Source organism: Lagenorhynchus albirostris, chromosome 14 (genome assembly GCF_949774975.1).
Source record: "Lagenorhynchus albirostris chromosome 14, mLagAlb1.1, whole genome shotgun sequence".
NCBI lineage: Eukaryota > Metazoa > Chordata > Mammalia > Artiodactyla > Delphinidae > Lagenorhynchus > Lagenorhynchus albirostris.
Window position 1 is genome coordinate 19,780,198 of NC_083108.1, and position 144,179 is coordinate 19,924,376.

Here is a 144,179-nt window from a genome sequence, read left to right on the forward strand (position 1 = left end):
TAATTTTCTAATACTTCTATTGATTTTTAAATTTTGCTATCTTAGTTACATTTCTAAGAGCTCTTTCTTATTCTCTGATTGTTTCTTTTTAACATCATCTTGTTCATCCTGAAACATCTTCTGAATATGTTAATCTCTGAGTATATTAATTAGAATTTTTTAAAGTTTATTCAGTTCTTCTCATTGCTCTGTTTCTTCCAAAATTATTTTTTTCTACTGTTTTTTGTTTGTTTGTTTGTTTTTTTGTTTTGTTTTTTGCGGTACGCGGGCCTCACTGTTGTGGCCTCTCCCGTTGCGGAGCACAGGCTCCGAACGCGCAGGCTCAGCGGCCATGGCTCACAGGCCCAGCCGCTCTGCGGCATGTGGGATCTTCCCGGACCGGGGCACGAACCCGTGTCCCATGCATCGGCAGGCGGACTCTCAACCACTGTGCCACCAGGGAAGCCCCCTCTCTGGCATTTTGATGCCTGTCCAGCCCATTTGTTCTTGATTGTTCTTGGCCAGGTTATAAAGACTAAAATTAAAAACCAGGCCCCTGGGGGTGGAGGGAGAGCCCCTATATAGTCTAGTCCTAACCAGGCAGGTTAGTCTATTAAATTTTGGGGTTCTGTGTTAAGCCCATTCAGCTGTCACACTATGCTCTGTCCTCTGGCCAAGCTTTTCTCAGTGAGAAAGGAGTTATTTTGGACATCATCTTTCTTGTTCCTTTTCTTATTTCTTTATTAGATTCACTACTCAAGAGTGATAGAGAGGTTCCAGGCTTTGGGCCTTTCAAGGCCTCACCAGAAGCCAATGAGTGTGATTCCCTTTTCACCTGGAAAACTGTTATCCGGTATCTATAGTGGGATGATCTTAGCATTGCTGCCTAAGCCATGTCGGCATCAGAGGACAGGGGTCAGCTCCTGTGGCTAAATCTGGTGAGTAGGTGACATTGCCAAGGGAGAGCATGTAGAATGAGAAGACAAGTCACCTAAAGAAGGACCTCAAAGAATACCGTTATCTAAGGAACTATTCAAGAAAGAAGCTATACCACAGGCAAGTGGAAAGTGATAGAATGAAAACAGAGGAGTATGATGTCTCATAAGTCAAGGAAGGACAGAATTTCAAGAAGTAGGAGGTCACCAGAGACGAATATCAATTTCTCAGAAATCTCTTTGCTTAGGAAGAAAGGATATGACTAGGAGACTGCAAATTAGGGCCCTTTTCCTTAACCTTGAGAAATACACATATTTCTTTTACAAGGAAAAAATTCTTGAGGACCCTCCCCTCCCTGTGTTGAGTTAAATTATTGTTCTGATGTTACTTAAATATGTAAAAATATGAAACTTGTTTTAACCTCATTATGCTTATGGTTCTTATATAATTAAAAATGAACAAATTTATAAGTTAAATATAAGTAAAATTATCAAATTAACTCAGTTTACTATTGTGGATGATTCCCAAACCCTCCAAAGTCCGTTCCCCCTCCCTGAAGCCAAATTACTGACTTCATGTGAACATGGCACTTCTTGCCACTAGTCAGATAGTTTGGGTTTTGGCCTATGAACACCACTGTATTCGTCAAGTAACAAGCTTTCCCACCGCTTTTCTCTCATTGAAAGAGAGCAAAACTTTTTATTCGTTGTGCCCTGAAGTTATTTGGCTTTCATACGGCACAACCTCATCATTCACATACTAAGTTGGCAACTGTCCCTCCCTTTGTCGTTAGTCAATGTCATTCAAAACAGCACTGTTACCAACTAGATGAATCTTGGGCAGTGAAATAAGGTGGCGTGACTCAGACACCAGGTGTTTATTCTTACGTTAGGGATTTTTTTTTTAAACAAAAGATTCTCTTGAAATGGAATTTTCAGCTGTAGAAACACTGACTAGGCTCTCCCTCCCCATACTTATTACTCTACTCAGGGCTCAGATGACAGTTGCAATGAAATGATCAAGCTCAAAGACAACTTGAACTCCAGATACTCTCTGGAGCTGGACCTGTCATTGTGTGAAGCAAGGGGATAAAAATTAGAGCCGAAGTAGTGGGGATCTCTTGGAATGCTTTTCCTTCTATCAGAGTATGAAAGGGAGGCCTTTCTTGGTTTGCTACTGTTAGGGGCAAAGCCTACCATCCATTCTCCTTTGCTTTCTCTCTTCCCTTCTCGCTGACTCTCTCCCTTACCCTTTGCAATCTCTTACCCAGTGATCTTAAGCTTGGGAGCTGCCCAATTTCCAGCAAGATACACACACTTCATTGAAGGTAGGAACCGTATCTCAGTAAAGAATGCTTTCTACTTCAGTTATCCAAAAACCCAAAAGTGGTTTAATCCAAACATGGTTTAGTTTCTCAAATAACACAAAGGTCTGGTGATAAAGAGTTTGCAAGATTTGGTTCAGCTGCTCAATAAGGCCATTCAGGCTTCATCCTCTGGCTTCACTGTTCTTAGGATGTCTGCTGTCTATCTTTCTGTTCTTTGCTTCACAGTTGCAAGTGGCTGTCAAGGCTTCAGAAATCATGTCCATGTTTAAGGCAGGGACAAAGGGACGAGGGTAGTGCCAATCATGTTTTTGTTTTGCTTTAATAGAGAAGTAAAGACTTTCTCAGAACCACTGCCAGTTCTTCCCTGTTCTCATTTAAACTACACTGGGATAGTTAGCACTTAGATTTTTTTAGTCTTTATAATAGAAGCAGGCAAGGGAGATTGGTAGTGGGTGTTGCATTAGATCAACCAATGTGTCTGCCACAGATGGTGACAGACAGCTGCTGGATCACTGCTGTTCCCACCTTCCATCTCAGAGGACAGACTTCCAGGCTGTGTAGAAGAATAAGTGACATTAATAATAGATGCTTGGAGATAAGCAATATGAGGACTCAAGATTGTCTGTACAATTGTGATTAACTTGTTGGGGAGTCGAGGTAGTTGAAAGGTTGGGATATAAAATCTGAAAGTATTTCAGAATGGAATCAAAAGGCCAAATCATGGGCTTGCTCTTAGTTTTTATAAGCTATGCTAAGAAGTACCACAGATTAGGGGTAAGGCAGAAATTAGCAACTCAAAAACAAACAAAAAACACTCTGAGAATTTTGTAAAAGATTCCAAAATAAACAAAAAGACATTGAAATATATGTGTGCATATAATCTCAGACTATTAGGAGGAGTCAAGTTATTCGAAGTCAAAGAGGAGAAACAAATGTAGATAAATATACCAATTCAGGAATGGTTGTTTAGAAGTAGACTCTTATCTTGTGATTCTTTTATGATATATATTCCTCAAAATTTTTGAGGAACCGATGAATAGTTACTTTCAATTCATGTAGGAGCGACTACCCTAAAAAAATCTTATAACTGTTTTATAATTAAACATGTTTGTAAAATAAACTTAAGCCTCATTTTTAATTAAGTCAAATTTATTGTTAAATAACTCTTGGGACATGGAAACCTATTCATATTTTCTAAGATAAGAACAGCTGTTAATCCTCTGATTTCACATAATCCATGTGATTATATATTTCCATTAAGAATAAAATATGCTACCCATTATTTTGAGAGTGCACAATTTTTACAAAATGCATTAATTTGATTTATTCATCAAGTATCTAATAACCTCTCCCATGTTCCAGGCAAGCCCAGTCATAGGTACTGGGGATGCAATGGTGAACATGAAGAATGGCCTTCTAGGCTGGTAGGGGAAGAAAGACAAATAACAAATTACAATAAAGTACAAGAAATGGATGGGGGAAATACTTAAGGACAGTGTGGCATCCAGCACACAACCCAGGGGGGTGCAGGAGAGGAGGGTTAGGGGAGGTCAGAAAAGGCTCCTTGGGGGAAGTGATGTCTAAGGTGAGACCTAAGGGATAAATAGGAATTAGCCAAAGACAGGTGCTGGGGTGGGAGTGGGGGTAGAAGGAAAGGAGCTTTTTCCACTCTGAAGTAGGAACAAGTTCAAGGGCGAGACAACCAGAGACAATGGGGCAGTTTGAAAGCAGCTAAGCAGACAAAGCTCTAAACTTGGGAGTCAGGAGGACTAGGGTCTATCCCTAGCTCTGTTACATCTGAGACATACGTGAGACATTGGGAAAGCCACTTAACAGCACAAAATCTCCTGGCAAGATGCGTTTTCTGATTGATTCAGTTACTACTCCTCTACGTCTCGTGAACAGCAGCCATTGTCAGCCCTTATTTCTCTGGATCACGTGTCCTAGCATTCTGGTGGTTTTTTGTTTTTTGTTTTTGTCTGCCTCAGGTTTATTTGTACAAATAGCACAGGAGGACACCAGCCCCATGCAGCCCAGGGGTCACACTGGTCCTTCTGTCCTCATATTGGCGGAATTCATCAAGACATTCTGTCCTCACAAAGGCCTCTACTCTGGAGCCTTTGTGAGGGCCTGGGCATCTTTGGGAGCCTAAGCCTGAGCTGGAGCCAGAGCTGAAGCCGCAGCTGCAGTTGGCTTGGCCTTGGTTTGAGCCTTGGCCTGGGACTTTGGCCGGCAGAGCCTGAGACCCTTGGCGGTGTGGGCACGAGCGCGTTTCCCGAGGTTGGGGTGAGCAATGTAGGCAAGTCCCCTGAGGTTTGCAGCTGCCGCCCTTTAGGAACTTGGGCTTGAGCATTCTGGTGTTTTGTAGCCAGAATTAAGTTAAAAAACCCCACTGTTTGGCGTGTTAAGTGGTATCTTAGGACTCTGAAACCTAAATGTGGTTTTCTTTCTACTCCTAGTACTGTGTTTTCTATTTTTTAGGATGTTAAATCAAATAAGCATCTCTCCACCCCTTAATCCTAAACACTTAATACCAGCCACTTACCTATGGCTAATGTAACAACCAGCAGAAAATTTAAAATAATACCAGACACCATCTTCTGAAATAATTTCCCTTGGTACAAAACTTACCTTTCCTTGTTTTCTCTTGCCTTTCAGGTAATTAACTCTTCTCTTTTTAGTTTGAACTATGCAGTGTAAGATTCCTCTGGAGTCATTCCAAGCGGCAGGTTAAAAAAAAAAACAACAAAAAAACAACTTTATTTACACTGCATATACTTGAAAGTGTCATTTGGTTTCCTGACATGCCATGCCAGCGAGCATTTTGTTTTAGTTGGGAATTAGGTGAACGGTAGTTGGGCCAACTCAGTGAATCATAAAACCTGCTAAGTAGAGCTGGAAAATGGTTTTTGGCTATGCCCTCACTCTTATTTAATGTCTTGATGAATTCTGACCATACTGCTTGGACTCTGTTAAGAGAGGGAAAGTTATACCCCTGTTATCACTTGATGCAAATATGCTCATTAGAAACAAGAAGAATTTCCAACATTTAAATCCTTCATTTACTTAGTATCTTATCACACTCGAAAATTCAAATGCAGGGTATGTATTTGTTAATTAATATACAGATCTCAAAACCAGCCACTACTTCATGTTCTTTTAAGTTTCATTCCCTGAATTTGTTCTATTTTTCTTAATAAAAATCCAAACTAACACCTATTTTTCTTGAAAACTGCATTTTCTGTAGTGGCTTAAACTCAGTTTTTCCTGGAAATAACAAAGCGAAAATATTTTAAAGAATAGGTAGTCTTCCAGGGGTGACGGTGTTTCAGCACCTGCTTTTACACTTGGGAGTAAGAGATCAGAAGTGGTTAAATCTCTGTTTGCTTAATGGGCCAGATTTCATACATAGTTCTCTCTTGTCTTTCACTTTTTCCATTAGGTGAAGCCAGCAAGACCTTTTCCACTGTAAGAGAGATAAAATTGAAAAGTTTGGTCACAGCTGTCCTGCCTGAGAAAAACAATGTTGCTATTCTTCAAGGAGTGATACAAAATGCACTTTCCCAGAATTAGAAAAGGGTTATTATTTGTCCAGTATTTTAAGGGAAACAAAAGGACCTATCTCTTAGGTATTTAGCATCTATCCTCAATACTTTTAGGTGTCAATCTAATCCCTGTGAGAATTTAATGTTTACTTAATTACACTATTTTCTTCTTTTAGTGGGAGAATAAATGTTTTTTGTTTGTTTTTATACTTTGGTTTATGGTATCACAACAGAAAAATTCAAATGTGACCAGAAAAGCTTCTGAAATGCTCTAAAGATTTTCTTAACAGAGGGAACATTCCACTATGTCTAGTGGGATTTAGCATATAGAATCTGTTAATAGAAGTCAAAGTAATTACCTTAAAATGATAGTGATTTATTCTTTTAAACATGCTTTTATATCCATTACATCATTTGATCTATAGCCTTGTCAGACACAGCATGGAAAGGTAAAAATTTCCAAAAGTATATCTTTTCCCATCTCTTATCTCAACTACCATTTCTACTGAGAGTTTTGCTCACATTTATCCTTTTGATTTTAATTAGGTGTGAATGTCAAAGCCCTTCCTCTTACAGAGGTGGTTTTTTTTCTGTTTTTCTTTTTTTGTTTGTTTGTTTTTTTTTGCGAACTGCGTGGCTTGTGGGATCTTAGCTCCCGGACCTGGGATTGAACCTGGGCCCCCCAGCAGTGGACGCATGGAGTCCTAACCTTGGGACCAGCAGGGAATTCCCTGTTATCCAAACTTTGATCTCATAATTCTCTGACTTTTACTCCTTCACCTGAGCCTTAAACGTAGGTGTTCCTTAAGATTCAGTTCTTGGTTCCTCTTTCTTTTTTTAATTATTATTTTAAAGATTTTAATTAATTAATTAATTGATTATTTTACCATGCATACTCTTCCTTGGCAATCTTATTGCAGGGTTTCCTTCAATTGTCACTTTCACAAGATGACTTCTAAATGCATGTCTCCAGCACTGACCTCTCTCCTGAGAACTTGACTTTCCAACTCTTTGCTAGACACATTTCTAGACAGATTTCATGGAGGAAGCTACAGCTTAACGTATCTCAACTCAAGGACATTAAAAGAAGTCTAAGATCAAGCTCAGAGATTGACAAGTTTGTGTGTTTGAGCTGGTGTTTGAATATGCTGCAAAGGCAAATCAAATAAATTTAGATTTTCCATTATTGTATATTAATCAATATTTTCTATCCATTAAACTTGGCCCTCAACTTTTAGGTCCTACATATGCAAAAACTGAAGATAATTGAACACTATTTTCAGTATTCCAAACATTTCATAATATATCATCTTAAATTTCAAAAGGTTAAAAAAAGATATAGAAACTGTGCTCCTCCGAAATGGAAATCAGTTTTCTTAATCAATTTGGTATTATTCTTTAAAAATCACTCCTGAACAATGAGTTGGCAGGTCCAAGTGAATTCCATCCAGATTCCTAAAGGCTGGTGACAATGGGTTAAATTGGTCTTTCAACATAAAGGTGTTATTTACCAAGTCAAAGGCCGTTGATATTTGTCAAAGGTCATTAGACAAGGAAGTATAAATTAAGAAAAGATCCTGAGAAATTTGGTAAATTCTAGGTGGATTCAGGAATTCTGGTCATTTTATGGGGAATTTAGCGGTAAAACCTGTAGAACTGGAGGGAACTTTCCAAGTTGTCACTTACCTTCCTGTAGCCTTACAAAGTTCTAAGAGAATAATCAGTCCAGGGTCCTAAGGCCCGGAAGCCAGACTCTGGAGTATAGTGATACTCCTCTATGGGGACACTTCGACTCAATCCATCAATCTGAGCTCCCTGGCAAGCTACGATGTCGAGGCACGAAAAGGGGTATCTTCCATGCCTTTAAATGAATAGTCTCATATTTATATAGTAAACATAAAATATGAGATACATTTTGTTTGTTGCTCTTTAATTGGGAAGCAAACGTAGGTAAAATCATACAGTGAGAGAGGTTAACCCAGTTTAAAACAAGTAAACCGCAGTCCTGACATTTCTCTACAAGTGACTCCGGGCCCAAACCGCCCGCCTCGTGGGGGTGGGGGCCGGAAGGGCGCGGCCGAGGGCGGAGCGGGTGCGGCTGGGGGGCGTGTCCTCGAGGAGGCGGAGACAAGATGGCCGCCCTGACCGCTTGGAGGACCTAAGAGGCGGTGGCTGGGGCCACGCCCCGGGCGGGAGGGCCTCTCTGTGCGCGCCCGCTCTATGATGCTTGCGCGCGTCCCCCGCGCGCCGCTCTGCGGGCGGGGCGGGTCTCCGGGATTCCAAGGGCTCGGTTACGGAAGAAGCGCAGCGCCGGCTGGGGAGGGGGCTGGATGCGCGCGCACCCGGGGGGAGGCCGCTGCTGCCCGGAGCAGGAGGAGGGGGAGAGCGCGGCGGGCGGCAGCGGCGCTGGCGGCGACTCCGCCATAGAGCAGGGGGGCCAGGGCTGCGCGCTCGCCCCGTCCCCGGTGAGCGGCGTGCGCAGGGAAGGCGCTCGGGGCGGCGGCCGTGGCCGGGGGCGGTGGAAGCAGGCGGGCCGGGGCGGCGGCGTCTGTGGCCGTGGCCGGGGCCGGGGCCGTGGCCGGGGACGGGGCCGGGGCCGGGGCCGGGGCCGCGGCCGTCCCCAGAGTGGCGGCAGCGGCCTTGGCGGCGACGGCGGCGGCTGCGGCGGCAGCGGTGGCGGCGGCGCCCCCCGGCGGGAGCCGGTCCCTTTCCCGTCGGGGAGCGCGGGACCGGGGCCCAGGGGACCCCGGGCCACGGAGAGCGGGAAGAGGATGGATTGCCCGGCCCTCCCCCCCGGATGGAAGAAGGAGGAAGTGATCCGAAAATCTGGGCTCAGTGCCGGCAAGAGCGATGTCTACTACTTCAGGTACCGCCTTGGGGGCGGGGAGGGGGCGGCAGGGTCAGGCCGGGGTCAAGGGTCGAGAGCTGACCTGGGTAGGGGATGTCAAGAGGAGAGCAGGGGCCAGAGGGGAGTGGCAGAGACAGACTGGCCTTGTAGTAGAAGGTTCCCCGAGCCCTTGGGTGAGAGTTGACCCCAGTGCAGTGACAGTCACAGTGTCTGAATGGTGAGAGCCCATAGGAGGGCCTCTTATGGGTAAAGTGTTGGGGAAAATGGTTTGTGGAAAGAAGGGTTACTCTGGCAGGGATGATTATTCCTCTGAAGGGTTAAAAGAAGGTGTAATTCATCGAAACTATAAAACCAGTCACTGTTGGCTCCTGTCCCAGATTCATCATCGCAAGAGTGTTTAATCATGCACATGTGGAAGAAAGGTATCTGCAGTAACAAGGTTTCAGTTGCTTTGTGGGATCCACGAAAGTTTCTTATGAAGTAGCCACTTAGAATGCCTGTAGTTTCTTGGTGTTGCAGAATTTACTCCCTTTTGAAACCAAACACTGTAATACGTTGTTAGACTCCTAGACCAAAATTTGTCCTCCGGGCATATTTGATAATGTCTGGGGACATTTTTGGTTGTCACACCTTGGGAGGGGGTGCTAGTGGCATCTAGCGGGTAGAGGCCAGAGATGCTGCTAAACATTCTACGATGCACAGGACAGCCCTCACAGCAAAGGATTATCTGGCCCCAGGTGTCACAAGTGCTGGATTGAGAAAACTTGGTCTGAATGATAACAGGTTTTCAGCTTGATGGTGAATCCTGTAATCATGCTGTCCGACCCAGTAAACTCAGGGAAGTGTCTTTGGCTGTTGATACCAATGGAATTTTCTTAACAACAAATTTACTAACTTTTCTTATAAACAGTCCCATTTCTCAGAGAGTATAAATATAAACATGTTATACTCAGTGGCTTGGAGGGCCATGTTTGTGGGCTAATTTAATCATTTTCAGGGACGATATATGGGTGTTGGAGTAGATGTCGTCTGCCATTTAGCCATTGGAGTATTGTAGGAAGGATTTCCTTTTTTCCATACATTACTCCTGGGTAAAAGTACACAGACACACACACACACACACACACACACACACACACACACACACAGGGTAAAAGTACACAGACACACACACACACACACACACACACACACACACACACACACACACACTAACTACAATGTTTATGAATTGAAAATACTGTTGGGCTTCCCTGGTGGCGCAGTGGTTGAGAGTCCGCCTGCCACTGCAGGGGACACGGGTTCGTGCCCCGGTCTGGGAAGATCCCACATGCCGCGGAGCTCCTGGACCTGTGAGCCATGGCCGCTGAGCCTGCGTGTCCAGAGCCTGTGCTCCGCAACAGGAGAGGCCACAACAGTGAGAGGCCCACACACCGCAAAAAAAAAAGGAAAAGAAAGGAAATACTCAAATAGATTTAAGAGGTTAAAAAGATACGTGTATATAAGTATGTACATATATACATATACACAAGAATGTGATCACTACTGGTATAACATGTAAATATGAACATATTCCCGATAGTTGCTCAAATATATAGAAGAGTAGTTTCGGTGAAGTTATTTCACCTATTGAAGTAAAAAAATAAAATAAAATGAAAGTGGTGTTGCACTAGAACTTATTTTGTCACTTAATCCGAGACCACTCATTTTGAAATCTTAAATGATAATTAGAAAACTTACTTTAAACATACAAAGGTGATAATCTTGTTTTGTATTTCCCCATCATTACATATTAAATTTGTTTCAGTAATACTAAGAAAGTTATTGTGGAACAAATGGTTACTCTCAAGTTCACTTGTTTCATTTAGTGCTTTTCACAATTGTTCATTTTTGCATATTCTTTTGTTAACAGCTCCTTCTGTTTTCTTTTTAAGCAAGTAGTATGCATAATCTTTATGTGAACTCTGTATTGATGTCTTTTAGCCAGTTATACGTGACAAGAACATTCTGTGTCTGGGATTGAACTCCTTGAGGAATAAGTGACTAGTCTATTCTCAGGAGAGCATCTTTAACTTTGAATTTCACTCCCTGTGGCATTTCTCCTGGGATATGGTTTGTTTGGTTTTGGGATGATGTATTTGTTGGAACTTACTTTTGGTTGCTGCAAAGCTTTTTTCTTGCTCTTCTTCTTTCAGTACCTGGAAAAGTTATTTTAAAAAGGCAGATTGCTGTAGCGCTCATTCTGATGTGTGGTCACCTTTTTTTTTTTTTTAATGTGTTGTAAATTTTCGATGTTACCTTTTTTATACAAGCCCAATAGATTATTTTATGGTAGAAAAACTGATATAATCAATCTAAAACTTTCTTAACAAATTCATCCTGTGAAGAATCACAAACCAGTATAGTAATAATTACTCTCTAAAATTAAAGTCTTGGGCTTCCCTGGTGGCCCAGTGGTTAAGAGTCCACCTGCCAGTTCACGGGACACGGGATCGAGCCCTGGTCCAGGAAGATCCCACATGCTGTGGAGCAGCTAAGCCTGTGCGCCACAGCTACTGAGCCTGCCCTCTAGAGCCCACGAGCCACAGCTACTGAGCCCACGTGCCACAACTACTGAAGCCTGCGTGCCTAGAGCCCATGCTCCGCAACAAGAAAAGCCACTGCAATGAGAAGCCCACGCACCGGGCTTTTAATTTATAAAATTAAAGTCTTTTTTTGTTTTGTTTTGTTTTTGTTTTTGCGGTACGCGGGCCTCTCACTGCTGTGGCCTCTCCCATTGCAGAGCACAGGCTCCGGACGCGCAGGCTCAGCGGCCATGGCTCACGGGCCCAGCCGCTCCGCGGCATGTGGGACCCTCCCGGACCGGGGCACGAACCCGCGTCCCCCGCATCGGCAGGCGGACTCCCAACCACTGCGCCACCAGGGAAGCCCCTAAAGTCTTTTTAAAAATAAATTTATTTAATAAATAAATTTATAAAATTAAAGTCTTTTAAAAATAAATTTATTTAATAAATTTATAAAATTAAAGTCTTTTTAAAAAATTAATTAATTTATTTATTTTATTATTGGCTGCACTGGGTCTTTATTGCTGCGCGCCAGCTTTCTCTGGTTGCGGCGAGCGGGGGCTACTCTTCATTGCGGTACGCGTGCTACTCATTGTGGTGGCTTCCCTTGTTGTGGAGCACGGGCTCTAGGCGTTCAGGCTTCAGTGGTTGTGGCACGAGGGCTCAGTAGTTGTGGCTTGCGGGCTCTAGAGTGCAGGCTCAGTATTTGTGGCGCACGGGCTTTCCATGCCGTGTGGGATCTTCCTGGACCAGGGCTCGAACCTGTGTCCCCTGAGTTGGCAGGCAGATTCTTAACCACTGAGCCACCAGGGAAGTCCCTTAAAGTCTTTTTATGAGACAGAGCAACATGATTTGCTTTTTACTTGTTTATGCCAAATGAAAAGACACATTGAACAGAGTTGTGCCACATGTGCTTAGTTCAGGGCTGGAGGGACTGTTGTCTATTGTTGTCCACCTACAAAGCTTAGTTACTGTACAAGATTGTAACATCCAGTCTTGATTTCATTCTGAGAGGTTACATTCTGAGACAGGAGGACGCATAGAGTGTGATGTGATACTTGTGATATAGTAGTTACTCTAAGTTTGACTTCTGCTTTCAGTGATGAATGCTGCAAGTCACCTACTCGTATTAGAGGTGAACACACTTGTTTTCAATCCGCAGTGTCATTGCTTTGCATATTAGCATCCCTGTATACCTGCCACTCATTAAAAACCAGTAGCTCACAAAATACTAGCCATATCTGTTAATAGGTGGGTTAAGAGTCAACTCTTCTGTTGGTAATGTGAACACCTGCACACAGTTGTGTGCACATAGATTCTAATAATGCTAACTCCTGATTTAGCTTGCCCATGGGAAGATTAATCTAAACAAATCTGTGCCTGTTAATGCAGGGTGTGTCTTACACTTATTTTATTTTTATTTTTTTAATTTTTTTGTGGTACGTGGGCCTCTCACTGTTGTGGCCTCTCCTGTTGCGGAGCACAGGCTCTGGACGCGCAGGCTCAGTGGCCATGGCTCACGGGCCCAGCCGCTTCGTGGCATGTGGGATCTTCCCGGACCGGGGCACGAACCCGCGTCCCCTGCATCGGCAGGCGGACTCTCAACCACTGCGCCACCAGGGAAGCCTTTACACTTATTAATTGGACTTAAATTAAGCTCATTGAGAAAGCCTCAGATTTTGGTAGAATTTTTTTCTTTTCTTGCTGTTTCCTGAGATTGCCAAGTTCTAATAGGAAGGTATGCCTCTGGTTGCTAGTTAAGCAATATAATTATGCCTTCTGTCAGGATTACTGATAGTACTGTGGCAGTTTGTATATGATCATCCAAAGTTTCTTTTTTAAAAGGGTGTGGTTTGATCAAGTGTTGGATCCATTGGTATAGTTTCTGAAAAAGTTCATTGCCATCATATGAGCCCATTATTTGAACAATACTTTTCTTACCGGTCTACTTGACTCCTGTCATTTCTAGTTTTTGGTTCTTACACTTGCAGATTGATATTTTTGAAATACTGTTTTCCTCTGCAGAGGAACCTTTAGTAGCTGTCTTATGCCTTTTTTAAAATCAAGTCTATGCTTAACCTTGGTGTGAGCTCTGTATCGATGTCTTGTTGGGTTCTAGACTTCTGGTTATAACTGGATTAAAGGCCTGGGAGTCATGGTAAACTGCTACAGCTGCTGCCATAAAATATCATCTGGTTGGGTATTGGAAACATAATAGTAACCATTTTTGACTCTTTTATCAAATTATGATGCATTCACACCTGATCACTTCTCTGAAAAGATAAAATGGAGCCAGAGAACAATTAAAATAATCATTAAGGAGCAGATGCATGATGAGAGACTAAAGAGATTTCATTAAGAAGAGGACTCAGAGGCAATATAATTGAGGGCTTTAAATCATGAGTGAGATGATAAAAGTAGGAGTCTCTAGGGAAAGCAGCAGGGCACAGGGGGTTAAGGTCTGGAATTGGTATTCTACCTCTGCATTTACCAGTGGTGCAGCCTCGAGCATGTCATTTACACTTCCCAGTGCTGTGGTTTCTCTGTTTGTAAAGCGGGTATGATGTACCTGTACCTCATAGTGCTATAAGGTTTCAATTCTAGAACACCAAAATAAATATGTAGATCCCTTAAAGCTTTGGATATGTTTAAGGACTAACTAAGGAAAACAGTTCATTAAATAACTCAAGTTGTATGGACTGAACATATAAATAGGTTTAAAAAAATCTGTAGGCATATCTCATTTGTTATGAAAGGCTGGTATGGTCTTTGAGGGCATGAATTCTGAATCATTGAGGATGTCAAAGTTCAACTAGGCTCTTTCCCTCTTTTTTTTTTGGTTTAAAAATAATAGACTCTCCCTTGTAGTCTTTGTTGGAAAAAACTAGCTCAGTGGACCAAGGGTCACTGTTCTTTTTTTTAAAAAATAATTTTTATTGGAGTATAGTTGCAAGGGTCACACTACTTAATTGAAGTCTCGTTGACGTTCAGTAAACTGTCTTTCTCCATAATATTTTCTTTCTGGTCATCCCTGTGTAGTTAAACGTGGTGTCTCCTGTATTACTCTGTTGTTCATTCCCCTAGGACCGGTGGCTTTCTCACCTAGCTGTCTTCCTCCCGCCAGACACAGTGCTGAACACACAGATACTAGATAAGTGTTTGATGTATGGCATGTAAAATTTTGTAAAACAGGGATTAAATGACGTCTTAGCCTTTGCTTTATATTACCTGTGATGTTGTGCTGTACAATTATCTCCATTTTATAGGTGGGGAGTTAGGATAGGGAAGTTAAGTTATAGGCTTGAGGTTGTACTGCTAGTAGGTGCAGAGTTAGAATCCTGATGCAGGTGGTTTAACCCCACAACTCTTAGCTACCCTGCTCTGCTGCTGCCTCACATAGAGATCTCTAGTTATATTCTGAAATATTGCAACATCTCTTGCCTAGTCTACTTTATTAAGCTTGGTGTACCACTAAAATAATGTAATTATTTACTGTTATGCTTGCATCCTGAAGTTGACAAGGGGTACGTTTTAAATCCTATTTCGCAGTGAAGCTGTTGTACCAAAAGGTGATCTTCCAGTTCTATGTAATATTGAAGGGGGAAAAAAATGGAAAAATTGTGGTAAATTAACATAATTAAAGCAGTTTTTCTCTGGGTAACAGAAGTGACCATTTTGTTCAGAAATATCTCTCTTTCTCTTTTTCTTGTTTATCCTAGGATTGCCCCTCTTATTTATCAGATATTCACATAGGCAACACATTCGCTGAGGAGCAAGCTATATAGATCTTCTTCATTTTAAAAGCTTTCACTTAAATTAGAAGAAATCACATTGTAACTTGCAGGCTAAATGCAGCTTATGAGATAGTTTTATATGGTTCCTGGGAAAAGCTATATATGTTTCTTTCAGAGTTAAGATATAGTTGAAATGTATCCTACAGACCAGTTTAAAAAAAAAATCCCTTTAGTTGGAGAAAGGAAAAAAATACAATATTTATTAAATTCTTATTGCGTAATTGAAAGTTTAACCTGCTTTTAGTCTCTTTTCTTGATGATGGCTGATTAAAGCCTGAATCCAGAAATAAAAGACATAGGTGTGGTGGAAATTGTGCTCTGATAATTCTTTTCTCAACTGTACCATCACATCTTTTTGTGATGTGCTAGAGGGATTTCTGTTAGGTTGCAACATTGCCATCTGTCCTACATCCGATTTTTAGAGTTTGACATGCAAAGTCTCACCTGCCAGAACACGCATAATACCTGTAGTAGAGGAAATACATAGCTCAAAAGGAACTGATACACGTACATTCTAAAAATAATCTCCAACAGAAACTGATGTATGATTTTTTTCAAATTGCTTTTAAAATTTCATTTGTGAGATATAGAGTCACAATTTAAGTTTTCGTAATTTAACTTTAATTAGTGGAACAGAAGCAGATGATTTGTGAAGTTGATGATGACTTTTTTTGCTTTGTTTTTGTTTTACACTTTATAGTGGGACTAATAGAGATTCATAATGTTTAGCTTGTATTTGAGATTTGTTAGCCCAGCATGATGAATTAGAAATAAGTCATCAAGGGCTTCCCTGGTGGCGCAGTGGTTGAGAGTCCGCCTGCCGACACGGGTTCGTGCCCCAGTCTGGGAGGATCCCACATGCTGCAGGGCGGCTAGGCCCGTGAGCCATGGCCACTGAGCTTGCGTGCCCAGAGCCTGTGCTCGCTCCGCAACGGGAGAGGCCACAACATTGAGAGGCCCGCGTACCACAAAAAAAAAAAAAAAAAAGAAAGAAATAAGTCATCGACTCTTATTTCATGGATTTACTGTTTGACTTGATAGGTATTACTTGCAGCTCTTGTCTGTTGATCTTTTACTGTTGTTTGCCATTTCCACTAAGAAATAACTAGACAAATTGACAAATAAAGTTTTACTTAATTTTGTCAGAACTTCTAAAAACTAAAACTTCTCAAGGAAGTAGAAGTATGAAATAGGGTGAAATTTGAATAATATATGTGGATCTTATGATTTTGCCTTATCTTATTAGAGTATAAATTCAAACTCGTTTGTTTGGGAACTTGACTACATAGGCAGTGTGTAAATGCAAATGATAGTAAATATAATTTAAAATTAGATCTTAAAAATTGAACACTTAGCATTTGTCAGGAACAATTATTAGTGATTTACAAATATGCGGAAGAAGAACATCATCCTCTTGTTGATTTCTGACTACTGTATCTTGGTATTCTTTTCCTCTTCTGTCTATACTGAAAGAATCCATAGATTAAAGCAAAAATGAATGTCCTTAGAATTCTTTTTAATGTGTATGCAGTGATGTATGCATCTCTTTAAAAAAGAAAGATCTTTCCTGGAGGCCCCTAGCAGAAGTGGGCAATATAATACAAAAGTGGATATATGAAATACACATTGCAACTTTTTATTGTTAGATGCTACAAAAGTCATAAATTTGCCATGTCATATTGCCATAGCAGTTTCTAAATGCTTTCTCTCCATTTCTGTACTTATTTGAAGACCTTGTTTGAAGTAAGTCTGTCCGTAAACTATACTTGCATAGCACTGGTTTAGAATAAAAATAGGGACTCTGAGTCAGAAGATTGGGACTTGAATCTTGCTTTACTATTTTAACTTGGACAGATTCTTAAACTTCTGTAAGCTTCCGATTTCTCAAGTGTAAATCGGGTAGGAATTCTACTTCATGGAATTTTGTGAGATTAAATGAAAATACATGTAAGGCATTCGGCGTGTAGTAGATGGTCAATAGATCAGTAAAATCTTTGTTCCTTTCTCTTCACTTAATTACCCAACATAAATAGACGCATGTGCTTGTTAATTATGTGAGGATTTGCAATATTTTGTTGTATTTTGAAATGTGTTTAGGGTAGAGCTTAGGTTATACACGTTCATCAGAGGTTTAAAAAATATTTCATTTTTTCCCTGATTATAAAAATAACCCATGCTCAGTGTGGAAAATTGGGAAAATAGAGAAGAGTACATAAAGAGAAATTACAATCCTTATATAGTTCTAAAGAGAATCACTGTTAATATTTTGACACATTGTCTTCCATTCTGTTTTCTGAATATATTTGTCTGTGCACACACATATACACACACCCCAACACATACGTGTATATGTTCTTTCATAGTTCTTTTCATACTGGAGGAATCCATAGATTAAAGCAAGGATGAATGAATTTAAAATTCTTTTTAACATGTGTGCAGTGATGTATGCATTTCTTTAAAAAGGCCTTTTCCAGAGACCCCTAGCCTCTTTTTAAGAAATATAGTTTGTTTTTTGGGTGTTCTTATCTATCTATGTGTATGTTTTTTTATTATGGAAAAGTTCAAACATATGCAAAAACAAAAGTAGTTAGAAAAGTGTAATGAATTCCTCCTGTACTTGTCTACCAGTTTTAACAATTATTGACTCCTGGCCAGTCTCGTTTCATCAATATGCAGTCCCCTTCCCACCTCTCCCGTTATATTTTGAAATAATTTGTAGACATGCTTAATTTCTGACATTTCCATAGCAGTGTTCAGTCTCCAATTCAACCAAAATAACCAGTGTTTTTGCTTTTTCAGAAGGTGAGTGCTTGTGGCAGTGGGATGAGATTAGGTAGAATTCTATGTTCATTCATTTTTTATTTTTTCGTGGGTCACCCTGAATTTTTAACCATATTCGTAACCATGATATAGAGATAATAGAATTTGCTGCCAATAATATACTCTTTGCATATAATTTTTGTTAAATAAATGCTAGTTTATGGAATAAGGATGATTGGTACAGAATTTGAATTCTACTAAAGGTCTTTCATACCATTTAAAATTGTGTGGTGATTCCTTAAACATTTAAGTCGAGGGAAAAGGTGGAATGCTGTCCTATCTTATCGGTAGCCAAATTGTAAATACACTTTTTTTCTTGTTGATACTTTAAAAATAATTCTCCACCCCAGCCCCCACCCCAGCTGCTAAGGAAATTCTTTCATGCTCCAATTTACTTGCCCAAACTCTTCATATTTAAAAAAAACTAGTTTTCAGTTTTCATGGGGAAATAGCTTGCATACTTTAATGTTTATATTTTAAGAATTTTATTATAGAACATTTCAAACATATATACAAAAGTAGAATTATATAAAGAACTACCAAGTATCCGGTTCAACAGTTGACAGCCTTATTTCATCCATACCCACATCTACTACCCTGACTCAGCCTTCATTATTTTGAAGCACATTTGACGTCCTATCATTTCATTCATTAATAACTATACTTCATTAATAACTATACTATACTCCTAGCTTGAAGAGTAGTTGCTAAGTAGACATGCTATTTGTGAAGATAAGATTTGAACTTGTAGAAGTTTTACAGCCATACGGAACTCAGTGTTTCAAACTAAAAGAGATGCCAACAGGCGGTTCATGATTATTTACATAATTCCTATTACTTTGTTCTGTTAAGGCTTTATGGAAGAGGTATGAGATGGATTAGTGTTTCTGGGCTCTTGGGGATTGCGGGTGGAGACACGCATGCTGGACCAAGTAAAATACATGGTTTGCATAGGGCTGAAGAGGGAAATCATTCAGCCTATTGATTCAGAATAGACTTGAATAAACCAATATGGCAGAAGTCACTGGGTAAGAGGAGTGGAAAATAGGGTGGAAAGGTTAAGAGAGGACTAGATGACAGAGAATCCTAAATGCAGGGCTAAAATGTTTGGCTCCCTTTTGCTAATGGGTTGAAGTCTGTTGAAGGCATTTAAACTGGCACTTTGGTAATAGTGGTGTTTGAGGAAGAGCAGTCTGGCTAGTTTAGGATGCAAAGAGGCTAGCAAATAGAAAATCAGCCTATTGTGGTGATTGAGACTTGAGGTGATAAAGATTTGGTTTAGGCAGTGGCAATGGAAATGGAAAGGAAGGATGGATTCAAAGGTGATTATGAAGGAACTGGATTTCGTAATTGATCAGAGATGGGAGATAGTAAGATAAGAGTAGATAAATTCTGCCTGGGACAAACTATAGAGGAGGGCTGAGGATGTTCATTTGAGGAAAGGCCTACATTTAAAGTTTGGGAGGAAAGGGGTTAAGGGGGACTGGGAGCTGACTTTTAGATGGATTTTCCTGTGTGTATGTCATGTAGTTTTGAAAAAATTGGTATATATTTCTTCGAATTAATTGGTTTGGCAGTTTTCTGATTGTACTAAGGTACAAAAAGATAATGTTAATTTCAATTTTTAGTCTCAGCTAAAATTTGATTTCTGGAGACAATTGTTATTGAAAGGTAGAGAAATCTTTCAATACTTAACACTCTTGTAAGTAACAAGTAAACTTTAACACTTAGAGGGATAGAAAAAATAGAAAGTTGACATTTCTTTATTCCCAAACTTTTCCAGTGCTGTAGCTTCTGGAATTTTTATTATTCCCCACAAAGCACTTCCTGATGTTGTTGGAGAGCCATACACCTTAGAACTTACCCTTGAGACATAGACCTAACCATCTGCCGTCCACGATGCTCCTTCCTGCTGATAGGCCGGTCCATCTTCTTCCACTCTGGTTGTCACCACCCCCACAGTTCATCCTGTTAGAAACTGGTTTGAAGTTATACTTGTGTTTGCTCAGACCTCTGGTCTCCTCATAATGGCTTGACTGGACATCATGATTATCCATTTTACCAAAGTAACATGAAAAAATACGTTTGCTCTACTACTCATTTTCAGAGTGCAGTTTCACATGCAAGCAGCGGTCTTCAGAGAGTTAATTTTCATATCATAGACTGGCAGGGCATATTACAGTTGTCTAGCTCCAGTAATGCCGTTTACAGATGAGTTCATAGAGTGACATAATGGGAATACTACTAAGTTAAGGTGACCGTTATTTAAGTCTTTCTGGTATCTCAATAAAGTTTTTTCTTAGATTTGAAAGTCAGATGCCAAATAAAATTTCTTTCCTTTTGATAATCTATAGTTAGAAACCTCTAAGGTAGAGTTAGGTTTAAAAAGTGCTTTAAATCAACTATACTTCAATTAAAAAAAAAGTTGCTTTAAACAGCTTAATCAAAATGAAGGCAAGCAAAGACATAGTTCAAGTGATGAAATGTTCTAATATGAACCAGAAACATGTAACTCATGCTTTTGATTTTCATTTAATAGTTACTTTTCTTCAGGGTATTTAGTGGGGAGGACAAGTTAAAGGTGAGATCACAGGTTGGCTCAGCATAGGCAGATCTAGGGGGCAGTTGGTAGGGAAATTTTTTGTGGTTGAAAGTGAAATATTAGTATTTCATTACCAGGATTAGAAGTAATCGCTTTGGGCAGAGAAAACTGAAAGTGACTAATATCCTTCACTAGTCTACTAGAGTTTAAAAAAAAATAATTTCCCTGAGTTACAACTTGATGCTTTTAGAATAAAAGCTTAGTCACATTAAGTCCTGATGTGTCTGAGACTGTTACCTAACAGCAGCCATCTCAGAGGGCAGACAGATGATAACTTAGTCACTTTAGTGACATACAGTTGTTTTGTTTATCTAGCACTGACTTCCTCGGCCACCACTTCCAGAGTCATTTTGCCGTTGTGCAGTGGTCCCTATGGACAGAATTTCTGCTTAACCATTCCCATGGGCCTTGCCTTTCTAATATGCTTGCTTTCATCTCCTGCAGAGGAAGGTCCCTGGTCTTAAAATCCCTTGGGGCAGCCAGGTTGGCTTTCCTTAAAGCACCAAGCACAAGCTATAGCAGTTACGGAGAAGAAAATGACTTGTAGCACGTTCTGAAGGCAGCAGTGTGTATGACCGGTACTTGTAGCTGTGCATTACAGATGCTTGTATCTGTATATCAAGTAGTTTATCAGAATCTTATTTACCAGTAACTGGAATATCTGATTATAAGGACTATATGCCTATTTTAGCTTAATTAAAATTATTCGTAATTATATAAGGATATAATAACAGGGTACTCTTTACCAATTTTTCATTAACTTGGGTTTTTTAGTAATACTTTTTATGTAGTATAAGATTAACCATGAAAATATTTTCCAGTTCAGTTTTTAAATTCCAGACAATGTAAGTTTTATATAAGCATAGACTTTTCTGTTCCATTGTGTCTGCAAATGAAAACCATGTTCTTAACTATTCAACTGAGAGGTTTTTTTTTTTGCTCTCAGAAGTTACTTTGTTCAGTACTAGGCTGTATACGTTATGTTTGAGGGTTTTAATAAGGGACATCGTAATTTTTGGTTGTTTACTAATCAAGGGAATGTTTAGAATTGTAATGAAGTAGAATTGAGGGATAGTCGAATTATTTCTAAGTGGGCTTTCAGAATCACAGACAACTTCATAGATGCAGTGATATTTTAGCTGGGCTTGGAGGATTTAATAGTTTTTGTTTTGTTTTGTTTTGTTTTTTTTGCGGTATGCGGGCCTCTCACTGTTGTGGCCACTCCCGTTGCGGAGCATAGGCTCCGGATGCGCAGGCTCAGCGGCCATGGCTCACCGGCCCAGCCACTCCGCGGCATGTGGGATCTTCCCGGACAGGGGCCCGAACCCGTGTCCCCTGCATCAGCAGGCGGACTCTCAACCACTGTACCACCAGGGAAGCCCAGATTTAATAGTTTTATGATAGACAGGATATTGCTTATGCTCAACCTTCCACCTGGAAAGACATGGCTGGAAGTCAAAGGTACATGGCATATTTTGGTGATGTTGAGTTTAGAATGTGAGGTGTGTTCAAGGCTGGTGGGAAAAAGTCAGGAAAAAAAAAAAAACCTAAACAGATGGAAGGTTTTTGATGTTCTGTTAAGGAGGCAAAACTATTTTGTCAGCATTGGGGAGTCTCTGAACATTTAGAACTTGGTATTGGATGTGTGGGCTGAGGGATGGAGCATTGAACATTGTGTTTGGCCTCCTAGCTTGAAGAGTAGTTGCTAAGTAGACAATAATGCTACAGTAGAGGGCAACACAAGAAGATCAGGTTTGGGGGTGGAAGTTTGCAGTGAGCAGAAATGATTCAAGTTTTAAACAGTATTGAGGGTTACGTGCTATTTTATTTTGTGATACTGAGCATATTTGGAAATCTGGATTAGAATGGGAGTTGAGGTTTGTTTCTACATAATTCTATATTCTTTCCTCTGCTGTGTTCTGGTTGTTGTTTGCTTCTTTCTATTCTGTTACATTCTGGTCTTAACTGGTTGTTATCTTCATCTGTAGGCTGAATTCTATACCTTGAATTGTGTTTCAGGAATAGCTATGTCATGTGATTGTGGAAAAAGAATGTTGATACGATCTTCAGTTGTGTTGAAGGCTGTGATGGCAGAATACCATGGAATTTGTGACAGACTGGGGTGTGTTGATTTGGACTTGACCCAGAGAGAAGTTTTGCTGTTCCAAGGAAACGTAAATTGCTTGGTTTTCCAGCCTTTTCTCTTGTCTTCCTGTTGAATTATTTTTCTTTTATTGTAGTCAGCTGGTGCAAGGTTAAGTTCTCAATATGACATGTTGGCTTCTTTGAGAGGTATTTGAGAATTCTCACAATTCTCTTCTGGTGACATATCCCACTGCAGTTTATTCTAGCACATTTGGTTCAGAAAATTTATTAGATGAGACTTTGGGGTATTCTTCCTATAAAATTTTTCTTACATTTCAGTGCAATATGGGAAAAATTTTTTTAGGAAAGACTAGTTTAGTTTAGCCCTCTATATAATTACGGCACTTCTGTCATTTTCCAGCTTCAACAGTTTTTCTTACAGGAAATGAGTTATTCTTGATATCCTTCTCTCAGATAAAAGTTAGGCTAACAAAAGTCATGTCAGCATCATACAAACACATTTGCACATGTTTGCCTTAGTTTTCTTTCAGTAACGTTAGGGAGCATTTAAATATTGTCAGAAATTCAACACTTTTTTTTCTGTTGTGAATGTTATGAGTTCAAATCGGTAGCGCAAAGATTATATGGGTTCCAAGTGTTGTGTAAATGTGTTGTTAACAAGAGTTGTTGACTTTAGAACAATTTGTTTTGAAGTTCTTTGTGATTACTGTTGGCATTGTGTATGTGTAATACAGAAAAAAAGATTTCAAAAATCAGTTTGGAAAATTTGTAAGATTGAAGACGTTTGCAGTGTGCACATTGTGTTGTGCATGCTGTTTGGGTTGGGATTCTGTTAATGGTTGCTGGGTGAGTGACCAGTGGGATAATCGGTATTCACATCTGTTATGTGCTCCAGGGGTGTACCTAGTGGAGTATTATATTAGGTGACACATTATCTCTTTTTACAGGAGATAAAAAGTTCTAATTAAGTTCCTTTAAAACTTCTAATATTTCTTTGAAAAAAAATATGTAAAATCGTGATGTGATAGTAATTGGGAGCAGAAAAGAAGGCATGAAGAAAAGGGTTATGTAGTGATCTAGGGTAAATATTGTTGTCTTTTGTACAATTAATGTTATCTTTCTTCTAGTCCAAGTGGTAAGAAGTTCAGAAGCAAACCTCAGTTGGCAAGGTACCTGGGAAATACTGTTGACCTCAGCAGTTTTGACTTCAGAACTGGAAAGATGATGCCTAGTAAATTACAGAAGAACAAACAGAGACTGCGGAATGATCCTCTCAATCAAAATAAGGTTGGTTAATTTACTTATAGCAAATGAATGCTATTCCAGAAGCTCTCCCAAAAGTATCTTACATTGTACTATGTCACTGGAATTTTGGTTGCCTGAATGTCCCAGTTTTTTTTTCACCTCCCCCTCCAAAGCATTTTGACTTATATATCTGATTAATTTTCTGGTAGTTGGCTTACAGAGAGATAGCCTAAGTAAAATTGTGCACAGTTGAAAACAGCATTTCAGTATCTCTCTAGGCCAACATACATCACACTTTTGGCCCATTGGGACTATTTACAAAAGATTTCTTTGTTGATGTTAATTGTCTCCTTTATTCCCCCCCTTAAAATAGTTCCTGTTGCCCAAAAAGAGGCAAAATTTTATTGTGGCGCAAGTATCCTTACCTACCACATAGTTTATACTTACCTGTTAATTTTCAGGATTAGGATTTGAGAAAGAGCAGTTTTTATTTTGACTTTTTGATGATGTTGAGGATAGGGACCTTTAGGAATAATATTCTCATTCTAATACTGTGATTGGAGATTGTTCCATTAGCTCTTATTTTTACTGAGTTGCTTAGTTGATGGTTTATTGTACAGGAATTTAAATGAGTAGCATTTGAATTCTGATGCTAATTTAATTGTATTAAAGCACCCACTATCTGTACAGAGAAAGCTCCCCACCTCCCCGCGGCCCCGAAACAACTAATCTTAGATAACCTTTTTTTTTTTTCCAGTTTTTTTCCCTCTAAATTTCAGAGAAACACACGTATGTGTGTTGCCACCACCGTTGTCTCACACTGACCATGAAAATGGTGGAGGGAAAAGGAAGGGCTTTTCTTTCTAGGTATTTGGTTGATGTAGCCCTGTGTGCCCCTTGGGAGTGCCGCGTTCACTTGAGGAACTGGGGCGGCGTATGGAGTGGGGCGGGCATGGTTTGATGTAGTGGCTCTGCCTCTTAACAGCTCATGCAGTCATGGGCAACTTTATTAACCTCTGATGGCCTCAGATTTCTCATTTGTAAAATTTAGGTAATAAAATCTTTCCTTTAGTTGTTGTGAGGAGTAAACAGGAATTTATGTGAAATTACCTAGCAAGTTCCTTTCCTGTTCCCGTTGTAGCTTCCTAGGCAGGGAGCTACCTCAGTGAACAGTGTTGCCTGGTGGCCAGTGTAGGAAACTTTTCTGACCTGAGCTCTCTTCCTCCTCACCTTTTACTTTTCCTGGAGAATATGGGATCTCTGCTTCATATCCCTCTTTTTTTTCAGAATTCAGCTTAACAGTTGTCTTTTTTTTTTTTTTTTAAACAATAGTTTGATTTCCAAAAAAATGGTGTGGAGGTGAGAATGCACTGTTTCCTCACATACTGCGTTAGTTACCTGGCATGGTTTCCAAAGGGGCATCAGCAAGTACCATGTTTAGAGGCAGAGTGGGAAGGGAAGGCTGGAATTGCCTCCGTATCGCTTAACTATGGTGTTACTGTGGGTTGATGGTTCTGAAGGTGTTAAGGAGGGTATGAGGTAGTGGTAGGAGTCGGGGGGTGCTCAGGTTGGGACCTTGAGTGTGTCGAGGCGAAGCTGGGTGATTTCAGCTTAAGAAAGTCTTTATTCTGGGCTTATTTTGCTGCTTAGATGTACGGAGGAAAATCACTATTTATTTTTCTGAAACTGCCTTTTTAAAACTCTGAACAGTGCTGGATGTCTTTTGAAGGGGCTTAAATATTTATGAAATGAATGGAATGCTTTCAAACTACTCTGTTGTTACCAGAATCACAGTTAAGCTGCGCTAAGTGTAATATGAAGATATACTTCCTGGTAGTTATGATTCACTAAAAACCTAAAACTAATTCGTCTCTTTAGTTTGTATGCACCTTTCCGCTCTAGCTGCGCTGGACTGCTCATCATCCTGCACCGTGGCATGTGCTTTCAAGATTCTGCTTGCTCATGTGCTGTTTCCTCTGCTTGGAGCGTGCTTCCCCCTTCCCCTCCATCTGCTGGACTGCTCCTCGTCCAAGGCCCAGCTCCACTGTCTCCGTCTCTGTGAAGCCCGCTCTGCACCCTCCAGGCAGAACCAGTCCTTCCTTCCATAATGCCTCCCTGGTGCTTGGCCGTTGTATTTGTGATCGCTTGTCGGCTTCAGCTAGAGTGTGAGCTCCGTGAGGGCAGGGTCCGTGTCTTTTGTTTTGTTTTGGTATATTTAGTCCAAAGCCTAGCATACGGTAGGTACTTAATAAATGTTTGCTGAATGTTTGTGTATTATTCACCTCATTCCAGAAGTTTATAGTGGTCATAAATGTTTACTGAATAAATTAATATACCATGCATATTTTGGAAATGCCTTTTATTATCATTGTTTTCTGAAGCTCTCTGTCTGAATTTTGGGGGGCCTGATTTATTTTTGTATCTGATTTTATTTTAGTTGAGTAGACAGAAGATGGAGTTTTTCCTTTTTTTTTTTTCTTTCAAGTACGCTCTCTTTTGGAGTAACATCAACATTAAATATCTCTATAAAGCAGAAAACATGTTTGTGGGTAATTAATAATAACTATATTAGGTATTTTTTTATAATAATACAGTATAGAGAAAATTGAGAGATTTAAAGTGATAAACAGGAATCTGAAGTAGTGTTTTGCTATGTAGTTGTGAACCTGGCTGAAGTGCTTTATTAATTGTATTATTATTTCTTAGTATTCACTGGTTTGTTTTATTTTTTGAGATTCCACATGTAAATGATAACATACAGTATTTGTCTTTCTCTGTCTGACTTATTTCATTTAGCATAATACCCTCCAGGTCCATCCATATTGTTGCAAATGGCAAAATTTCATTCTTTTTTTATGGCTGAGTAGTATTCAGGGGTGTGTGTGTGCGTGTGTGTGTATCTGTATCTTTATATATCACATCTTCTTTATCCATTCATCTGTTGATGGATGCTTAGGTTGCTTCCATATCTTGGCTATTGTAAATGCTGCTTGTGAACATTGGGGTGCATGTATCTTTTCAAATTAGTGCTTTCGTTTTCTTCGGCTGTATACCTAGGAGTGAAATTTTTTTAAAGACTCGTATCTTTAAAGAATTAGAAATGTAATGAACAAAATAAACTTTGAAACAGGCTAAATTGTTTATATTGACTGATTATAAACTGTGATTTTAATGTATCTTTTATATCAAAGGGGAATTTACTGGGTGAATATCTTCAGGTGTGTTTGGAAAAATATCTTTCGAAGATCTTTGCAAAATGGTTTTTAATTCTTTTAGGATTGGTGGGTACAATGGAGTGGACATTATCTTTCGATTGATACTTACTAAGGTTTTTGCAGTATCTATTCCCGTTTGTCTCAAACTCAGTCTTAACCTTACCCTGAAAATCTGTTCCATTATTGATCACATTGTACCTTATTGATTTTCTTGCCACTGCCTTGATTATTTCCAGCCGCTACTTCGTCTCTTCAGCTGATAAAGCAGAATTGAAATATCGAGTATGTTACTAAAGATATTCCATTAGGTTAATGGAAAAAGACTAGAGACAGATTTGGAAGTCATCAACCTAGAGCTGATATTTGAAGTCATGAGCAGCTTTCTCAAAGCTTACTCAGAGGGAGAAGTTGTAGAGCAGCACCATCAATAGCAGTTTCTGTGATGATGGAGACGTTTTAGCCACCAGCCACATTTGGCTGCTGAGTACTTGAAATGTGGCTAGTGTGGTTGAATAACTGAACTTTTAGGGTTTTCTTTTACGGTACGCGGGCCTCTCACTGCTGTGGCCTCTCCCGTTGCGGAGCACAGGCTCCGGACGCGCAGGCTCAGCGGCCATGGCTCACGGGCCCAGCTGCTCCGCAGCATGTGGGATCCTCCCGGACCGGGGCACGAACCTGTGTCCCCTGCACCGGCAGGCGGACTCTCAACCACTGCGCCACCAGGGAAGCCCTGAACTTTTAGTTTTATTTAAAGGTTAAGTAGCCATATGTGCCTAGGGCCTACCGTATTGGACTGCACAGTTCTAGAGCTATGCCTCTCAATACAACTTTTGCTTCGAAAGCTGAATATTGTCTAGGTATTTATGCAGGCTTTGCTTTTTCAAAGAGGAGATGTTTCAGTGTTTTAGAGATATGATCCTCAACATTTTATGAAGGAAGTTAATTTCTTAAAAAGATACATTTCTTTAAGAATTAGAGAACAGTCTTAAGATTGGGTAAAGAAGAGTACGGTGTTTCTCAGCACAGGATATGTTTAAGGAACTTGAGCAGCTTGGTTTTCTTGCTAGGAATTTATTTTAATGTTTCAGATGTGTAAATATTAAACTGAATTCCTTGTGTTTCTAGCTCTTAACAATACTGAAATGTTTATGAATTAAATCTACAAAACTAATAAAATTCCAGTTCCCTAACATTAACATGGATATATTTTACAGCTTGCTCACAATATGAATATGGTGTGGAACAAATTGTATTTTAGCCTGACTTGTCAACTCTGCTAATACCTTGGAAAGACTCAGTTCTTTCATCACATTTCACACATTTGAAACGTTTGGAAATAAAGAGCATTATGTTTTCTTGAAGGAATTAATCGTATAAGTCTGCCATTATTTTCTCATGAATTACCTTGGTTTATGGTACTGTGCTATTGTGATTATAAACACAGCATTGGATTCTGTATGGTTGTGTCCTAAGTACTTAATCAAACCATCTAGCAGGTGTTTGCTTTAATTATCTTCAACAAAATAATAACAGATTCTTGTAGAGAGCTAATGTATCTTGGGAGCAATATTGGTGCAAGTTGAGAAACTTAAGTGAGCTGGTGGTAATGGTGGAAGTCAGATTGGGTATTGGATAGGTGAATATCCAGTAGGTGTGATTTGGGAAAAGGGGAGACTTGAAGTAGGGAGAGCAGTTTGAGTTGTTTTAGTCCAGAAAAATAATGATGGCTTGAATTAATGCTGTATTAGGAGGTATGAAAAGGTGTGAGACTCAGTCAACAGAAATTAGTAGATATGAGTACCTGATGATTGTAGAGAGAGGGAATTGTTGATGCTAGCTACAATTCTGGCTTGAGTCACTTGGGACAGGGGTCAGTAGGAAGTAGGACAAGAAGAGCAGGTTTGGGGAGGGGGTTGGTGAGGAAGATTGAGTTAAAATACTTTTGTTTCTTGGACGTCTGAAAAGAAATTGTGGACCGCCAGGGTTTCCCAGGTCACACTTCGAGAACTCCTGTCATAGTGGTTTGCTAAAACATATTGAGATCGCCCAACATAGGGGCAAACAGAAAAGTATCTTGTCACACTGTAGGCAGTGAATAAATTAGTTGTGTGGGGAGTAAGAAGGAACTTCCAGAAAGGTAGTAGGAGAATGAAGAGAACGTGGTGTTATAAAAGCCTAGGAAAGATTTTTGGTTAGATGCCGTGGAGAGATCAAGGAGGATAAAGACTTTGTAGTATTCATTGGATTTTCAAATTAGAAGTCACCTTGTGACTTTGATATAACCAGCTTTTGAGGGATAGAAGGACCAGAAGTCATATTTAGAATGCCAGAAAGTTTCTGGGAAATGAGGTATTAGAAGCAAAAATGTAGCCTGCTGTTTTAAAAGTTTAAAAAAATTTTATTTGATATTATTATTTGATTAGGATTTGCACACATGGTAGAAAGGATATTCAGTGAGAAACATCTCTCTCCTCTTTCAGTCTCTCAAGCTCAGCCTCTTCCCTAGAGGAAACTGTTGTTAACCAGTTGGGTTGTTTTTGGTATGTCCTTTCAGAGCTTCTGTGCATTTACAAACATGTACGCGTATGTGCATTTCTGCATCTCCCCATAAAATGGTTAGACTACTCTTGTGAAGCTTGAATGAGAGGTAGAGGAAAGAGGACAATATTCAGAAGAGAATGCACCATCAAGGAACATTATTATTATTCTTATTTTTCCTGTAAAAGTTGAAAGAGGCCAACTTGGCAGGAACCAGTAGAGTTAGGGAGGTGTCTAATCTGAGAGTCCACGTTTCAGGATGCTCTTCAGGAACCTTTGTAATGTGTGTAATACTTTCTGTTATGAATTCTTTAAAATTAATTTATTTTTGACTGCGTTGGGTCTTTGTTGCTGCATGCATGTGGGCTTTCTCTAGTTGCAGTGAGTGGGGACTACTCTTTGTTGCGGTGCACAGGCTTCTCACTGCGGTGGCTTCTCTTGTTGCAGAGCGCGAGCTCTAGGCGTGCGGGCTTCAGTAGTTGTGGCTCACGGGCTCTAGAGCGCAGGCTCAGTAGTTGTGGTGCACGGGCTTAGTTGCTTCGTGGCATGTGGGACCTTCCCGGACCAGGGCTCGAACCCATGTCCCCTGCATTGGCAGGCAGATTCTTAACCACTCCGCCACCAGGGAAGCCCCTGTTATGAATTTTTTAAGGAAAAACTCTATCTTCATCAACTTCTTAAAGGAGACTGTAGCCGAAAAAGTTAATAACTACTGTTTTACAGACAGGAAGAGGGAGCAAGTCTTTGGCAGAAGATGTTAAAAGACCAGCTCATTTGCTGTAGCTCAAATTAGGCATTTGTTTAACTGATTAGGAATTTTTCAGTTATTGAAGTAGCACCTTAGAGGGGTGATTTATTTCTGTCCTAGGGACCCCATTGTCAACCAGCACTAAAGGGCCCTGTGGTAGGATCAGTCTGATTACCAACTCCTGGTATTGTGGTAAGAAGTACCCCTTGGCTTCTACCTTCCTAGAATCTTTCCATCCAAACTGAAAACAGAGACCTCATTCCTTATATCAACATTCCTGGCCTATCGGGAAAGTAAAATCTTTCCCAAAGATGCTGGTGCTTTTTTCATCACTGTGTTAAGCCCTTGCTGAACAGAGTGTCTTTTGGTCTCTCTCTGTTGGATATAGTTGGGGGTGGAAGGAGGAGAGAGTAGATTACAGCTGATGAATCCAGCATTTCTAGGCCTTGAAGTCCTTACAGGGGATTACTGGCATCTCACTTAAGTGTGGGCCACTCTTGAGAACAGGTTTCTGTTAATTGGAAATGAAATTGACAGAAGCGGAAGTGAGGAGCAAGTAGCTGTTAACAGTAGCACAATGAGGAACGACGATGGCCTAGACACATGTGCTGATAGAAGTGAATAGACCCTAGTTCTGTTGTGAATATAGAATTGACAGAATTTACTAATGAATTGGTTGTGAAAGATGACAGAGAAGACTCAAAGTGTGAGCCCTTAGATTTTAGATAGATTGAGTGGGTGGATTGGATTGCCATCTACTGAGATTGCCTTAGGAAAGAATTTATATGGGTGAATACAATAATTTCAACCTCGAATATGCAGAGTTTGAGATGCTTATTAAACATCCAAATGGACATGTCATGTCATGTGTGTATACTAATTGAGAGGTCTGAGCTGGAAAGTCATTAGCACGTAAGTAGTGTTCCAAGTAATGGGACTGGAGTTTATAGATAGATAGATAGAAGGATCCAGAACAAAGCTCTGAGAAAGTCTGGTAATTAAAATTGGGTTAGAGTAGAAGGAATCAGCAAAGTGGATTGTGAAAGAATGGCTAGTAAGGTAGGAGAGACATAGAAGAGGAGAAGGTTTCAAAAAAGAGAGTGGTCTGTTACATTGATTGTTGCTGAAAGTTTGAATGGAGGAAGACAGAAATTTCCATTGAGTTTGGCAGCATGAAGGTTATTAATAACCTTGATAGCAGTAGTTTCAGTGGGAAGAGAAGCTAGATTGGATTGGGCTGAAGGTGAATGAGAGTTAAAATTGTCAGCATGGACAATTCTTTCAATAAATTTTCTTGGCTAGGAAGGAGAATCACTAGATAGTAGATGAAAGGGATGCTGATTTGGGTAATCTCCCATTTTAATGATTGTCAAAAGGATAAGAATGGGGTCTATAGCACAAGTGGAAAAACCACAGAGGGCAAGAAAGTTAAGCATATTTGCAGTGTAATAACAATGATGATGGACCATGGAATCTATACTGGGTAGGGAGGAATGTGAAAGAGGTTATGGAAGAGGAAGAAATATGGTCAGTCAGTGGATGGGAAATATTGATGGGTTCAAGGAATGCAGAGAGTAAGTCCTCTGTGAGTTACAAGGATAGGAAGTAGAAATTGGAGAGTTGGACGCTTGATTGAGATATTGGAGATGGTGTAGTTAGTTACTAGTGTTGGGAAGCCTGTGCCTGTAGTGTTAGGTGGGCGAGGTTGGGTGGACAAATAGGTCAGAGGACTCAGGATGTTGGGTGGAATATCCACATGGATAGTGAGGCCTTTAAGAATGACAAGAGTTGGGGTGGAGAGGAAAACGTGAAACAGAAACTAAAGTCTTTAGTGAATAAGGAGAAAGCAGGGACAAAGGGTAGACAGTAGTATAGTCAGATCCTATGAGCTTCAGAGGAGCTCCTGTTTTTGGAGGAGGAAAAATAGATGATTTGAGAAAGATGGGGAGAAAGGAGGCAATTACCACTTCCTGACCCTCAGATATGTAGTTGTAAGAGAGAGAGAAAAAACTCTTTCTCTTTAAATTTGAAAGAACTTTAGGGGAGATAGGATCTTTGAGGGACAGCCAAGTTTCAGTAAGCCCAGCATCTTGAAAGAATGTTTAAAGAAAATATTGAGGGTATAGGAGAGCCTGCTGATCAGTCACTCGAGTGTACAGTGCAAGGACTGGGGGGGTAGGGTGGGTAAGGTGGGGGGTTGGTTTTCAAACGTCAGATGGTTAAATCAATGTAATTGTTCATGACTGGAATTTTTAAGGTATGAAATGCAATAGGATAGAAAATAGTGTCCATCCCACTTAGTAAGGATAAGTATTTTAGGTGACTTTTGTGATACACACCCTTGTTTATACTAAGTCATGATGTAAAGTATATATTTCTACTCTTAGTTAAAGTCAAAAAAGTTTGAGAGCCATTGAACTATGACGTGGATGTACAGAATATTTTGGAGATGAGTACTGGGTGATGACCTATGATCTGGGGGACTTGGCTGTTTGGTTATTATGAAGATAGGATGTGGGGTGTGATGGGATTAATTTTGATAATTGCTAGAGCAGAGTATACAAACATTTGAAATATTATTGTCCTGACTTTTTAGAAAGGAGGTACATGTACCTCTGCCAGATAACTATTGTAAGTGAACTCAGAAGAACTTTCTTAGGCAGGTAGGACCTGTCTGGAACTCTGAGCCCCAAAAGAACAGGCTTTATTCCTGCCTTAGTTCCCAGCCTCCTACATGAGTGATCTGCTACAGGACTACTCAGCACAGTATGGGCTCCTTAAACACCTTTGCTTACCTCCCTAAGAGAGAATAGTTTTACCATTTGGGACAGGCTGAATTCTCACTAAACTTTTTAGGATTCAAGTTGATTAACTCTGTTTATCTCCAAGTTAATATTCTTCTTTTTTTTTTTGGCTGTGTTGGGTCTTCATTGCTGCGCGAGAGCTTTGTCTAGTTGCGGAGAGTGGGCTTCTCATTGTGGTGGCTTCTCTGGCTGTGGAGCACAGGCTCTAAGCGTGCGGGCCTCAGTAGTTGCAGCATGCAGGCTCAGTGGTTGTGGCTCGTGGGCTCTAGAGCGCAGGCCCAGTAGTTGTGGCGCACAGGCTTAGTTACTCCGCAGCATGTGGGATGTTCCTGGACCAGGGATCGAACCCGTGTCCCTTGCATTGGCAGGCGGATTCTTAACCACTGTGCCACCAGGGAAGTCCTATTATTCTTACCAATTAAACTTACACCAACTTTGAGTTGGTGTAACAACCAAGAGATAACCTGTCTCATCTCTATAACTTACCTGTTGACATCCTGTTAACCCTGCACTTTGGCCCAAGGTTTTAATCTCCATACCAGTCTCCTTTATCTAGACCACTGCTAAATTTTAGGTTATTTTACTATACAGATGAGAAGTTGTTATGGCCAGTAAGTTATAGTGAGATGATCGAAGTTTTCAGATCCATAATGAAGAACATTTTTCCTAAACCGTGGCTCTCTAGGAGCAATATGGCATGCTTTCTGCCAATGTATAGTTTGTTTTGATGTCTTAATCTCATGTTGGCAGTCTGCTGAGTTATACGTTTTTTGTACTCTTTATTTCCCATTATTTCATGGTATAACATCACTATAATTGACAGTGACTTTGCCAAAAGCACCATCTGAGGATTTATTTTCCCATGGGATGTTTGTGTAGGACTGGCTGTGTATCTATAAGCATAACTTCATGTTAAATACTAATAAATGGAACAAGTCTGGGGATTATTTTACATTGGTAATCTTGAGGTATATAATACAGATGACTATGCTTAATAATTTTGACATGGATATCATAGACCACGTTGAGTTAATAATTTCCACTTAACGTAGTAGCGTGGGTACGTTTCAGGCTGACAATGAGTATTCAGGAGTAAGGGCTGCATAACACAAGACCTTACATGTAACAGACATTTTATGCATCATTTATTCCACAAAAAATATTTAGCACATTCTGTGTGCTCAGACATTATTCCAGATTCTGGAAATATAGTAGAGGAAGCTTATGTGTTTGTGGAGCTTATTATTCTAGTGGTATGACAAACTAATACACAATTTAAGTATTAAATGCTACACAGTAAATTAAGTAAGAATGGTTGAGATTGACTAGGTGGCTATTTTAGGCTGAGTGATCAGGAAAGCTTTTTGGAGGGTGTGATTTTTGGCCAAGATCTGAATGAGAAGGAATCAGCTCTATAAAAACCAGAGGGAAGGGCTTCCCTGGTGGCGCAGTGGTTGAGAGTCCACCTGCCGATGCAGGAGACGCGGGTTCGTGCCCCGGTCGGGGAAGAGCCCACATGCCGCGGAGTGGCTGGGCCCGTGAGCCATGGCCGCTGAGTCTGCGCGTCCGGAGCCTGTGCTCCGCAACAGGAGAGGCCACAAGAGTGAGAGGCCCATGTACCGCAAAAACAAAACAAAACAAAACAAAAAATAAACCCCCGAGGGAAAAGTGTTCTAAGCAGAGGGAATAGCCAGTGCAAAATCCTCAAGGCTGGATACATTTAGCATATGAGGGGAGAAAGTAGGCCATGGTGGCTGGAGGTTAGTGAGTGGGAAAGGGGTACTTGGTGAGGTCAAGGAAGAAGACAAACCTAATGACAGGACTTGGGAGGCCACCATAAGGAGTGGTATGGAATGCTTATTTGTGGACTTTATGTAGGGAGCGATATGCTCTCTGGCTGCTGTGTGGAGAATATACTGTAGAGGTGTAGAAGTGGGAGCTGCGGGCCAGTTATAGCAGGAGGCTGTTTACCCAGGCTGGGATGATGATGCCTTGGACAGTGGTCGTTTAATGAATAAAGAAAGAGTAAGATGTAGCAAGAGACACTAGAACTACAGTTGACCTTTGAAAAACACATTTGAACTGCATGCATCCACTTATATGCAGATTTTTTTCCATAGTAAATACTGCAGTACTGCACGATCAGCAGTTGGTTGAATCCGTGGGTGCAGGACCATGGATCCAGAGGGCTGACTATAAGTTATATGCCAATTTTCATTTGTGCAGAGGGTTGACGCCTAAACTCCCGCATCGTTCAAAGGTCAACTGTATTTAGTATTCCAGAGAACTTCTGATTTTCTCATATGCAGAAATATCCTTAATAAATAAATAAAGGATATTTATCTTTAGCTGATGAATGAAGATAATGAACAAGTTATTAACAACTAACAGCACTGGTCCATGTTTTGGCTGATTTGAGGTAGGTATTTAGGTATGGATTGTATAAAGATTGCTAGGAAGCAGAAAGTGAACAGAAGAACTTTAGCCATGTTAGCAATAGACTTGCTGATGAGAGTATACTGTTCAGTATGAGAGCAGGTTTAGCATGTTATAAGTTAGTACCTCAAAGGTATCAAAGTACAATAGACCTTTTGGGAGGGTCTGGCTTGGCCTTTGTGCTAATAGTGAAGGTAGACTTGGGGACATAGGTGCCCATGGTATGGTTTTGTCAAGATTTATTTTGGATGCTTGGTTTTCTGTCAACAATTGAGTGAATTTCACCAGGTTTTATAGGTCTTGAAGAGTTAGCTGACTTTGTAGACGCTAGGTCAGCAAGAGAATGAAGCCCTACAGAAAACGATTTGGGTGACTGTTTCCATAATTCTAGGGATGTGTACTCAGCTAGTGCCAACACAGATGTAAAGGAGATAATGAATTCCATGCAGTTGATCCCTTAGTTTGAGTAGAGCTGTTCTGGTTGAAACTCATTAATCTTTTGCCATCTGTCCTTGAATGACCCCATATTAACTAAAGCTCCAAGAAGTTATTTTTTCAAACAAAACTCTTCAAAACTTGATTTCAATGATGAATTTCAAACCTCCACTTCTTCAGTTAACTACAAGTATATGTCTTTTTTTAATGAGCTCAAAGTATAGTACACCCATTTCATTATTTTTTTTAATATTCCGTTGATCTCCTTAAAAAGGTAATATCTTATTCCTCATTTAGGATATTACATGAAGTGGATTTTCAGTACAAAATCATAGATCCCAGGTATATTTTTCTTTACTTTTTGCAGAAACCTATGAAGCTTGCACAACCTTCTGCATCTTCTAAAACCCACTGAGTTGTATACTTTAAAATGGTGAATTTTATGGTGTGTGAATTATATAAAAAACTGAAGGATTGTAAAGCACTTTGTAAAGCTTTTGATTTTTGTGGAAACGCATTAGCTGTTGGCTACTGTGCATATTCTGGAGAAAGTCCGAAATTACATTTTGAGGATAATCTTGTTTCGACCTGAAGATACCACTCAGGCTTCTCTGTGTGTGAAGCAGCAGATGGCTTCCCTTATGGGAAAGCTTAATAGGTCAAGTTTCTAAATTTTAGTAGCATGTTCAATAACATGTTAGTGCTGATAATAAAAATAGCTCCTATTTCTTCAGAATTCATGTGCCATCATGACTATAAACTCTACACGTATTTTGTTAATTGTCATCTTATCTCTACCCTGAGAATGTAAGCTCTGAGGGATTTTGGTGTTTTGTGAGTGATACTATACCCAGCGTACGGTCAGTACCTGGCAGATGGTAGGCACTCAGTGTTTGTTCAGTGACTGAATGAAAGCTGCATGAGCTTTCATTATCATACATGAATTATCTTGTTTGATCTTTATAAGAATCTTATGAATAGTTATTGTATTTACCCTCATTTACAGATGAGGAAAGTGACCTTAGAAAAATAAAGTCTTTGCTTCTCAAATTGGGGCATGAATATCTCTTGGGGCTCTGCAGAGCCACAGAATTAAAATGATACTTAAATGATCAGTTTTCTTTTTTTCCTTTTGTGTTTGTTGTTGCTTTTTTAAATTGAAGTATAGTTGCTGTACAATATTATATGTTACAGGTGTATAATATATGATTCACAGTTTTTGAAGGTTACTCTATTTATAGCCATTATAAAATATTGGCTATATTCGCCATGTTGTACAGTATATCCTTGTAGCTTATTTTATACCTAAGAGTTTGTACCTCTTAGTCCCCTACCCCTATATTGCCCCTCCCCCTTCCCTCTCCCCACTGGTAACCACTAGTTTGTTCTCTGTATCCGTGAGTCTGCTTCTTTCTTGTTATATTCACTAGTTTGTTGTATTTTTTAGATTCCACATACAAGTGATATCATACAGTATTTGTCTTTCTCTGTCTGACTTATTTCACATAGCATAATGCCCTCCAAGTCCATCCATGTTGCTGCACATGGCAAAATTTCATTCTTTTATGGCTGAGTAGTATTCCATTGGAGGTGTCCAGTTTTGTTGAAGCATTTTGGGTAGGAGAGCAACATTTTTACATTAAAACAAACATGGCTAATTTGTAAAATAAAATGCAAAATTTGCATGCATTTTAAAGATAAAATGAATCCCGTAGGCGCTTGTTATAGAATATGTGCAGTTCTGAACTATCATACTGTTTCAAAGCTAGGCTGAGGAAAGTGGTATTTAGAATATATAGTTTAAGTTCCTGCTGTTCAAACTATGCTATGTGGAGGCTTAACATGGTATACACAGCATGGGTGGTTTTAAAGGAATTATTTCTGTATCCTTAGGTTCTGAGAATGTATCTGAGATAGAGGTACAGGTTCTTTTTTCCCCAGTTCCTCTTCCATAGTCAACTCTCTCCCATTTTATAGAAGAGTATATAATACTCTTCTCGCTTGTGTGCAGTTTTACCATGGTATAAAATGTTTGACCTCCAGTAAAGGGACAATTTGAAATATTGGTGTTGATACTGAGAAAATGAATGACTTGGTAATTGTCAAATCTTTCTACTAGTACAGTTCTTTGCCCACAATAAAATTTACAGAGGACTTAATGTAGATGTCAATTATTGAAATTTTTGATCGTTTGCTATGTGATATTTTGACATATAACTCAAAAGAAGTCCAAAAAATTGACAGACAGACTAAAACTATTCATTTATGTGAACAAGGTTTCTTAGTGTTATATCTATCAAAAAATGAAGAATAGGAATAGAATCGGTATTAAATCTTATTCTGTTCTAGCAATTGGGACTACTCATCTAAGGCTATGGAGTTAATTTTTAAATAAATTATTTTCATGTATAGTTTTTATCTCTTATATTTAATAATTATTTATTAAAATGTATAATTTACTGTTTTTGGTCAGTTATATACTAATAATTGTAATAAACCAGAAAAAAAATTTTTTTATCACTAAGAACTTTAAGGTCACAGAAAATTAAAAAAATAACTTTATGATGTATAAATGATTAATTAAAGGTTTTCAAGTTTAAAATGAATAATTCTGGGAATGGAATTGTTCAAAGGGAAAAAGGAGTATAATAAATGTATTACTACTGAAGATTTTGTTTATGTATACATGGCTGATGGCGGGTATATTTAGATTCTGTTAGCTGCATTTTAACATGATGTAACAGTTTATTATTAAAGTGTCAGTATTTAAAATACCTTAGCTCATCCTCCCCAACTCTTTTTTTTAATTTAATTTTATTTATTTTTTTATACAGCAGGTTCTTATTAGTCATCTACTTTATACATATTAGTGTATACATGTCAATCCCAATCTCCCAATTCATCCCCCACCCCCGCTCCCCAACTCTTTACATTAAAAATCTGAAATACTTCAAAATGTAGGTGGGGTATATATATTTGCAAAAAATTTTTAAGGGTAGGAATGAAACAGTATTTGAAAACGACCGGTTTACGAAACATGCTCTGCATCACCTCTTTAGTTATCCTCTCTTCTACCCTTAATCACGTTAGATCACTGAAAGTTTACACAGTAATCCGAACACTCTGGTTTAGTCCTTTTCAGAATCATCTTCACTGAGTTGTCCTTTAAATATGTTCTTGGCTTTTATGGAAGGTCATTGGAGAAAGAAAAAGCATTTGAAATCTGCTAAATATTTGTTGTGATGTTAAGTGTCTTTAATTTTTTTTCTAGGTTTAATACCAGGACAGCTTTTGTTTTCCTCATTAATTGGTATGCTTCCCCCCTTCTGAGTGTGATATCTATGTAATTTAATATTTCTTTTTTTCATCCACACCCCTAGAAAGTTCAGATCCACATTTGATGCTCAGCTCTAGTATCAATCACTGTTAACCTTTTCAAAAGGAAATTTGTTTTCTCCTTGATTTTTAAAAATTAATTTAAAAATTAATTTTTATTGCGTATTTGTCCTTTGTGAGTTTTAAGAGCCATCTCAGATATTTATTGGAAAGAGATTAAGTAAAAATTAAAAAAATTTTTTTAAACATTTATTTTTGTATTCATCCCAGAGGGATAGAATGAACCCTCAACAATTATTTCAGTTATTTGAATACTTCCAGCTTAATATACACATTATTATAAAATACATTAAATTTTGATTTGAGTGCTACCCTGTATACTGAGAAGATTTATCAAAGGTTGGAAACTTTATTAGCTTATGTGTGTTTGTCAGATTAGGTTGTTTCTTTTTTTGCGGCACGCGGGCCTCTCGCTGTTGTGGCCTCTCCCGTTGCGGAGCACAGGCTCCGGATGCGCAGGCTCAGTGGCCATGGCTCATGGGCCTACCCGCCCCGCGGCATGTGGGATCTTCCCGGACCGGGGCGCGAACCTGTGTCCCCTGCATCGGCAGGCGGACTGTCAACCACTGCGCCACCAGGGAAGCCCTGTCGGTTTAGTTTTATGATATAAGGAACTTCTATTTTACTTTTTCTTGTATTGAAAGGGAAGATTTCAAATACATGAATAGCTTTAACTTGTCCCATAAAAGAAGTGTTGGCTTTATAACTCCTAAGTTCATGGCAGATTGGTAGTTATTTAGAAAAACTCAGACAACAACTGGGCGTGAATTAACAGTGACTCTTTGACAGTCCTCAGGGGAGAATGGTAATAAAATTTACTGTTTTTGTGAGTTTCTGGGAAAACCAGTTCGTCCAGCTTCTCAGATTATTCTACATGATACTGCTGTAGAATACAAAATTAATTAGTAAAAAATTCTTTCTGCCTTCAGAGCTTTCAGGCCAGTTTAAAAGAGAAAAAATAATAGAAACCAAAATAAGATAAAAGAAGAGCAAGGCAGCACACTCTTGAATAATCTCATTCCATGCCACTGGGAAATGAATTGTCTCATTGTCAGACAATGGAAGTTAATGGTGTATTTTGAATACTTTTAGCCAGTAAATAAATTTTTATTAATTGTACCACAAACATAAGTTAATGAAAAAAATATCAATCTAACCATTGTAGCACAGGTCGTTTTACATGTTCCATGCTTCCTTCCAGTCTGTGTGGATTCAGGATTTTATAGTTTTGAATAGTTTAGGCTAGTCTGTGCTTCCTCCAGTCATTCTTTGTAACAATGAGAATCTTACAGGCTCGACTGTGTTTGCTCATACAAACAGTTGTTATATACTTCTTTGTCTACTGATGCCATCTTCATTATAATACCAGCAGAGTTTATTGTTCTTTATTAAAGAACAAAAACATTAAAAACCAAACAAGATATTGTTTAGTGGAAGATACTAATTATAACTAATCAGTGACAGGATAAGTTCTTCATAAGCATTTATGTGTTAAACTTCTTTAGGATTGAATATTGACTATGTTATAGGTTGGATGGCTTCACTTAGGACCTCAGGATGCTCTAGATGTCATAAATCAGAGGGATCCAAACCGGTGCATCACAGAATTACTAGGAGAGCTTTAAAAAATACACATTTCTGGGCCTCACACTTTTCAGAGATGGCATCCTAAGTGGTTATTTTGCAGCCTGTTGGTCAAATTTCCACACCTCTAAGTTTTTTGGAAAACCATAAAGATAAGAAAGTGAAATGCCTGAGAAATAATATTAAAAGTTATTAAAGATGAATATGTCTCTTAAAGGTAAGCACATACATGGGGAGAAAATTGAGTGCAAGAAATGACAAGCATGCCCAGTAGGTACAGAAGATCAGTGTGTGTGTGTGTGTGTGTGTGTGTGTGTGTGTGTTTGGGGCTGGGGGTAGAGGTATATTTAATAGTGAGTCCAAATAATACTGTAATTGTAATAATGATCAGATTAATCTATTGTGATCCTTACCTTTCTAGTCATCCTGATATTCTTTAAGCGGAGATCACAAACTCAGTACCTGTAGGGCTCAGACAGCTTTGCAAATGTAAATTGAAGACTTTTGCAAAAGAACAAAACTTGACACCTCTAGTGGCAGCCATTACTAATCAATAATGGCCTGCTTTGGCCACATCACTCCAGTATTTCTAGATCTTTGAGTTTTTAAGAGAAGCTAGACTTCTGCATTTTCTTCTCTTTTTTTTTCTTTTTTTCTTTTTTTACATCTTTATTGGAGTATAATTGCTTTACAAGGGTGTGTTAGTTTCTGCTTTATAACAAAGTGAATCAGTCATACATATACATATGTTCCCATATCTCTTCCCTCTTGCGTCTCCCTCCCTCCCACCCTCCCTATCCCACCCCTCTAGGTGGTCACAAAGCACCAAGCTGATCTCCTTGTGCTATGCAGCTGCTTCCCACTAGCTATATGTTTTACGTTTGGTAGTGTATATATGTCCATGCCACACTCTCACTTTGTCACAGCTTACCCTTCCCCGTCCCCATATCCTCAAGTCCATTCTCTAGTAGGTCTGTGTCTTTATTCCTGTCTTACCCCTAGGTTCTTCATGACATTTTTTTTTCTTAAATTCCATATATATGTGTTAGCATACGGTATTTGTTTTTCTCTTTCTGACTTACTTCACTCTGTATGACAGACTCTAGGTCCATCCACCTCATTACAAATAGCTCAATTTCGTTTCTTTTTATGGCTGAGTAATATTCCATTGTATATATGTGCCACATCTTCTTTATCCATTCATCTGATGATGGACACTTGGGTTGTTTCCATCTCCTGGCTATTGTAAATAGAGCTGCAGTGAACATTTTGGTACATGACTCTTTTTGAATTATGGTTTTCTCTGGGTATATGCCCAGTAGTGGGATTGCTGGGTCATACGGTAGTTCTATTTGTAGTTTTTTAAGGAACCTCCATATTGTTCTCCATAGTGGCTGTACCAATTCACATTCCCACCAGCAGTGCAAGAGTGTTCCCTTTTCTCCACACCGTCTCCAGCATTTATTGTTTCTAGATTTTTTGATAATGGCCATTCTGACTGGTGTGAGATGCTATCTCATTGTAGTTTTTTTTTTTTTTTTTTTTTTTTTGCGGTACGCGGGCCTCTCACTGTTGTGGCCTCTCCCGTTGCGAAGGACAGGCTCCGGACACACAGGCCCAGCGGCCATGGCTCATGGGCCCAGACGCTCCGCGGCACGTGGGATCTTCCTGGACCGGGGCACGAACCCGTGTCCCCTGCATCGGCAGGCGGACTCTCAACCACTGCACCACCAGGGAGGCCCTCATTGTAGTTTTGATTTGCATTTCTCTAATGATTAATAATGTTGAGCATTCTTTCATATGTTTGTTAGCAGTCTGTATATCTTCTTTGGAGAAATGTCTATTTAGGTCTTGTGCCCATTTTTGGATTGGGTTGTTTGTTTTTTTGTTATTGAGCTGCATGAGCTGCTTGTAAATTTTGGAGATTAATCCTTTGTCAGTTGCTTCATTTGCAAATATTTTCTCCCATTCTGAGGGTTGTCTTTTGGTCTTGTGTATCGTTTCCTTTGCTGTGCAAAAGCGTTGAAGTTTCATTAGGTCCCATTTGTTTATTTTTGTTTTTATGTCCATTTCTCTAGGAGGTGGGTCAAAAAGAATCTTGCTGTGATTTATGTCATAGAGTGTTCTGCCTATGTTTTCCTCTAAGATTTTGATAGTTTCTGGCCTTACATTTAGGTCTTTAATCCATTTTGAGCTTATTTTTGTGTATGGTGTTAGGGAGTGATCTGATCTCATACTTTTACATGTACCTGTCCAGTTTTCCAGCACCACTTATTGAAGAGGCTATCCTTTCTCCACTGTATACATTCCTACCTGCTTTATCAAACATAAGGTGTCCGTATGTGCGTGGGTTTATCTCTGGGCTTTCTATCCTGTTCCGTTGATCTATTTTTCTGTTTTTGTGCCAGTACCATACCGCCTTGATAACTGTAGCTTTGTAGTATAGTCTGAAGTCAGGGAGCCTGATTCCTCCAGCTCCGTTGTTTTGTTTTTTTTTGGTTTTTTTTTTGCCGTACACGGGCCTCTCACTGTTGTGGCCTCTCCCGTTGCAGAGCACAGGCTCAGCGGCCATGGCTCACGGTCCTAGCTGCTCCGCGGCATGTGGGATCTTCCTGGACTGGGGCACGAACCTGTGTCCCCTGCATCGGCAGGCGGACTCTCAACCGCTGCGCCACCAGGGAAGCCACAGCTCCGTTATTTGTTCTCAAGATTGCTTTGGCTATTCGGGGTCTTTTGTATTTCCATGCAAATTGTGAAATTTTTTGTTCTAGTTCTGTGAAAAATGCCAGTGGTTGTTTGACAGGGATTGCATTGAATCTGTAGATTGCTTTGGGTAGTATGGTCATTTTCACAATGTTGATTCTTCCAATCCAAGAACATGGTATATCTCTCCATCTATTTGTATCATCTTTAATTTGTTTCATCTGTGTCTTATAATTTTCTGCATACAGGTCTTTTGTCTCCTTAGGTAGATTTATTCCTGAATATTTTATTCTTTTTGTTGCAATGGTAAATGAGAGTGTTTTCTTGATTTCACTTTCAGATTTTTCATCATTCGTGTGTAGGAATGCAGAGATTTCTGTGCATTAATTTTGTATCCTGCTACTTTACCAAATTCATTGATTAGCTCTAGTAGTTTTCTGGTAGCATCTTTAGGTTTCTCTATGTATAGTATCATGTCATCTGCAAACAGTGACAGCTTTACTTCTTCTTTTCTGATTTGGATTCCTTTTATTTCCTTTCTTTGATTGCTGTGGCTAAAACTTCCAAAACTATGTTGAATAAGAGTGGTGAGAGTGGGCAACCTTGTCTTGTTCCTGATCTTAGTGGAAATGCTTTCAATTTTTCACCATTGAGGATGATGTTGGCTGTGGGTTTGTCATATATGGCCTTTATCATGTTGAGTAAAGTTTCCTCTATGCCTACTTTCTGGAGGGTTTTTATCATAAATGGGTGTTGAATTTTGTCGAAAGCTTTCTCTGCATCTATTGAGATGACCATATGGTTTTTCACCTTCAGTTTGTTAATATGGTGTATCATGTTGATTGATTTGCGTATATTGAAGAATCCTTGCATTCCTGGAATAAACCCCACTTGATCATGGTGTATGATCCTTTTCATGTGCTGTTGGATTCTGTTTGCTAGTATTTTGTTGAGGATTTTTGCATCTATGTTCATCAGTGATATTGGCCTGTAGTTTTCTTTCTTTGTGACATCCTTGTCTGGTTTTGGTATCAGGGTGATGGTGGCCTTGTAGAATGAGTTTGGAGTGTTCCTCCCTCTGCTATATTTTGGAAGAGTTTGAGAAGGATAGGTGTTAGCTCTTCTCTAAATGTTTGAAAGAATATGCCTGTGAAGCCATCTGGTCCTGGGCTTTTGTTTGTTGGAAGATTTTTGATCACAGTTTCAATTTCAGTGCTTGTGATTTGTCTGTTCGTATTTTCTATTTCTTCCTGATTCAGTCTTGGCAGGTTGTGCATTTCTAAGAATTTGTCCATTTCTTCCAGGTTGTCCATTTTATTGGCATAGAGTTGCTTGTAGTAACCTCTCATGATCTTTTGTATTTCTGCAGTGTCAGTTGTTACTTCTCCTTTTCATTTCTATTGATTTGAGTCTTCTCCCTTTTTTTCTTGATGAGTCTGGCTAATGGTTTATCAATTTTGTTTATCTTCTCAAAGAACCAGCTTTTAGTTTTATTGATCTTTGCTATTGTTTCCTTCATTTCTTTTTCATTTATTTCTGATCTGATCTTTATGATTTCTTTCCTTCTGCTAACTTTGGGTTTTTTTGGTTCTTCTTTCTCGAATTGCTTTAGGTGCAAGCTTAGGTTGTTTATTCGAGATGTTTCCTGTTTCTTAAGGTAGGATTGTATTGCTATAAACTTCCCTTTAGAACTGCTTTTGCTGCATCCCATAGGTTTTGGGTCATAGTGTCTCCATTGTCATTTGTTTCTAGGTATATTTTGATTTCCTCTTTGATTTCTTCAGCGATCACTTCGTTTTTAAGTAGTGTATTGTTTAGCCTCCATGTATTTGTATTTTTTACAGATCTTTTCCTGTAATTGATATCTAGTCTCATAGCATTGTGGTTGGAAAAGATACTTGATACGATTTCAATTTTCTTAAATTTACCAAGGCTTGATTTGTGACCCAAGATATGATCTATCTTGGAGAATGTTCCATGAGCACTGGAGAAAATTGTGTATTCTGTTGTTATTGTATGGAATGTCCTATAAATATCAATTAAGTCCATCTTGTTTAATGTATCATTTAAAGCTTGTGTTTCCTTATTTATTTTAATTTTGGATGATCTGTCCATTGGTGAAAGTGGGGTGTTAAAGTCCCCTACTATGAATGTGTTACTGTCGATATCCCCTTTTATGGCTGTTAGTATTTGCCTTATGTATTGAGGTGCACCTATGTTGGGTGCATAAATATTTACAGTTGTTTTATCTTCTTGGATCGATCCTTGATCATTATGTAGTGTCCTTCTTTGTCCCTTCTAATAGTCTTTATTGTAAAGTCTGTTTTTTCTGATATGAGAATTGCTACTCCAGCTTTCTTTTGGTTTCCATTTGCATGGAGTATCTTTTTCCATCCCCTCACTTTCAGTCTGTATGTGTCTCTAGGTCTGAAGTGGGTCTCTTGTGGACAGCATATATATGGGTCTTGTTTTTGTATCCATTCAGCCAGTCTGTGTCTTTTGGTCGGAGCGTTTAATCCATTTACATTAAAGGTAATTATCGATATGTATGTTCCTATTCCCATTTTCTTAATTGTTTTGGGTTTGTTATTGTAGGTATTTTTCTTCACTTGTGTTTCTTGCCTAGAGAAGATTCTTTAACATTTGTTGTAAAGCTGGTTTGGTGGCGCTGAATGCTCTTAGCTTTTGCTTGTCTGTAGAGGTTTTAATTTCTCCATCAATTCTGAATGAGATCCTTGCTGTGTAGAGTAATCTTGGTTGTAGGTTTTTCTCCTTCATCACTTTAAATATGTCCTGCCAATCCCTTCTGGCCTGCAGAGTTTCTGCTGAAAGATCAGCTGTGAACCTTATGGGGATTCCCGTGTGTGTTACTTGTTGTTTTTCCCTTGCTGCTTTTAATATGTTTTCTTTGTATTTAATTTTTGACAGTTTGAGTTATATGTGTCTTGGCATGTTTCTCCTTGGATTTATCCTGTATGGGACTCTCTTTGCTTCTTGGACTTGATTAACTATTTCCTTTCCCATATTAGGGAATTTTTCAACTATGATCTCTTCAAATATTTTCTTAGTCCCTTTCTTTTTCTCTTCTTCTTCTCAGACCCCTATAATTCGAATGTTGGTGCATTTAATGTTGTCCCAGAGGTCTCTGAGACTGTCCTCAGTTCTCTTCATTCTTTTTTCTTTATTCTTCTCTGCAGTAGTTATTTCCACTACTTTATCTTCCAGGTCACTTATCCGTTCTTCTGCCTCAGTTATTCTGATATTGATCCCATCTAGAGTATTTTTAATTTCATTTATTGTGTTGTTCATCGTTGCTTGTTTCCTTTTTAGTTCTTCTAGTTCCTTGTTAACTGATTCTTGCATTTTCTCTATTTCCAAGATTTTGGATCATCTTTACTATCATTCTGAATTCTTTTTCAGGTAGATTGCCTATTTCCTTTTCATTTGTTAGGTCTGGTGTGTTTTTATCTTGCTCCTTCATCTGCTGTGTGTTTTTCTTTCTTCTCATTTTGCTTATCTTACTGTGTTTGGGGTCTCCGTTTTGCAGGCTGAAGGCTTGTAGTTCCTGTTGTTTTTGGTGTCTGTCCCCAGTGGCTAAAGTTGGTTCAGTGGGTTGTGTAGGCTTCCTGGTGGCGGGGACTAGTGCCTGTGTTCTGGTGGATGAGGCTGGATCTTGTCTTTCTGGTGGGCAGGTCCCCGTCTTGTGGTGTGTTTTGGGGTGTCTGTGGACTTATTATGCTTTTAGGCAGCCTTTCTGCTAATGGGTGGGGTTCTGTTCCCGTGTTGCTAGTTGTTTGGCATAGGGTGTCCAGCACTGTAGCTTGCTGGTCGTTGAGTGAAGCTGGGTGTTGGTGTTGAGATGGAGATCTCTGGGAGATGTTCGCCGTTTGATATTACATGGAGCTGGGAGGTCTCTTGTGGACCAGTGTCCTGAAGTTGGCTCTCCCACCTCAGAGGCACAGCACTGACTCCGGGCTGCAGCACCAAGAGCCTTTCATCCACACGGCTCAGAATAAAAGGGAGAAAAAGTAGAAAGAAAGAAAGAGGGTAAAATAAAATAAAGTAAGGTACAATAAAGTTTTTAAAATAAAATAATTATTAAGAAAAAAATTAAAAAAAAAACAGACGGATGGCACCCTAGGACAAATGGTGGAAGCAAAGCTATACAGACAAAATCTCACACAGAAGCCTACACATACACGTATACTCACAAAAAGCGGAAAAGGGGAAAAAATAATAAATCTTCCTCTCAAAGTCCACCTCCTCAATTTGGGATGATTCGTTGTCTATTCATGTATTCCACAGATGCAGGTACATCAAGTTGATTGTGGAGCTTTAATCCGCTGCTCCTGAGGCTGCTGGGAGAGATTTCCTTTTCTCTTCTTTGTTCACACAGCTCCCGGGGTTCAGCTTTGGATTTGGCCCCGCCTCTGTGTGTAGGTCGCCGGAGGGCGTCTGTTCTTTGCTCAGACAGGACGGGGTTAAAGGAGCCGCTGATTCGGGGACTCTGGCTCACTGAGGCCGGGGGGGAGGGAGGGGTACGGATGCGGAGCGAGCCTGCAGCGGCAGAGGCCAGCGTGACATTGTACCACCCTGAGGCGCGCTGTGCGTTCTCCCGGGGAAGTTGTCCCTGGATCCCGGGACCCTGGCAGTGGCGGGCGGCACAGGCTCCCCGGAAGGGAGGTGTGGAGAGTGACCTGTGCTCGCACACAGGCTTCTTGGTGGCGGCAGCAGCAGCCTTAGCGTCTCATGCCCGTCTCTGGGGTCCGCGCTGTTAGCCGCGGCTCGCACCCGTCTCTGGAGCTCCTTTAAGCAGCCTAGAATTCTGCATTTTATGTGAATTTTATTTGTAGATGTTGGCTTAATTTACTAAAGGAACTAAAAACTGAGCAAAACACATCTATCTATGGGTTAGACCTAGTCTCCCCGCCACCAACTCGCAGTCTTTGTTTTAGAGCAGTAGTTGTCCAAGTGTGGTCGCTGTACCCGCATCAGCATCACCTGGACCTTAATAGAAATGCAGTTTCCCAGGTCCTACCTCAGACCTCCTGAATCAGAATTTCTGGGAGTGAGGCCCAATAACCTGTGCTTTCATCAGCCCTCTGGGTGACTCTGATGCATGCTCAAGGTTGAGAACTGCTGTTCTGGAGTCTCAAAGTTGGTATAACTTTTATTTGGAGATAGTTATAAAGATAAAAGTTCATTGAATATCCTGTAGATGATTTATCAGGTATACTTGTATACTAAAATTATCTGATGTGTATTGCTTTCAGGTGTATTGGAGCCTTTATGGTTTTTGCCAGACTCAGAATACACAGTGATTAAATCACATTTTGTTCTTTATTTTCCTTTTTCCTCGCCTCTGCCCCACCTGATGTTAGAGTATTTCAAATGAGCTTAATAGCAATTCTGTGCCACATTTGCTTTTCATTAGAACATAATTTTTTTACTGGTTGATTAAAAATATATAAGTATGTTGCTTGCCCTTCTGAAACTTCAATTTTAAGTTTTTTTAAAAAAGCATTAAATGTGCTATAAAATATTAAAGATAAAGGATATTTCCTTATTTTATTACATTTTTCTAAATTGAGCTCTGTGGAATTACAACTTTCATTTCTAATTATCTTTTTTTTTAATATAAAAGGGAAGGTTAACCTTTGTGGTTTTACGTAAGCCTGGCCCCCTGACAGCTCATGAGGTTATTTATATTTTAATGGCCAAGTGTGCTATTAGTTTCCTCCATTTTCAGAATGTAGAAATGACTGCTTTCCGATTATTGTCCTGAAAACCCTCCTTCCTTTTGTGTAACCTAACCTTAAACATATTTGTTCACCTAGAAGTTCCTAGTATCTTGCTAATCAAATTAATTATGAATTTTAATTTAGAGAATTTTCTTACATTTAAAAGAATACAGAAAGCTTTTTATTATGAGAAAACTTTGCACGTCTTACATAATAAAGTGATTAAAGTGTACTTCAGAGTATTTAAAATGCTGAGATTGAGAAGTTTGGAATAATCCAAGTTAAAGTAATACATATTGAATTAATAAAAATTTATCTAATTGTATTTATATATAATATTTATTAATTAAAACGCACTTATATCCACAGGGTAAGCCAGACTTGAATACAACATTGCCAATTAGACAAACAGCATCAATTTTCAAACAACCGGTAACCAAAGTCACAAATCATCCTAGTAATAAAGTGAAATCAGATCCACAACGAATGAATGAACAGCCACGTCAGGTAAGGATCTAATTGGTTCTCCAATCTTATTTTTCAGAAAATTCTGGTATCTTTACCAGATATAGTTCAAGTAAACTCTGGTTAAAATGGAATATATTTGGAAAGAAAATTGTTTTATATCCTAGGCTATTACATGAATGCTGGAGAATAACTCTGATAAGACAACATTTAGGTAAAATGTTTTAAGAAAAAAATTAAGTTAATTAAAAAATCTAAAATTAATTTTATGGACTCCACTTTTATGCTTTTGTGTTGTAATGTACATCAGACTTGGTTCTGCTCTTCTTAGTTTTTTAAAGATTATCTTTCCAGGGGTAATATTTCCTAAGGGGATGAAGCATGCAGTTGTGTTGCCTAGTTTAAAAATATTTTCTATTATTTGGAAACTACTTTTTGTTCTGATTTCTTATTACAAGAAAGCAGCCCTCCCCTTTGGAAAAACAGAAGTAAATAAACTTTGTCAATATGGTATATTGTCCTGTGACTTCCATTTTTGTATAAATTGCATTTATTTTTCTCTTCCTTTATTGTTTCAAGCTGTATTCCACCAGAATCTTTTCTTAGAAAAAAAGTATTATCTGAAAGGCCTCCCTGCTGCTTAATAATGCCGCTTAGCCAGGGGAGGGAGACTTGACAAAACGCTTAAACTTTCCAAGTAGTCTTGCTCACTCACTCCCTAATTGCGGTCAAAAAGTTTAGGTACTTTGTGAAATTTTAGTAGCAATTGGGGTGAGGGAGCGGAGGGAGAAACATCGGTGCATTTTTTCTCTCCTTTCTCTGCCTCCTCCCACTTAAGGATTAGAAACACTGATTTACCTACGACCAGTATCTTTTGCTCTCGTATTCCCCTTTTAGATGTCTCACTCCACCTTTTCATGTGAATTTTGTTTTTCACTAGTCCCTCAAGTGTCTCATCTCCAGACTTCAAAAAGGATTGGGCCAAAACTTTCAGACAGTTGCTCTAGAAGAAACTACATAAAGAAATTCAGTTCCCACATCCTCTGTAGTGTTTTTTCCTCTTCAGGTGAGCCAGGAAAACAGAAGATATTTGGAGCCACATTGGATCAGCATCTTGCTATAGATGTCTCAAGATTTGAAGTTCTAAACTTGCTTTACTGTTGGTCCCCAAGAGATTCAACAGGGGCCATGTAAGTGTATCACATCCAATATAAAAGATGCGTACCTGCATGTGCCTTTAGGCTCTTGTCACCACTTAGGTTTTCTTTGGGCCATTCAGCTTTCTGTGCCAGGCTTTTCCCTTCTGTTTTACTGCTGCACCCAGTGATAGCCACCAAACCACCGGCAGTTTTAGTATATTCATTCCAACAGGGAAGGAATTCTGCCATTCTGAACTTTGCCCACCTTGACAAAGCCATTCCCTGATTGTGTTCTTTCTTAGATACTGTCTAAAGTCTTGAACATCTTGTCCTTTGGCTTTTTGGTGATTTTAAAATCGTTTCCTTGTAAAGGTTTTTATCAATTGAAAAATTTGAAAGTATGTAATTGGGTAAGACAGTTTGCTTCAAAAAGCCCAAAAGATAAAGAAAGTGGAATAACTAATAATATTAGTTCCATGTTGAAAATTTGAGTTGTCTCATTGAGAACAGATAGTATTTAGTAAATTTTATCCTCATCTTTTCCTTGTCAAATCATTCTCAATATAGTCTGTGAACAAATATTTTGGTTAAAGACAAACCGAGTAGCAAATTATGGTCATTTTAACAGGAATTTAATTGTTTTCTGCACTTAAGTTCAGTCACAGATTTTAAAAACAGTAGTAATTATATTTACTGGGTGTTTATCTGGTTGTAGAGATATTGGCAACCTAGATTTTTAAAGCTGAAGTAACCAGATTAGTTGCTTCTTATTCTTTGGTATGTTGAGTAGTTGTAAGTTTTCCTTCTTTAATTAACGTTTATGAGATTGTTCTCAAGTGAAAAGAATATGTCAAAAAAGCTAAATCATCTCCTGCCCCCACCAAAAAAACCCCACTTATGTCATTTTAACCCAGATCTTTTGAGGGTTTTTATCTTCCTTCTAGCTTTCAGAGACAGGAAGTGTTAAAATTATTTTGGAGGTTACTTCTCCAAATGTTTGCACTGTTTTTCACATTATCCTCTTGTCACCTGACAATTTTTGCTGGATGTTTTTGATTACACTAAGACATTAGTCGTCTCTCCACCTTCTTTATCCTGAACGTAAGAATTGAGATAATATTTGACTACTGTCTCACTAACAGGATTTCAAAATATAGGACTGTGCATTGAGTAAATGCAGGAAAATAGTAAAGAGACAACTTTGGTATTAATGTTTTTTGAAATCATGATCTGTCATCCTGACTATTCCAGTTTAGATTCAGGTTTTTAAGTAAAGGAAAGATGTTGATTTAATTATATTTTGACATACATATGGCAGATGACTGCTAGTGAGCTATTCTTGTTGAGGAGATAGTTGGCATAAAATACATAGGCAAAAATGATTCTTCCAATTTTGCTACCTTTTGCATAGCTTCATTGAACTAGATTAGTAATATAAATTGCCAAATACTTCATTTGGAGAAGTTATTCTGATCATAGAGTAAATAAATTAGACAGTGAGGTTTCTATTTTTTTGAGGTTCCTGCAGATATGTTTTTATCTTAACTGTATCACATTCTTTTAATAAGGCATTCAAGCTAGTGGTATTGTAATTCCTTTCGGAGTGTTGAATTTTGAGACCTAGAACTAGGATTTGATTTTTAGATCTTTTACCTTGAATCGGTTTGAAGTGATTAGTTTAGATGTGAAGCAATCATAGAAATTCATAATTCTGTTTTTATATAACAAACATCATATGCCTAGTTCTGTCTAATATGGCAGTCTAATTTGAGTTCTATAAAATATATAAATTATGAAATTCTAATGTACTGACTCCTTGAAAATGCCTTAGTTTTAAAAGGGCAAATTAAGGTATGTAAACAAAAGTGCATTAAACAGAATTCACCAGTGATTTCTGCCTACAATTAAAATTATAAGGTAGAGATGGCATTTGTAAAATCTGGTTATGATAGGGTAAGTAGCCAGCCAGTTTTATATATACTATTGGCATATTTAACATGTACTTGTCTTGTCATTAGATTAAAAAGAAATCTTGACTGGGGTGGAGGGAATTCTACCAGTTATAAGACTCTTATCCCAAACAGTAAGATCTTTGAACTATCCTTATATGGCCAGATATGTAAAACATGCCCCTAATTCTTTTTAATCTAATTGAGTAGTGATTTTGCTGTCAAGGGTGTCTTTCCTAGCTTCCTTCTTTCAATATATGAAGAACTCACATATCTGTTTCTTTCTTATTTCTTTAATGCTGTCATCTTTGACACTTTATGGTCTCTTGCTTTTTCTCTTTTTTTATCCTCAAATCAAAGAAACTTCAGCTTTTGAGCCATTACTTTTTCCTTTTAATTAAAGCCTATAGGCTTAAGGTGTTTCTGATAGTCTTTGAATATTAATTACATTTCTTACAGAATATTCTTTTTTTTACCCAAAAGTAAACATTTAAATCACCGAAGAAGTGGAGTTAAATCTTCCATTTGATCCTAGATTTTTTTCCTTTTATTTTGTTAGCTAATTCTTTGTTCAAAGGATATGAAACTTGCCTTTACTCCGTTCCAGAAATGTCTTTTTTTTAGTGATTTTTTTCCAGCTTCATTGAGATGTAATTGACATATAACATCGTGTAAATTTAAGGTGTACAGTGTGACAATTTGATACGTGTATACATTGCAAAATGATTACCAGGAAAAAGTTAGTTAATACATCTATTACCTTACATAATTACCATTTTTTTGTTGTTGTGGTGATTGTGAGAACATTTAAGATCTCTCTTAACAACTTTCAGGTGTATAATACAGTATTGTTAACTATAGTCACCATGCTGTACATTAGATCCCCAGAACTTATTCATCTTACAACTGGAAGTTCGTATGTTTTGATCAACATCTCCCCATTTTCCCCACCTGCAGCCCCTGGCAATCACCATTCTACTCTGTGTTTCTATGAGTTTGGTTTTTTGAGATTCCACATATAAGCAAGATCACACAGTGTTTGCTTTCTCTGTTTGACTTATTTCACTTAGCATAATGACCTCAAGTTTCATCTATGTTATCACAAATGGCAGGATTTCTTTCTTTTTTATGGATGATAATATTCCATTGTGTGTGTGTATATACATAAATATATGTATGTATATATACACACACACACACATTATCCATTCATCCATCGATGGACACTTAGTTTGTTTCTATAACTTGGTTATTGTGAATAAAGTTGCAGTGAATATGGGGGTACAGATATCTCTTTGAGATGTTGATTTCATTTCCTTTGGATATATAGCCAGAAGTGGGATTGCTGGATCATATGGTAGTTCTATTTCTAATTTCTTGAGGAACCTTCAAATGTTTTCCATCATGGCTGTACCGATTTACATTCTTACCAATAGTGAATGAGGGTTCCCTTTTCTCTACATCCTTGCCAGCACTTAAATCTCATCTTTTTGATAATAACCGAGAGTGACTATTTTTACATGTTAGAAGAAACTTTCTAGGTGAAAGGTAAATTTTAAAAATGTGCACTTTAAAGACATTGTGTGTGAAAAGTTTATAAAATATTTTAGTATTCAGTTATTATAACCCTGAAAATTGCTGTTCATTCCAGGCATTTTAACATTTACTCCTTCCTAACCCCTGACTGTTACTTCTAGTTTAGTCTTTAGTATAATGCTTTTATGATTAAGAAATAGATAAGCTAAAGCACAGAGTTCCATGGAGGATATTATATTCCTTGTCTCTAGACAGATAAATTGGCTGCCTGGGCAGAAGAAATAGATGATATGTTGTCCAGTATTATTTAAAAGCATTATTCTGGGTGATGTTGGAAAGATGCCATGTATATATACATACTTTTAAAACATTTCACCTAACATTGTATTATACACATTTAATCCATGTTTTATATAATTTGTGTGCTATAATTTTATAATTAACTGTATATTATTCCAAAAACTGTGCATTGTACTGGCATACAATTTACTTTATAATTTCCATATTATTTCCAATTTTTCACCATTATAGGTAGTACTCAAGTGAGTATCCTTATGTATGTAAGTTCCTTCCTATATTTTTCAATATTTCCTTGGGCTAGATTCCCAGAAATATAATTAGTATGAATATTTATGATTTTTGATACATACTGGCAAGTTGATTTCGAAAGACTTGTACCAAATTAAAAGTCTATTGACAAATTATGTGCAGTTCAGTTTCAGCTTACCTTCTATGGTATTATTATCAATATTTCTTCTTCTTGGTAGTTCATTGTATAAAAACGATTTCATTTTAAATTTGCACTTATCTGAATATTTGTGAAGTTGAACAGACTAAAGCATTTGTGTTTAAATTTGCAAATGAGAAATGATTAAAGGATCTGAACAGGGAAGTAGCTTTTTTATTACCCCTCTGAACTGAACTTGACCATATCTTGTGACCTAAAGGTAATACCAATATCTGTGCTTCCCAGATACATTCCCTCTTACCTTCTCAGACAGCTCACTCAATGGATTATGTCAGCTACCTTTCATCTTCAACTTCTTTCTAAACTGGCTTCTTCCCCAAAGCATTTAAATATATTCAAATCTTCCCTATCTTAAAAATTTATTTATTTTACTCTGTGTCTCCTTTAGAATTCATTTTCTTTCTTTTCCCTTTACAGTCAAACTTCTTGGAGTTGTGTGTATTTACTATCTACTTTACCTCTTAGTTTTTATATCTCTGAAATACTGCTTTTGTTCTCACTATGCCGCTTGAACTGTTCTCATCAAGATTATTGATGATCCTAATTAAACTGGTTGAGCAAACTTCAGTCCTTACATTACTTGACCTGTTTTAGTATTAGGCACTCTTGAGTACATCTGCCTTATGAAATATTGTCTTTTATTCTGTGACACTGTAGTCTCTTGGTTTTCCTCCTTTTTTGTTTTTTTCTCAATCCCCATCCTGTGTTCCTTCTGTGTCTATCTTTCAAAATGGTGGGGTTTCCTAGGGAATACTGTGCATTCTTCTCTGTAGGTAAACCCTCCATGGATGATTTCACTCATTGTCATGGCCTCAGTTATCATCTATATGTTAATGATTTCCAAATTTACATCTTTATCCTGAGCTTCATTTGTTTGTATCACTCAATCTACTAACATTGTTTGCTTAGACGTCTCACCAGTATCTCTAATTCATCTTCCCAAACTTCATCATCATCCTTTCAAACCAGCTCTTTCTTCTATATGCTTTATCTCACTGTATGTACCACTGCCCACTTGGCCGCCTAAGCCAGAAACGTGAGCATCATCCTTGACTCTTCCCATCTCTTACCCCCAAATCTAATTAGCCAACAAGTCCTGTTGACTCTGCCTCCTAAATATTCACTTGCTCCATCTCTCTACCAAGGAACTATCATTTCATCTCTCTGCTTCTTGTCTTATTTTCTTCAGTTCTTTCTTTATATTGCATCCTGGAGATCTGTTTGACATAATGATCTAATAGTGTTATTCTGCTGAAAACGTTTTGATGATTCATGTTAGTTTTTAGGTCAACAAAAAACCCAACATGACTTTTAAAGTCAAAACACCTAACATAACTTACCAAGTCCTTCATGATTTGGCTTTTGTGTATCTCTCTGGCCTCACATTCTTCCCTTGTTCTACAACTGAATCATGTGAAACTGTAGATTTTTGAATGTGCTATTCATCTCCCCCTCTGCACCCTGCCCTTGCATTCCCTGATCATATTTCATGCTGCTTTCTTTCCCACTTTAATTAGCTATTTCCTGCTCATCCCTCAAGTCTGAACTTAGATATCACTTCATCTGTTCAGGAAACCTGATTCATGAAGTCTAGGTTTAGAGACCCTCCTTAGTGCTTCTCCTTTCTCCTTTTCTGATCATAACTGTATTAGCTGTTCATTGCTTTATCCATAGTGTCTCCATTACGTCAGTGCTTAACACATATTTGTCGAAGTAATGAATGAATGAATTTTTTTTTTAATTCAAAAATCATGAATTGAGCCCTCAGCTTGCGCCAGGCACTTTTCTAAGTTGTGGGAATACTGCAGTGAGCGAAACCAAGTCCCTGCTCTCATGGAACTTACTTTCTAGAGTGATAGGGAGAGAGACAAACAGATAAATACATATATAATGTGTCATGGCATGGTAAATGCAATGAAAACAAAAAGCAGAGGAGTGAGAGAATATATGGTCTTTGAAAGAAGAGAAGTATGGGTAGGACATTCTAGACAGAGGTTTAAATTTATTTATTTATTTATTTATTTTTGGCTGTGTTGGGTCTTTGTTGCTGCACACGGGCTTTCTCTAGTTGCGGCGAGCGGGGGCTACTCTTGGTTGCGGTGCGCGGGCTTCTCATTGTGGTAGCTTTTCTTGTTGCGGAGCATGGGCTCTAGGAGCACGGGCTTCAGTAGTTGTGGCACATGGGCTCTAGAGCGCAGGCTTAGTAGTTGTGGTTCATGGGCTTAGTTGCTCCGTGGCATGTGGGATCTTCCCAGACCAGGACTCGAACCCGTGTCCCCTGCGTTGGCAAGCAGATTCTTAACTACTGCTCCACCGGGGAAGTCCCTAGATAGAGGTTTTAATCTGGCTCTTGTATGTAATATGATAACTGACTTAAGGCCAGGAGACCGTTGAAGAAAGTATAGGAAGCTAGGGCATAGATGATAAGATTGGTTTCATGCTGGTCATAAAATAATTGACAAAATTTATCTATGAATCAGCTGTGCCTATGAGGAGAGTTTTAAAATTTAACGTGACTGGGAAAACAATGTCGTTGACTGGAATGTGGAAATGTTTTTTAAATAATAAAATATGAATATAAGTATTAGAAAATGTATACTCTTAAAGCAGCTGTGGGAAGTAAGAGATCCAGGCAAAGGATGCTGGGTTGGAGCCCTACAGAGAAAGCCGCTTTGGTGACTCGTCAGCTTTATGGGGGTGAGAGTTGCAGCTGAAAGATTATATGTGAATTTTTTTAAAAAAAATAATGAATCCATAGATTTTTCATTCATAGTGACCTTTAATCATCATATATTTTTCTAGATCACTTAAAAATATTTCACCGATATGGGTAGATCCATGGCATTTTTTGAGATTTTTGTATTTCTCTAAGAAACGTAGGAATATAGATGAAAAAAAAATCAATGCTTAAAAACTTGTGTTTCATAACAGTAGTTTTCTACTTTTTGTGTCTTTTAGTTCCATTTCCAGAAGCATTTAATCTCAATTCTGGTCACTTCCCTTTATAATTACCTCTGCATTTCTGAAGAATAAACTTATTATCCTATTTCTTTATTTATTAATTTTAGACATTATTTCTTGACTTCCCACAATGGTACATGAATACATAGTTCTCTCTCTGCTCCATGCTCCCAACATAGTTATATCACATTTTTAGTTAAATAGGTTAAATAGTCAGGGTTTACATTTTTATGACTGAAAGTTATTCATGGTTATGGCAAGTAATGTCTTTTATCATCAGCATCAGAATTCTTTATTGTTGTCAGTCTTAAGAATTGTATGCTACGTTTTCTTTATAACAGAGTTAATCTTTCCTCATGCTTGTTTCTGCCACATGCCCATCAATAATACTTTCCTTATGCTGAAATCCGTGGCGTTCCTTCTTGTGTCTTTCCTGGAATCACCTCTCCTCCTCTTCAGTCTGAACGCATTCTCTGGTATTGCTGTGTAGCTGTAGCTCTGAGGATTTTCTTTACTGTGCTTCTGTGTGGGGAGTTTGTTTTCTGGAATTCTGTCCTCCTCTGTCTCAGTAGATGCCTTCAGTTTGTAACAAATCCTCTAGTAGCTTTCTAATAAATAAAATGGGAGGTAAAGTTGAGAACCTGCACATTGGAAATAAACTTTATTCCAGCTGGACACAACCAAGTTTGTCTGGGTATGAAATCTTAGATTGAGAATCATTTTCCCTGAAGTTTTGAAGGCGTTGCTTCATTGTTCTCTAGTTTTAGAGTTGCCAAAGAGAAATTCAGTGCCATGCTCAATCTCTGTTTCTCTTTTATGGTCTTCTTTTTCGTCTCTTAAAAAGTTTAGTATATTTATGATTTTTAAAAATTCACTGATATGTGCCTGTAGGCCTTTTTTCATTCACCAGGCACTTAGTAGGTGATAGACGTGACTACTATCCTTTGCGTGGGAAATTTTCCTGTGTCATTTTTTCCCATTTTCTCCTGAATCACCTAACTTTGCATTCTCTCTTTGTATGAGTTGTGTATTAGCCATCTATTTCTACTTTTTCTACTATTTCTACTTTTTCTACTATTTCTACTTTTGTATTTTCCCTCTTATTATTGTTGTTTTACTTTCTGGGCTATTTTCTTGATTTTACTTTTAGTCCTTTTTTTGATTTTTTTTATTTTGGTGATCATATTTTTAATTTCCAGCAGCTGTTTCTTGGCTTTTGTATACAAAATTTTGCTGTTCTTGTTTTATGGATACAACCTCTACTCTTTCCTCTCTGAATCTATTAATTATAGGGACACTTTTTATTTGTATGATATCTGCTTTTTCTCTGTTCCCTGCATTGACCATTCTGTTGCTGTTGTTTTAGTTTCTGTCTTTCTTGTTGGCTGTTATGGATATTCTTCAGTGAATACTGTAGTATGTGTTTTTGGTTTTGAGCGTATAGAGGAGTAGAAGTGCTGGGTCCTAGAGTATGCATATGTTCAGCTTTATTAGATGCTACCATATAGTTTTCCAACGTGATTATACAAAGTTACCCTTCTACCAGTAGTGTGCAGTTGCTTCAAATTCTTGTCAGCACTTGGTATCATCAGTCTTTAAAAATTTGAACATTCTGGTATGTGTTTAGGTGTATTTGTTACAATTTTAACTTGCATTTCCTTGGTATTTAATGATACTGTGCACTGTTTGTATGTCTGTTGGCTGCATAGATATCCTTTCTTTTGAAGTGCCTACTCTTTTATGCATTGTTCTGTTATGTTGTTTATCTTTTTTTCATTGACTTGTGGGAGTTCTTTTTATATTCTGAGTATCAGTACTTTGTCAGATATATCTATCACACATATCTTCTTCCAGTTTGTGACTTACCTTATCCACTTCCTTAATGGCGTTTTTTGGTAAGTGTAAGTTCATAATTTTAAGAGAGTTGGGAGGTGGGATAGAGCCTGGGAGAGTGTGGGGTGGGGGCTTCTGGGGTGCTAGTGATATTCTGTTTCTTGATCTGCATGGTAGTTACATGAGTGTTTACTTTATGAAACTCCAGTGAGCTGTATACTTATGTTTTTTTTACACTTTACTGTACGTAATACTTCAATGATGATTTACAAAAAGTAAAGGATATACTTTATCAGTCTCTTCCTTTTATTTCTGTGACGTGTTTAAGAAATTTTTGCTTACCCTAAGGTTATCAATATATTCCCCGTGTCATCTTCTGAAAGCTTTGTTTTACTTTTGCATTTGGGTCTATGATCCATCTGGAATTGACTTTTGTGTATGATGTGAGGTAAACTTATTTTTTTCCCATATGGATATCCAATTGATCCAGCACCATTTACTGAAAGACCATTCTTTTTCTGTTGCTTTGTGTTGTCACCTCTGTCATAAATGAAATGTATAAGTGTGAAAGTCTTGTGAAAGTCTGTTTTTGGTCTGTTCTGCTCCTTTGCCCTATTTGTACATGTGAATCTGTTTCTACACTCTGTTTTATTTCATTGGTCTGTTTGTTGTTTCTCAATACTGCACTCTTTTTTTTTTTTTAACATCTTTATTGGAGTATAATTGCTTTACAATGGTATGTTAGCTTCAGCTTCACAACAAAATGAATCAGTTATATACATACATATATTCCCATATCTCTTCCCGCTTGCGTCTCCCTCCCTCCCACCCTCCCTATCCCACCCCTCCAGGCGGTCACAAAGCACCGAGCTGATCTCCCTGTGCTATGCGGCTGCTTCCCACTAGCTATTTACCTTACGTTTGGTAGTGTATATATGTCCATGCCTCTTTATCGCTTTGTCACCGTTTACCCTTCCCCCTCCCCATAACCTCAAGTCCATTCTCTAGTAAGTCTGTGTCTTTATTCCTGTTTCACCCCTAGGTTTTTCATGACATTTTTTTTTCTTAAATTCCATATATATGTGTTAGCATACGGTATTTGTCTCTCTCTTTCTGACTTACTTCACTCTGTATGACAGACTCTAGGTCTATCCACCTCAATACAAATAGCTCAATTTCGTCTCTTTTTATGGCTGAGTAATATTCCATTGTATATATGTGCCACATCTTCTTTATCCATTCATCCGATGATGGACACTTAGGTTGTTTCCATCTCCAGGCTATTGTAAATAGAGCTGCAATGAACATTTTGGTACATGACTCTTTTTGAATTATGGTTTTCTCAGGATATATGCCCAGTAGTGGGATTGCTGGGTCATATGGTAGCTCTATTTGTAGCTTTTTAAGGAACCTCCATACTGTTCTCCACAGTGGCTGTATCAATTTACATTCCCACCAACAGTGTAAGAGGGTTCCCTTTTCTCCACACCCTCTCCAGCATTTATTGTTTCTAGATTTTTTGATGATGGCCATTCTGACTGGTGTGAGATGATATCTCATTGTAGTTTTGATTTGCATTTCTCTCATGATTAGTGATGTTGAGCATTCTTTCATGTGTTTGTTGGCACTCTGTATATCTTCTTTGGAGAAATGTCTATTTAGGTCTTCTGCCCATTTTTGGATTGGGTTGTTTGTTTTTTTGTTATTAAGCTGCATGAGCTGCTTATAAATTTTGGAGATCAATCCTTTGTCAGTTGCTTCATTTGCAAATATTTTCTCCCATTCTGAGGGTTGTCTTTGGTCTTCTTTATGGTTTTCTTTGCTGCGCAAAAGCTTTTAAGTTTCATTAGGTCCCATTTGTTTACTCTTGTTTTTATTTCCATTTCTCTAGGAGGTGGGTCAAAAAGGACCTTGCTGTGATTTATGTCATAGAGTGTTCTGCCTATGTTTTCCTCTAAGAGTTTGATAGTTTCTGGCCTTACATTTAGGTCTTTAATCCATTTTGAGCTTATTTTTGTGTATGGTGTTAGGGAGTGATCTAATTTCATACCTTTACATGTAGCTGTCCAGTTTTCCCAGCACCACTTATTGAATAGGCTGTCCTTTCTCCACTGTACATTTCTGCCTCCTTTGTCAAAGATAAGGTGACCATATGTGCGTGGGTTTATCTCTGGGCTTTCTATCCTGTTCCATTGATCTATCTTTCTGTTTTTGTGCCAGTACCATACCGTCTTGATAACTGTAGCTTTGTAGTATAGTCTGAAGTCAGGGAGCCTGATTCCTCCAGTTCCTTCTTTCGTTCTCAAAATTGCTTTGGCTATTCGGGGTCTTTTGTGTTTCCATACAAATTGCAAAATTTTTTGTTCTAGTTCTGTGAAAAATGCCAGTGGTAGTTTGATAGGGATTGCATTGAATATGTAGATTGCTTTCGGTAGTAGAGTCATTTTCACAATGTTGATTCTTCCAATCCAAGAACATGGTATATCTCTCCATCTATTTGTATCATCTTTAATTTCTTTCATCAGTGTCTTATAATTTTCTGCATACAGATCTTTTGTCTCCTTAGGTAGGTTTATTCCTAGATATTTTATTCTTTTTGTTGCAATGGTAAATGGGAGTGTTTTCTTGATTTCACTTTCAGATTTTTCATCATTAGTATATAGGAATGCCAGAGATTTCTGTGCATTAATTTTGTATCCTGCCACTTTACCAAATTCATTGATTAGCTCTAGTAGTTTTCTGGTAGCATCTTTAGGGTTCTCTATGTATAGGATCATGTCATCTGCAAACAGTGACAGCTTTACTTCTTCTTTTCCAATTTGGATTCCTTTTATTTCCTTTTCTTCTCTGATTGCTGTGGCTAAAACTTCCAAAACTATGTTGAATAATAGTGGTGAGAGTGGGCAACCTTGTCTTGTTCCTGATCTTAGTGGAAATGCTTTCAGTTTTTCACCATTGAGGATGATGTTTGCTGTGGGCTTGTCATATATGGCCTTTATTATGTTGAGGAAAGTTCCCTCTATGCCTACTTTCTGGAGGGTTTTTATCATAAATGGGTGTTGAATTTTGTCAAAAGCTTTCTCTGCATCTATTGAGATGATCATATGGTTTTTCTCCTTCAGTTTGTTAATATGGTTTATCACATTGATAGATTTGCGTATATTGAAGAATCCTTGCATTCCTGGAATAAACCCCACTTGATCATGGTGTATGATCCTTTTAATGTGCTGTTGGATTCTGTTTGCTAGTATTTTGTTGAGGATTTTTGCATCTATGTTCATCAGTGATATTGGCCTGTAGTTTTCTTTCTTTGTGACATCCTTGTCTGGTTTTGGTATCAAGGTGATGGTGGCCTCGTAGAAGGAGTTTGGGAGTGTTCCTCCCTCTGCTATATTTTGGAAGAGTTTGAGAAGGATAGGTGTTAGCTCTTCTCTAAATGTTTGATAGAATTCGCCTGTGAAGCCATCTGGTCCTGGGCTTTTCTTTGTTGGAAGATTTTTAATCACAGTTTCAATTTCAGTCCTTGTGATTGGTCTGTTCATATTTCCTATTTCTTCCTGATTCAGTCTTGGCAGGTTGTGCATTTCCAAGAATTTGTCCATTTCTTCCAGATTGTCCATTTTATTGGCATAGAGTTGCTTGTAGTAATCTCTCATGATCTCTTTTATTTCTGCAGTGTCAGTTGTTACCTCTCCTTTTTCATTTCTAATTCTATTGATTTGAGTCTTCTCCCTTTTTTTCTTGATGAGTCTGGCTAGTGGTTTATCTATTTTGTTTATCTTCTCAAAGAACCAGCTTTTAGTTTTATTGATCTTTGCTATTGTTTCCTTCATTTCTTTTTCATTTATTTCTGATCTGATTTTTATGATTTCTTTCCTTCTGCTAGCTTTGGGGTTTTTTTGTTCTTCTTTCTCTAATTGCTTGAGGTGCAAGGTTAGGTTGTTTATTCGAGATGTTTCCTGCTTCTTAAGGTGGGCTTGTATTGCTATAAACTTCCCCCTTAGAACTGCTTTTGCTGCATCCCACAGGTTTTGGGTCGTTGTGTCTCCATTGTCGTTTGTTTCTAGGTATTTTTTGATTTCCTCTTTGATTTCTTCAGTGTTCACTTCATTATTAAGTAGTGTATTGTTTAGCCTCCATGTGTTTGTATTTTTTACAGATCTTTTCCTGTAATTGATATCTAGTCTCATGGCGTTGTGGTCAGAAAAGATACTTGATACAATTTCAATTTTCTTAAATTTACCAAGGCTTGATTTGTGACCCAAGATCTGATCTATCCTGGAGAATGTTCCATGAGCACTTGAGAAAAATGTGTATTCTGTTGTTTTTGGATGGAATGTCCTATAAATATCAATTAACTCCATCTCGTTTAATGTATCATTTAAAGCTTGTGTTTCCTTATTTATTTTCATTTTGGATGATCTGTCCATTGGTGAAAGTGGGGTGTTAAAGTCCCCTACTATGAATGTGTTACTGTCGATATCCCCTTTTATGGTTGTCAGTATTTGCCTTATGTATTGAGGTGCACCTAAGTTGGGTGCATAAATATTTACAATTGTTATATCTTCCTCTTGGATCGATCCCTTGATCATTATGTAGTGTCCTTCTTTGTCTCTTCTAATAGTCTTTGTTTTAAAGTCTATTTTGTCTGATATGAGAATTGCTACTCCAGCTTTCTTTTGGTTTCCATTTGCATGAAATACCTTTTTCCATCCCCTTACTTTCAGTCTGTATGTGTCTCTAGGTCTGAAGTGGGTCTCTTGTAGACAGCAAATATATGGGTCTTGTTTTTGTATCCATTCAGCCAATCTGTGTCTTTTGGTGGGAGCATTTAGTCCATTTACATTTAAGGTAATTATCGATATGTGTGTTCCTATTCCCATTTTCTTAATTGTTTTGGGTTCATTATTGTAGGTCCTTTCCTTCTTTTGTGTTTCTTGCCTAGAGAAGTTCCTTTAGCAGTTGTTGTAGAGCTGGTTTGGTGGTGCTGAACTCTCTCAGCTTTTGCTTGTCTGTAAAGGTTTTAATTTCTCCATCAAATCTGAATGAGATCCTTGCTGGGTAAAGTAATCTTGGTTGCAGGTTTTTCTCCTTCAACACTTTCAATATGTCCTGCCATCCCTTCTGGCTTGCAGAGTTTCTGCTGAAAGATCAGCTGTTAACCTTATGGGGATTCCCTTGTGTGTTATTTGTTGTTTTTCCCTTGCTGCTTTTAATATGTTTTCTTTGTATTTAATTTTTGACAGTTTGATTAATATGCGTCTTGGCGTATTTCTCCTTGGATTTATCCTGTATGGGACTCTCTGTGCTTCCTGGACTTGATTAACTATTTCCTTTCCCATATTAGGGAAGTTTTCAACTATAATCTCTTCAAATATTTTCTCAGTCCCTTTCTTTTTCTCTTCTTCTTCTGGAACCCCTATAATTCGAATGTTGGTGCGTTTAATGTTGTCCCAGAGGTCTCTGAGACTGTCCTCAGTTCTTTTCATTCTTTTTTCTTTTTTCTGCTCTGCAGTAGTTATTTCCACTATTTTATCTTCCAGGTCACTTATCCGTTCTTCTGCCTCAGTTATTCTGCTATTGATCCCATCTAGAGTACTTTTAATTTCATTTATTGTGTTGTTCATCGTTGCTTGTTTCATCTTTAGTTCTTCTAGGTCCTTGTTAACTGATTCTTGCAATTTGTCCATTCTATTGTCCATTCTATCTCCAAGATTTCGGATCAACCTTACTATCATTATTCTGAATTCTTTTTCAGGTAGACTGCCTATTTCCTCTTCATTTGTTAGGTCTGGTGGGTTTTTATCTTGCTCCTTCATCTGCTGTGTGTTTTTCTGTCTTTTCATTTTGCTTATCTTACTGTGTTTGGGGTCTCCTTTTTTGCAGGCTGAAGGTTCGTAGTTCCTGTTGTTTTTTGTGTCTGTCCCCAGTGGCTAAGGTTGGTTCAGTGGGTTGTGTAGGCTTCCTGGTGGAGGGTACTAGTGCCTGTGTTCTGGTGGATGAGGCTGGATCTTGTCTTTCTGGTGGGCAGGTCCACGTCTGGTGGTGTGTTTTGGGGTGTCTGTAGACTTACTATGATTTTGGGCAGCCTCTCTGCTAATGGGTGGGGTTGTGTTCCTGTCTTGCTAGTTGTTTGGCATAGGATGTCCAGCACTGTAGCTTGCTGGTCGTTGAGTGAAGCTGGGTGCTGGCGTTGAGATGGAGATCTCTCGGAGATTTTTGCTGTTTGATATTATGTGCAGCTGGGAGGCCTCTTGTGGACCAGTGTCCTGAAGTTGGCTCTCCCACCTCAGAGGCACAGCACTGACTCCTGGCTGCAGCACCAAGAGCCTTTCATCCACAGGGCTCCTTAATTTGGGATGATTCGTTGTCTATTCAGGTATTCCACAGATGCAGGGTATATCAAGTTGATTGTGGAGCTTTAATCCGCTGCTTCTGAGGCTGCTGGGAGAGATTTCCCTTTCTCTTCTTTGTTCTGACAGTTCCCAGGGGCTCAGCTTTGGATTTGGCCCCGCCTGTGCGTGTAGGTCGCCGGAGGGCGTCTGTTCTTTGCTCAGACAGGACGGGGTTAAAGGAGCCGCTGATTCGGAGGCTCTGGCTCACCCAGGCCTGGGGGTAGGGAGGGTCACGGAGTGGGGGGGCGGGCCTGCAGCGGCAGAGGCCGGCGTGACACTGCAGCCTGAGGGCGCCGTGCGCTCTCCCGGGGGAGCCGTCCCTGGATCCCGGGACCCTGGCAGTGGCGGGCTGCACAGGCTCCCCGGAAGGGCGTGTGGCTAGTGACCTGTGCTCGCACACAGGCCTCCTGGCGGCAGCAGCAGCGGCCTCAGCGTCCCATGTCCGTCTCTGGGCTCCGCAATCTTAGCCGCGGCTCGCGCCCGTCCCTGGAGCCCTCTCAAGCAGCGCTCTTAATCCCCTCTCCTCGTGCACCAGGAAACAAAGAGGGACGTAGAAGTCTCTTGCCTCTTCGGCAGGTCCAGACCCCTCCCCGGACTCTCTCCCGGCCAGCCGCGGCGCACCAACGCCCTGCAGGCTGTGTTCACGCCGCCAACCTCAGTCCTCTCCCGGCGCTCCGACAAAAGCCGGAGCCTCAGCTCCCAGTCCCGCCCGCCCCGGCGGGCGAGCAGACTAGCCTCTCGGCTGGTGAGTGCCGGTCGGCCCGATCCTCTGCGCTGGAATCTATCCGCTTCGCCCTCCGCATCCCTGTTGCTGTGTTCTCCTCCGCGGCTCCCAAGCTCCCCCACTCCGCCTCCCGAAGTCTCCACCCGCGAAGGGGCTTCCTAGTGTGTGGACACTTTTCCTCCTTCACAGCTCTCTCCCGCTGGTGCAGGACCCGTCCCTATCCTTTTGTCTCTGTTTAGTTTTTTCTTTTGCCCTAACCAGGTACGTGGGGGGTTCCTTGCCTTTTGGGAGGTCTGAGGTCTTCTGCCAGCGTTCAGTAGGTGCTCCGTAGGAGTTGTTCCACGCGTAGATGTACTTCTGGTGTATCTGTGGAGAGGAAGGTGATCTCCGCGTCTTACTCTTCCGCCATCTTCCCGCAGGAATCTACTGCACTCTTTTAATTGCTGTAGTTTTATGAAAAGTCTTGATATCTGGTAGTGTAAGTTTTCCAGCTTTCTTATTCTTCATTTAAGATTATCTTGGTTAGTCTTGGCTGTTGGCATTTCCACATACATTTTATTTTATTTGTTTATTCATTTATTTAAAGTTTTTTTTTTTTGATGTGGACCTCTTTTTGTGTGTGTGGTTCGCGGGCCTCTCACTGCTGTGGCCTCTCCCATTGCCGAGCACGGGCTCCGGACGCGCAGGCTTAGCGGTCATGGCTCACGGGCCCAGCTGCTCCGCGGCATGTGGGATCTTCCCGGACCGGGGCACGAACCCGTGTCGCCTGCATCGGCAGGTGGACTGTCAACCACTGCGCCACCAGGGAAGCCCGATGTGGACTATTTTTAAAGTCTTTATTGAATTTGTTACAATATTGCTTCTGTTTTATGTTCTGGTTTTTTTTGGCCACGAGGCATGTGGGATCTTAGCTCCCTGACCAGGGATCAAACCCGTACCCCCTGCATTGGAAGGTGAAGTCTTAACTACTGGACCACCAGGGAAGTCCCCCACATACACTTTAGACTCAGCTTGTCCAGTCTTCTTCAAAACCTGCCAGGATTTAAATCTATAGATCAATTTGGGGGAGAATTAACATTTTTACAATATTAAGTCTTACAATTCACTAACCTGGTATATCCCACCATTAAGATTTTATAGTTTTCAGTCTAGACATCTTACATCTTTAATTGATTTCTAGATATTTGATGTTTTTTGATGCTATTCTGATTACATATAAATTTTTTCTAGTTATCTGTTGCTAATATGAAGAAATAAGCTGAATTTTGTATATTGACTATGTATTCAGTTATCTTCCTAAATTCATTTATTAGATAGTGAGTTTCTCCAACTTTGCACATGAACAAACATATCATCTGCAAACGAGAGTTTTATTTCTTCCTTGTCAATCCTTAAACCTTTGATTTCTTTTTTTCCGTGTCTTATTTCACTGGCTTGGAATGCTAATACGATCTTGAATAAAAGTGATAGCAGACATCCTTGTCTGTTATTGTAATACCAGGGAACGTTTTTAATGATTCTCCATTAAATATGATGCTTGCTGTAGGTTTTTTGGTAAATACCCTTTGTCAAATTAAGGAAATTCACTATATTCCTAGTTTACTAAGAATATTTTTCATGAATGGGTATTGAATTTTATCAAATTATTTTCCCTACCTAGTTAAATGATATAATGATCTCTTTTATGTTAATAGAGTGAATTACAGTGATTGGTTGATGTGGTAAATTGCAAGACTTGACTTTTTTAGATGGAAAAACCTTTAAACATACCTTGAATTCCTGGATTAAGCTCAGTGTGGTCATGTTGTGTTATCACTGTTTAGATTTGGTGTTATTTTGTTTAGGATTTTTTGCACAAGAGAGATTGATGTGCATTTTTCTTTTCTCATAATTTTCTTCTCAAGCTTTGGTATCAAGGTTTTGCTGGCCTTGTAAAATAAGCTGGGAGGTGATCTCTCTTTTAATATTCTCTGGAAGAATTTGTGGAAGATTGGTACTTTTCTTTAAATGTTTGGAAGACTTAATTGTGAAGTCATCTCAGCCTAGTTTGTTGTTGTTGTTTTTAAGTGGGAGGCCTTGAAATTGCAGATTCAATTTATTTAATGAGTACATGGATGAATATTCATAGTTCCTATACCAACTTTGAGAACATGTTTTTCTAGGAATTTGTGCATTTCATAATTTTCAAGTTAATGATATAAGGATGTTCATAATATTTTCTAGTAATATTTTTAATGTTTGTAGTGTCTGTGATACCCTCTTTTCTCTGATGTTGGCAGTATCTAGGTGAAAGGTGGAATGAAGTACTGGGGAGAGCTTTCTTAACAAGTTTTGAACTCAGTCTATACATGCACATTTCCCCATGGAAAACCAAACTCCTACTTTTATCATCAAATGTATTAAGATAATATTTATTTTATGGAAGTTAGTTAATTATAATGGGTTAAGCTTTGTCTTATTTGACACTTACTGCCTTGAAGTAATTTTCTAGTAATATTGGAACCTTTGTTTTCTCATTGTCTATATTTGCTTTCTATTTCTTTACTCTTTATTGTCAGCTTTTTGAGTCCCTTTATTTTTAGAAATTTTTTTTTTCCATAAAACATACAGTTGATTTTTTTTTCCTATCTGATCTGAGGGTCTTTTTTTCTTTTATAGCTGAGTTGACCATTATATTTATTGATTTTATAGATATGTTTGGTCTTGATTCTATCATTCTATTTATATACTGTTTTTAATATTTTATTGTCATTTTCTGATATTAATATTTTTGTTCTGAGGTCTGGGTTTTCCACTTAAATTCATACTTCTGATAATTTTGAGGATTTGTAACCTGATTTTAGTTCTAGTCATTGCTCAATGTCATGTTTTAAATAGTATGTATGTACTTCTATTTCTTGATTTACTGATATTAAAAAGGAAATAGTATCTATTAATGTCCCACTATAAAAATGAGGAATTACTTTATACTATTGAAATTAGTTTCAGGGAAGCTCTTCTGAAGGGCCTCTCTTCTGATAGACAACTAGTGATAGCTCTCTATCAGAGATTAAAGTTCTTGCACTTGAGTGGGTTTTGAAATCATTAATTCATTTATTAAACAGAGTATATTGTTGCTTCTATTACAGGTGCTGTACAAACACACAAATCAGTCATGCATCCTCTCCTTATAAAACTTTCAATCTAATAAGGGAAACAAACACTGAACAAATAATTTCAACTGTGTGGAAATGTGACATACAAGAAATAAAGGAACATAGCTACATCCTTATATGGACTTACATATTAATAAGAAAATTGTTACAACTTTTCCTGTGGGAGTAACACATGAAAAACTTATAGGCCTCATGAGCAAGTATTCTTATTCCATGGTTATCTTAGGGTAACAGTACCTTTTCAGGTACTTGGCAAGTATTACCTACCAACTTTGTGTAAGTGAAGTGGCGTTCATGACAGAGTTCAGACGAGCAGCTGCAGCGGACGGTTACTGCACCTCCATCCTCCTCAGCTCTACTGCCTCTTGCTTCATCCTTCCATCCTCTCCAGCCCAAATTGTTATCTTTTGCCTTCACAAGTGATCTCACTGTAGTTTGCACAGCCACATGAGTCAAGCTTTTCCTTGATTTACATAATAATTTTCTTGTCGTTATCTAGCCCTTTCTTCCTAGCCCACTACCCCAAAATAAAAGGGTATCTCATGTTTGTCTTTTGATGTTTGCAGGCCATGGTATTTAAGTTAAGTTGTTGTTTTTGCTGACCAAAACTAGCAACTCAGATATCATATGGGGTTGATCTGAAATAGAGCAGTTTATAAACTGGACAGCAAATTCCTTCTGGGCAGGAAACATTGTTCTTCTGTGTAGCCCTAACCCAGTGTCTTGCATATTTAGCTTTTCATGAATCACTGAATATAAAGTACATTTTTGGGGTTTTGGTTTAGTCTACAAATACATGACAAGATCCTTTGTTCTTTGATTAGATTTAGCAAAAGCCTTAGAAAAGTGAATAAGATATTCATTGAATTTATGAAATCCTAACGTTGGAAAATATTCTAAACAATACAATAAAATTTTTATGTTTTCAAAGAACTTCCTCGTTTTATATCAGTGTTTATCTTCTGAGGTAGATAAGGCAGTTATTAGTACTTCTATTTTACTAGTGAAGATACATCCAAAGGCGATTAAGTGACTTCCCTAAGACAGCACATCTATTTAATGGTTGAGTCAGGACCAAAGCATTAAACTTCCAAACCAGTGGTTTTCCTGTTACCCTGTATTCCCTGTACTTAGCCACAAATTCATCCCATGAAATTTGAGTGTCTCACATCATGCTCTTGAGAGAGATGAAGACTGTGCAAGGTAAAATTCATAAAATGGTTAAATTTTAAAGGTAACTTTTGGTTCTTCTACTTTGCAAAGTATTAACACTTATGTGCTCAAATACTTTAAAAGGTATATTACATCTTTTTTTTTAATGTTGATAATTATTTTGTTTTGTTCTGTTTTGTTTTAAATATTTATTTATTTGGTTGCGCCAGATCTTAGTTGTGTCAGGCAGGCTCCTTAGTTGCAGCTCAAGGGCTCCTTAGGTGTGGCTTGCTGGCTCCTTAGTTGAGGCACACGAGCGGGCTCCTTAGTTGTGGAATGCGAACTCTTAGTTGTGGTGTGTGAACTCTTACTTGCAGCATGCATGTGGGATCTAGTTCCCTTACCAGGGATTGAACCTGGGCCCCCTGCATTGGGAGTGCGAAGTCTTAACCACTGCGCCACCAGGGAAGTCCTGGTGTATTTCATCTCATACATTTTAAATATTTGTTTTTATTAGAAAAATTGCTTATAGTCTTATTTCTTTGATAATTACTGTTAGAAGTCTTTTGTTTTGTTAGAAATCTTTTGTCAATCTGTTGCCTAACAGTAATAGAAAATACAGACGCATACAGAGAAGCATCATAAAAGGCAGACTTCCATAAGTCTTCTGACAGCAGGCAGTGGCAACAGTGAAGTAGGGCAAAGGAGGCTTGAATCAGGAATTGGATTTGGTAATTAGAAGGTTACTGTGACTCTGGGCAGGTCAGTGTTAATATAATAGTAGGAGTAGAATCGAGGTTAGAAGGAAAGAATGAATGGAAGGTGAGGAAATAAGAAAGTTTCTCTCCTGGTGGAAGGAGGAAGACAGATGGTTTGAGGGAGATGTAGTTAAATAAGGACACTTTTTATGTTAGCCATGTTCAAGTGTATCTGTCACTTCAGGGGAAGAATTCCAAGGAGAGGAAGGGGTAACATGGAAAGTGTGAGAGGAGGACTTTTTAAATTGATGGGCGGGATCAGAAGGAGGCAGGAGAAGATATGACCAAGCATCATTGTAGAGAAGCTGTTGGAAAGACAGCAGGACACTTATTCCTCTGAGACAGGAGAAAAGTAAAGGAAGGGCGAAATGGTCCAGGGGCGATCTGTGGGGCAGGGAGGGTAACTGAAGAAATTCGGGGCCTTTAGGCTTCAGTTGCTGGTGTTTCTAGTCAGCTGTGGAGTCAATTATTACAGGCTTCTTGGCTTGGAGCTAATATTCAGCTTGTGGTATTTAAAATGAGCAATAAGAAATAGAAGTTTGGATATATAGCAGTTTTAGATGAATTTAGTTTCATTATTGAAATCTCAGTGTGTTCTATATAGTCAGTTTGATTTTTTCTAATGGAGATTATAATTTCAAAAGGGAAGGGAAGATGTAATTTAAGACAAGATATGAAAATTATATGAAGATCTAAGTTTTAAGTTTTTGTATGGCTCAGTTTGGCGGGATGCTTTTTCCCTGGACTTTTAATTTAATATTGGCCAGGCCCCACTGATAGCTACATACTAAGAATTTGTGGAAGTTAAAAGGTTCAAGATCAACCCATGGTTCTATTTTGTTACCATACCTATATTTGAACACCTGAAGTCATTCTGAATGGAGCTGTGTTTTTCTCAGTAGTCAGTGACATCTTTGCACATACATATGGTCTCTGATCCTGTGGTAATAATAGAGAACTCCCTCTAAAATCTGTACACACAGATGCTTTTCAACTTACAGGTTGGGATATAAGATGTCGTGTTTCAGTCATTTGGAACTCCACATCTTCCAATAGAAATATTATAAATGGTTCTAGTGTCCTAGACCAGCCCATAAAAGATGATTAAATCTAAAGTGTGTCTGAATTACTAAAAATAATTACTGTTTATAACCATGTTTCTATCAGGAAGTGTGTTCAATTTCAACTCTTGAGAAGTGTTTCTCCCACTTCTGCTTTATCTTACTCACCCCCTGGCTGTCTGGCAGTGACGAAAGAGGCACCCAGCTCCAGGCCACTTAGTGTGGTTCTGGTAAGGCCCGGGAATGGAGAGCTGGGATAGAGACTCTTTGAAAGTCAAGAAAGGGGCTGGTGTGGTGATGCATATGCCAGGGGAGGGTGTCCCTTCTGTCTCAGCTGTGAGATCTGGGCCCCTGCCACTGTAAACCTCCTGTCTCCTCTCCCCTTTCTCTTTCTCTGGACCCCTGGTTCTTAGCCAGACCTGATTTTGTCCTCCCGCCCCGACCCCAAATACCTGGGGAAGTTTGGCAGTGTCTAGAGACATTTTGGCTGTTATAACTGGGGTGGTGCTACTCGTATCCAGTGGGTGTAGACCAAGGATGTCGCTAAACATTGAGAACCAAGAATTATCCAACTTGACACGTCAGTAATGCCAAGATTGAGAAACTCAGCTCTAGGCTACTGCCACTGGTTTGAGATTTTTGCCTTCTTGCTTCACTGAGGAACAGAAATGTCGTTTGTTTCCAGATTCTTTTCTACCTTCTGTTCTTGAAACAAGCTCATAGCCTTTTGAGGTTTCTCTAAGGGCTCTACTATCATCACAAGATGGAAATAGATGGAGTAAAAATAACAAGAAAATTACAGTTTCAGGAAATCTTAATGAAAAGCTTCCATGTTATCCACTCACTGTACTTTAAATAGAACAAAATTCTCATCCCTCTTTAGGCTTCTGTCCTTCTTCCCCATTATGGTTTCCTCATTCCCTGGGCTTCCCTTCTGCCTACCGTACAGCTCAGTCGCAGAGGCTTTGGCAGGGGTCCTCTCTCCAGTCCTCCAAATGAGGAGTGACAGGAGGGAAGAGAAATCCTTGGGCTGTTTTGACGCGGAGTGAGGGGAAGTTTCCTTTGTTATTGCGTAGATCCGGCCAGAACAATTTTCTATTGCCCTGCTACTTTTAAGGAATTCACAGAATGAGATTATACCACAGCGTTTCCCTAAGTACTGCTACACGGCACGGGGGTCTCCTGTCTCTGCTGGTCTCTCCTCCTTTCCACCCGGCACGGTAGTTACCATCCCTCTGGCTTCCTGGGCATGTGACCTGAGCAGTTCCTTACTAGGGCCCGTGCCTGGTCAAGTGCTGTGCTGTCATCATGAAATAATCTTAATAACTTTCGGAACAAGAGCCTCACATTTTCATTTTGTACTGGGCCTTGCAAACTGTGTAGCTTACCAGAGTTCTCCCAGCCAACCTTGGGCCCAGGAGGGGCGCAGACTGGCTTGGATGAGAAAAGGAAGGGGAAGGGTTTTAAGATACTTAGAGTAGCAAGAAGGCCCCCCCCCCCCCCCCCGCTGAAAATCTGGGCGGGACTGGCAGACCGGAATGCATGTCTCAGTCTTCCTTTGTAAATACGCACCTTTCCGAGCTCTTTTTGCTGTGTTTATATTTGTTAATTTTAGTAAGATGACCAATTACTTACTAGGTACTATTGTGTGATGAACAGTGTGCCAGACGCCGTGGGTAAAACTAAGTAGTAAACTGATACTTGCTCTCTATGGGTTATCTTCAAGTGTTTATAAAACCTCCTCGTGTAGTGTCCATAACCATTTGAGATTGTTTTTATTGTCCCATTCCATAGGGTAGGAAGCTGAAACGGGCTATGTTACTTGTCTAAGTTTATAAAGCTAGTAAATGACAAAGAATGGATTTGAACCTAGGTCCGTCTGACTCTGAAGGCCAGTCCCGTTCACTCAGCTACTCAGAAGTTCAGTCTTCCTGCTGTCCAGTTGACTCTCAAGTTGAGGTCATGAGTATACATAGGAGGTCAATTTCTTTTAATCAGTGAATTCTTTTAAAACACTACACAGTGCTTTTCAAATTAAATATAATGGTGGATGAAAATGTGTGTTTGATCTAGATGCTTTTCCTTGTGTTCATGAGAAATAGGTATTCGCATAAGTAACCTAAAAAAGTACTCTTACAGAAAAAAACTCAAAAGTCTTCCATTCTATAAGCTTCATAAATCACTCCATCTCTCCTGTTTTATGAAACATCCATTGGAGCTAACACTCCATTGTTAATGTGACTTATCTGAAGGAGTTTTCTTGGAGTACGGGTTTCTGTCTTTAATTTTGATCCACCAAATAAAAAATGTGTTGTTCAATGTCATTGATATTTGCGATTAATTCTAAGAAAGTAATTTGTAGAGAATATATTTTATACCAATTCTTTGGTTTTTATCATGTGAGCTACCCCACATATATTTTTTTTAATATTTATTTATTTTGGGGACTTCCCTGGTGGCACAGTGGTTAGGAATCCGTCCTCCAGTGTAGGAGACACGGGTTCGAGGCCTGGTCTGGGAAGATCCTACATGCTGTGGAGCAACTAAGCCTGTGCGCCACAACTACTGAGCCTGTGCTCTAGAGCTCGTGAGCCACAAGTACTGAAGCCTGTGAGCCACAACTACTGAGCCTGCGTGCCTAGAGCCCATGCTCCTCAACAAGAGAAGCCACTGCAATGAGAAGCCTGTGCACCACATTGAAGAGTAGTCCCCGCTCGCTGCAACTAGAGAAATCCCATGTGCAGCAACAAAGACCCAACGCAGCCAAAAATAAATAAATAGATAAATAAAAATTTTTTAATATATATATTTATTTATTTATTTATTTGGATGCACTGGGTCTTAGTTGTGGCAGGCGGGCTCCTTAGTTGCGGCTCATCAGCTCCTTAGTTGTGGCATGAGAACTCTTAGTTGTGGCATGCATGTGGAATCTAGTTCCCTGACCAGGGATCGAACCCGGGCCCCCTGCATTGGGAGCGCAGAGTCTTAGCCACTGCACCACCAGGGAAGTCCCTTGATACCATCTTGAAACCCTGTGCCAGCTTTAGCCAAAATACATTACACGGCCAGGCCTCTTAATTCTACATGAGGAGGAGGCAGGCGTCGGCACCAGTCACCTACGGTGGGCAATTTACACAGCACTACTTAGTTGGTAAATGGATTAAGAGCAACTTGACAATTTTCTTAGCAGTTACTGATCTTTCATCTGCCTTTGATTTCATGACTACAAGGGTCTCAGGCCTGTTACTGTTAGCACAGAGCCATGCATGTGAGTGTTCTTCCAGAGCTTTTACTGTTAAGACCAGGACTGTTTAATCACACTGACCTGAGTTTTAATTCCAGCTGCACCGCTGACTAGTTGTGCACCTTTGGTGAGTTACTGTAGGTGGGACCAATGATGTCTTCTTCAAAATGCTGTAGGAAAGACCGAATTACTGTATGTAAAGCCCTGAGCACGGTGCCAGGCTGAAGGAAAGGGCTCAGTGGGTAAGTGGGAGTTGTCATCCTCCTCCTCTTATTCCACCAAGAGGATATGCCTGGGCACAAACAGAACTCTGGGCAAGCCCTTTTTCTGTTTACACCTAAATAATTTGGTATACTCTTAAATATACTTCGACACACGTCCTCCTGCAGTGAAAAATAGAAAGGCAAATATCTTCCTCCTGTTCTCTGTGAGGAGAGGATAGCATGATGTGTTTTTTATCTTCTGGTAGAATCAGGAATAACTCGGGGGTCTCGGTGATCAGTGTACACAGCCCTGTGTGTGTACTGCCATTCTCTCAGCACAGACCAGACCAACCTTTTTCAAACTGAGATCCCCGGCCTGCATCAGAATCACCTAAAACACTGGTTAAAAAAATAAAATAAAAGCCAGCTCTCTAACCCCAGACCTACTGAACAGAATCTCTGGGGCTGAGGTCTTAGAACATGCATATAAAATAAGCCACCCTGGTTATTCTTGGGTATAAAAACCATTTAGAAATACTGGCCCACACTCTCTGTCTCACTCCCCTGCCTTTGCTTAAGCTATTTCCTTGGCTTGGAGTAGTCTTTCCTCTTCTATAGAATTCTTATACATTTTTCGAATGCTAACTCTTCCTAAAAGTCCTTCCAGATTCTCCCAAATTGGAAGTTAATTTTGTATCTTCATTAGTGCAATTATTACAGTCTACCTCATAGAGTTTCGCTAGTTTTTCACCAAACAGTAAGCAGCCAGAGGGCAGTGATTGCCTGATTGCCACTTATCCTAATAACTATCCCTGGTGCCCAGCAAAGTGCTTTGTGTATAATGGGCACTAAAAGAGTATCTGTAATTTGGATGGATTCTCTACTGCTTTTTTCCAATAAAACCTTCTGTTCTGACTTCCTCCGAAGAGCACAGATCCCTTCAGAGTACGTATTATTAAGCTCAGGGTGATGGAGGACAGTCCTAATAAACATGATCAGCCTTACATCCCAGCGCATCAGAATTGGGATGTGTGTTTGTGTATGATATGAGCAATTGTTTGACACCCCCATTTCTTCCTCACCCTCATCTTTGGATATCATTTGTAAGGCATGTTGAAAGAGTCTGCCAAAGTCCTAGTTATAACACATCATCATGCTTGTCCTCTGGGACTCTAAGATAAAGTACTTGCAGCTGTGCTTCCACTGATGTCATAGAGGTGTTTCCTACATTCATGTGAGGAGCAAAGGTGTAGAGATGAACTCCACTTTCTAGTAAGATGGTTTCTCCAAAGCTGCACTGTCCCTGTCAGTGATATTTTAGGCACTCTTTTTCGTTTGGGACAACTTTTAATCACGTCCTGTGCTTCTCTATCAACTGGCTTGTTGGATAGGGCATTGCCCAGATTGTTGGCAATATAAAGTGATGCACACATGGGAGCTATCCAGTTCTCTTATATACTGGAGGGTGACAAAGAAAACATGATATTAGAGGAGGGTCTGATTAGTGGCGATTAGAAAGGGGTGTAATAACTGAGAGGGATAGCACATTAGGGAGTTTCTCCAAATATTAGATCCTTAAAAGCCTTACATTGATTATTTGACCTCACACAAGGCAGCAAGGTTAAGCCATGAAAACTATTGGATTTGGCAGGTGAAATCAGATTTTCATTGGGTAGATAAGGATTTATGAAAGCAATAGTGTTCATGAAAGTATGGTGGAGAAGACAGCTGTCCTAGTGGGGGACTCCTTACAAATTTAGGGAGATTCATCTTTTCGATATTTCTGTCTTTAGATTTCTACTGGAAATTCAATAAAAAGAACTCTAGATTACCACAGTTAATCACCTAGTAAACACATGGAATACATAAATGAGTAGATCAGAAATTTTAATTTCAGGCCGAGGAAGACCTCTCCCTTTCGCTGCACCCCTCCAAAGCATTCAGGGCTATAAAGTGACCAGAGATAACGAGAAAAGGTCACTGAACTTGGTGAGAGGAGCTGACTAAGTTTTAACAGTAAATTTAATGGAAATTCATGGAATAGGGGGTGGGGTAATAAAGTTGAACTGGGCCTGGGAGAATGGAGATAGTGCATGTTGATCATTCCTTGAGCAATTGGCTTGGGAAAAAAAATGGTAATTGTACCAGCGGGATAAAGTTTATGTTTATAAAAAAAAAAAACAGAGAGTACAATTCCAGCACCCCAAGGAATTCCCTTGTGCTAACCCCTTGCAGTGAAACCCTCCCTCCACCCCTAATCCCTGGCAACCATCCCTATAGTTTTTTCTTTTTTAGGATGTCATATAAATTCAATCATACAATATGTAAAAGACTGGACTACTTCACTTAGCATAATGCCTGCTCGGTATAAATTTTAAACATATTTTAAAGTACAAAGAATCCCCCCTCTCCAAAACAAAACAAGCAGGAACCTGAGAAGATGGGTGTAGAGAAAGTGAGTTAGGGACATATTGAAATATAAACAGACATCTAGCTCATGAAGATAGTTCCAGTCCTCATGGAACCTTGGCAAGCTTGTTAGCTTTGAATGCATGGTGGACAGGATGGAGAGGAGGGCAGTGGTACCCCTGACCAGTTAAATATTTTCTTTTCTCAAACTAGCCTCCTTTCCTGCTCTGAACTTTCCCACTACCTCCCCACTTCTCAGGGTGGGTAGGGGCAGGGAGAAATACACACATACACACTTACACATTCATAAATACACGTATCTCCATTTTCATGGCATAAGCATTTCATTTATAAAGAGCTCATCAACCTTTCAGTTTCAACTTCGCATTTAGTTGAGGGCTATCAGATGACGCGTAGCGGTACCAGGATTTGTAATCTAGAGCTGTACACTTGTTTCTCAATCCAAGATTTATTCTGCAAAATTTTTCTTTCTAAATTTTTTTCCTTCAAATAAATAGGAATTTAAACATTAAAAATTATAGAGGGTAAACAATTTAACTTTTGCTATCTAGAATTGGAATTTTTAGGTGTAATTTGTTAGTAATCATCTCTGTACAAGGTTTTCAAACTTGGTTTTTGGCAGTGTTATTTTTACAAATTATATATATATATATAATTTTATTATAAAAGCACTTACTAATCTCATATTCACTGACTCCCTCTGTATGCTTTTTCATTAGGAATTAACTGCACTTTCGTTTTTCTTGTTTTTTTCCTGTAGTTGTGATATTCAAAGCATAGATGATTGTTATTTCCCCAAAGAGGAAAAGCAGGCAGACTTTCTTGAGACATTTATCACATTCATTAATTATTACCTTCACCTAACTATTTTTCTCATGACGGTTGATATATTCATGTCCTCATATGTGTTGACCATATATTCTGCTGCTGATGTAATTTGTGTGGAGATACAAGGAGCTGTTAACCATATACCAGAGGTCTTCAAAGGACAGTGAAGCAGGTTACTCTTGGTGCTAGCATTGTGGTTATTATATAATCTAACATATTATTGTTCTGCCATAAATAGAAGTATTTTACTGTATCTTTTCATTTGTCTGGAAGGCGATTGATACTTTTCATATATCCTGAAGTTAGAATATAAGCCTGAAGAGCCCTCAGAGTGGTCAAAATTTGTTAAAAGTAAATGTAATGAACCTTATTCCTACTCTGTGACAGGTGTTTACATATATTGCTTTATTTAATCTCCACAGTAATCTTATGTGATAGTTATTGCTGCCACATTTTACAGAAGAGGAAATTGAAACTCTGGAGGTTATAGAACTTGTCCAGGGTCATACATCTATAGCTGGGCTCTCAACTTGGGTTTGTGTGTCCCTCAAGATCCTGATTCTGAGTCCATTTACTCCCACATTCAGTCATTCACACAAATATTTTTTCAGTATTTACCACATGACAGGCCCTGGGTATCCAGGGTTAAAGACAGGTATATCGAATCCTGAAGAATTCCTTTATCTGTTTTTTGGGCTGTAGTAAATATGAAGCAGACTAGAAAAGAGATGAGGCTTAAGGACAAAGACACTGTCTATCTTATCTACTGTTGCATCCACAGGACAAGCACAGCACATAGTAGGAGCTCAATAAATACATGTCGAATGGATGAATGATATTAGTGAGAAGTAATAGCCAACTAGGAGAGAGAACTAAGTGTAGGAAGGGTATAAAATCAAACAGAACTGTCCTGGACCATTTAGTGTTTGAATAAGCAATTGTGTACCTCACTAGCCCCAGAGGGTGTGAAGAGACTTCAGTGTGCTCACTGGTGCCAGAAGGATGACCTGGGGCCCCCGAGTGGCTAAGGCGACCCAGGCTTTGTGCAACAGGAAGAGAGTCACTCATGAACATTACATCCTGTTTAAAAAGCAAGGAAGTATGTAAGACATTTTAGGCAAGTTTCCATTAAAAAATGGCCTTTTCCCCTTAAAGTATGCTAAAGGGCTAAACTTCAGTGTCTTGGAAAAATCACGTAGATGGAGGAGTTATTTCCCAAACAATATTGGATTAAGAGGTATTACATAATATAGTTTTTTTCTTTCCTGGTAAATTATAACATTAAATTTTAATGCCAAATGAATCTTTAAAAAATTCAAGTTATACTCTTTGGAAGATACCTGATAAAGGACTATATATAGTACATAGCACATAAATATCTATTGTATGTAACAAGTGAATAGGTTGCATAGAATAACAAAAGTTTTTGAGTAATATAACTTGAAAGAATTATGATGTGTTGAAGTCATGTTTGGAATATCATTTAGCTTTTTGTAAGGAAAAAGTGGGGAAATTAGGAAACTACTGAAATGATTTCAATTTCATTATTCAACAGCATCGATGCGCTACTTTCTTGTCCCAAGAATGTATCTATTAACAGTGATGTTTTGCCTTACAGCTTTTCTGGGAGAAGAGGCTACAAGGACTTAGTGCATCAGATGTAACTGAACAAATTATAAAAACCATGGAACTACCTAAAGGTCTTCAAGGTATTATCCAAGTTCAGTTGAGAAGTACCTACTATGTGCCAGGCTCTGTGTTAGATGCAGTGGAGTCAGACATGATTGAGACAAGTCTTTGCTTTGGGGACTGTATGCCTTGCTGGATGAGGTACCTCTTGGGTTTTAGTAAACCCAGAGGAAATGAACCTGAAAAGCTTGTATGTTGCAGGGATGCGTCAGGGCAGTGTCTTACTTAAGATTTTTTTCTGCGTGTACATTTTGGCTTTAGGTTAGTTAGGTTCATCATGTAAATTAATGCATGTTCTGCTTTTAGAACCAAATGTAGCTGAATGATAGGATGTCCCAAGCTTCCTGCTCAAAGCAGCATCTGGCCACAGCACATGCTCTTTCTGTCCTCCTCTTATCAAAAGAGCAGCCAACAGCTCTCCTTCTGCCTCTCCCTCCACAAACTGCTGCTGCAAGTAGCAGTGGGAGCAGATGCCCGTTGGTCCAGTGACAGGAGTGAGTGGGATCTGGGGTGGAGAGCTCAGCTGCTGGTGTGCTTGTCATATCCTATGTTAATTCCAACTTCTAGAGAAGCATTATTTTTCAAGTATTGGAACTTTGGCTTCTAAAACTTGATACATTGTGGATTGCTCAAAAATCCTCATAATTCATGGTTAGAATATTGTGTCATCCCTCTATGCTCTTGGAAATTATTGCTTTAACTGGATTAACAAGTTTAGGACTTTAAGCAATGCACTTAAATGTAGCCATGGTTCCAGTCTCCTACATGTAGTCAAGGTGTGCAGTTTTTAATTCTGTTAATTTGGATATTTTGTTAGGTATTTGAAAAAGCTGTTAAAGGTGCAGGTACAGCGTACTTGCATTGGCTTTTCCTTTGAAATCCCTACACAAGAAAGATAAGTTTTGAGATGTGGCTAGAAATGAATGTTAAACAGCTATAGGGGAAACTATTCCAGGATCCTAGGGACACATTAATAGGGACACTGGAGTGTAATATGACCTTAGAAGGGACTTAGATATTAAAATAATTGAACTTGCTTGTGGAAATGTAGCCAACTTTTAAAAAGTTTAATACTTTGGAAAATGTATTTTTAAGTTATGTTAAAGTTTTATTATAATACCCAGGTCTTTTGTTACTGTTTCTTTAATGTTAATTCTTTGGTGTATAATAACTAAATAGATACGCCATTACCCTTTGCTGCTTCGGCTTGTGTCAGTTTTAAATAGCTGATCCCAAATGAATAGAAAGATATCAGTTGTTTTAGGTCACATAAGGTTTGCTCAGCACATCTAGAAATTTCCTTTAACTCATATATGTTTCTAATTGCAGGAGTTGGTCCAGGTAGTAATGATGAGACCCTTTTATCTGCTGTTGCCAGTGCTTTGCACACAAGCTCTGCACCGATCACAGGGCAAGTCTCCGCTGCTGTGGAAAAGAACCCCGCTGTTTGGCTTAACACGTCTCAACCCCTCTGCAAGGCTTTCATTGTCACAGATGAAGACATTAGGTAAGGCAGCTTAACATGGCTTCAAAAGCTTGCCTTTTACGCTTGTTACATTTTATACTGCCTGTTAGGTTCCGTGGCACATCTAGTAAGTGATGAATCAATCAGAAGGAGCTTTTGTGAAACTAATGAAAGGTGATAGAGAACATTTAAAACAAATACATGCTTGAAAAAGGTAGCAGTGCTGTGTATAAGGCATATCATCACGATGATGTCCAAAGGACAGATCAGTTGTACTCTCTCCACATCATTTTTGCAGTGTCTTATGAAATCTGGGGTTCTGCCTTTCTGCTCTAAGAACCCCTTCATTCAGTTATGCCTTTTGTGATTGCTGACTGCATTGGTTTGTCTGCAGTAGCAGTTCATTGCCGTGCTACTTTAAGTTCAGTTGTGTTTTCAAAATTCAGTTTATTCATCTTGATTATATTTACCTCACTTAAGCTCAATTTAGAGATTTATTTATCTCTACTTAAACCTGTTTCAAGTAAAAATTTAAGGTGACTCCGAAGACACACACACACACACACACACACACACACACACAGTGAAGCCAGATAAGAAGCAAATGAGAAGAAAGACAAAGCAAATGAGGAGCGGACACAAGGTGCGTCTTTTAACATCTTTTACTCTTTCTGAGGCTGGGCCACAAATTAGGTTTTTAGCAGCAAATTTTGAAAGGAAGACATATAGCTCAGATTGATAATGCCCAAGGAGTATAAGCAAACCATTGCTCAAGAGAAACAAAACTATTCCAGATATTTAAGACCACAAAGAAATTCTTATATGGGATTTATGAACTTCAGTATTATTACTCTAGAATGATTGTGTAGTATACTGTATTCTCTTTAAATATAGGGCAGTGTGTACACTTCACTATTTCTATCCTCTGAATATAAACCAGAAAGCTTTACTGGAGTATTATTCCTAGACCAAACCGGCAGAAGGCACTTTTGAATTAAAAAATATGTATTATATTTGTATTTTTTTTGTAAATCCATGAAAGTTGGCATGAGAATGTTTTTAAATGCCTGAGTCTAGCTAGGTTTATAATTGGAAAGCCTTTCCTGGGTTTTAAAGTGGTTCCTTTTGCAAAGATGTAGAATGGTTCAAAGTTGCATTCGGATGCCTTTATTACATAGAATTTACGATCAGTGTTATTTTTTAAGAAAAACAAAATGTAAAATCAAGGAAGGGAATCAACTTGCTCTTTGGACAATTCTTACCTTTGAGGAAGGAAATTACTCAGGAGACAAGTTCCTATCTGTCTTGGAATGAGTGCCCAGTTAATCAGCAGGGATTCCTCCAGGTCATTATGGGGGTTGACTGAGGTTCTCTGAGTGATGTCTTGGGAATGCTGACGGCTTCAACACCAGATCTTTTGACAGTGGAGGAAGCTGTCTCAAAGCCAAATCTGGATGCTTTCCTTTTAGGGTAAACTTGTCTAGCAAATTGTCCATTTGATTTCATTGTCATAACAGAAATTATTAAGCAAACATTTCTTGTTGAATTAGTACAGGTTCAAAATACATGACTGCAAATGGAATTGTTACCCTTTCTCCAATTGGGTAGCCAATAATCTGTCTGTATTAAACCTTCAACTAAGAATCTCAACGTTAAGCATATATATTTTCATCAGTCTTGATACTGTTTTCACCCACGGGTGTATTTGTTTTCTAATACTGAGTAACAAGTTCTCACAAACCTCACAGCTTAAAACAATACCTATTTATAGCTCTCAGTTCAGTCGGTCAGAAGTCTGGGACAGGCATGACTGGATTCCCTTCCCGGGGTCTTACAAAGCTGAAATCCAAGCGTTGGTAGAACTGCAGGCCTTCTGGAGCTTGGGCTCCTCCTAAGTTTGTTGCAGAATTCATTTCTTTGTAGTTGTAAGAATGAGGCCCCTGTTCTCTTGCTGTGGGATGAGGCCGTTCACAGCAGTTAAAGGCTGCCAGCATTTCCTTGCCCCATGGCTCCCTTAATATCCCCTCTCCTGCTTCTTTCTGGAAGGGCCCAGCCCCTTTTAAAGCCTCTTCTTATTAGATCAGGCCCTCTATGATAATCCCTTTTGATTAACTCAAGGTCAGTTATTAGTAACCTAATCATAGAATGATAGCTCGGTCATATTCATAAGTTCTGCCTGCCCTTAGGGGAGAGAATTGTACTAGGAACGTAAGCAGGGGCAGGTGGGGACATCTTGGGGACTGTGTTAGAATTCTGCCTACCACATCCAGCAGATGCTTTAATTTCAGTTTTCATAAATGTGGGGAGCAGTGCTCAAGACAAAAGAGAAACAGTGGCCAATGTCAAGAGTTTCAGACATACTTCTCTAGCCAAAAGCACCATTCCTTCCATTTTCTTTGTCTTCCTGATGGGGTGACTTTAGGGCAGTTGTGTAGACTCTCATACTCTGTCACTAGGCATGAGAGACTGCCATGAGACTGATAAGCCGTTTATCATAAAGCTGGAGTCACTGAGCCAGTGGCAGGGCTAACTGTATAAGAACTAAACATTGTGTTCTTTATGACTCTGCTCCACTGTATGAAAATCGCTTGAACTTCAGTTTCTGTTAATATGATCGAGGCTACAGAGCTCGATTAATTCAGTGACAGATCCCCTCCTTTTGAAAATTCATTTAAAATGTATAAGTCCAAACCTTTTATCTCTTTGTGCTATTTTTAGAGTTTAGTAAAGATGAGGTCTAAAGTTTCTGTGTTTACACAGTATATGTTAATTTTACTACCTTGGACATGGTCTCATGACATAGAGAGACGTGGGGACTAGACTACAGTAAACACGACTTTACACTGGTTGAGGGCCCAAGGGGTGAACACTCAGGGCATCTTAGTGGAGTCTTCTGGAACATTGCTCCTTCTGCTTTCCCAGGTTTGGGGCATTGTTACAATTTGTCTTCCTCCACTGTTGATGGAGAAAATCACTTCTTTCAGTAGAGCCATCAGTGTTCCCTGTTGCGTCTCTTATTTGTCCCCGGGCTGCTCCGTCTCCCATTCTGTATCCATCCTAACCACCTTTCCTTTGGTCTCAGAAGGTGACTCGTCCTGTTTTCTAATCAAGACTCATCCTCCCAGCTGGGCCTTTGCCTCTCTCTCTTTCTTGCTTTGTTCTAAGTCTTTTACTTAGCCAGTCTTGTCCCTTCCCTTGTGTCTTCAACCATTGCCTCTCCACTGGGTTCTGGAGGCGAATTTCTATTTACCATCTTCATTTGCTAGAACTGTTTTAGGAATCCCTCTCTTGCCCTGTCAAGGAGCTAGTCTCCGTTTTTTCCTGCTTTTTTAAGATGAATTGTATACCAGTAGCCTTTCTTCCTGTGCTTTGTTTTTCACCTAATGGTTCTGAACTTTTTTATGACTCGGTGTTATTCACTCTCACTTTTGAGGTTCCTTTAGAGTCCCCAAGACACAGGGAAACTTGTGGCATATTCTTAACCTACTCAGCTCATCTCAGTTCCAGAGTCTTTTCATTCCCTGTCCTTGGTGTACAGGATCACGTGGTCTTGGTTCCTTCCTGATGGCCTGCTCCCAGCAGGCCGGGGAACCCAGGGAGAACTCCAGCTACCTTTCCCCTGACACAGCAGAGTGGCAGCGAGATCCCAGCTCATCATGCCTCCACCTCCTCTGTCTTTCTCAGTGCTTCACTGAGCAAATCTCTTCTCCTTCTTTATTTTCTGTATTCCTTCCCTGCTTTTAAATTATTTCTAATTATCCTTTATAGGAATAACCCTGAATCTTCACATATTTGAAGTTTGTGAAGTTGTAGAAAAGGTCACTGAAATGAATCTACTCCTGCCAGAATTCTCTGTGAGATGAGGGCTATCTGCCTGTCTGAATGTCCCTCTTTTTGACAGAGTTCATTCCCCATGTGACTTGGTTTTGTGAGGGTATAAGCAACTTTTGCAAAGTCTAAGGAGAAGGAAATGTATGTTTCTCAGGAATTTTCATGACTTTGAAGTAAAGATAAACCATTTCGGCAGCTTCATTGTTCCAGTACTGGCCAAATTATTAGTATCTTTTTACTCTGTTTTTAAAAAGGAAACAGGAAGAGCGAGTACAACAAGTGCGTAAGAAATTGGAAGAAGCACTGATGGCAGACATCTTGTCACGAGCTGCTGATACGGAGGAGATGGGCATTGAAATGGACAGTGGAGATGAAGCCTAAGATTAGCATCAGGTAAAGCAACACCGGAGAGACGTGGAACTTAAGGTCTTTTATTTCCTCGCTTTTGCCCTTGTCGCCTGATTCAGCAGTGCCCACAAAGCCTTCTCGTCTGCAAATCCTGTGCATGTGCTGTTGTTTGGCCCCTCTATATTGAAGGACCATATAAGCGTGGCATCCTTTTGTTCTCATTATGTGAAGATGTTCACACCCCTGCAGCCACTTGCAAGGGATCTGGTCTCCAAGGTGTCACTAGAGAAAAGCAGAAGGAGGAGGAAAGGACTCTGCCAGGGAGGGAGAAGCAGCTGCAGGAGATGAAGGCGCCATCACCTCTACCACAGTAGCTCTCTGGGGTCTGTTGTCCCCTCTGTAAAATTATGGTCACAAAGTTGGCCAAAATCCCTCCTTTTTCCCCTCCATTTCTGTTCTCTCTAGCACAGACTTGGTGCAGGGAGAATGAGAAGGACATTTTAAAGTAGGATAAATAATTTACCTTAAAAAGTACAAATTATGAACCAGTCCTGAACTCACGTAGGAGTCTCACAGTCTCTGTTCCATCGGGTACATATTCTCTTCAGATGATTACACTCCCGTCTCCAAGGGTTTATATGGCATCTTGCTTCCCAACTTCTATCCTGCTTCGTTTTGGGGGCCATGTCTTTCTGCCACCCCCAAGCCAATTATTTATTTGCATCCTCTGAAGGCAAAACTGAGTGGTGGGTGGTGGCGTTGGGAGGGAAGGAGAAAGGGATGGGCCGAGAAGCAGAGCGAGCGGAGCGAGTGGGAGTCTCACCCCATGGCGCCCTTCGAGCCTGTCTCTGCCCCTTACACCTCGTCCTCATAGTCGGTCCTGCATTCAGTGCTGGGTCCTGGGGACACCCCCGCGCTCACAGAGCTTACCATACAGTTGTATGAAACAGATGCTCACATGGCTGTATGATCACCAACTGTGATCAGTGCGATAAAGGGAAAATGAAGGTGCTGGGAGAGCCGCTGGCGGGGGAGCTAATGCGATGTGAGGGCCAAAAAGAATTTGGGGATGTGGCATTTACGGTGAGCCTGAAAGGCGGGTAGGAGTGAGCAGGAGAAGTTAGGGGGAAACGGTTCTCATCCAAAGAAATAGCAGGGACAACTCAGTTCCTTTAAGGAGCAAAGGAAAGGTCACTGTGGTTGGCATGTAGGAATGCTGGGGAGGGTTAGAAAGTGTGGAGACGAATCAAATCCTGGTGAGCCTTGTGGATTCTTGTTAAGGATTCTGAGCTTCGTCATTGAAACCACTGGGAACCCCCTGAAGGCTGCGTAAAGCGATTAGATGTGCTTATTTATAAGGTCCCTACGGCTGCTGCCTGAAAAAGGATGTCCTTTCTAAGGAAAGCTTAGAAGCAGGGAGACCAGTTAGGAGGCTGCCGTGGTCCCGCAAGAGGTGATGGTGGCTTCACGAGGGTCTCGGCAGCGGACGTGGAGAAAAAGAGGAAAAGGCCAATTTGAGATGTGTTTGGAGGTAGAATCGACTTGACTGGGTGACTGACCGTTAGTGAGGGTGAGAGAGTGGGACGAATGACTCCAGGTGTTCAACCGGAGCCACTGGAGGGATGGGGAGGGGTCCTGTTTAGAGGGTCATACTGAGGGTGTTGCGTGCGGGGGGATGAATTCATTGTTAACACAGTCTTTCCTTCCCATCAGTGCTTTGTCTTAATTCAGGGAGTGGCCCATGCCACAGTGACACAGATCAGGTAATAATCACAGTGTCTTCCATTTACATAGTCAGGGACAGCAGCAACATTTCGGTCACACAGTTTCCTGACCACGCAGAACCTTTTACGTCGAGTTCAGTGCTATTTTAAGTGGTTTTGTTTTGTTTTCCATATTGAGGACAGGAAGATGCCGTGTTGACACTGAATCTTGTTTTCCACTCCGATCAGGATGTGTTTTATAGACTTTGATGAGCATACTTAATGTGTGTAAAGTCTCTCAGAGGCAAGTCTGCAGCGTGTTTCTTTTCTCCAGAGACTTCAGTGCAGTGTGGGAATCTGGACCATTGCGCGTGCACCACATCAGAACCGACTCTGGGAAAGCCCTCTTCTTCTCCAGAGCTTTTTGTTGTTTTTCAGACTTTTTTCCTGAAAGCAATTTAGAATAATCAAGGGTCATGTAGTTGAGGTTTTACGGGACCCTCACTTACTTTGCAGATTACTTTGCAGGTTGACGTCAGGGCAGCACCCTAATCTATGTAAGCGAGCCTGTGGTTAATGCACGAATAAACTAATTAAAGTTGAGGGATTAAAGTTTTAAGAGTAGCCATCACTTTGGCATGGTGCTAGGGGGAGATCTGCATTACGTGTATCATATTCTAAACTTGAGAATGGTATTATTAGACCAGGCCATTAGACTTGTAGGTTATGGAAGATTTAGATGTACTTCTTAATTATCAAAATTAAATTTACCTAAATCACTAATTTAGCCCCCCACGTACACCTAAAGTGTTTAATAAACCAGAGCACTGCCACATGACTTAATTAGGTGTTCATAATAACCTGTGGAATAGGTAGGACTTAGCTTGACTAAAGGTGGGACATGGTCAAGTTCACATGGCTGCCAAGAGATGGAACCTGTAACATGCGGTTCTGTTTAGGTCTGTTCACCGCATTATGACATGGATGCTCTTTCTGACGGTCCTTATTAGCAAAATGGACCTTAATTTGTATGTATATATATATTTGGCAGGCGCAGAGTTTAGGAAGCTGTCAGCAGAGGTGTAACTCCAAGTTTCGTGCAGTCGCAAGGAGAGATTTCAGCTCTGCTTCCTTAGTCACACAGCCCCTGGGGCTCAGTTGTGGTTTCAGCCCACCTCTGCGTGTGTTCCTCCCGCCAGAATCTGCTCCAGAGATTGCCGGAACACAGGGAGGACGGAGCTGAGGCTGCTATTGGTCGGGGCGAGCAGGCGTGCGTGCGTGCGTGTGCGTGCGTGTGCCCGTGTGTGTGTGTGTGTACACACACACTGTCAATAGCAGGTTGAGGTTTGCTGTGTCACTTAAGATTTTACACTCAAGAGGAGTGCCCAGCTTATCAAACATTTTAGGAGTGACTGCAAGAAGAAGAAAACTATAAGAACAAAAGTGTTAAAACGTTTAGCTATAAATGAGCTAGAGTATCACATACATAAACAGTTGAATTGGCAGTTGCACAGTACCATTTCACCCAAGTTAAGCAGTAATAAAACTTCAGTACATTTCTATCATCTGTAAATTCTGAGAAGTAAAATAAATTATTGTGAAATAAAATAAATCATTGTTAGAAATTTTCCTAAAAAGGTATGTTTGGATTTGGCTACGTCTGTTATGTTTTCTTCATTTGTATGCCCTGTGATTTCTCTTTTTATGCTGATTTAATTAATGATAGAAAATATTTTCATAAGCATACAAAGGGATACATATGATTTATTTGAAAATGAAGTGAGTATTAAGGATTATTTTCAAAATAAAACATTTGTAACAATGAAGGGAAATGTTGAGCACTTTTTATGTACAAAGTGCTGTAACTAAATGCTATCAGGCTCTAAAAATCCTGTTCTAAGTGAAATTTGGCCTCTAACTGCTTTTCCAAGTTTTGCTGACCTTACCTGAGAAATCACTGAATTACTTAAGTTTGTTTGTTTTTTCTTACAGGTAACTTTCGACCGACTTTCCCCAAGAGAAAATTCCTAGAATTGAACAAAAACGTTTCCACTGGGTTTCGCCTGTAAGAAAAAAATGCACCCAAGCACATAGAGCTTTTTAATAGCACTAACCAATGCCTTTTTAGATGTATTTTTGATGTATATATCTATTATTCAAAAATGATGTTTATTTTGAGTCCCAGGACTTAAAATTAGCCTTTTGTAATATCTGTCAAGCAGGACCCTGAAGATGAAGCTGAGCTTTTCATGCCAGGTGCAATCTACTGGAAATGTAGCACTTAACGTGAAATATTCGTCTCCCCCGCAATTTTAATATGAACGGATCAGGAGTTACCAAATAAATTTCCCAATGAAAGCTTATCGTGACTTCACTGTATATAAACAGATTTTTATACTTTATTGAAAGAGGACACCTGTACATTCTTCCATCATCACTGTAAAGACAAATAAATGATTCTATTCACAGACTGATTGGAATTCTTTCTGTTAAGGAGCAACAATACATAGCCCCTCCTTAGGATTCCTGGTTCACATTCAACTGTGATCCCTGGGACTTAGGTTTGAAATGGAGGTAGTAGCAAATAGTTCATACATTTGCAGTGTGCCTCTGGATATCATGACAATTGCGCTGCTTTCAGCAGAATTATAAGTTGTTGTGTAGCATGGGTAATTTTTTTCCCCTTGCCTGTAACGAGTACTTTTGTTGGTTCTATAAAAATAAGGCATTTTCTTCCCATGGGCATGAGTTAGGTACACAGGTGCGCTTCAGATGTTACTGGAAGTCCATGTCTGTTTTTCTAGAACATTTTACATTTTCCAGTGTCTACTGGCTTACAGAGTTAACAGGTGCAGGTCAGACCCTTTGCCACAAAGAGAGGCATTTTTCTGGGCAGAGTTGCTTAATAAACCAGATTGTAATACTTTGCTAATTACTACCCAGCCTCCAAAGTATTAACATCTTTTTTTCTGTTGAAACTCACAAGCATTAACTTCGTTACCAGTTAAATTCCTTGATATCTAATTACTAAAACTGGCATAGCATTGAGAAATGAGTTTTAAAAATCAAAACATACTTAAGGTAATCTGATGCCAAAGAAAGGAGGGAGTGGTTGTAAGCAAATTTAAGTACATTTTGAGAAATAGAGCAAACATGTTTTCTTTCTGTACGAAGGGTTTATGCACTTCTTAACTCTGAGTTCTTTCAAAATCAGATGTGATGTGATCAAGGACGTGACCAAACCCCTCTAAACGTCACTTGTACATTTTTTTATCACTACCTCCAGCACCCTTCCGGTTTCCGAGGAGGGGAAAGAAAAGAAAACAGTGAAAGCAATATGACTGGCTAGGTTTGAGCTGCTGTCTCTCTGGACCTTATGCAAAACTACATAGATATCACCTTGGAATTCCTGATTTCCATGCAACTTTGATCTCTGGGCTTTAGGCCACCTATTTCCACAGAGTAATCCTGCTGGCAAAGAAGCAGAGATACTTGCAGACTCTGGGAAGACAAGTGGCAGAGGGTGCCCGCTCTGGGCCCTCCCCACTGTCCCCATTGGGGTGGCAGTGGGAAGTTAACAATAATATTGATTTCTTTTTAAGAGCTATTATGACTAGTTAGAATGAATGTCCAAAGGTTTTGCTTAGACTCCTCAAAGTTCACGAGTCTTCATTTGTAATCAAGCTTGGGGTAACTTCACCTTGGTGATCATATGTTCTTTTCACAAAGCAACCCAACCAAGACGTACATGCCTTTATAAACAAATTTTGTAAAAGGAAAAACACACACGTACAAAACTTTGATTTTTGTCCTTATATACATTGCTCAGGTAGAGAACAAGGTTTGAAAGCCGTTACATGGTGTCTAGCTGGGAACGATCCCATAAGTCCAGGTGTTCCCAGTATACCTGCGGGACATGTCCAAAAATAAATGCATCCTCTTATCCCCCAGACCTACCACCATCTTGCATTCCCTAACTTGTGTAAAAGCAAATCATCTGATCCAGTTGCCCAAGGCAGAAGCCCAGGAGTGATCCCAGATGCCACTCTTCCCCTTGCCTCCAATAGCCCATCAATCCTGTTAGAATTGTTAACCACATTTCTCACACCTTCATCTACATCTCTTCTCCGTTCCTGCACCCACTGCCTCCTTTCCTCTCCTCTTTCAGCGGCTTCCTTTTATTTTTCACCTGTCCCCTTCCCCTTCTTCCCTCTCCATCCCTCCTTCTTTTCCTCCATGTAGTCATCAGAATGGTCCTGGAAGCAAATGTGACCTTATCATTTCCCTGCTCGAAACTCCTCACTTCTCCGTGTATGCAGTATAGAATCATGCTTAAGAAGGAGCACTTTGAAATGGAGAGAACCTGTGTCCAAACCCTGGTTTTGCCATTTGTGTGACTTGTCAGGTTACTTAATGTCTTTGAGCCTGTTCCTCCTCAGTGAAATAGGAATAATAATACCTACCTCATAGAGTCGTTGTGAGGACTAAAGGAGATACTGTTTGTCAAGTGTTAGCACAGTGCCTGGCGCATCGTTGGAGCGGGCGCTCTCGCTGTTATCTCTGCAGGTGTCATGTCACTTCCAAGAGGCACTCGCTGATAACCCTCCACTTTATAAATACCCGCGATACTTTATTTTCTGCCTTGGCACTCTGTTTATTTCCTTTGTAGAAATCTTCTAAATCTGTATTTTATTTATTTGTTGACTTTTTGTCTGTCTATCTACTAGAATGTAAGCTCCCTGAGGGCAAGGATGTGTCTGTCTTGTTCCCTGTTATAACCCCAGCGCTTAGCCTAGTGCTTGGCACACAGTGAGCACTCAATAAGTGCGTGTTGAATAAATGGACAAATGATCAAAAGCCTCTTCACGATCTGATGCCTGCCTCCTTGTCTAGCTCATCCTGCACTGTCCCCGCTGCACCTTCGGCTCAAGAAAAACCACATCACCTGCTCCTTTGAAGTGCCCCTTGGGCCTCTGTGTCTTTGCACCTGTCGTTCCCTTTGCCTGCCTGTCTACATGGCCAATTCCTGAGCACTGGTCAAGTCACAGCTCCCTCCTCTGAAGCTGTCCCTGGTTTCTCCAGGCAGATGTTCTTTTCCCCCCCTTCCAAATTCCCACTGCACTTTGTCAATACCTCCACGGAAGCACTTTACTGTATTGTATTGTAAATTGTTTGGATGTCTGTTTCTACTTTTAGACTGTAAGCACAGTGAAGGCAGAGATTGCATCTTTTCATCCTCATGTCCCCAGAGCCTAGCGCTGTGCCTGGCATATAACAGTTTGTCAATAAATACTTGTTGAATGAATTAGTGAACAAAGCGTCTTGCAGTTGGAAAAATCTTGCAAGACGTATGTATTATTACAGAAAGGGATGCCCCTGGCGGCTTCCGGGGTAGTTTTTTGTGCTAGAGAGGAGATCTAGAAAGCATTATGTAATCTCTTTGAATAGAAGATGACTTGTTTGAATTTCTAAAATAAGTTGAACAATATAGATCTTCATAAATGATTGCAAAAGATATCAAAAAGCTTTGTGATCCCTCAAATGCTACGAAGTCCAAAATAAATATTTGCACTATTAGTATTTCCATAGTAAATGCTATGCGAAAATGTACAGCAATAAATTTTGAAGCTTTAAAAATGTTTGTGTAAGTTATCTTCAATGACTTAATCTATGGAGAACATCTAGGACCTGTGTTTCCCAGACATAGGGGCTTCAGACTGGGGTTAGGGCCCCTAAGCTTTCAAGCTTATCCAGTGATACTGCTTTTATTTGTTACTGAGACAAAGTGCTCAGTCATGCTGCTGGCATGTCCAGTGAACAGAAAGGTCTGGAAGGGTTCTCCACAGAATCAGGTGGTGGCCACACTTGACCTCGTGAGGCCATAGCCTCCGAACCTCCACTAAGACTGTCATAGCTCCCTTGTCCTGCCCGCCTTCACTGCTGGGATGCATATATGACCCCTATACGAAATCTACTTCAGTGGCCACCAAATCCACAGGTGGAGTCATCACATCAGTCAAAATAGCATTAGCTATGGGATTGCAGATCACAGCAGTGGCTTATCAAACCGGCATGTCTCAAAGGGTCTGGGGTGGACTTTAAGATTTCCAGTTGCATACTGATTTTTCCAGAAGGGCACGTGTAAGTTACTCTGTCAATTATTTGGCTTTTGTGTTTACGACAGGAGGACACAAGTTTTTATTTCCTCTCATTTATATAGCATTTTATGATTTATAGAGCACGTTTACCTCCATGAATGTCATGTTTGAATTGCAAACTACAGATAAGCCATGTCCTATACACATGCTGTTACTCCCATTTAAGAGCTGAGGAATCTAAGAACCAGACAGGTTAAATGACTGACTTACTCAAGCGGTAAGATACAGAGAGGGGCATTTGAATGCAGAGGTCTTCTGTTTCCAGAACGCCATGCAACCTTCCAACACTCTTCTCCACTCACATCTGAAGCTGCCTTTCTCTCTGTGGCAGAGAACAAAACAGTTTGGTTTATCAAGTACAGTGTGACTGTAGCCTGAAAGCTTACACAGGGCAGAGTGACTCTTTATGGGAAACAGTTCTTTTCAGTCTCAATAGTCAAAGCTTTTCCATTGAATTCTTCTGCTGAGAAATCTTTACTAAGATTAATCCTTTATAAGAGGCGGGAAGAGGTGCAGCGTCTCAGTCGCAGAGTGTTGGGAGCTATTTTTACCTGAGGGGTTAGCATTTTCCTTCTGCTGTAGCACTTTCTATTTTGTGCTTCATGAGCTTGATGCTGTGAGAAGTCTGGCATCAAGATGCAGCTGCACCGCAGGGCCTGGGGAAGGGGCTGCAAAGTGGGGCACGTGCATCTAGGGCTTGTGTAAAAGCATTCAATGGGGGTGGGAATGTTACCGAACCAAACTTGGGTCTGCCCACCCGAGCGCAGTAAAGCCAATCTACTGACACTGGGTCTTGGTGAGGCAAAGTGCAGTGTTTATTGCAGGGTGCTAGACAAGGAGTCTAGGGAAGCTAGTGCTCAAAACAGGTAACAGGGCAGTGTCACAGGGGTTAACATTATCAATCCTTAGGTGCCAGTAGGTCTGGGGGCTACGCGCTCATGATCATCAAGTAGTTAATTTCTTCCATTTGGTGGTGGTTTTAGCATCTGAAAAACTCAGGAAATCTGCATCAGATACTATTTTCTAGATATTTCACAGAGGAGCTGCAGCCGAGGATATGGAGGAGGGGTCTGTCCCAGGAAAGCCCCAAAGGGTCCTGCTCAGTTACAGGAAAATATCTGACCTTTAAATATTTGTTTTCATCTCATCTGCTTGAGATTTTAATGAGTATTTAATTAAAGATATAATGCATTAGGAGAGTAGTACATGATTTATAAGTAAATATCCATAAGTTGGGGACATATACTTTTGTTTTTGAAAGGGCTTATTATTATTAAAAGGGTTTGTTATTAAACTGTTACTATTAAAAGTTTTGAGGGAGGAGAAGATGGCGGAAGAGTAAGACGCGGAGATCACCTTCCTCCCCACAGATACACCAGAAATACATCCACATGTGGAACAACTCCTACAGAACACCTACTAAACGCTGGCGTAAGACCTCAGACCTCCCAAAAGGCAAGAAAGTCCCCACCTACCTGGGTAGGGCAAAAGAAAAAAGAAAAAACAGAGACAAAAGGATGGGGACGGGACCTGCACCAGTGGGAGGTAGCTGTGAGGAGGAAAGTTTTCCACACACTAGAAGCCCCTTCGCGGGCGGAGACTGCGGGTGGTGGTGGTGGGAGCTTCCGCGCCGCGGAAGAGAGCGCAGCCACAGGGGTGCGCAGCGCAAAGCGGAGGGATTCCTGCACAAAGGATCGGTGCCGACCGGCACTCACCAGTCCGAGAGGCGTGTCTGCTCACCCGCCGGGGCGGGCGGGGGCTGGGAGCTGAGGCTCGGGCTTTGGTCGGAGCGCAAGGAGAGGACTGGCGGTGTGAACACAGCCTGAAGGGGGCTAGTGCACCACAGCTAGCCGGGAGGGAGTCCGGGGAAAAGCCTGGAACTGCCGAAAAGGTAAGAGACTTTTTCTTCCCTCTTTCTTTCCTGGTGTGCGAGGAGAGGGGATTAAGAGCTTAAAGGAGCTCCAGAGACGGGCACGAGCCGCGGCTATGAGCGCGGACCCCAGAGACGGGCATGGGACGCTAAGGCTGCTGCTGCCGCCACCAAGAAGCCTGTGTGCGAGCACAGGTCACTCTCCACACCCCGCTTCCGGGGAGCCTGTGCCACCCGCCACTGCCAGGGTCCCGGGATCCAGGGACAACTTTCCCAGGAGAACGCACGGCGCGCCTCAGGCTGGTGCAACGTCACTCTGTCCTCTGCCGCCGCAGGCCCGCCCCGCGTCCGTACCCCTCCCTCCCCCCCAGCCTGAGTGAGCCAGAGCCCCCAATCAGCGGCTCCTTTAACCCCTTCCTGCTGAGCGAAGAACAGACGCCCTCAGGTGACCTACACACAGAGGCGGGGCCAAATCCAAAGCTGAACCCCGGGAGCTGTGTGAACAAAGAAGAGAAAGGGAAATTTCTCCCAGTAGCCTCAGGAGCAGCGGATTAAAGCTCCACAGTCAACTTGATGTACCTGCATCTGTGGAATACCTGAATAGACAACGAATCATCCCAAATCGAGGAGGTGGACTTTGGGAGCAAGATATATTATTTTTTCCCCTTTTCCTCTTTTTGTGAGTGTGTATGTGTAGGCTTCTGTGTGAGATTTTGTCTGTATAGCTTTGCTTTCACCATTTGTCCTAGGGTTCTGTCCGTCCGTTTTTTGTTTTTTGTTTTTGTTTTTTCCGGTACGCGGGCCTCTCACTGTGTGGCCTCTCTGGTTGCAGAGCACAGGCTCCAGACGCGCTGGCTCAGCAGCCATGGCTCACGGGCCCAACCACTCCACGGCGTGTGGGATCTTCCCGGACCGGGGCACGAACCTGTGTCCCCTGCATTGGCAGGCGAACTCTCAACCACTGGGCCACCAGGGAAGGCCTGAAATTTTTTTCTTAATATTTTTTATTTTAATAACTTTATTTTATTTTATCTTTATTTTATTTTATCTTCTTTCTTTCTTTCTTTCTTTCTTTCTTTCTTTCTTTCTTTCTTTCTTTCTTTCTTTCTTTCTTTCCTCCCTCCCTCCCTCCCTCCCTCCCTCCCTCTCTTTCTTTCTCCCTTTTATTCTGAGTCATGTGGAGGATAGTCTCTTGGTGCTCCAGCAAGGCGGCAGGGCTGTGCCTCTGAGGTGGGAGAGCCAACTTCAGGACGCTGGTCAACAAGAGACCTCCCAGCTCCACGTAATATCAAACAGTGAAAATCTCCCAGAGATCTCCATCTCAACACCAACACCCAGCTTCACTCAACGACCAGCAAGGTACAGTGCTGGACACCCTATGCCAAAGAACTAGCAAGACAGGAACACAGCCCCATCCATTAGCAGAGAGGTTGCCTAAAATCATAATAAGGCCACAGACACCCCAAAACACACCACCAGACATGGACCTGCCCACCAGAAAGACAAGATCCAGCCTCATCCACCAGAACATAGGCACTAGTCCCCTTGATCAGGAAACCTACACAACCCACTGAACCAACCTTAGCCACTGGGGACAGTCACCAAAAAGAACAGGAACTACGAACCTGTAGCCTGCGAAAAGGAGACCCCAAAGACAGTAAGATAAGCAAAATGAGAAGACAGAAAAACACACAGCAGATGAAGGAGCAAAGCAAAAACCCACCAGACCTAACAAATGAAGAGGAAATAGGCAGTCTACCTGAAAAGTAATTCAGAATAATGATAGTAAAGATGATCCAAAATCTTGGAAATAGAATAGAGAAAATGCAAGAAACATTTAACAAGGACCTAGAAGAACTAAAGAGGAAACAAGCAATGATGAACAACACAATAAATGAAATTAAAAATACTCTAGAAGGGATCAATAACAGAATAACTGAGGCAGAAGAACGGATAAGTGACCTGGAAGATAAAATAGTGGAAATAACTACTGCAGAGAAGAATAAAGAAAAAAGAATGAAGAGAACTGAGGACAGTCTCAGAGACTTCTGGGACAACATTAAATGCACCAACATTCGAATTATAGGGGTCGCAGAAGAAGAAGAGAAAAAGAATGGGACTGAGAAAATATTTGAAGAGATTATAGTTGAAAATTCCCTAATATGGGAAAAGAAATAGTTAATCAAGTCCAAGAAGCAAAGAGAGTCCCATACAGGATAAATCCAAGGAGAAACACACCAAGACACATATAAATCAAACTGTCAAAAATTAAATACAAAGAAAACATTAAAAGCAGCAAGGGAAAAACAACAAATAACACAGAAGGGAATCCCCATAAGGTTCACAGCTGATCTTTCAGCAGAAACTCTGCAAGCCAGAAGGGATTGGCAGGACATATTTAAAGTGATGAAGGAGAAAAACCTACAACCAAGATTACTCTACACAGCAAGGATCTCATTCAGATTTGATGGAGAAATTAAAACCTTTACAGACAAGCAAAAGCTGAGAGAGTTCAGCACCACCAAACCAGCTTTACAGTAAATGCTAAAGGAACTTCTCTAGGCAGGAAACACAAGAGAAGGAAAAGACCTACAATAACAAACACAAAACAATTAAGAAAATAGGAATAGGAACATACATATCGATAATTACCTTTAATGTTAATGGATTAAATGCTCCCACCAAAAGACACAGACTGGCTGAATGGATATAAAAACAAGACCCATATATATGCTGTCTACAAGAGACCCATTTCAGACCTAGGGACACATACAGACTTAAAGTGAGGAGATGGAAAAAGATATTCCATGCAAATGGAAATCAGAAGAAAGCTGCAGTAGGAATTCTCATATCAGACAAAATAGACTTTAAAATAAAGATTATGAGAAGAGACAAAGAATGACACTACATAATGATCAAGGGATTGATCCAAGAAGAAGATATAACAATTGTAAATATTTATGCACCCAACATAGGAGCACCTCAATACATAAGGCAAATACTAACAGCCATAAAAGGGGAAATCGACAGTAACACAATCATAGTAAGGGACTTTAACACCCCACTTTCACCAATGGACAGATCATCCAAAATGAAAATAAATAAGGAAACACAAGCTTTAAATGATACATTAAACAAGACGGATTTAATTACTATTTATAGGACATTCCATACAAAAACAACAGAATACACATTATTCTCAAGTGATCATGGAATATTCTCCAGGATAGATCATATCTTCGGTCACAAATCTAGCCTTGGTAAATTTAAGAAAATTGAAATCATATCAAGTATCTTTTCCGACCACAACGCTATGAGACTAGATATCAATTACAGGAAAAGATCTGTGACAAATACAAACCAGCTTCCCTGGTGGCGCAGTGGTTGGGAGTCTGCCTGCCGATGCAGGGGGCACGGGTTCGTGCCCCGGTCCAGGAGGATCCCACATGCCGCGGAGCGGCTGGCCCTGTGAGCCGTGGTCACTGGGCCTGTGCGTCTGGAGCCTGTGCTCCGCAGCGGGAGAGGCCACAACAGTAGAGGCCCGCGTACAGCAGAAAAAAAAAAAAAACATATGGAGGCTAAACAGTACACTACTTAATAACGAAGTTATCACTGAAGAAATCAAAGAGGAAATCAAAAAATAACTAGAAACAAATGACAATGCAGACACGACGACCCAAAACCTATGGGATGCAGCAAAAGCGTTTCTAAGAGGGAAGTTTATAGCATTATAATCCTACTTTAAGAAACATGAAACATCTCAAAAAGCAACCTAACCTTGCACCTAAAGCAATTAGAGAAAGAAGAACAAAAAAACCCCAGAGTTATTAGAAGGAAAGAAATCATAAAGATCAGATCAGAACTAAATGAAAAAGAAATGAAGGAAACGATAGCAAAGATCAATAAAATTAAAAGCTGGTTCTTTGAGAAGTTAAAAAAATTGATAAACCATTAGCCAGACTCATCAAGAAAAAAAGGGAGAAGACTCAAATCAATAGAATTAGAAATGAATAAGGAGAAGTAACAACTGACACTGCAGAAATACAAAGGATCATGAGAGATTACTACAAGCAACTCTATGCCAATAAAATGGACAACTTGGAAGAAATGGACAAATTCTTAGAAATGCACAACCTGCCGAGATAGAACCAGGAAGAAATACAAAATATGAACAGACCAATCACAAGGACTGAAATTGAAACTGTGATTAAAAATCTTCCAACAAACAAAAGCCCAGGACCAGATGGCTTCACAGGCGAAATCTGTCAAACATTTGAGAAGAGCTAACACCTATCCTTCTCAAACTCTTCCAACATATAGCAGAGGGAGGAACACTCCCAAACTCATTCTACGAGGCCACCATCACCCTGATACCAAAACCAGACAAGGATGTCACAAAGAAAGAAAACTACAGGCCAATATCACTGATGAACACAGATGCAAAAATCCTCAACAAAATACTAGCAAACAGAATCCAACAGCACATTAAAAGGATCATACACCATGATCAAGTGGGGTTTATTCCAGAAATGCAAGGATTCTTCAATATAGGCAAAGCAATCAACCTGATACACCATATTAACAAATTGAAGGAGAAAAACCATATGATTATCTCAATAGATGCAGAGAAAGCTTTCGAAAAAATTCAACACCGATTTATGATAAAAACCCTGCAGAAAATAGGCATAGAGGGAACTTTCCTCAACATAATAAAGGCCATATATGACAAACCCACAGCCAACATCGTTCTCAATGGTGAAAAACTGAAACCATTTCCACTAAGATCAGGAACAACACAAGGTTGCCCACTCTCACCACTATTATTCAACATAGTTTTGGAAGTTTTAGCCACAGCAATCAGAGAAGAAAAAGAAATAAAAGGAATCCAAATTGTAAAAGAAGAAGTAAAGCTGTCACTGTTTTCAGATGACATGGTACTTTACATAGAGAACCCTAAAGATGCTACCAGAAAACTACTAGAGCTAATCAATGAATTTGGTAAAGTAGCAGGATACAAAATTAATGCACAGAAATCTCTGGCATTCTTATACACTAGTGATAAAAAATGTGAAAGAGAAATTAAGAAAACACTCCCATATACCACTTCAACAAAAAGAATAAAATATCTAGGAATAAACCTACCTAAGGAGACAAAGGACCTGTATACAGAAAATTATAAGACACTGATGAAAGAAATTAAAGATGATACAAATAGATGGAGAGATATACCATGTTCTTGGATTGGAAGAATCAACATTGTGAAAATGACTCTACTACCCAAAGCAATCTACAGATTCAATGCAATCCCTCTCAAACTACCACTGGCATTTTTCACAGAACTAGAACAAAAAATTTCACAATTTGTATGGAAACACAAAAGACCCCGAATAGCCAAAGCAATCTTGAGAACGAAAAGTGGAGCTGGAGGAATCAGGCTCCCAGACTTTAGACTATACTACAAAGCTACAGTAATCAAGGCAGTATGGTACTGGCAGAAAAACAGAAATATAGATCAATGGAACAGAATAGAAAGCCCAGAGATAAACCCACGCACATATGGTCACCTTATCTTTGATAAAGTAGGCAAGAATATACACTGGAGAAAAGACAGCCTCTTCAATAAGTGGTGCAGGGAAAACTGGACAGGTACATGTAAAAGTATGAAATTAGAACACTGTGTAACACCATACACAAAAATAAGCTCCAAATGGACTAAAGACCTAAATGTAAGGCCAGACACTATCAAAATCTTAGAGGAAAACATAGGCAGAACACTCTATGACATAAATCACAGCAAGATCTTTTTTGACCCACCTCCTAGAGAAATGGAAATAAAAACAAAAATAACTAAATGGGACCTAATGAAACTTAAAAGCTTTTGCACAGCAAAGGAAACCATAAACAAGACCAAAAGACAACCGTCAGAATGGGAGAAAATATTTGCAAATGAAGCAACTGACAAAGGATTAATCTCCAAAATTTAGAAGCAGCTCATGCAGCTCAATAACAAAAAAACAACTCAATCCAAAAATGGGCAGAAGACATAAATAGACATTTCTCCAAAGAAGATATACAGGTTGCCAACAAACACATGAAAGGATGCTCTATATCATTAATCTTTAGAGAAATGCAAATCAAAACTACAATGAGATATCATCTCACACCGGTCAGAATGGCCATCATCAAAAAATTTACAAACAATAAATGCTGGAGAGGGTGTGGAGAAAAGGGAACCCTCTTGCACTGTTGTTGGGAATATAAATTGATACAGCCACTGTGGAGAACAGTATAGAGGTTCCTTAAAAAACTACAAATAGAACTACCATATGACCCAGCAATCCCACTACTGGGGATATACCCTGAGAATACCATAATTCAAAAAGAGTCATGCACCAAAATGTTCATTGCAGCTCTATTTACAATAGCCAGGACATGGAAGCAACCTAAGTGTCCATCAGCAGCTGAATGGATAAAGAAGATGTGGCACATATATACAATGGAATATTACTCAGCCATAAAAAGAAACGAAATTGAGTTATTTGTAATGAGGTGGTTGGACGTAGAGTCTGTCATACAGAGTGAAGTAAGTCAGAAAGAGAAAAACAAATACCGTATGCTAACACATATATATGGAATCTAAGAAAAAAAAAAAGAAAATGTCATGAAGAACCTAGGGGTAAGACGGGAGTAAAGACACAGACCTACTAGAGCATAGACTTGAGGATATAGGGAGGGGGAAGGGTAAGCTGTGACAAAGTGAGTGAGTGGCATGGACATATACACACTACCAAACGTAAAATAGATAGCTAGTGGGAAGCAGCTGCATAGCACAGGGAGATCAGCTCGGTGCTTTGTGACTACCCAGAGGGGTGGGATAGGGAGGGTGGGAGGGAGGGAGATACAAGAGGGAGGAGATATGGGGATATATGTATATTTATAACTGATTCACTTTGTTATGAAACAGAAACTAACACGCCATTGTAAAGCAATTATACTCCAGTAAAGATGTTAAAAAAAAAAATAAAAGAGTTTTGAGACCACTACTCCAGTGCAGGACTCGTCATCTGGGGTTCATGTACCCCAGAGTCAAGGAGCCCACTAACCTTTTGCCATCAAGTGCAAAGTTTTGTGGCAATGTGCCCTTCTCCTGGGCTGGTATCCAGAGCTTCCATAAAATTCTCAATAGGGAATACATATCACAGTTTCCGTATTTCATAAATGGTACCAACCCCTTCCCTCAAAAAACACCCCTATGATTTTTTCAGGATTGAATCTGCTTTGGGGGGAGTTATCCTGAATTTTGCTGACTTGACAGATACCTCTTGGTGCAAGAGAGAGCCAAAGTGGGGAGTTGGGTGTGTTGGTGGGAGGTTGGTGCCCAGCTGTCAGAGTGCCTTGTTGATCGCAGCATGATTTACACTGAAGAGCCTTGGACCCAACAATAGCTAGTTGTGTGAAAATAGAAACATTTGGAAACTTAAAGGGAAAGATATGAATAGCAGCATGGTAGAATGTTCTATTTACGAAGGGAATAAATGCCTTCTTTTAAAGCCTTTCTTTCTTCTGTCAGCCCCAAAACCTAAAGTCACTTAGTATAATGTTGTAAATGAGAAAACCACAGGCTTACAGCTATGACTGTTATTTTTAAAAAAATAACATTGTGGCTCTTTGTAGCAAGCCAGATTTTAGTTTATCAGAATCTGCTGTGAGAAGGGGATGGATTAGTCACCTAACCCTGAAAACACTTAACGCTGGGGAGAAATGCAGTATTATTCAGTGAGTCAAAAACACGTACAACTTTCCTGGAACTTTAAATTCATTCAAAGAATGATCACAATCTTTGTTCTTCTGAATTTTTTTTTTTTTTTTTTTTTTTTGCGGTACACGGGCCTCTCACTGCTGTGGCCTCTCCCGTTTCCGGATGCGCAGGCTCAGCGGCCATGGCTCACGGGCCCAGCCGCTCCGCGGCATGTGGAATCCTCCCGGACCAGGGCACGAACCCGTGTCCCCTGCATCGGCAGGCGGACTCTCAACCACTGCGCCACCAGGGAAGCCCTGAATTTTTTTTTTTAATGAAATCCGATAGACTCCATTGCCATATCCTTAAAGACCAATTGAGAGGCAAGAGGAAATACAGGTGAGAGGTAAAGTATGGAGATAACTCAAACCACTCAAGGAGATTTCTACCTGGCACAGAGATATCGCAGAGGACATTTGGGGAAGAAACAAATGTGACAGTGAAGAAATGTACACTCTCACAAATATGTCCACTTAGTACTCGCTTATTTAAATATCTATAAAAATCTTGGCTCATATTCTCAAATAAAAAGGGAAACTTCTTTATTTTTTTAAAAAAATATTTATTTAGGCTGTGCCTGGTCTTAGTTGCAGCATGCGGGATTCGTTGCTGCACGCAGGATCTTTAGTCGTGACATGAGAACTCTTAGTTGCGGCATGTGGGATCTAGTTGCCTGATTAGGGATCGAATCCGGGCCCCCTGCATTGGGAGCGCAGCGTCTTAGCCATTGGACCACCAGGGAAGTCCCAAAAAAGGGAAACCCCTTATTTGGTTATTTAACCACGTGATGTGTGGCAGACAGAGAAGGTTGGCTGACCCGATAGCCATTCACAGATGTACTGGTGCGACACTTACGCTCCTAATTCAGATCGGATGCCTAGATCTTCAGCAGCCATTGCTAATTCGTACGTACCCAAACTTTAGACTCAGCTTTGAACACTCATATTCAGTTAGTCACTGGAAGCCCCACCCAGTTTCCCTTCTCATTCTCATGGTTTCATATGCTTTTGTTAACCCCTGCCTGGATTCCTGCAGTGGCTTCTATCTGCTGTCCCTGCCTCTAGTTTTTCCAGCTCCATTCCATTTTGTCTATTGCTGCCAGATGTTTCACCTATACCTCTTAGATAATCTGATGTTCTCGGTCATGTGTACAGTGGGCTTCTATCCTTCTGAACCAGGTGTGTATTCCTCAAATGACATCTGGCCCTTGGTTGACACACCTTACCTGAGTGAGGATACTCCCAACTAAACCCCTTAATCAGCTCAGACACTGTGTATTCGTTTTCTGCTGCTGGGGTAACAAATTACTAAAGTTTTAGAAACTTAAAACAGCATCTCTTTATCATCTCATAGTTTCTGTGGGTCAGAAATCCCAGCACAGTGTGACAAGCTGGTTCTCTGCTCAGAGTATTATGGTTGAAATGGAGGTGTTGGCTGGTCTGAGATTTTATCTGGAGGCTCTGGGGGAGATCTGCTTCCGGGTGCATTTGTCCGCAGAATTCAGGTACATGCAGTATAGGACTGAGGTCCCCCTTGATGACTGTTAGCCAGGGATCATTCTCAACTTCTAGAGGCTGCCCACCTTCCCTGGCTCATGACTCCCTTCATCTTGAAAGCCAGTAAAAGCAGGTCAAATCCATTCTACGCTTTGTATCTCTCTCATCTCGCCTTCTGCCTCATGTCTCCAACTCCAGCCAGAGGAAGTTCTCTGCTTTTAAGAGCTCATTTGATTAGACTGAGTCCACCCAGATAATCCAGGATAATTTTTCCTATTTTAAGGTCTGCAACTTTAACTGCATCTGCAAAATCCCTTTTGCCATGGAACCTAATATATTGATGCTACTAAGAATTAGAGCATGGACATTTTGAAGGAGCCATTCTGTCTGTCACATACTGCTAGCTACAAGTAACAGAAAAATCAGACTTCGGTGGTTTAAATATTAAATGTATATTAAAGACAATCCTAGTGGAGGACAGACACCCAGGGCACACCGTCAGCGCTGCCCCCCAGCCTTGCTTCTGCGTAGTCTTCTGTTTCTGGCCTCCCCTCCATGTATTAGCTACATCCTCATCTCAGTAGCAGGATGGTTCCAGATGACATGTTTAGACATGACAGTGGCCAGAGGAAGAAGACAGACTGTTTCTTCCTACGTCTGCATTTTAAAAGCCCCACACACTTTCCTCCCTACTTCACTGGCTGGATCTGGGTACCTGCCCATTCCTAAACTAGTCACTGAAGAAGGGGGTTGGAATTACCCCAAATGGCTTAGATTAATCATATCGGAGTGACATGGCTGTTAGGAGTCAACCACAATACCTGCTTCAAACGACTCACTATACTTCTGTGTCATGCTTTCCCCACATTTGTGCTTTCAGTTTTACTTGTTTCTTTGTAAAAACTAGCTTGTTTTTCTCACAATCATCCAAGTCCTATATTTCCTTTAAGCCCGAGAACATCGCGTTGCTTTCCGCAGTGCTTCTCATGCATCCCTCCCTCCAATCTATCCCTTCCAGATAGCATGACTCTGTCTGACACACTGTCTGACACACCCTTGACTCCATATGGCGCATTCCTCAGATGTTTCTCATCTTAACTAGGTGTTAAGTTCCTCCAGGATGTGAGCAGTGAATTTGGGGGTGAGTTTGTCAGTTTAATACCTGGCATTAATTGCAAAATCCCCATTTTCCTCTCCCTGCTGAGTTAGGGCACACTACCTTCCCAGCATCAACGTGATAAAATGCACTGGGTATTGCCAACCCAGAGAGCTCACCAGAGCTTCAGGGTTCATTGTTTCATTGGGGCTTCACTATCTAGGCATGGCTGATTGATTGATTGCCCACAGGGTCAAACTCAGTCTCCACGATACTGCTTGACCCAAAGCCTCTACCCAATTCACACGGTTGGTTCTTTCTGGTGTGGCTAGCCTCTCTCCCCATAAGACAGTGTGGCATGGTCAGCCCCATTCTAAAATCTATTGTGACCAGGCCTTCCCATAAAAAGAGAGACTCCCTTCAGGTATACATAGATTACCTCCCAGAAGCCAAGGGCAATGGCCACTCTTTTCTCTAGGCAAGGCCAAATTCTTTACTACACACTTCATGGTAAGTATTTTAGTAATAACAAATACTAACCTGGTTATTACTAGAGCCTTCAGCAAAGAACTGTGATAATCAAATTAATATTTAGATATGCTATAGAATGATCATACTTAAACAGCAATTAGCATTTTGTGCCATTCCACTAAAACCTTATTTTTCAACTTTGCTCTTATTATACAGGAATAATTCCTTGCCCTTGTAATGTAAACTAAGCAAGAGTATCTCTCTGTTGCTTTTTCTTCACAAGTTATATAAGATAATTAAGACATAATTGCTTTCTTTTTTCTCAATCTGGAGCAAATAAATGGTGTAGGAATAACAACAAGGCCACAGACTGAGTAATCATGCAAACACTTTACCTCCTAGAAAGAAAAAGCAATAATCTCCATTAAACTTTAACAATAATAATTATTGCAGCAATTACAAAGTCACAGGTCTTTCCTACCTCTAATTCAATATTTTTTAGACCTTTTAAAAAATCCATCCTTTCATCTATATCACCTTAGAACTTCCTTGATGCTAATCTTATGATGCTAGTCATAAAAATCTAGTAAAAGGGATAAACCAATAAGTGAGGTTATAGGACAGGAGAACAAGTCTTGACACATTATTTCTCCAATAGAGTCATGATCTCTGGGGGGGTCCTGAGGTTCCAAAATACATATGGTCAAAATGTAGATATATCGGAGCATTTTGCCTTTCAAGTAAATGTCACTCTCTAGATGTGAATTGGGGTTGGTGGATGGGTGGGTGGGTAGAGAATTCTAAAGTGCTGCTGCCTGCCTGGAGGATTTCATATAATTTTGGTTTTAAAAAATATGTATTTTAAAAATTATATACACTAAAATTTTTGATGTGCAGGCCTGTGAGTATTGACAAAGGAAGAAAGTCATATGTCCACCACCATAGTTGATATGGAAATGTTCTATCGTCATCACCCTTCCTAATTCCTTTGTTGTTAACCACTTCCCTACCCTAAACCCTTGTCAACCACTGATCTGTTCTCCATGTCCATAGCCTTTTGCTGTTTCCAGAATGTCATATGAATGGAATCATGTAGTGTGTAGCCTTACAGGACTGACTTCTTTCACCTAGCATAATACATCTGAGAATAAGTCATGTATTGAAAGTTCATTCTTTTATTGCTGTGGAGGTTGTTTATCCATGGTTATCCATTCATCTGTTGAAGGACATTACTCCACTTTGTTTTAGGATCAAAACTTGATCATCTTAACACATCTTATGGCTGAGAGGTTCAAACAAAAGAGTAGCATCATATTCTATGCATAGTGAACTTCCAAATTCAATGTAAGTCAAATTCAAATAGGAGACAATTGCTCTGTTTTTAATCATTCTGCTTTTTGTTTCAGAGAGTTGCACTTTAATATATGCTCGGGATTGTGCTGGATACAGTAAAGAAAGTACAAAATACTCTCCAAATGCAGCACGTGAGTTAGACACCATCTTTGTCCTCTGGCCTAACCCAGCATAATATGGGAATGCTTGCTGTTTGCTTGGTAGTCACAGTCATTGTGGGTCTAAAGAGGAAAAGAAAAAAACACTATTATATAACCTTAATGATATTCTTTTGGAATCATATCTGTGTATTCACCTGAACATTTCCCTACCAAGTATTTTGAGTGACCTTTTTCTTGTTTTAGCTACTTTCACCTTTGGCAATCAGAATTTCTTTGGCTGCTCTAGTACTAAACAAACATGGATAGGAGGGCTTTCTGGCCGCAGCGTCTCCTATAGGAGATGCTAATCCAGTGGGTAGATCCAGAGGGTGGACCCAGCTGATCTGGCTGGAAAGGAGTGTGTTGCCTTTCTCATCTGTCAGTGTGTGACCCTCCTGAATCTCCGTGAAGAGGCAGACTTTGCAGATGGATCTTGGTCAGCAGTTGTCAAATATGGAACTTATGTTACCATGGCATCTCCCTTATTGTAAATTTCAGTTTTTAATTTCTTTCCTTCCTTGTGACCAGTTTCTTTCTTTTGTTGGATGGTTTTGGTGGCGGTTTTGGTTAATTCCTGAAGAAAAATGCTGACTTCTGACTTCACACTCTGTGGTGGGGTTTCATGGAAAATTGGCAGGCTGGACTAGTGAACTTAATAATTAACTTTCAGTTTGACCCAATGATGGGCTTTCAAAAGATCCAATTTGTTTAGAACTGTGTATGAAGATACAAATGAGCGGGGGTAAGGATCCATGGGGCATAAGCCCAGGGTCACCCTTGTGATCACATTAAGATGTCACGTAAGGGAGGGAGATGATCTTTGCAGTGACTGGACCTTCTTCCATGTGGTCCTGCTGGCGCAGAGCGAAGTGACACAGACCCAACACTTCCAGGAGAAGCATTACTCTGTTTCCTATTACAATCCATTTTTCTTTCCATGAAAAGGCTTTTCAGTTCTTACTGAGTTGGAGAACTCCCAGAAAATAGCTTATGAGATAACATATAATAATGACAGATGTCTACATACACTCATTTTAGACTCACAATATCCCCTGCAAGAAAGACATTACTATCCCCATTTTGCAGATACGGAAACTGAGTCTTAGAGGACCTTCATCAAGGCCACCCAGCGGGTACCAGAGTCCATTCAGGACACCATTCTCACCTCTCCATTCTGTCTCTGTGGATCGGGTTAGCATATTCACAGAAAGAACAGAATGAGGGAGTGCCCCAGTTCTAGAGAGGAATGGATTATGTTAAAGTGGGAGAACAACCTTTTTGGCAACATTTCTGTAAAAACCCCAGAACTGAGAGAAACGGCATGAACTCAAATGAGTGGAAAGTAGGGATATCTGAGTGGAGTAGCGGACCTGGGAATGAGAAAAGGTGAGAAAATATGACTTGAAATAGAAATATATATATTAATTCATGTTCAATTATATATATATATATTTAAACAGGGAATGGTAAAGAAAATTGTAAAGAAAAAGCCTGTGTCAAAATATGAAAGAGGGCTTCCCTGGTGGCGCAGTGGTTGAGAGTCTGCCTGCCAATGCAGGGGACATGGGTTTGTGCCCCGGTCCGGGAGGATCCCACATGCTGCGGAGCGGCTGGGCCTGTGAGCCATGGCCACTGGGCCTGCGCTTCCGGAGTCTGTGCTCCGCAACGGGAGAGGCCACAACAGTGACAGGCCCGCGTACCGCAAAAAAAAATAATAAAACATGGGAAAGAAAACAGGATCAAGAGCCCCATGTTGAAAGAAGCCACATTTAGATATTTTAGAAAATGTTGCTTCTTCAGCATTTTGCATCTTCACTCAAATGACATGCTTTATTTCTTTAATGCTTCACTTTTCCTAGCCTTTGGTTGGAGAGGCAGCCTCATTACCTTTATTTTTTACTGGCTGTCGAGATAGCTCAGGTTCAGATGGGCCAAGCCGAGGTAATGACCCAGGCAGGGTAAATGGAAAACTTTCTGTACTCTTGGGAATAAGTCATCAACATAATATATTTCCTGAATGCTACATTCTTTCTAAAAATCATATACAAAATGTATGCAAGCTAGTTCCTGAATTGTTTTTATTCAAGAAAATTTAAGAGGAGCATTGCCAGCTCACGCATCAATGTCCACGAATTACTTACAATGAAATGTGCTCCAAGAAGCACGTGTTGCTAAGTCAGTGCTGAGTTTCCAAGAGAACTCTTCTGAGGTTCCATTTACCACACTCTTTCAGAATTTTGTCCTGAGTCTTTTCCAGAGCTAATAGGCAATTCTTGCCCAGGCTGGATCGAAGGGATGCTCTTCCTTCTTTGCTTTTTCTCTCCTCTTCCCTTTCCCTCTCCTTAGTCATCACCACGGCATGAAGGGCTTTGTTTCAGGACCTGTTCTAAAAGAGAAAAACAACCTGGCTCACAGACTTGGGCTTTTATTTTCCTAGAAGCAACATTTGGTGCTAACATTCATGTCCTTTCTGCTTGCAGTAGCAGCCCTACCTTTACCTTCAATTATGCATGGCCGTAGCTTGAGTATTGTACAGGGAGATTTCAATCTCTGCTCTCTGGCCAAACGTGATTAGCGTTTTGACAAAGGACAGCGACAGTTTTCCCCCTCTCAGAAATAGAACATCTGCATCTACATCATTCATGCTTGCATACACTTGCCTATGGAATCTTTTCCTCTTGCCACGTAATTAAGTTCATCCGGATACAAAGGTTTTGTATTTATTGTTGGTTCATTCGGACAGTCTCATAGAGTCTCACGTGGGATAACAGTTTGAGAATTTCAAAACAAGGATGTAGTATTTCAAACAATGTCTCAGTAAAATTCATAATCGCAACTGGTTTTCTTCACCTCTTTTCCATATTCACACATCTAAGTGCAAAGGAATAAGTGTTCCCCCTCTTTTTTTTGCAACTTTTTCAGCTCTTCGGTTCAGCACACCCCAATGCTGTCACTATTTCTATTACCCTGTGTGTTAGTTTGCCAGGGCTGCCATTAGAAAGCACCCCAAAGTGGGGGACTGACACAACAGAATGTTTTTTTCCCACACTTCTGGAGCTTAGATGTCCAAGATCAAGCTGTCAGCAGGTTTGATTTCTCCTGAGGCCTCTCTCCTTGACTTGTACATGGCCATCTTCTCCTTGTGTCTTCCCATCATTTTCCTTCTCTATATGGCTGAGTCCAGTTTCTTCTTATAATGACACCAATCAGATTGGATTAGGGTCATCTCAGATGACCTCATTTTAAGTCATTTACCTCTTTAAGACCCTATCTCCAAATGAGTCACTTTCTTAGGTACCGGGGGCTATGACTAGACATATGGACATGAATTTGGCGGGGGCGGGGGCACATTTCAGTCCATAAGTCCCTACATCCTTGATACCACATCTTAGATGTTGATGTTTTAAAAATATCTTAATGCTCATTGTGCCATCATGTTTTCACTGTAAACCTGATTTCAGCATAAGGCGAGGCTTCTTATCTAGAGCCCGTGGACTACTTGGGGTCCATACACATGCTGAAATCATAAAGCAAAACTTGTGTCCTACATTATGAGCACACTTCCATCAGACTCTTAGTGCGTTTGTAGTGCAAAAAATGCTAGGGTCTAGTGGTTGACATACGGGTGGTGGTGTTAGAATACATTTCCCATAAATAACAAGCACTCTACATTTTGTCTCCACATTCAACACACGCATACACAACATTGTACAGCCCTTATAACGTACCCAACGCTCTTTCAAATGCCCCACATATGAACTCAGTTAATCCTCACAGGGACACTGAGAGGAAGGTAATATATATTTTTTAACATCTTTATTGGAGTATAATTGCTTTACAATGGTGTGTTCGTTTCTGCTGTGTAACAAAGTGAATCAGCTATACATATACATATATCCCCACATCTCCTCCCTCTTGCATCTCCCTCCCACCCTCCCTATCCCACCCCTCTAGGTGGTCCCAAAGCACCGAGCTGATCTCCCTGTGCTATGCGGCTGCTTCCCACTAGCTGTTTTACATTTGGTAGTGTATACATGTACATGCATTAGGCTTCTTTAAATACAATTGGAGGAGGTCACAGAGAGGATATGGCCACCAGTTGACCATGACATCAGAGGCTCCCCACCCCGTCCCCTGTCCTTGGGGTGTATGTTCCACCCGTCCACTGTTCTCATATTAGCAGCAGTTGCAAGGAACAAGTCTTGAGAGAGTAATGTCTGGTTGAGGCCACCTGGACCATGTATGTGACTGAACTCCATTAAGGGCTTTATATAAACTTAAGATTCTGGTGCGCAGGTGCGGAGAGTTACTCATCTTGCAGCGGCCCAAGACAAGCCTTGTAGGTAAGTTCTCTTGCTTGTTCCACCTGCCACTTACCAATCTGGAGTGGCCTGCCTATGATCACTCCTTGTCCTCTGCATACTGGGGCCGGTTTTGAATTTCACCAGGGGAACTCCTGAGAATGCAAACCAAACAACATTCTATCATTTCTAGTCCAAAAGATGAAATTAAAGGAGAAATGGCATCCTTGGACTGGGGTGGGTACAGGAGTTAGCCAACTAGCACTTGCTTTTTCCGCCTACTTAGCTGCTGTATTTTCTACTTTCTTCTACCTTCCAAGCCCAGAGGACAACTAGAAGTGCCTCATTCCCTTGGGCAAAAGGTGCTTAACAAACAAAACACAATTGAAAAGGAAAGTAAGTATAAATCACATCTTCTTGTAATTTGGGAAGATTGGTATTCTCCCAGGTTTTTTTTTAGAAATTATAGACGTAACTGTGAAGGCTTACAAGTTGGTAGCAAGTGCTTGCTCTGATACTTTTTTAGAACTCAAACTCCACATGGGGAAAAGGGATATATTTGAAGGCACAATCAGTGCTATAAGTCTTAGGACTGACTGCATCAGGATTCCTTGTATATGAAAGTGGGAACCCCTTAGACTGGCAGTAAGGTGGAAGCATTTGATAAATGCTCACATACTTATGTATTTCTTTTCCTTGGTTTCTGGACATACTTTTTAAGTGACAACTGCAGTGGGGCGCTGGAAAATTTTGTGAATAATTATGATGCTCTATGGATCTACTGAAGGGAATGCATGAGATCCTAATGGGCAAAAGATGGTGTGTAAGCCCCTCATCTGTGGAAACTGTCAATCCAATTATTTCAGCTAGTCCCCCATCAAATCAGATCACTGCCTGATCAATTATTAGAGTATCAGTAGTAAAGACAGCCTGAAATTCCAAATGGATAACGTCAAGGATAGTGACACTAACAGTTGTTATTTTCATGAAATGGGTAACTGGTTTAGCCACAAGACACGAGTTGTTTAATTACCGTCTATGTTTCTAATTTTTTGTTTTTTGCGGTACGCGGGCCTCTCACTGTTGTGGCCTCTCCCGTTGTGGAGCACAGGCTCCGGACGCACAGGCTCAGCGGCCATGGCTCACGGGCCCAGCCACTCCGCGGCATGTGGGATCTTCCCGGACCGGGGCACGAACCCGTGTCCCCTGCATTGTCAGGCGGACTCTCAACCACTGCGCCACCAAGGAAGCCCTATGTTTCTAATTTTGGTGTCAAATCAAGTGTCTAGATGAGAAGTCATCCCCCCTCCCCCCACCAGGTATTCATTTTTAAAAAGGAAAAAAGTCACCTACGTATATACCGGCTTAAAATTCCTTCTTCCACAGTTCATAGGGATAAAGAGATTTATCTGCGATTATATTTCTCAGACTCACCATTTTTCAATAAATTCAGCCTCTTCCCAGGTGTATGCTCTGGAGAGGCTGGCTTTGTTTGAGATGTTGACGATTACCACTGCTGAGGAAAGGAGCTTTAGGGTAGCGATCTTGTAGGTGAGAGTATTATTGCCCAGAGGAAAATAGATTAGAAACCTCATCCGAACTCTTGCCTGCTCAGACCAAGACAATCGAGGACCGAGGAGTGGACACCATGTTGCTTCACCCATGGACTGCAGTGACCTTTCCAGGTTAGTTGGCAATCCCTTTGGGGAGCATCCTCCAGTTCCAATCAGGTAGCCCTGAGCCCCGGTGTACAACCAGGTGCAAACAAAGCCGCTTTCAACCAGAGATGTCCTGGAAGGGGAGGGCCCCTTTAGGTAGGTCTGGGCTGCTTCAAGGATTAAGAGGATTTACATGACGTTTAGAGAGTGATCGAGCTATGGTTTTGGAGCTGTTTCCAAAGTTCCTTATATTTTTCCTTTGTCCCTATTTGTGACACTATGTAGATTCCCTGACCATAACTCCGGATCATTTGAATTTCAGAGTACAATCCCAGCTCCTTCCGGACTGATTGACGTGGGCTGTCTGCCCCTAGGGGGGTTCATTCCTTATTGCAACCCTAGAATGCACCCCCCAAATCGCCCATCCCTCAAAGTTAGACTTGCAGACTCGGAATCTCAGCTCCCTCAGTGTTCCATGTGCTTCTTTTCCTTCAATCCCCCCTGTATATGGGGACAGATCTCTGGGTGATCTGTGTATTACAAATCAAAATTTCAGTTGCCAGAAGTGTGTCATTAAGATTCTTGGGAGAAGCTGACACGCCACAGCTGTTTTCCCCCCCACTCGGTGGCAGTGCTGCAACTTGTGTCCGCCGCGCCCCCAGCCTCCGTGGCAGCGCTGGTATTTCCATCTAGTGTGACTCAACCTTCTCTTCTCGATGAGGAATGAAGCAAGGCAAGGGGTGACGCGAGTGATGCCGCATCCCAGGCAGCCCGGGGCCTCCACGCCGGGACACAGCTCCCGGTTGCCTTCCCTGTGTTGGGAGGGACTGGAGTGGTTGGCAGCTGGCCTAGGGTCTCAGCTGCTACACGGGGCAGGAAATCAAAGTTGCACATTTAAAATGCAAGCGCTTGTTTCCAATCGGTCTGACTAATACAGCAGCAAGCTTAACTGCTGGCGCTCGGGTCGTGAGAAATACGCTGATGAAGTTTGCTCCTACTAAGGCGGTTTTCATCGATGGCACTTGGCAGTGAGATCCCGCTCTCTGCTTTACCGCTACTCTCCACACCCTTTCTGATTTTAAGAAAGCGAAGCAACATTTGCCCATACTTTATTTCTTTTCCCCTGAGCCAAACGCCTAGCATGTTCTGAAGGAAATGAAGAACCTCTAGGGGTCAGTGCAACGTAAAACATGGCCAAGGCTCGCAGCTGAGCTGAATCCCAGAGATTTCAATCACAGCTTTGTCCCTATTTCATCATAATGAGGGACCCGTCCCATTACTTCCTGCCGAGGCTGGCTCCAGAACAATCCCCCAGATGGCCATTTTCCTTTAATGTAACTTTAAACATGTACAATCAAAGGCAGCTCTAATTTGAAATTCAGGACTGTTTGTGCTGTTTTCAAATATGTTGCTTTTCACCTGTTCTGTTTGAACCTGGAAGGTTGCCCACTGTCCTTTCAAAGCTTCACCCCCGGGGTGGGCAGAAGCCTGTTGCCTTTTCACCTCACTTTAACTCCCCCTTTTTTCCCTTGTAGTAAAAGAACCCGTGTATGTGTGTGTATGTGTCTGTGTGCGTGTCCCCTTTTGTATACATATGTCATTTTGGCCTTTGTTTTTCAACGTTGAAAAGTCCTAATTTCTTTTGTTGTGTTACCAAAGGATATTTCAGTTTTAGGGCGCAGTGGAGATGGTGTGGAAGTGTTGGGGGAGAGAACGATAAACAGCCACAGGACACACTGAAACGGCAGGTGGCGATGGAGAACTTGAGATCCCTGGGCAGGCACTGTAGCGTGTGAAGGATGCTGGGAATTTCTTGAGCCGTAGTCTCTCCTTATTGAAGTAGTTTCAACTCCTCCCGTTTACTCCTCAACCTTCTTCAGTTCTGCCCCCACTACATCACTGAGACAGCTCTCCAATCACAAAGGTCCAAATTCCAGCATCCCTTTTTCAGCCCTTAATTCTATTAGCTCTCCCTGGGGCACTTGCTTGTGTTGAACATTTCTTTCCGACGTGCTTTCTTGTTGGCCTTTTGCACTTTTGCATTTCACAACCTCTTAAACCTGGCATGGTAGCCTCATGGCACCGGTGTCTCCACTTCGTTCCCCACTAACGACCTTGTGAATCCATCCTGGCACCTGTTTGTGGCCCTAGCATGCTCTCTCGGGGCTCCAAGCAGACACTGCCAGTTGATCAAAGTGGGCAGGCTGGATGATACCTCCCGTTCAGCCTGCCTTAATTGTGCCTCTCCTACAATCCTTGATTCCATTTCATTTTGATATCCATCCTTTCCCTGGATGACATCATCCCTTCCCACAGTTCCAATGAGTACTCATATGCTGAAAACACCCCAATCTCTATCTCCAGAACACATCTTCCCCCTGACCCCTAACACTGATAGTTCTATAACCTATTAGATTTTCCCTTCTGGAATGCCTACAAGTGCTTCTAATTCAGCATGTCCCAAACCAAGCTCGTCATCATACCTCCCAAATCTGGGTCTGCTGTATTCTCCAACTTTGTTAATGGCATCAAATCCATCTAGTGGCCCAAGCTAGAAGCTTCTCTTCTTTTTTTTTTTCAATCTCTCCCCACCCCATTCCTACTCCCCACATCACTACTGCTTTCCCCTCAAAATCCACCCAGTAACAAAGACTCTATATGATAAATGACAAATGGGTAATTATTTGGTGGGAAGGGCTTTAGCTTCTCCATAGTCTTTATTAAACCACCGCTCCCAACCGGTCATACCCTGAAAACATACACTCTAAGTATACTTATCCAACCTCTCCTTACAGAAAAGCAGCCCTTAACCTCTTGTATGTGAATTCTGGAGTTCTCTGCAAGAAAGCATAAATCTAATCACACCATTCCCCAACTTAATAAACCTTTACTGGTTTCTCTTTGCCTGTAAGGTAAAGCCCAAAACTCTGGGCATGTTATCCGAGGCTCTGCCTGGCTTCAGTCCACATTTTCAGCCATATTTTCTGCCCTTTCCCCCCTTCACATCCAGCCCTCATGCCTGGCATGCTCGTTATACATTGAATTAGTTCATGTTTCCAGGACATTTTTTTTTAACATCTTTATTTAAGTATAATTGCTTTACAATGGTGTGTTAGTTACTGCTGTATAACAAAGTGAATCAGCTATACGTACACATATATCCCCATATCCCCTCCCTCTTGCATCTCCCTCCCACCCTCCCTATCCCACCCCGCTAGGTGGTCACAAAGCACTGAGCTGATCTCTCTGTGCTATGCGGCTGCTTCCCACTAGCTATCTATTTTATATTTGGTAGTGTATATATGTCCATGCCACTCTCTCACTTCGTCCCAGCTCACCCTTCCCCTTTCCGTGCAGGACATTGTTCTTACAGCTATCTGCTGGTGTAGCTTTTCTTCGTAATTCTCTGTTTGGTCCCCCAGCTCAAAGGTCACTTCTGTGGAACCTTCTCCAACTCATCCAAGTAGACCAATCAGAATTAGGTATTCTCTGCTCTGTGTCCCCTTAGCATATGATATTATACATTTCTCAGTAGCACGTGCCGTGCAGAATCCTGATTGGGTGTCTTTTTGGCCACCAAGATTCTAAGTTCCTACAGGGAAGGACGTCTGCTTATTTTTTGAGTCCGCAGCACCTTGCATGGTGTCTAGCACATGGCAGATGACCATCAATTGTTTTGTGAATGAAGGAGCCAGTGGATGTGCTAAAACAGGAAATGAGTGTCATCAGCAACAGACTGTTAAGATTATGTTTCAGACCAATCCTTAGTAAAGATATTTACAATCTAGAAGTTCTGGGTTTTGCAAGACACAAAGGCGCCCCTAGCCCCACCCACCTGGAATGAGGCTCACGGTAAAGATAGTGTCTGTGGAAGGAGCTCAGACATGTACTCTGGCCAGACTGTGAGTGTGTGTGCGTGTGAGTGCGTGTGTGTAGGGGAGGGTAGTGAGGAGTAGCGTAGGTAATTCCCCATAGAATTATCTGTTGGGCAGACTGTTGATAAGCAAAATAAGCATTCCTGGCTTGCCCACTGTCAAATAAGACCAGCTGATTTTCAAGGGCTGTTTGAGCTGCTACTTTGGGCAAATGTGCAGCACGTGCAGAGGTGTCAGAGGAATGCGATAAAGTTCTCATCACTGAGTCACGGACAATCCTGCTCTGGAGGCAAGATGCTCGCAAAGCTGGGTTTGATAAGTAGGGTGATCATGTTTTATCATCTGGACGGAAACATTTTTGAGCATGAAAGGGGGCGCTATTAAGTATTTCACCAGAAATAGAGATGCAAAATAGGAGTGTCCCACACACACCGGGACATACGGTCACGCTAAGGAAAACTGTCAGATGTTTAACGTGAACTATAAATGTCATAGTTTCAGAGGAGAATGCAATCATTAGGAGGTGAGGGGTCACAGAATCTCTGGGGAGGGGCACCTCGTTCTAGGACTTGAAGAAAGGGGAGAAAGGGGAGGATTTGGTGAGAGGAGGTAGGAGAAAATGTTGAAGTGTGGAAAAGGGGGTGAACGTGAATATAATGAGGGAAGAACCAAGGGTTTGTATAAAGGAGCCAAGAGCAGATCCATCTGCCTGGATCAGAGGGTTCCCAGAAGGTGGTGATTCTCGGGGTGGAGTGGTTGGGTGTAGAAGCCAGAGGGGAAGGTGAAAGCCAAGCTGTCAGGCTAGAACATTTCGATTTCTTACTCAAGGCAGTGACAGTTTTGAGTGAAGTGATTTGCTCAAAACAAAGCAAATATGTATACATATATATTTAAATTAAGGTTGACTTGGCAGTTTTTTCAGGATGGAGCTAGAGTCTAGATTAGGTCATAAGGATGTTGAGTGGCAGAGGAATGGAAAGAAAGATGTTTGCAAGAGACTTTGTGGAGGGGAAAAAAAACAAATGAAATCTGAAGACTTTTTTGCATAGGGGAGGCAAGCAATGGAAAGAGGGAGGATCCAGGGAAAGTTGAGGTTTTGACAGTAGGTGACTGGGAGGGCGGTGGCCCCAAGTTAACAGAGAATAAAAAAGTAGATGGAAATGGTTTGGGGGAAAATAATTAAGCTGGGAGAATTTGAAATGCTTTTGCTTTTGATGTTAAGAGTAACTACATGCTTACTTTCGAAAGCCTGGATAATGCAGGAATTATGGCAGAGGATTTCAGCATCTCGTGATTTTGATGCGTCCCATTCCTGGGATATTCCTGATGGCCTATTAATTCTAAAGAAATAGGTGGAACAGCAGAAGGGGTGAAGGTAGACCTGATTTCTATGGGAGTTTTTCAAATGGTTTGCCTTCTGTGTCTTAAAAAATATTTCACCCATAAAAATGTGCTTGTTTAAAACTTATTGGTCCCTTACTCTGTGCCAGGCACTGTGGAGGAAATGACATTAAGAAGTAGCAAGGAAAGATTTACAGGTGGAAACTCATGGGACCAGTATAACAGGAATTGTGATAGAGTTTACAGAACGGAGAAATCAGATACCTGAATGAAAGGCCCTATTGAAATATACTCACCAAACATGAATTCCAGTGGTGGGAACAATTACATACAATGAAGATGCTGACAGGTTGCTTGTATGTTTGAAGTTTATACAACTAAAGATTCTCTAGGGTTTATTCTCTGTGAAGACTGGGTTGTTCCATCCTTAACTAAACTAGTTTCTCCCAGCCTTCTTCTGTTTCCTTCATTCTTGATCTACGTTCACTCATAAGAACTGTTGTTCTTTTATCAGCAACAGTATTTATGTTGAATATCCGTGAGTCGTGACAAGGCTAATTCTATGACATCGTCTAAAGGTTCTCAACTGTACACAGCAAGACTGTTGTAACTTTATCAGGCCACATCAGTTTGAGCTTAAAAAGATGCTGACGATAATAGTAAATACTACTCTTCTGGCTCTTTCCTCTCCTCCAATTTCAAAACCTCCAACAGCCAGTTATTTCTAGGGGTCTTCTGAGAATCTCACTTTGCTCATGAATAGAATCCTCTTCAGCCCCTGCAAGGCATCCTCATGTCTCTTCTCTTTGACGACACATCCCGACATTTTCTGCCAAGGCGATGCTCTTGGTTCCGGTGATGCTGCTGGCAGAGCTGCTCTGGGTACCAACATCTGCTGATGCCCCTGAAGTTGTGCTGTGCCAACCCCAAAGGGCCCTGCAGCGTTGCCTTGTGCTAAAGCACTGATGCTGCTGAAGCCATTTGATGCCCAGCCCCCTCGATGCGACAGTACCATGCTTCATGGACAGGTGAAGTGAGGGGACATCCTTTCCCTAGCTTTCTGCCGCATCCTCTTGGTTCCAAGGCAGTGCTACCTTCTGCTCCCCAAATAATACTGAAAATAGATCTTTCAGTTTTTGTAAGCAGCCCTTAGCTTTCTAAGACCCTAACATAGGACCTTCTGAGTGAATGATACCTGCCGTACTCAAAATTCTTCCTCCCCTCAGATTCTAGGACACTGTCATGCAACCAAGTATAAGGGTCTGCTGGCTTCCCGTAGGATTTGCTCTTTCTTACCCAGGGTTTCTCCATTTCTCATGTAACTATATCCCTGCAGAGCTGACTTGATTATTCTGAAAGACATCCCTAGATGTGTCTTTAACATCAAGTCAGGATGGAATTATACTCTTCTGCTGGTTCAATAAACATGTCCCTCTTGTTGCAGGCAAATTTCTGTTGCAGGATCCACAACAGTGGTGCCTGACATGCTAAACCCATCTTTCCACCAGAGGGCAGATATGTCATAGCTATTGAAACACTCAGCGTATGTTTTGCAATAAAGAAAGACCAGGTTAATAAAAAATGTAACATAAAAATTATGTTCCTGTGTCTTTCTCTGTATATCTTTAATATTTATAAGCTTCTATAGGGTATATTAGTATGTATAACACTGATATCTATCCTAAGTGAATATGTATAGTCTTATGGTGGTTTTACTTATACTTTCACTTATAGTGGTTTTATGGACCTTTTATAGACCTGGAAAGGGTAGTTAGCAATAGAAATTGGTTTGTGTTACCCCAGATTTCCTTTGAAGCATAGAACATACATCGCAGGAGATTTTAAGAAGAAATAAATGTTGAACTAATTGGCATGGCATGCCATTTTGCAAGAACGTTTGCGGTCATATCCTAGTTTTGCCTGATATATATTTGAAATAACAATTCTGATATACTGATTTATTTCTACTTCAAGATATTTTTTCATCAGCTTGGAGAAGAGCTATGTGCAATTTCTAAGTGGGACTATTTTGATTCTGAGTATCCTTTTTGCCAATTTACTTCTACTATGTAGGAAGTTAAATCCTGGTGAATGTTATGGCTGGTTTGTGGTTTTAGGGAATTCTCTAAACCATGTAGAAATGGAAGCCTTATAATGGCAATGTGAGGTACAGCTAATTATGTATTTCTCTTTGGCTGTTGAGAAAATCAAGGTGTAGAAATTATCCTGAGGCCCTGATAAGGGGAAGTTCTTTATAAGCTTTTATTTGGGCCAAGGCTTTTAAAAAAACTGGTGCAATAGCATACCTACAATTTTTCAGTAAATATGTGTTCCTAAAAATGTAGAGCTATAGTCTCATAGTTAGTTTCAAAGTTGATACAGTGCTTGGAACCCAAAGGTGTTCTGGGGCTTATGTACTCCCTTTGCCTTAGTTCAAAGGAAAAACTTTACTTATATAGCACTATTGTTCCGGAGACATCTCAGGAGGGGGAGAGAGCCAGAGTAAAAGACGCTGCCTTAATTTTGCTCGGAGAGTGAGCTTGGGTGGCTCAGTGAAATGATATTGCGTGAGATCAAAGCTAAAACCTTTGACCAGTCCCACTATGCCCTGCCTTTTCATTGCTGTTATGAAATACTATGAAGACTCCTCTGAAAAGTGTTATGGTAGCTGACTTCCTGCTTCAAATAAAGCCCTCCCCAGCAAAAGTGAGGGTGAGGTTGGAAGTGCAATAGAAAAAAAAAATGAGGAACAGGAAATATTGTCTCAGTGAGTTCCTTTTTCTCTTGATCTTTTTCCCTCACTGATATGAAGACCTCAAAGTCATTTTGCCTGGATGTTCAAGTTGCTGATAAACTGCATAGTATAAGGTATCCTTCTAACCATTATTTTAGAGACTCAGTTTAGACCCTTGCTACTGAAAGTATGGTTCATGGACCAGCAGCACTGGTGTCACCCAGAAACTTGTTAGAAAGCAGAACCTCTGTGCCTCACTCCAGACCCCTGAATCAGAATCTGCATTTTAACAAAATACAGGTGACTCACATGTGCATTAAATTTTGATAAGTGATGGCTTAGATAATCCCTTTTTCCTTCCTCTTTCCCTCTTTCTCTCCCTTTCTTTCTTCCTCCCTCCTTCCCTCCCTCCTTCCTTCCTCCCTCTTCTTCTTCCCTCCCTCTTTCTTTCTTCCTTTCTTTCTCTCTCTCTTTCTTCCTTCCTTTCTTTTTCTCCCTTCCCTTCCCTTCCTTTCCCTTCTTTCCCCTTTCCTTTCCTTTCCTCTCCTTTCCTCTCCCTTCCCTTCCCTTCCCCTCCTCCCCTCTCCCTCCCCTCCCCTCCCCTCCCCTCCCCTCTCCTCTCCTCCCCTCCCCTCCCCTCCCCTCCCCTCCCCTCTCCTCTCCTCTCCTCTCCTCTCCTCTCTTTTCCTTTCCTTTCCTTTCCTTTCCTTACTTTTGTTGTCTGCAACTCAGTTTTCCTCTTCCTATTCTGCCTCTGTCCTGGGATACTTGTCTACCTTGTACAAGTGATTTAAAAACTAGAACAACTGATCTCATGAACCTAGTGACTAGAATGCATATGGAGATAAAGTCGGCCAGTGTGCTGCCATTTCCTTCATAGTTTTTTTTTTTTTTTTACATAAACTACAAGGTGCGGTTTGCCTTGCATTAAGTAAACTTGACAAAACTCCAACTTACAAGACATAAAATGAGGAAGTGATTATTCACATTGTAAGAGTCTCTGCTTTAGAAGGAGATTTACTAAATTATTTCTTTAAATTGCCCTGGGGTACATTTCAAATAGAATTTGACTCAAGTATTGATTCACAGTCCAATTTCTGAGATGGCATGTAATACATAAATTGAGACATGATTGCACAGATAGTAGCTTGGGGCATCTTATTAATACATTTCTGAAAGAGCTGTTGACCACCCGTTTCATTTCTTTTCTCCATTTCATTCTAATTTCTTTAAGTCTATAATCTGGAATGACTTCTTTTTATTCATCTACCAACTCATATAAATCTATCACTTCACATCCCTATGAAGTCAAAGACTTCATCAGGATTGAATTAGCAGAGAAGACACCTAAAGACGAATCCCAGAAAAATGACCCTTTAGTGTGATGAGTAGTAATAGTGGTATTACACTTGGTTTGAGCCTGTAATCCTCTCTGGTAGTAAAATCCTGCAAAGGGAAAGCAGATACGTTCCTGCAGAACCCTGAACAACGGCAAAGAACTATTTCTGACTGGTCTGAGATGATATCTCATTGTAGTTTTGATTTGCATTTCTCTAATGATTAGTGATGTTGAGCATTCTTTTGTGTGTTTGTTGCCAATCTGTATATCTTCTTTGGAGAAATGTCTATTTAGGTCTTCTGCCCATTTTTGGATTGCGTTGTTTGTTTTTTTGATATTGAGCTGCATGAGCTTCTTGTAAATTTTGGAGATTAATCCTTTGCCAGTTGCTTCATTTGCAAATATTTTCTCCCATTCTGAGGATTGTCTTTTTGTCTTCTTTGTGGTTTCCTTTGCCATGCAAAACGTTTTAAGTTTCATTAGGTCTCATTTGTTTATTTTTGTCTTTATTTCCATTTCTTGAGGTTGGTCAAAAAAGTTCTTGCTGTGATTTATGTCATAGAGTGTTCTGCCTAAGTTTTCCTCTAAGAGTTTTATAGCGTATGGCCTTACATTTAGGCCTTTAATCCATGTAGAGTTTATTTTTGTGTATGGTATTAGGGAGTGTTCTAATTTCATTTTTTTACATGTACCTGTCCAGTTTTCCCAGCACCATTTATTGAAGAGGCTGTCTTTTCTCCACTGTGTATTATTGCCTCCTTTATCAAAAACAAGGTGACCATATGTGCATGGGTTTATCTCTGGGCTTTCTTTCCTCTTCCATTGATCTATATTTCTGTTTTTGTGCCAGTACCATACTGTCTTGATTACTGTAGCTTTGTAGTATAGTCTAAAGTCTGGGAGCCTGATTCCTCCAGCTCCATTTTTCGTTCTCAAGATTGCTTTGGCTATTCGGGGTCTTTTGTGTTTCCATACAAATTGTGAAATTTTTTGTTCTAGTTCTGTGAAAAATGCCAGTGGTAGTTTGAGAGGGATTGCATTGAATCTGTAGATTGCTTTGGGTAGTAGAGTCATTTTCACAATGTTGATTCTTCCAATCCAAGAACATGGTATATCTCTCCATCTATTTGTATCATCTTTAATTTCTTTCATCAGTGTCTTATAATTTTCTGTATACAGGTCCTTTGTCTCCTTAGGTAGGTTTATTTCTAGGTATTTTATTCTTTTTATTGCAATGGTAAATGGGAGTGTTTCCTTAATTTCTCTTTCAGATTTTTCATCATTAGTGTATAGGAATGCGAGAGATTTCTGTGCATTAATTTTGTATCCTGCTACTTTACCAAATTCATTGATTAGCTCTAGTATCATCTTTAGGATGCTACTAGATGCTACTTTTCTGGTAGAATCTTTAGGATTCTCTGTGTATAATACCATGTCATCTGCAAAAAGTGACAGCTTTACTTCTTCTTTTCTGATTTGGATTCTTTTTATTTCTTTTTCTTCTCTGATTGCTGTGGCTAAAACTTCCAAAACTATGTTGAATAATAGTGGTGTGAGTGGACAACCTTTTCTTGTTCCTGATCTTAGTGGAAATGGTTTCAGTTTTTCACCATTGAGAACGATGTTGGCTGTGGGTTTGTCATATATGACCTTTATTATGTTGAGGTAAGTTCCCTCTGTGTCTACTTTCTGGAGGGTTTTTTATCATAAATGGGTGTTGAGTTTTGTCAGAAGCTTTTTCTGCATCTATTGAGATGATCATATCATTTTTCTCCTTCAATTTGTTTACATGGTGTATCACATTGATTGATTTGCATATAATGAAGAATCCTTGCATTCCTGGGATAAACCCCACTTGATCATGGTGTATGATCTTTTTAATATGCTGTTGGATTCTGTTTGCTAGTGTTTTGTTGAGGATTTTTGCCTCTCTGTTCATCAGTGATATTGGCCTGTAGTTTTCTTTCTTTGTGACATCTTTGTCTGGTTTTGGTATCAGGGTGATGGTGGCCTCGTAGAATGAGTTTGGGAGTGTTCCTCCTTCTACTATATTTTGCAAGAGTTTGAGAAGGATAGCTGTTAGCTCTTCTGTAAATGTTTGACAGAATTCACCTGTGAAGCCATCTGGTCCTGGACTTTTGTTTGTTGGAAGATTTTTAATCATGGTCTCAATATCAGTGCTTGTGATTGGTCTGTTTATATTTTCTATGTCTTCCTGATTCAGTCTCGGCAGGTTGTGCTTTTCTAAGAATCTGTCCATTTCTTCCTGGCTGTCAATTTTATTGGCATATAGTTGCTTGTAGTAATCTCTCATGATCCTTTGTACTTCTGCAGTGTCAGTTGTTACTTCTCCTTTTTCATTTCTAATTTTATTGATTTGAGTCTTCTCCCTTTTTTTCTTGATGAGTTTGGCTAATGGTTTATCAATTTTGTTTATCTTCTTAAAGAACCAGCTTTTAGTTTTACTGATCTTTGCTATCGTTTCCTTCATTTCTTTTTCATTTATTTCTGATCTGATCTTTATGATTTCTTTCCTTCTTCTAACTTTGGGGGTTTTCTGTTCTTCTTTCTCTGATTGCTTTAGGTGTAAGGTTAGGTTGTTTATTTGAGATGTTTCTTGTTTCTTGAGGTTGAATTGTATTGCTATAAACTTCCCTCTTAGAACTGCTTTTGCTACATCCCATAGGTTTTAGGTCGTCATGTTTTCATTGTCATTTGTTTCTGGTTTTGATTTCTTCAGTGATCTCTTGGTTATTTAGTAGTGTATTATTTAGCCTCCATATGTTTGTATTGTTTACAGATTTTTTTCCTGTAATTAATATCTAGTCTCATAGCATTGTGGTCATGAAAGATACTTGATATGATTTCAATTTTCTTAAATTTACCAAGGCTTGACTTGTGATCCAAGGTATCATCTATCCTGGAGAATGTTCCACGAGCACTTGGGAAGAAAGTGTATTCTCTTGTTTTTGGATGGAATGTCCTATAAATATCAATTAAGTCCATCTTGTTTAATGGATCATTTAAAGATTGTGTTTCCTTATTTATTTTCATTTTGGATGATCTGTCCATTGGTGAAAGTAGGGTGTTAAAGTCCCCTACTATGATTGTGTTACTGTCGATTTCCCCTTTTATGGCTGTTACCATTTGCCTTATGTATTGAGGTGCTCCTATGTTGGGTGTATAAAGATTTACAATTGTTATATCTTCTTCTTGGTTGTATCCCTTGAGCATTATGTAGTATCCTTCTTTGTCTCTTGTAATAGTCTTTATTTTAAAGTCTAGTTTGTCTGATATGAGAATTGCTACTCCAGCTTTCCTTTGATTTCTATTTGCGTGCGATATATTTTTCGATCTTCTCACTTTCAGTCTGTATGTGTCCCTAGGTCTGAAATGGGTCTCTTGTAGACAGCATATATACAAGTCTCATTTCTGTATCCATTCAGACAGTCTATGTCTTTTGGTTGGAGCATTTAATATATTTACATTTAAATTAGTTATCGATATGTATGTTCCTATTACAATTTTCTGAATTGTTTTGTGTTTGTTATTGTAGGTCTTTTCCTTCTCTTGTGTTTCCTGCCTAGAGAAGTTCCTTTAGCATTTACTGCAAAGCTGGTTTGGTGGTGCTGAATTCTCTTAGCTTTTGATTGTCTGTAAAGGTTTTAATTTCTCCATCAAATCTGAATGAGACCCTTGCTGGGTAGAGTAATCCTGGTTGTAGGTTTTTTTCTTTCATCACTTAAATATGTCCTGCCACTCCCTTCTGGCTTGCAGAGTTTCTTCTGAAAGATCAGCTGTTAACCTTATGGGGAGTCCCTTGTTTGTTATTTTTTATTTTTCCCTTGTTGCTTTTAATATTTTTTTTTGTATTTAAATTTTGAGAGTTTGATTATTATGTGTCTTGGCATGTTTCTCCTTGGATTTATCCTGTATGGGACTCTCTGTACTTCCTGGACTTGATTGACTATTTCCTTTCCCATATTAGGGAAGTTTTCAACTATAATCTCTTCAAATATTTTCTCAGTCCCTTTCTTTTTCTCTTCTTCTTCTGAGCCCGTATAAGTCAAAACTTGGTGCACTTATTGTTGTCCCAGAGGTCTCTAAGACTGGCCTCAATTCTTTTCATTCTTTTTTCTTTATTCTGTTCTGCAGTAGTTATTCCCACTATTTTATCTCCAGGTCACTTATCCGTTCTTGTGCCTCAGTTATTCTGCTGTTGATTCCTTCTAGAGAATTTTTAATTTCATTTATTGTGTTGTTCATCATTGCTTCTTTGCTGTTTAGTTCTTGTAGGTCCTTGTTAAACATTTCTTATATTTTCTCCATTGTATTTCCAAGATTTTGGATCATCTTTACTATCATTATTCTGAATTCTTTTTCAGGTAGACTGCCTATTTCCTCTTCATTTGTTTGGTCTTGTGGGTTTTTACCCAGTTTCTTCATCTGCTGTGTGTTTCTCTGTCTTCTCATTTTGCTTAATTTACTGTGTTTGGGGTCTCCTTTTTGCAGGCTGCAGGTTCGTAGTTCCCATTGTTTTTGATGTCTGTCCCCAGTGGCTAAGGTTGGTTCAGTGGGTTGTGTAGGTTTCCTGGTGGAGGGGACTAGTGCTTGTGTTCTGGTGGATCAGGCTGGATCTTATCTTTCTGGTGGGGAGCACTGCATCTGGTGGTATGTTTTGGGGTGTCTGTGACCTTATTATGATTTTAGGCAGCCTCTCTGCCAATGGATGGGGTTGTGTTCCAGTCTTGCTAGTTGTTTGGCATAGTATGTCCAGCACTGTAGCTTGCTGGTCGTTGAGTGGAGCTGGGTCTTAGCATTGAGATGGAGATCTCTGGGAGAGCTTTCACCATTTGCTGTGATGTGGAGCCGGGAGGTCTCTGGTGGACCAATGTCCTGAACTCGGCTCTTCCACCTCAGAGTCACAGGCCTGACAGCTGGCCAGAGCACCAAGACCCTGTCAGCCCAGTGGCTTTTGGGAAGTCTGAGGTCTTCTAACAGCGTTCGGTAGGTGTTCTGTAGGCGTTGTTCCACCTGTAGATGAATTTCTGCTGTATTTGTGGGGAGGAAGGTGATCTCCACGTCTTATTCCTCTGCCATCTTGAAGGTCTCCTCTCTACAGCCACATTTAACTGAGCATTTCAGAAGTGAAACTAAATATGCACTTGATTGAGTGATTCCCTGGAATGTCTAGCTCCTTTTTGCTTGGGTGATGCATGGATAATTTATGAGAGTGTGTGCTCTGGGCTAAGACCTGGGAGGGAGGGAGAGCGTCTGAGATAGGTCCTCAGCATTTTCTTTCTTTGGGGCTTTCCAAGCTGCTTGATACCTTGGACTTTAGCATAAGGTAGTTCATCCAGGGAACATTTTTGGTGACTGTTGGAGGTAAGACCAAAATTGTTACAAAATGTAGCTCAGGCAGCTGACAAGTGTTAAAACAGTTGATCTCTAATCTTTTATGGGCTGTTTTAATACTCTAAGCGCTCTCTTGAAGGAGCTAGGACACATAGTTATTGACTTTTGCTCCATTTGGGGGAGGTTAGGCTATAGTTGTATTGACAGATGTTTGTCCTTTGGGAACTTGTTGGGAGGAATAAATATATTCCTGGGTCAGCCAGCCCCTTTCTCCAGAGGGTTCTAACTAAGGGTGAACATGGAAATATTCCTCAGACTCATGTTTTATACTACAAAGGAGTACCACCACTTAGTTGAGAACGTTGGCTGTTACTATTTCTTTTCTTAAACAGATTTAGAATCTTTGGGATTATCTGGTAATTTAGGGTCATCAGTCCCAGTTATCCAAAGATCAGAACCTCTTGCCACTGGCTAGAGTAATTGGAAAAAGCTGTCTAATCATGCATCCACGTTCCTTAGTATCTGCCAGCCAATCTAGAATTATTACATTAGCCTATGATTGTTGGTCCCAATGTTCAAATGGTTTCCAACCAGGGGATACTGATAAGGGAAAAATCAACCTTTAGCATATTGGAAGATGTATACAGCCAGGTCTGACCCATGAAAAAGCAGAGAGGAACACAATGTTCAACTTTAGCACTTTGGGTACTCCCTTTGGGTGTTAATTTCCCTTTTCTGTATTCCCTATCTGGCCTGGGGGTGCCTACTTTTTTTTTTACCTTAATAATAGATTGTCTGCATCTTTCCATTTCAATGAAATATATGTATTCATCAACAATTTTAATGGCTACTTATTATTTTGTGGGATACATGTTTTTAGCCAAACCTTAACTGATGGCAATTTTACTTCCAATTTTCTTTTTGTTTACAATGCCTAGATGGGCATCTTCACACATACAATTTTGTATTCTTATCAATTTTTTTTTAAAAGGATCGTTTCCTTCGAGTGGAATTACTAAGTCAAAGTGGATGTGCATTCTAACATTGGCCCATGTTACCAAACTGCTTTCCAGAAGCTGTCAATTTACATAATCATCAAAAGTACATCAGAGTTCCTTTTCCTCCAAACCTAGCCTGTACTATTCTTTAGAATTTCTTTAGTCAGTTGGAGAGATGGAAATAATTTCTAATTATTCTAATTTTTGATTGTCAGTGATTTTAAATATTTTTTCATGATTTCTAAGAGTTCTATAGCATTAACTCTTTCACTGAAATTTTTGATTCACTTTGAGTTAATTTTCATGTGGGGTGTAAAGGAAGGGTCCAGTTCATTCTTTGGGGTGTGAAAATGTAGTTGTCTCACCATCATTTGTTGAAGACTATTCTTTCCCCATTGAGTTGTCTTAGTACCCTCATCAAAAATCAATTGACTATAAATGTATGTGTTTATATCTGGACATTCAATCCTATTCCATTGATATGTACATCTATTTTATGCCAGTATCGCACTGTCTTTTTTTCTTTTTTTTAAACGTCTTTATTAGAGTATAATTGCTTTACAATGGTGTGTTAGTTTCTGCTTTATAACAAAGTGAATCAGCTGTACATATACATATATCCCCATTTCTCCTCCCTCTTGCGTCTCCTTCCCACACTCCCTATCCCACCCCTCTAGCTGGTCGCAAAGCACTGAGCTGATCTCCCTGTGCCATGCGGCTGCTTCCCACTAGCTATCTATTTTACATTTGGTAGTATATATAAGTCCATGCCACTCTCTTACTTTGTCCCAGCTTACCCTTCTCCCTCCCCGTGTCCTCAAGTCCATTCTCTAGTCTGCATCTTTATTCCTGTCCTGCCCCTAGGTTCTTCAGAACCTTTTTTTTTTTCTTTTAGATTCCATATATATGTGTTAGCATACCACACTGTCTTGATTACTGTAGCTTTGGAGAAGTTTTGAAATTGGAAAATATGAGTACTCCAACTTTGTTCTTTCTCAAGATTGTTTTGGTTATTCTTTTAATGATTTGATTAATTTTTCTATTTCTTTTTTGAATTACCTATTAATGCCTGCAGTTAATTACTTATTCATTTGATTTGTGAAAAGAGAAGTTTTGTGTTTTTTTGAGGTGATTATTATTATTTTTAAAATTTTATTCATTTTTATATTTATTTTTTTATTTTTGGCTGTGTTGGGTCTTCGTTTCTGTGCGAGGGCTTTCTCTAGTTGTGACAAGCGGGGGCCACTCTTCATCGCGGTGCGCGGGCCTCTCACTATCGTGGCCTCTCGTTGCGGAGCACAGGCTTCAGACGCGCAGGCTCAGTAGTTGTGGCTCACAGGCCTAGCTGCTCCACGGCATGTGGGATCTTCCCAGACCAGGGCGTGAACCCGTGTCCCCAGCACTGGCAGGCAGATTCTCAACCACTGCGCCACCAGGGAAGCCCGAGGTGATTATTTTTTTAAAAAATTGAATTATAGTTGATTTACAATGTTGTATTAATTTCTGGTGTACAACAGAGTGACTTAGTTAAACATATATATATATATATATATATATATTGTTTTTCATATTCTTTTCCATTATGGTTTATCACAGGATATTGAATATAGTTCCCTGTGCTATACAGTGGGACCCTATTGTTTATCCATTCTATATATAATAGTTTGCATCTGCTAATCCCAAACTCCCAATCCATCCCTCCCCCACCCCTCCTCCCCCTTGGCAAACACAAGTCTGTTTTCTATGTCTGTGAGTCCGTTTCTGTTTCATAGATAAGTTCATTTGTGTCATATTTTAGATTTCACATGTAAGTGATATCGTATGGTATTTGTCTTTCTTTTTCTGACTTACTTCACTTAGTATGATAATCTCTAGTTCCATCCATGTTGCTACAAATGGCATTATTGCATTCTTTTTTATGACTGAGTAGTGTTCCATTGCCTATATATATACCACATCTTCTTTATCCTTTCATCTGAAAAGAGAAGTTTCTTAATCTATCTTGGTTTTGGGGAATGACATGAAATGACTTTGTGATATGGGACCCAGCACAGCACTTTGGGCATTATCGGTCTTTTATTGACTTCTGTGTGAAAAAAAATCTGGATCAGGTAAAACTGTGAACAGAAAAAAAAAAAATTAGACTTTATTTACTACCATGAGCAAAACCACCGTAAGGCAAAATGGCTTGAATTGAAAAGAAGCAGGCACAATCCTTAAGAACATAGACTGCCTCAGTCAACTCATCAGTAGTTTCTAATAAGAGAGTGAAAGTATTCCAGGATATGCAGTGATCCATTGGTGTGTGGAAAAATAACATTAACATTTATTTTTTATTTTTTTAAAGGAATTAATTTTTTTAAAATTTATTTTTGGCTGCGTTGGGTCTTTGTTGCTGCACGCCGGCTTTCTCTCTAGTTGCGGTGAACGGGGGCTACTCTTCATTGCGGTGAGAGGGCTTCTCATTGAGGTGGCTTCTTTTGTTGCGGAGCACGGGCTCTAGGTGCTCAGGCTTCAGTAGTTGTGGTACACGGGACCAGTAGTTGTGGCTGGTGGGCTCTAGAGTGCAGGCTCAGTAGTTGTGGCACACAGACTCAGTCATTCTGCGGCATGTGGGATCTTCCTGGACCAGGGCTCGAGCCTGTGTCCCCTGCATTGGCAGGTGGATTCTTAACCACTCTGCCACCAGGGAAATCCCCATTAACATTTATTTTTAAATTAATTTCATCACATTAAAAATATTTATTTTTCCTGTGGTTTAGAATATACCAATGCAGTGATACATGTATATATGTTATAATAAAAACCCCTATATTAAAAGCATATTCTAAAATACTTTTCCTGATAGTGGTGAAACGAAGGAAAATTGGAGGCCACCAGTCTGATTTTGTCTTAGGCTATCTGTTTTAGGCATTCTCATGCATTTCCTTGATTTCTAGGCATGTCTTCATACTGATTTAATTTCCTCATAACTTGAACCCGGTTACTTGGCCATCCAAGTTCACTTCTTCTTGGTTAGGTGGGTTGTTGTTGACGGTTGAACTTCTGGGCTCCTACACATGAATGGTTGTTGGGAGACTCTGAGTCCCGACTACAGGGGAAAGTAGCTCTGTTTGTAGGAGATAGAACACATTGTAACATTATATTTTTATATTATATAATTGTAATATCTTGTTATAACGTTGTATCTAATGCACTTTTAGCAAATTATTGGCACCTACAGACCTTTTCCATCATCACTGGGCAAGGCTAACCCTGCTTTTTTTTTTTTTTATGTGGGCATAAAAATTGGTGGGTCATATAATTTCCGAACTCAGAATGCATATTTTGGAGACCATATCCTTTAATCTCATAAGTACATTCATAGACATTTATCAGAGATTTTGAAACACTCCAAAACGTTAACAGTGGTTATCATTCAATTAGTGAGATACATTTTTTTTGTTTGTTTTCTGTGTATATCTTCAGAATTTTAAAACTTTTCAATGAAAAGAACTTTTAAGTTAGAAGCATTCAATTAAAAATTGGATGTTTTGAAAAATACAGCGCGAGGAATAACTGAATAGCAAGTCACCACTGACTAACACTATGAGCCATTAGGTACACGTTTTACGTCTGGGCTTTGCTACTTCCTACCTGTTTGACCTTGGACAAGAGACCTCTCTAGGCCTCACTTTTCTCAGCTCTATAAAGTGGACATTTACTGAGCATCTACTGTATGCCAGAAACTATTTTCAGTGATAGAGATAAAGCAGTGAACAAAACAGACAAAAATCTTTGCCTTCGGGGGAAGGAATCAAGATGGTGGACGAGGAAGACGCTGCGCTCACCTCCTCCCAGGAGCACGCCAAAATTACAACTACTTGCAGAGCTACTGTCTCTGAGAACAACCTCAGGACCAGCAGAAAAGATTTTCCACCACTAAAGATATAAAGAAATCACCAGGAGACAGGTGGAGGGGAAAGCAAGCCCTGACCTGAATCGAAATTCCTGGCCATCCTGTGGTCGGAAGCATGTGCCTTGTTTCGAAAGCTCAGTGCTCTGAGTTGAGTGTCCACTGATAACTGCAAACGGACAGTAACAGCAACCACAGGTCCCCGAATAGTAAGGTCCCAGACTGGGGAAGTTCTACAGGTCTTCATCAGACAATGGCATGGCATGTGAGCTCCTCTCAAACTTTCCTAGAGCCCAGGCAGGAGTACCAACAGAGGCCAGCAAAACATCGACTGATTAATTTTTCGTCGACATATGCTTGGTACAGCTGGCAGGATATCAGAGACACCAGCCAGAGGACACCTGGAGTCTATCCGAAACTGGCGCTTGGTACCAGCGTGGGCCCACTGAGCCTCACTGGCTTCACGACAGTTATCATTGTACTCTGATCCTCTCTGCAAAATGCTTCATCTTCAAGAAGATTCATAGCAAGGACTTTTTGACAAGTACAGGTTTCTGGTAACTTTCAGGTCATACCACTGAACTGGGTAAGGAATTAAAGAATTCTAATGGAAAACCTGATGGCTTCATAAAACTGTTAACAGAAGATCAAGGATTAGTCACATAGGACTAAGCAAACGTTATGAATATGGTTATAATTTTTGGGTTTTGTCTGAAATGTTATTGGTTTTTAATCTGTGTTTTCTAGATATAAGGAAACCTTTAAATTATACTCCTGTAAGTAAAACTGAAACATTTACCTTTTCCCTCTACCTGATCCCTCCAGAATTTGGAAACTCTTAGGTTCCCAGCAGCTTTCTCGGGTATATAAGGAGGGCCACCTCCTACCAGATGCAGGAATCTCAAGGTATTTTGGGGACCTCGAGAAGAGAAGTGTTCACCCCAATCCATCCCCCAAATCTACAGATACCAAAGGCACAATCTATGACACATTTGGTACATTTTTCCTGGCCTTGAGGTTTTAAAGTTTAATCTGAGATTCTTTATGGAAAGTTCCAGCACAGCCAATTTAAAGAGTCTCAATTAAACAGACTGATTTTGCCAACAAATTAGTCTTAATTTGGCTATATTTGGTAGAAATGCAGGTACTTTTAGAGAGAAAAAGATTATGTTTCAGTGAATATTAAGTCCTAGTTTTGTTCATTGAGGTCTGTATTTACTGGCTAAGATGCAATTCCCAGATAACTTTTTGTAAAGTTCAAAAGTTTGTTTCTGAAATTTATCTCAGCAATCTAATTTTGGATGAAAATCAGGTGTGCCAAGATCTGCAACCAGGAGATTATTCATACTGGAAAAGATATCAGATAAAGAACTGCTTATGGCCACATTGGAAGGGACCTTATCAGGCCTCTCCTGAATGAACTACAACTCCTGTTTCTGACTTCAACTAAGACCAGTATACTACCAGACCAGGACAAGAAGAAGACAACATCTGAAGTAGACAGCTGACCCAAGATTCTACTTTGACAATCGCTCACATTTTTGCTTATGAGCTAAATGCATTTCTTAGGCTCAATCATATGAAGTTTCAAAAATCAGTCTAATTGCTGGGTTTGTGGCCTTCAGTCTAATTGCTGGGTTTGTGGCCTATGTCTAGTACTCCCAGGTTGCCTTGGTGGATTTCTCCTCTCCAAGACTCTAAGTGATGGTCCTCAGAAATTGTATTAAAGAAAGAAACGTAACATCGTGCAAGCTAATGTTACCACCAATATCACTAAATAAGACCCTGGCCAATTAATGATGCCTGTTTTGAACCTGGCCATAAATACTCCTTTCCATTAGATATTGAATATTGCATAGCTCCTAACTGGACCTAATGGATTTATGGAACAAGTTTATGACCCTAGTTCTCCCCAGGTTGGTTACGAAGATGATAGATAGATACAGAATCGATTTCCCTTGGGCTCAAGGTCACCAAGGGGTAGCCCTGGAAACAGCCCGTCAGCCTGTGGCGGTAATCTGTAACGTGAGCACCCTGGCACCTATCCGTCAGTTTTCCAGGGGCAGGACCACTTGGCCACACTATTTGAAGTGTCAACTTTCTTCTCTGAACAATGCTCTTCCAAGTTTAGGGGAAATAACAGGAAAATGATGATGTTGCTCCTACTACCAATTTAAATTACAGTTTGTAGAACTTATAAGGTGATAGGCTTTTGACTTTCACACTGTATTTCACCTGCTCACATTAAGATGATGATGTCTAAATGACTTGAAATTAAAGATCACATCTACAGTTTGTTATAAAATAATGGGCATACATAATGCACATGCAAGGAAAACTGGCTTAAGTCCCTTATTGGATAACCTAGACTCGGCTGTCAATCCTTGCTGAACATGCTGCTAGTATAACCCCGACAAAAAGAGAGAACCGGGCTATTGGGCCCCAGCATCGAGAGACATGATGGACCCTAGAGCAGGCAAGCAGCCGCTTTGACTTCAAGGGGCCAAATATTTGATCACCTAGTGCTTTCTATTGAAAGATTAATGATTAGCAGGGGGACACTGTGAAATGAAATCCCTACTTTATGGCAAGACAAGAAATACTTAAAATTTTCTCTGCCCTTTGGCCTCCTCTCTCCCCCCTACTATGCATTGTATATCCGCATTGTGCATTGACCAAACGTCCCCCATCAGCAAACATACCTGCTCAACCATAAAGAGCAACATTCTCCTAGCATCAACAAGACAGACAGCTCCTTAAAAGATAGCATTCCTTCTTGACTCTGTAAGGGGCCGCTTAGATCTGAAGTATGTAAACTGTTAATAGTACATCACTTAATGTATAGCCTTCTGTCTCAAAAAGCTTGTATTACTGTACCTTGACTTCTAACGGGCAGAACAGTTATCAGAGCTTTCTGAGATGCTCTTCCTGGGTTATAATCTTCAAATTTGCCTCAAATAAAATTTTCCATTTCTTTCTTAAAAAAAAAAAAAATCTTTGCCTTCTTAGCACTTACCCTCATCTACTTTATCAGCTTGTGAAAATTAGAGTTAAAACATGTAAAGCAATTAGAACAATGGCTGACATAAAGAAACTATTTAATACATATTACAATGATTGTTATTGTGAGCACTGCACACTTTTTAATGGCAAAACGAGAGCTTAGTAGCAAATAGCTGAATTAAAAGCCAATACGTGAAAGGTGAATGTTGGTAAGTCAGGGCTTGACTTCGTTGGAAATGTGTCAGGGCCTAATGAATGATTCATATGAGGTCATTCTGTCATATTAATTAACCCAATTGCTCTGTGGGCCCACAAACTAGGTACAGGACGGATACTAAGAAATTCTTATTCCTCTGAATATAACATAAATCAGGGGACTGGGGCATTTCAGTGGAAAATCTTCCCATCACTCAAACTAGTACCATGGGATACTATAAAATCTATTCTGTCCACATTCTCCCTTACATACATTTTGAATTGCATCTGTTTCATTTTCTTATTACAGCATATATGTGGAACACCTCAGGGGAGAGAAATCTTTCAAGAAAAATGATGGCTGGCAAAGTTGCCCCAGGGGAAAAACAAAACAAAAATAAAAGTTGTCTTTGAAACACCTGTCAGCAAGCATCTTCCTATATGCCAGTTATTGTTGTAGAGAATTGTTTTCAAAACCAAGAGCACGGGCTTCCCTGGTGGTGCAGTGGTTGAGAGTCCGCCTGGCGATGCAGGGGACACGGGTTCGTGCCCCGGTCCGGGAAGATCCCACATGCCGCGGAGCGGCTGGGCCCGTGAGCCATGGCCGCTGAGCCTGTGCATCTGGAGCCTGTGCTCCGCAACGGGTGAAGCCACAACAGTGAGAGGCCACAACAGTGAGAGGCCTGCGTACCGCAAAAAAAGAAAACAAAAACAAAAACAACCCACGAGCACAATTTTTTTTTTTTTTGGCCATCTCTGAGTTCAATTTGAGCGGCTTGAAGTTCCTTGCATAATTATTTGTAAAAGAATTAAAGAAGAAAAAGAAAGAAACCCTCCCCCCTGCCATATCCACTTTCCTCCTTTTCTCTACCAATTCTGTCCATCTACAGCTTCATTGAAAATACTATGTTTTCAGGTTTTATGTCTGACTCAAAGCTCTTGAGAGAGTTCTGTGCAATTTAAAGGCTATTATAAAACTTTAGGGTCTCATTGTTATTGTTTATAATAAGCTCTCATTGGTTGGGGGAAGGTCACTACTGCTGCTGAAGTAATCTTTTCCTTCTTCTTCAGAAAAAAAATATCTAAGCTCTGATGACAAGAAAATTAGATCATAAAGGAGAAAATGGGACAGTATGGTTTATTTTGTAAGCAGTACCTACTTAAGAGCTACATTGTTTAATAGGAATTTTATAGCGCTTCTGGCTATATTCCCTTCTGTCATACTTAGTGAGGAAGTTTACAAGGCAAAACATTGAACACCTTCAGGTTTTGCCTCAGGCTTCATGTTTCTCTGGCATAGATCTCAGCGAAGGTCAGTATTACTATTTTGTTAAGAGTTTTGTTTAAGACAATGAGTGGAGAGTTATCGAAAAGACATCTTTAGCAAGCCTTATAGGCAGGATTGTTCTATTTTAAAAGGTAGAAATGAGGTATAATTTTGTTTTTTGAACAAAATTAGTTGGCAGAATGCCAAGAATATTGAACAAGGAGTCAGAGTTGCTAGATTCTAAGTATGGCTTTTTCTAGCTGTGTGTCTTTGGGCAAGTTGCTTAACTTCTCTGGGCTTCAATATACTCATACATAGAATGAGGGCATTAGGCTGCATCACTGGTTGTTAAATATTTCTGGTTACAGCTCACAGTAAGAAATACATTTTATATTATAAAACTGTGCATATATACATATATGAATAGATATATAAATGTAAATTAAAATTTTGCAAAAAAAATCACTCCTGCTGCCTCTGATGCTCTGATATCCTCTAATTCATTTCATTCCATTCTATCTCATCTAGAGCAAAATGCTGGTTGAGACTCACTGAACTCATTTCACTCATAGGTGGTTGCAATCAAGTTTTATCAACACTGGGCTAGATAGTGTTTTTTTTTATTTTTATAAAGTTGGTTTCCATTTATTTCTTTGGATTGTGTGCATGTGTGTGTGTGCGTGTGCATGTGTGTGCTTCCTTTTTAAAAAAATTTATTTATTTTATTTTTGGCTGCGTTGGGTCTTCGTTGTTGTGCACGGGCTTTCTTTAGTTGCAGCGAGTGGGGGCTGTATGCACGTGGGCTTCAGTAGTTGTGGCACGCAGGCTCAGTAGTTGTGGCACACTGGCTCTAGAGCACAGGCTCAGTAGTTGTGGCGCATGGGCTTAGTTGCTGGAGGCATGTGGGATCTTCCCAGACCAGGGTTCGAACTCCTGTCCCCTGCATTGGCAGGCAGATTCTTAACCACTGCGGCACCAGGGAAGCCCTAGGTAGTGTTTAAGGTCTTTTTTAGGTAGAAAAACTCTGAAGTAGAATAATGAGGGATCATGGAATTGCTGCTAAGTAAGAAAATACCTCTTCCCAGTGAATGAATAGCTCTTTCCTTTTATGAGATTTGTCAGCATATTTGAAGTAATCAGACTAGATTTTGCCAGATGAAAATGTGATTTTCTGCATCTTCCATTTGGTGGGAGGCATGTTAGCTCCTGGAATCCTGGGTGTTAGTGGCTGCCTACTGGCCACCAGACCAGCTTTAGATGAAATCCTGAAATGGGCCACATTCATTTGCAGAATCTTCTGCTCTTCCTCTTTAAGCCTCCTCCTCCAGATTCCTGCTTCATTCTAGAAGGTCCAAGAGATAGACACGGTTACTCTATAATGCAGGTAGGCTTGGGTCAAGCATGTCCTTGGGAAGCCAGTTCAGTTCCAAGCTTGCTTACATTGGAGGATTTAGTAGAACAAGAGGCTGAATTTTACCATGTTACCCAGGCATTTCTCATTTTTCTCTGTGTAAGCCCTTCTGTCACCGTTTTTACTGTTGGCTTATTTTCCTTAATTCTTGGAGCTATTTTAATCCATAGCACTGTTTCTCAGGGTTCTGTAAGAGTTCATGTGTATGCCATGCTAAAAGCATCTAATGAGATTGAGACATGGTGATAAAAGAGAGATACAGGTTTATTTATTCCTAGTGAATATTGTGAATCTCTGATAAGTGGATCGATGCAGTATTTACTGTACTTACCTGACCATGAAACCCTTTTACAGTCTCTAGACTGTAAGCCCAGTAAGAGGAGGGAGCTTAAGGGGTTTTCTTCAACGCCTGACACGTATTCGCAATCATTCGTGGCATGAATGTCGCTGAATGTAAACGATTTGACTGCATTAACATATCATTGAAAAGAATGAGACAGTCTTTTTTTGTTTTGTTTTGTTTTTAGAATGAGACAATCTGAAGGCAGTTGTCTGTGGAAATACAAGAAAAGTGGTGTCTTAACAGCACACGTTGGACATGTCCAGCTGGGAGGATTTTAGCCTTTGAGTATTTCTGGTCCCAAGAATAAGGCTATCTTCTTACTGGAGTTTAATGTAGAGGATTCTGAATTTTGAGTATTGATGCTTCCACTGTATGAGATGAATGTGTCAAGCCAGACTGGTACATTAAATATTGAAAGCATATACTGCTTTTTTTTCTTTTTTTTTTTTCCAGATTTGGCCTTATTATGGTTGTAGGTCTACATAAGGGATTAGTGGGCTAGTCATGCTGCATAAGTATTTACTGTCCTTGTGATAGCAATTTCTTCTTGCAAATAAATTCTTTTCCATTTCAGTGTCTACCTCAAGCTTGTGTTTGCTTTTAGCTATTTTGACTGTTTCTCTTGGGTCCTGGGGAGCGCCCCTGGACACTGATGGAAACTGTTTACTGTTTCCTTAAAATGGAAGTTCGGATCCTACCGACGTCTCTAAGATTATTTCCCTCCAAACTGATTTAAGATCTTTCAGAATCATTCATGCCAGACACATTTATATACCTTTAAAGTAGACCAGTGTTTCACAAAGTGTGGGCCCTGCACCGTTTGCATTGGCATCACCTGGGAGCTCTTGGCGATACCTTGGAAAAGAATTAAGTCACATAAAATATGTGACTTTTTTTTCTGCTGGGAAAACATATCCTAGGAGTTTACAGTGTTCTTCCTCAGAACTGGATGTGGCTCCCTAGACACTGGTGACCTAAGAACTAAAAGGACAAGATATCTGCCCTTACACATCCAACATACAGTGGTGGAGCGTCTGATTTTCTAAATATATAAACCCTCCTTTCCTGTTCTCCTTCCCCCAGGACCCTACTTCCCTGGTGAGAGGCTGGAAAAGTGAGTAATTTAAGAAAAGGTGTTAATGGCTGAAATTCTTTCTTCCAAAGGATTGCCTTGTGAACAGTGTTGTTCTCTATTGTCAATCAAAGGAATGACTCATGTTTGAATTTTACTTCAAGGCTTGAGGAAAAGGTCTGGAAAAATTCTGTGTAAGAGGCTGCTGACTCTTCCAGGAAAAAGGCTGCCCCTGCCTGGGAATTTCATGGACAATGGGATTTCATGACTCACAGACAACAGCAAAATTGTGGTAACTAATTAGTTTTACCCTCTTACTACTGTTTGGATGAACCAAATACAAAATTAAAAAAAAATCAACATATTGACTTCTCTGCTCAGACTCTGTCAGGAAGAGTGATGTGCATTATTGCTGAAAGCAAGGATTGTGCAATAATTATAATAATAATAGTAACAATGCTTACTTTGCATAGCAAGTTACAAGTTGACAGATTGTGTATATATATATATTGTTTATATGTAAACATGTATATACATATATTGCTTATACATTTAGTCATATTTAATCCATCTATCACGTACATATTATTCTCATTTTACAAGTGGGCAAATCAAGGCTAATTTAATGTGACTTGACCATCTAAATGCCTCTAGAATGTGGGAGACTTGAGATAGCATCATTGTTAGTTAAATGCTGGGCTTATGTTGCTACTTAAGTATGAGTTTCTTTTTTTCTTAATTTTTGGCAAACATTTTAGTAAAGTATAGCATATATAAATGTTCATATGAAGAGTATTCACAAAGTGACCACAGCCATGAAACCAGCACCCAGGACACACCCAGTCCCTTAGCGGCCCCTCTCCTGCCCCGTCCCAGGTGTTGGGTCTCCCCACCTCGGCCACCAAGAAAAAACATTGTCCTGTCTTTTGACGGCATATATTACATTTGTGTGTTTTCAGACACTATATAGTTGAAATCATAAAGTGTGTACTTCCTTGTGTGTATATATATATTAAGGAAATATTAGAAGCTTGTAAATATTTCTTTAGTAGAACGTCCATATTATCCAGATGATGTTAATTGGCTGATGAGCTGTTTTGCTCTCCCCTGATGAGTCAAGAAGGCTGTCTTTAGATGAAGATGAATATACTTCTGTCAAGGGGAAGTTATGCTTGATTTGGAGCTCTGTTTGACCAGGTCAATTAATCAGATTGTACTGGTAAAACCTTGCCACTTTCAGGAATCATGGCAGGTGGTATTAAATTATGGAGTCTCGTCTTGGTGTTTATGAATAACTCATAATAAGTAGACCTAGCATTTTTACAGAGTGACTAATAGAGTTTGACTTATTCCTATGGGCTGATTTAATGTGTTCAATCGGCTGCCAGGAATGAGTGCCAGAGAAGAATTGCCAGTGAACAGAGTCAGGAAGAGGCATTTCTAATAAGGGAGGATAGGGCCTTGCTCTTAACGGATAAAACCCTCAGACCTTTTATATAAACCAGGTGGGTTTCATCTACTTGGAGACTCTCCTCATCCAATGGACAGTTGGCTTTAGCAACTATACAGTTTGGTTTTCTTTTCTTTTTTTTAAAAAAAATTAATTAATTATTTTATGGCTGCATTGGGTCTTCATTGCTGCGTGTGGGCTTTCTCTAGTTGTGCCGAGCAGGGGCTACTCTTCGTTGTGGTGCGAGGGCTTCCCATTGCGGTCTCTTCACTTGTTGCGGAGCATGGGCTCTAGGCACATGGGCTTTAGTAGTTGTGGCACGTGGGCTCAGCAGTTGCGGCTCGCCGGCTCTAGAGCGCAGGCTCAGAAGTTGTGGCGCACAGGCTTAGTTGCACTGCGGCATGTGGGATCTTCGCGGACCAGGGCTCGAACCCATGTCCCCTGCATTGGCAGGCAGATTCTTAACCACTGTGCCACCAGGGAAGTCCCCACAGTTTGGTTTTCTGATGTATCTAGAGAGCTACCATTATGGTTTAAAAAGAAAGCCACAACAGATTCGATCTCAGTGCCTCAGTTT

General features: G+C 40.1%; 1 protein-coding gene across 1 annotated transcript; it reads left to right on the forward strand.

The window, feature by feature from the left end:
- Window positions 1-7,947: 7,947 nt before the first annotated feature.
- MBD2 (methyl-CpG binding domain protein 2) lies at window positions 7,948-91,451 on the forward strand. The gene is made up of 7 exons (XM_060120725.1): window positions 7,948-8,653; window positions 23,649-23,808; window positions 49,736-49,873; window positions 81,566-81,656; window positions 82,966-83,143; window positions 87,187-87,325; window positions 90,976-91,451. Exons 1-6 carry the CDS (start codon window positions 8,118-8,120, stop codon window positions 87,311-87,313), a joined length of 1,230 nt encoding a protein of 409 aa, XP_059976708.1. The 5' UTR covers window positions 7,948-8,117; the 3' UTR covers window positions 87,314-87,325; window positions 90,976-91,451.
- The last annotated feature ends 52,728 nt before the right edge of the window (window positions 91,452-144,179 follow it).

Bases quoted from the DNA above. Each gene is read 5' to 3' on its own strand.
- MBD2 (XM_060120725.1), top strand. From the start codon at position 8,118: ATGCGCGCGCACCCGGGGGGAGGCCGCTGCTGCCCGGAGCAGGAGGAG. The intron at 8,654-23,648 runs GTACCGCCTTGG...TCTTTCTTCTAG, and splicing joins AGCGATGTCTACTACTTCAG to TCCAAGTGGTAAGAAGTTCA. The intron at 49,874-81,565 runs GTAAGGATCTAA...TTTGCCTTACAG, and splicing joins TGAATGAACAGCCACGTCAG to CTTTTCTGGGAGAAGAGGCT.